General features: G+C 29.4%; 15 protein-coding genes, 3 long non-coding RNA genes, 4 other non-coding genes and 1 pseudogene across 22 annotated transcripts; 11 read left to right on the top strand and 12 right to left on the bottom strand.

Moving 5' to 3' along the window:
- Positions 1-40,779: 40,779 nt before the first annotated feature.
- Positions 40,780-41,159, top strand: LOC135963814 (uncharacterized). Its single transcript, XR_010576859.1, has 2 exons — positions 40,780-40,940; positions 41,012-41,159. It is a non-coding gene; the product is annotated as an uncharacterized LOC135963814 (long non-coding RNA).
- An 11,693-nt stretch (positions 41,160-52,852) lies between these two features.
- Positions 52,853-56,837, top strand: LOC135951811 (putative uncharacterized protein DDB_G0282133). Its single transcript, XM_065501543.1, has 6 exons — positions 52,853-52,963; positions 53,029-53,166; positions 53,591-53,906; positions 53,971-54,582; positions 54,939-55,376; positions 55,438-56,837. Exons 1-6 carry the CDS (start codon positions 52,853-52,855, stop codon positions 56,835-56,837), a joined length of 3,015 nt encoding a protein of 1,004 aa, XP_065357615.1.
- Positions 56,838-62,374: 5,537 nt separating this feature from the next.
- Positions 62,375-64,065, top strand: LOC135957444 (uncharacterized). Its single transcript, XM_065508190.1, has 3 exons — positions 62,375-62,515; positions 62,584-62,914; positions 63,612-64,065. Exons 1-3 carry the CDS (start codon positions 62,399-62,401, stop codon positions 63,752-63,754), a joined length of 591 nt encoding a protein of 196 aa, XP_065364262.1. The 5' UTR covers positions 62,375-62,398; the 3' UTR covers positions 63,755-64,065.
- A 5,861-nt stretch (positions 64,066-69,926) lies between these two features.
- RpS7 (ribosomal protein S7) lies at positions 69,927-74,350 on the bottom strand. Its single transcript, XM_065515228.1, has 4 exons — positions 74,228-74,350; positions 73,695-73,859; positions 73,287-73,619; positions 69,927-70,047 (listed from the first exon to the last, which is right to left on the bottom strand). Exons 2-4 carry the CDS (start codon positions 73,857-73,859, stop codon positions 69,964-69,966), a joined length of 582 nt encoding a protein of 193 aa, XP_065371300.1. The 5' UTR covers positions 74,228-74,350; the 3' UTR covers positions 69,927-69,963.
- LOC135949642 (small nucleolar RNA psi18S-1377) lies at positions 70,370-70,461 on the bottom strand. Its single transcript, XR_010575893.1, has one exon. It is a non-coding gene; the product is annotated as a small nucleolar RNA psi18S-1377 (small nucleolar RNA).
- On the bottom strand, positions 70,690-70,828 carry LOC135949644 (small nucleolar RNA psi18S-1377). The gene has a single exon (XR_010575895.1). It is a non-coding gene; the product is annotated as a small nucleolar RNA psi18S-1377 (small nucleolar RNA).
- On the bottom strand, positions 71,354-71,493 carry LOC135949643 (small nucleolar RNA psi18S-1377). Its single transcript, XR_010575894.1, has one exon. It is a non-coding gene; the product is annotated as a small nucleolar RNA psi18S-1377 (small nucleolar RNA).
- LOC135949645 (small nucleolar RNA psi18S-1377) lies at positions 72,333-72,481 on the bottom strand. Its single transcript, XR_010575896.1, has one exon. It is a non-coding gene; the product is annotated as a small nucleolar RNA psi18S-1377 (small nucleolar RNA).
- A 4,492-nt stretch (positions 74,351-78,842) lies between the features above and the next one.
- On the top strand, positions 78,843-79,319 carry LOC135963393 (sarcotoxin-1D-like). Its single transcript, XM_065515225.1, has 2 exons — positions 78,843-79,014; positions 79,082-79,319. Exons 1-2 carry the CDS (start codon positions 78,916-78,918, stop codon positions 79,172-79,174), a joined length of 192 nt encoding a protein of 63 aa, XP_065371297.1. The 5' UTR covers positions 78,843-78,915; the 3' UTR covers positions 79,175-79,319.
- A 3,242-nt stretch (positions 79,320-82,561) lies between these two features.
- On the bottom strand, positions 82,562-82,839 carry LOC135963392 (sarcotoxin-1D-like). Its single transcript, XM_065515224.1, has 2 exons — positions 82,726-82,839; positions 82,562-82,654 (listed from the first exon to the last, which is right to left on the bottom strand). The coding sequence occupies exons 1-2, from the start codon at positions 82,822-82,824 to the stop codon at positions 82,562-82,564; spliced, it is 192 nt and encodes a 63-aa protein (XP_065371296.1). The 5' UTR covers positions 82,825-82,839.
- Positions 82,840-84,640: 1,801 nt separating this feature from the next.
- LOC135963395 (sarcotoxin-1D) lies at positions 84,641-85,190 on the top strand. Its single transcript, XM_065515227.1, has 2 exons — positions 84,641-84,968; positions 85,038-85,190. Exons 1-2 carry the CDS (start codon positions 84,870-84,872, stop codon positions 85,128-85,130), a joined length of 192 nt encoding a protein of 63 aa, XP_065371299.1. The 5' UTR covers positions 84,641-84,869; the 3' UTR covers positions 85,131-85,190.
- A 2,506-nt stretch (positions 85,191-87,696) lies between these two features.
- LOC135963394 (sarcotoxin-1D-like) lies at positions 87,697-88,043 on the bottom strand. The gene is made up of 2 exons (XM_065515226.1): positions 87,886-88,043; positions 87,697-87,821 (listed from the first exon to the last, which is right to left on the bottom strand). The coding sequence occupies exons 1-2, from the start codon at positions 87,982-87,984 to the stop codon at positions 87,729-87,731; spliced, it is 192 nt and encodes a 63-aa protein (XP_065371298.1). The 5' UTR covers positions 87,985-88,043; the 3' UTR covers positions 87,697-87,728.
- A 1,791-nt stretch (positions 88,044-89,834) lies between these two features.
- LOC135963706 (sarcotoxin-1C-like) lies at positions 89,835-90,212 on the top strand. The gene is made up of 2 exons (XM_065515665.1): positions 89,835-89,961; positions 90,017-90,212. The coding sequence occupies exons 1-2, from the start codon at positions 89,863-89,865 to the stop codon at positions 90,107-90,109; spliced, it is 192 nt and encodes a 63-aa protein (XP_065371737.1). The 5' UTR covers positions 89,835-89,862; the 3' UTR covers positions 90,110-90,212.
- Positions 90,213-93,755: 3,543 nt separating this feature from the next.
- On the top strand, positions 93,756-94,235 carry LOC135962819 (uncharacterized). The gene is made up of 2 exons (XR_010576696.1): positions 93,756-94,035; positions 94,102-94,235. It is a non-coding gene; the product is annotated as an uncharacterized LOC135962819 (long non-coding RNA).
- A 2,498-nt stretch (positions 94,236-96,733) lies between these two features.
- Positions 96,734-97,192, bottom strand: LOC135963637 (uncharacterized). The gene is made up of 2 exons (XR_010576853.1): positions 97,042-97,192; positions 96,734-96,968 (listed from the first exon to the last, which is right to left on the bottom strand). It is a non-coding gene; the product is annotated as an uncharacterized LOC135963637 (long non-coding RNA).
- A 10,063-nt stretch (positions 97,193-107,255) lies between these two features.
- Positions 107,256-107,686, top strand: LOC135963602 (sarcotoxin-1C-like). Its single transcript, XM_065515527.1, has 2 exons — positions 107,256-107,426; positions 107,501-107,686. Exons 1-2 carry the CDS (start codon positions 107,328-107,330, stop codon positions 107,591-107,593), a joined length of 192 nt encoding a protein of 63 aa, XP_065371599.1. The 5' UTR covers positions 107,256-107,327; the 3' UTR covers positions 107,594-107,686.
- A 1,186-nt stretch (positions 107,687-108,872) lies between these two features.
- On the bottom strand, positions 108,873-109,213 carry LOC135963573 (sarcotoxin-1A). Its single transcript, XM_065515493.1, has 2 exons — positions 109,042-109,213; positions 108,873-108,971 (listed from the first exon to the last, which is right to left on the bottom strand). Exons 1-2 carry the CDS (start codon positions 109,138-109,140, stop codon positions 108,879-108,881), a joined length of 192 nt encoding a protein of 63 aa, XP_065371565.1. The 5' UTR covers positions 109,141-109,213; the 3' UTR covers positions 108,873-108,878.
- Positions 109,214-111,216: 2,003 nt separating this feature from the next.
- Positions 111,217-111,558, top strand: LOC135963536 (sarcotoxin-1A). The gene is made up of 2 exons (XM_065515448.1): positions 111,217-111,383; positions 111,456-111,558. Exons 1-2 carry the CDS (start codon positions 111,285-111,287, stop codon positions 111,546-111,548), a joined length of 192 nt encoding a protein of 63 aa, XP_065371520.1. The 5' UTR covers positions 111,217-111,284; the 3' UTR covers positions 111,549-111,558.
- A 2,040-nt stretch (positions 111,559-113,598) lies between these two features.
- Positions 113,599-114,024, bottom strand: LOC135963495 (sarcotoxin-1A). Its single transcript, XM_065515385.1, has 2 exons — positions 113,874-114,024; positions 113,599-113,803 (listed from the first exon to the last, which is right to left on the bottom strand). Exons 1-2 carry the CDS (start codon positions 113,970-113,972, stop codon positions 113,711-113,713), a joined length of 192 nt encoding a protein of 63 aa, XP_065371457.1. The 5' UTR covers positions 113,973-114,024; the 3' UTR covers positions 113,599-113,710.
- Positions 114,025-116,465: 2,441 nt separating this feature from the next.
- Positions 116,466-116,808, bottom strand: LOC135963502 (sarcotoxin-1A). The gene is made up of 2 exons (XM_065515397.1): positions 116,639-116,808; positions 116,466-116,568 (listed from the first exon to the last, which is right to left on the bottom strand). Exons 1-2 carry the CDS (start codon positions 116,735-116,737, stop codon positions 116,476-116,478), a joined length of 192 nt encoding a protein of 63 aa, XP_065371469.1. The 5' UTR covers positions 116,738-116,808; the 3' UTR covers positions 116,466-116,475.
- A 2,729-nt stretch (positions 116,809-119,537) lies between these two features.
- Positions 119,538-119,932, top strand: LOC135963543 (sarcotoxin-1A-like; annotated as a pseudogene).
- Positions 119,933-121,881: 1,949 nt separating this feature from the next.
- Positions 121,882-122,231, bottom strand: LOC135963486 (sarcotoxin-1A). The gene is made up of 2 exons (XM_065515356.1): positions 122,094-122,231; positions 121,882-122,022 (listed from the first exon to the last, which is right to left on the bottom strand). Exons 1-2 carry the CDS (start codon positions 122,190-122,192, stop codon positions 121,930-121,932), a joined length of 192 nt encoding a protein of 63 aa, XP_065371428.1. The 5' UTR covers positions 122,193-122,231; the 3' UTR covers positions 121,882-121,929.
- A 1,947-nt stretch (positions 122,232-124,178) lies between these two features.
- LOC135963472 (sarcotoxin-1A) lies at positions 124,179-124,643 on the top strand. Its single transcript, XM_065515330.1, has 2 exons — positions 124,179-124,349; positions 124,421-124,643. The coding sequence occupies exons 1-2, from the start codon at positions 124,251-124,253 to the stop codon at positions 124,511-124,513; spliced, it is 192 nt and encodes a 63-aa protein (XP_065371402.1). The 5' UTR covers positions 124,179-124,250; the 3' UTR covers positions 124,514-124,643.
- Positions 124,644-138,356: the final 13,713 nt, after the last annotated feature.

The raw sequence follows: 138,356 nt of genomic DNA, 5'->3' as shown, positions 1-138,356 counted from the left end.
TCGTGAATTTAGTAGCAGATTTCCTGGCAACGTGCCACGCAATCGGACATTAGCCGACAGTCCCTACGCAGAATTTTGGTGAAAGATTTAAAGATGTTCAATTACAGTGCATCAGCTGTTAGATGTTGACCACCAAACGCGTCTTACCTACGCTCTAGCCATCCTGAATCTCAACGAAGAGATGGAAGATTTTTCATCGAAAATTATCATGAGCGATTAGGCTCTTTTCCATCTTAGCGGTTAAGTGAATAAACAAAATAATCGTTTCTGGTGCAAAATCCGTGTATCATCCACGAATAGCCATTACTGCCGCTCAAAGAAAGCATTTCCGCTTCGAATTTGCCCCAACTTGGAGAATTTTCTGACTTTTCAGAAATCGAAATTTTTGAATAAAATCGCGAGGTCAGGTCTAGGAATCGAGATATATCGATTTGAAGTTAGTAAGTATTGTGTAGGGCAAATTGCAATTTGTTAACTATTTTCATGAATTTTGACCATCTAAATGTACGAATATTATTCAAGGGAATAGAATTAATAAAATATTTGTAAAATAATCTGTCTTTAAAATCATATAAAGGGTGGTTTTTAGAAGCGAAGAACTTTAAATTGGTAGCACTGTTTTCTGTGACAGCTGATTTGGCAGTACCCGGTTGTTTTGAGGTTAGTTTGGTTTGACAATTTATCGTTAAAATTGTTCAAATTTATTTTGTTTAATTCGACAAACTCATTGGTAATAACGAACATTTTAAGGAGCTCTTAACACTATGCAACAAATTAAGACTTTTGGAAAAACACACAATCATGACAGTATAGGTTCAAATCTACTACCAAAGGGTAGTAAAACCCTATACTCAGTTGGTCCATTTTGGTCACCAATTTTTTGTTATGGGTCCCCAAAGATTCTGAAAAATTGTCTCATCAGTTTTTGGCCAACAGCTAATTCAGATTTGGTGCTACCGCTTAACTTTATATGGCAATAATATAGCTAATAGTCCGCCAAATAAATTTTGTTAAAAATTTTTCCCAAAAAATAGCTTTTTCGTGCACTTTTTTGAACAAATATAAGAAGAAACATTTTTTTTTCACTTTTTTTATAATAACTTCCAGGGACTCTTAATTTTTCACTAACAATATTTAGCATTCTGAACGTGTCTAGGCACTCTAAAAATCACTTTGTACCTAAAAAATGTTCGTTTTTAATATTGTGTAATAAAGTGCACGGAAAAGTTATTTTTTGGGAAAAATTTTTAATAAAATTTGTTTGGCAGACTCTTAGCTATATTAATGCCATATAAAGTTAAGCCGTATCACCAAGTCCGAATTAGCTGTTGGCCAAAAACTGATGACATAATTTTTTGAGGGACAATTGATTATCAGAATCTTTCGGGGCCTATAAAAAAAATTGGTCACCAAAATGGACAAACTGAGTATAGGGTTTTACTACCCTTTGGCAGTAGAGTCGAACCTCCTATACTGTCATGATCGTGTGTTTTTGCACTGTTGCGCTGTGTAATCGTTCATCAGAGCGATTAGTTTTTGCTCACAATGCGCACAGAAATAGCCATTGATGGTGTGCAGCGTAGTGCTGATGATGATCCAAATATGTAAATTTGTCATAGTGCTCAACAATTAAACTTGTGGCCATCCCCTTTATGGTCAATTTTGCGTAAGGATCTTGGTTTGCGTGCTTACAAGATTCAACTCACACAGAAATTGAAATCTCACTATCGTCGTTCTCGCCGTAAATTTGGCGAATGAGCAGAAAGACACATTGCTATATTGATCCACAATTTAATTTGAAAATTTTGGTTCAAATAATTAAAAAAAAGGACCTATTAACTGGCCACCTCGATCTTGTGATTTAATATAGATTATTATCTCTTTGGATATGTAAAGATCCAGGGCTATGCAGATACATCAGAAACGATCGGTTACTCAGAAGCGAATATTCAATCGTTAGTGCCGAATTACAGCTTAATTTACTGTGAAGGGTGTGTGCAAATTGGTCCACCAGTTTACTCATTGTACGCGCCAGCCGTGACGGCCACATACCCGCAATCATATTGAAACACTTATACCATAAAATGATATAATTAACCCTTTGTCGATCGACGGTACTTATAAGTACCATATCAATAATAAGCTTACAAAATTAAAACAAAACATATTTTGACCTTTTTGGCCCAAAAGTACTTTGAAGTACACTATCATCTTTGTAATAATATATTTGTTTTGCCTATTGGCAAACTCGCTTACCCAGAATAACGGTGAATTATTTCATGTTCTCATTGTGGTGTTTATATATGTTGTAATGACAAAAAATACTGTTTGGTAAAATACCATAAAATAGACTTGTAATAGAAAATTTTATAAAAGTTACAAAACTATTCAATATATTAATAAAATTTAAACAAAAATCAACCACTTTTTTATCTTTTGGCTGATTCAGACCCAACGGTACCAGGTTCCTTTGGGAACCTTGCAGGTCCTCCACAAAGTAAAAATTTTGTAACTTTCTGAAGTCCTTATTTTCAATATTTCATAAAAAAAATAAAACTTTTTCAACGATATAAAGCATTAGTCCACAAGGGGTTAATAAAGCCAATTGGATGGATATTAAAAACGTTTTTCTCTATTTTATTTCAATTTAAACCTTTATAAAAAACACACAAAGAGGCAGCAAACTGGCACTTTATGACAATAACAAAAGTGAAAAAGGTATTCCCATATACCAATTCTTTTTTATTGGAGTCCATAGAGTTCGGAAATCTTTATAGTTTTTCTAGATCATTTAGCAAAATAGATTTATTATTTAAATCACAAATTCAAAACCTCCTAAAACCATATTCTTTTGGAACTGATCGATTTTTATTCACTTACATTATTTTCGTTGGCAGTAAACAATTTGATTGCATCGCAAACAACTTAGAGCGTGAAGAAAATTAAATTTTTTTGAAAAAAGTGGAATTTTTGAAACCATAAAATGATGATACAGCCAGCATTATATACTTTGTAGTGAGTATTCCTAAAGTGAAAAAAATTAAGCATACTATACGTCAGATAACAATGGACCACTTAGTGACAATTGACTTTCCAAAAGATTACTTCTGATGGATAAAATAACTAGTTTCTTAAATGCACTAAAGTTACAATTAACTTCAAGCTAAACTACCTGGGATGTATAAAGTAACCAATTGACTTCTCTCTGCACTACAAAGAACACATACATACATATCAAATGATCCAAAATATATAAATTGGAGACAGTCCAGTGATCAGACATTAGTGAAAGTTACTGTCTATAAGGGATACACTGACTACTTGTAAAACTGCTGGGCAATTACGCACACAGCCATATTTATACTACAAATAATTTTCCCGACACATTTATGAGTAAGACGGACGGACGGACGGACCGCTGGCCGATATAGAGCAAATAAATGGGTGTTAGTTTGTTTTTGTTTTTTTTTTCTTCTACATATTTTCTTTGGAGTGTTTGTTGGCTGCGTATTTGAGAGTTGCTATTTATTTATGTGTGTTCTTGGGTATTTGTCATTTTTTTAACGATTTTATTTATTTAATGTATTGTACATACTTACATACATATGTATATTACTTTTTTAGTTTTGTTTGTGTTTTTTTCGTTAGAAATTTTAGTAAATAAAACAACAGCCACCATCATCACCATCAATAAATTTCATATGTTTCAAAGTCATTGCTATACGCGTAAACATACACATACACTCATCTAAACACACACATATACACATAAGAAAATATTATTATGAAATTCTCTCGTACCGCGTAATCAGTGACACACTCAATTCATATGCATATGTACCCAGCAAACAATCGGGGTCTCAATTTGCAATGTTCCTGATCTGTTTTTGTTTTCAGGTGAATCTGCCATCCTTCATATCGCATTCTGTGTTGCTACAGAGTAAATGTTTTCCCTTTCTTGTCATCTTCCCTAGACAATCCGACAAGGAATATAGGTCCATATTCTTAATCGGGACTGTATGTAAACCCAATGAAAACAGATTTAGTACTCTTTACCAGGAAATATAGCGTAGGGAGTTTTAATTTGCCGGAAATGGACGGCATTGAGCTGACTTTATCAGAGGGAGCCAAGTATTTAGGGACCTTCCTTGATAAGAAATTATCATGGCGTATTAGAAAAGGCTTAAGGGGTCTCAATGATTACTGCACTTCCAGGAATTCTAATGGTAAGATTTGGGGACTACAGCCAGGCATGGTAAACTGGATTTCCACATCGGTTGTTTAGTGGAAGTCCATGAGAAAAAGTAGTTATAGGAAGATACTCAGTACAGTTCAGAGATGTGCTTCCATTGGCATAACTGGTGCCATTGGTAGCACACCATTAGATATAATCCTTAACAATCTGCCAATTGAGGACTATGTGGCTGCTAGGAACTTGCTTAGACTCTTTGGGCACTGCTACACGTTCAATATATATTGACCGCGATACAGTATCGCGAAATTTATTGAACGTGTAGCATGCAGTATTGATGGATCGCGATCCAAATCGCAGAATAACCTAATTTTGCGTGATCCATTACAATGGATCGCAATCCAAATATCACAATATATATATATTGAACGTGTAGCAGTGCTCTTTGAGTCTTCTCTGGTAAGATCAAAGCGTATAGGTCACACTGATGAATGTTTACGAAAAATTGGTTAGACTGGGATTGGATACTGGGATTTCGGACCATAGGATAACGACTTTAGACTTCGGTAATTCACCTCCAATTGTGTTTCCAAGTGGGGATGAGTTGTTGGATCTGAACATCTGTTTGAAGGGGTGCAATTTTCATAAAGACTTCGGATCTGGACTATATTAGTAGGGACTGGGAGGTTAAACTACATATATTATAGGTTGGACTATGAACAATTCCGGAACTCTACGAACCAATCCCGGTGTAGTATGACGGATTGCTGCATTGAAAGAACTATTTGGGCTAAATTGGAGGCAAAGGCAACCAGAATACTAATTGAATTGGATATGAAAAGTACCAGATCTTCTGTAGGTGTTAACCGGCCACTGCTCAATTGCAGACTTCATTGGTTAATTGGATATGAGCGCATAGGACTTCTGTAGATTGTGCTCCTCATTACTTTCCACATGAAATTCATTTTGAATATAGTTGTTTATGTCAGCATTCGCTCTTTACATATTATTCTTCCGGGAGCCGTTTTCTCATTACATGTGACAAGAGTGGGATTTGGAAGCATGTTCATCAATGAATCTTAAACTCTTTCACAAATGCATCAATAAGAAGACAATTTCTCGCCAGTAATTTTTAAAAATCTAATTCCATGTCGACGCTTCAACCATCTTTACTGGCATTGAAACCTGAATAGGTTTGATAAATTTTGGAATACTAATGACTGGCTTTTGATCGTAAAATCGTTGCTGATATTGGAAAATTTGTTCCTGTTTGTTAAGCAATTTTTCCAGCTTTCTTTAAGGTGCAACGTTTGCCAGGGCTTCTGTTGTACTTACGAACTTTTTTTAATGAATTTTCTTGCTTTATAATTCGGTAAACCGAAGACTTACACAACTTGTAATTCACGCAAATTGAATTTATGGAATCACCACTTTTACATTAAATTTAAATCTCTAATTTTTGCTTTAATATATGTTGAACTTTTCCCATATTAAGAGATGTATTTACACAACGAATGACACGAATAAACTGTCAAAATTGAAAATCAAAATCATTCAAAATGTTAATATACCAAGATAATGGGATTTCCCTTTTTTCGTTATAGACATTGTAATCAAATTTATAAAAACAGATAAAAGTCCCAATTTCATATCTTCTCTTTTTCTTTTTCTTTCCAATTTCATATCTTCTCAAGTTCACACCGGATTATATTTCTTAAGGGTATCACAATGGAACCTATGGGTCTCTGAGTGAAAATGTATCGATCTGTCTATCTACCATAATTTGTACTAGATTTCTTTTTCACTTATACATATTTGGTTTGCATTGCAACAAAATTTGCCCAGATTTTCCGATCGCATGAAAATCTATTTTAATAAATCATCACCTATCTATATGCATGGCATTTGCAATTAGTTAATCTTCAAGGTTTATTGTAAAATTCTGTCAAAAATTTTCTAATGAGTTTATAGGTCTGTTGCCATCTTCCCCCTAGATATTTCTTTAGAATTTTAGCACTCTATCCATAGTGATATCCTGTAACTGGGTAATATAATGTATCAATTGCATTTCTGTGGAGTTTTTGTCATTGGTTCTCACTTCCCAACAAACTCTTTCTTATACTATTTTATATTATATCTGCTAAACGGTTATACATATTCATTTCAGTAATTCTCCGATATTCTAAAGATTGAAGACTCCTTTATATCTCAATAAATCTATACATTTTTTCTTTGGGACATCCTGCATAATTCCTACTTGTCAGTTTTGCTTTCAGTCTCAGTTTTGCAGCTCTATCGCATTGTACTGCATAGTTTAGCCCCTCGTGTGACAGTGACAGGCCCCTTTAATATCGATTTTCTTTTAAATTAAATTTTAAATTTTTAATAAGTTCCCACTCTGATTAGTTCTTTCTTCTAATGGTATCCAAACTTACCATTTCCAGGGCTATATTAGGTCAAAAATAATATCTCTAAGCATCCCTTACCATCGATCCTCAATTATAATTGGGCTTTTAATTATATTTTAAAATCTACTCAAGGTCTCCACTAGAAGAATCGTTCAATTCCACCGACAGTTCCTCTCACAACTATCCATTAAAATATTTTTTGGAGTTCCTGGAAGGGATCTGAGATACTTGTTGATGGTGCCAAACTATTTTTCATAATAACTCAAAAAATTTTCAATCCTCAAATCTAGATTATATCATCCAAACTCTCAGTTATTACTACAACTTCCATTACTATGAAATATTTACTATATTCAGACGCACAGAGACTTGGTTAAATAATTGGGGATACGAGCAAATGGAATCAAAATAAAACATATTGCATTTGGTCTCAGGAGATGAGACTGTCCACTTATCACATGAATCTGCAAATATGCACATATAAGAGCAAATTCAAATTTGGACTACGGGATTCAATTGTGAGGAACGGCTATTAATACAGATCCAATTCAAAATTATCAGGACCATAATGGTAGATTAGAAATGAAAACATCCATATAAAATGTAAGATACCAAATTCTTATAAGAATTTACATAAAACTAAATGGCTACTACACATAAGGCATCATAAATCCAATTTATCATCCAGCATATTGATTCATTTTGTTAATTTAAAACTTTCAACTGAGAGCAAATTTTGAGTTTAAAGATTTTAATCAATATTCTTAGATAAAACGTTCAAAATAAACGTTATAAAAATATTCTTAGCTCTCATAAAAGCTCATGTTTACTCAAGTAAATAATGAGTTTGTCATCTATGAACTCTAAGGATTGGCTACCGATTCAAAACGGTAGAAGGGTAATGGTAACGATAATTTGCTCTTATTGCAGTAACGGTATTTTAATGATAACGGTTGTTCTATCTTAATTAACGATAACGGTAACCTTGACTTTAGTGATATTCCAGGATCATTCAATTGTGGTTGTTATTGTAGCAGCACTGATTGCAGAGTTGTCAGCCCTTGGCCGAGTGAACTCGGGTCATTCGGGTGCATAGAACCAGCTGTCGTGAGAATGTAAAATTCAATTGTGGTGTTTCCTCTTGGTTCAAAATAGAGAAATGTAAAACCTAGTATTTGCTGTCTTGTGACACCTCTATATACTTTGTATCAAGATCGCCAGAGTGCAAGTTTCTTTATTTCGTCTGAGTGTAACGAGGTATCACTATGTGACTTCCGATCTCATAAACAACGATCATAAACGCTTAACTTAATGTTTGCTGGGTAACTGATTTCATACACATAACATATTTATAATAGAAGCATGTTAAATATCAATGTTTTGATGATACTGATTTCATATCAAATACTGTATGTTTGTAGGTGTAGAGGTCTATTTATCTAAATTTAAAAAAGAACTACTAAAAGGGTGTTATGAGCTGTGTTCAAACAAATACAAAAAAAATTTAAAAAAAAACAAACAAAAACAAATTATTTCTATGAAAATGTTTACTATTAGCGCTAGCAGATACATTGGATCATTAAACCAGCGCACCCCTTCTAACAAATTCAGTGCTTTTTATTACCTGAGTGCCGACCTAATCGTAAATTAAAATGAGACTATGATTTTGCAAAATATTTTGGTGTTTTTTTCTGCAGATTTTATTATATAAATAATAAAATATATTAAACTATGTAGTATATTATAATACAAACGAGAGATTTTTGAAAATGATTTGTGTAAAATTAGTTTTGAACAAAAATCTGTAATTTATCTGACTAACAAGATAGCTGGGATTTTTCATTTGTTAAACGTGAGATATTGATGTTCACATGCAGTTTTGCCAATTCTTGGGGACAAACATTTCTAATTTTTTTTTACAAAAAATAGCAAAATTTTTTAAATTAAACAAGTAAGAGAGCTATATTCGGCTGTGCCGAATCTTATATACCCTTCACCAAATTATACTTCAAAATAAAAATTTTAAATACTTTTAAGTAAACAAAATTTATTTTTTTCCATTTTTAATTTTTTGAAAAAAAAATTTCTTTTTGTTTTTTTTAAAATTTTCAATTATTTATTTTAAATTTACAAAATTTTTTTTTGGTTTTTTTTAATTCTTTTTTATATTTAGCGAAAAAAAATTTTTTTTGAAAAAAAAAAATCGGGTTCAAAAATATTTTTTTCAATTTTGACCCATTGGTCTTAAATACGTCATTGCAAAGGTCTTTAAAATATATATCATTAGATATCCATATTATCTATTTTAATAACTTAGTAATCCAGATATAGGTCAAAAATCGAGGTTGTCCTGGTTTTTTCCTTATATCTCAGCCATTTGTGGATCGATTTTAAATAGCAACCGAGTCGGAAGAATTCCGGAGATATTGATGTATGAATCGTGTATGTCGATTTCAACAGACAGACAGACGGACATGGCATAATCGACTCCGCTATCTATAATGATTCAAAATATATATACTTTATAGGGCCGGAAATTATATTGTTGAAATTACAAACGGAATGACAAACTTATATATACCATTCTCACGGTATAAAACACATAATATAAAACCAAGTATTTATCACCTTGTCAGTAGAAGGGTCCAAGAGAGGCAATAAATCGTTATTTTAAATTTTTAGCTTTTATTTTGAAACATTTGTACAATATAAATTTATTCAATGTATTGACCATTGTAAGCTTTCTGGCAACATATGGATTCCGATCTATTGAGGTCAAGAACGAATCAAGACAATTTCAGATACTCTGTTCTGAAGTAATTCGTATCCCTGAGGGATCGTTCTGCATTGGTCGAAACAGAGCAAGGGCAGGACAAAACCTCCCAACCACTTCTTTCTAAATAGCTTTTAACAGGTATTACGTTTTCAGTTGCATTCGGTACAGGTTCCCTGTGATGGTCTGGCCAGATTTCAGCAGCTCATAATAGATTTTGCTCCCAGCAAATACAGAGAATTATCTTAGAGTCATGAATATTTGACTTTAATGTCGTTTCGGATGGTTGACCGGGCTTCATATACGATCTCTTACACTTCGGCTTATCGTAATGGATCCAATTTTCATCGCAAGTAATGACTCGGTGCACAAATGATTTCCATTTATACATAGCTTTGAATCAGCATTTCAGAGGTATAGTACTCGTTTTCCCTTCTTTTTAATGAATCCTGCTGTTTTAAAATTTCTGCTTGAGTAGCTCACAATGATGTTGCAATATCTTGTTGAGTTTGACAACAATCTTTATGGAGTAATATCTCCAATTCTTGGTTTTCAATTTTTTTTGGCTGGCCTGGGCGATGATAAACATTCACATAGCTGACTTTTAAATTGTTATAAATTTTTGAATTGTCAACATTCGACTTTTGATAATTAATGAAAAAATCAAAAACTTTTTTGATTTTTTTTTCTTACAGGAAAACCTAGGTCTTTTCTTTGAAGATCTTTTTGGTCGCTTAATGGGATGCGAGTTGGAAATCTATCAAAATAAAATGTTTGACATTTTTTTGCAAATTCAATAACTTTGTTGACTTTTTTTTGTCAAAATGTGCCTTTTTTATGTCTTGAATTACATAACATTTGTTTTGATAGATATCTCATTAATCGACCAAAAAGGTCTTCTAGGAAAATACCTAAGCTTTCTTTTGAGCAAAAAAAAAAATAGCAAATAAGTGGTCCGTCCAATTGAAAAAAAATAGTTTTTCTCTGGTAGACATCTGGATCTTCAGATCTTTTGAGATTACTATAACATTAGCTATGTTTCGACATTACTTTTCTTAAACTTAAGGAATTCTTAATTCTTTAATTGTAACAAATATATGTTTGCTGGGTATAAAAACAATGTATCTGTATATGTATATTGTACAAGGATTTGTCATTTTTACCCAGCAGTTAAGCATGTAGTCAATGTATCCCTTATAGACAGTAATTGTTACTAATGTCTGATCACTTGGCTAACTGCAATTGATATATTTTGGGTCATTTGATATTATTAGTGCAGCTGGAATTCAATTGGTTACTTTATACATCCCAGGTAATCTAATGTGAAGTCATTTGTGGCTTAAGTGCCTCTCTCTAGAGTGTAGTCATTTTAAACTTTTTTGTGAGTAATTCGTATGAACTGGAAAATGCAGTTTATTTTCTTTTTGCTTAAGTATACTGACATCCCATGTATTCAAGAGAGAAGTCAATTGTCTCTAAGTAACTTGGAGGGAGATTTGTTCACAAGCAAGTGAATCCAATGCCTTGACCAGCTATCAAAAAGCGCCAATTGAACCCCTGCTTAGGACTTGTACGTGTTAAAATAACTAGTCATGTAGCTAGTTATGTAACTAGTTGTCACCCTAAATTATAGTTAAAATCACTAGTTCGGGACAGTCTCCTAAAACTGCTGGGTATTATCTTAACTCTATTAAATAGCCATTAGAAAGATTTCCACACTGCCCCCGATTTATCATTCAATAAGTTTTCAAATTACTCAGGGCATCTGTATTTGATCTTGGAATGAGAATGTATGAGATAAAAGACAAATCATACAAGCGTTGGTGTCTTTCTCCCAACGCTTGGTAAGTGATTTTTCTATTGGTGATTTAATTATAATAATAAGTGCCAGTACGTACAAGTGAAAACATCATTTCTCTCCTCTAGAGTAGTATTGTCTACCATTAGCTATTAGACCTACAATCTGTCTACATTTTGTAGGGGGCAATAATAAAACAATTAAATATTGTGTTGTTTTTCTGTGTTATAGATTATTTAAAATGTTTATTAGATTGTAGTTGTTGTTTTTTAGTTAAATTTTAATTATATTTATAATTTGTGTGATTTTAACACGAACTGAATTTGCAAAATGTGTAGTATTGTTGTGGTTTCTGTATATACATATGTACGAATACATTAAATTATTAATAAAATAAAAATAAACGTTTCTGTTAATTGTTTATTTATTATTTTAAAAAAAAAAGTACAGAAAAACATGTCATGGCATGAAAGACAGACATGTCATGCCATGTAAATATTTATTTGTTTAGATTTGTAATTTGAGATAAACCTGTAACAGTAATTTGACATTTTAAAAGGCTGTTAACCGTTAGTTTAAATATATTTTACATATACAGGACAGATTTAAAAAAAAAACATTTAGGCAAAAGGTGTGTTAAGAAAATAAAATTCGAACTAATCATTTGCTTTATATCTTATAGAGAAATTCCATTTTAAAATTCGTTCAATTTGCTAAAAACTTGTCTTTCAAAATAATATTTTTTTCTTTTGTATTCTTTCACTAGAAAAACGTCCTATTTAAAATGAAGGTCATACATACATATTTATTACAGAATGAGATATTTTTCCTTATACACACATTTGCTTTAATATTCTAAAAGCAAAAGTATCCTTGTAAATTAATTTGGCGCCTAATATTTAACACACATTGACTTAAAACAAACCAGAAAAGTTCATTTTATTTTAATTTGTAATAAAACAAACCAGAATTTTAGTATTTTTATCCAAATAAAATCTCTATTTATTTAAAACTATGTGACGTTATTAAAGTGCCTGTTTGGCTGTCTGCATGTTACAGTTCTTGAAAACTAGAATTTTTAAAAACGAAGACATACAAAATTTGGTTCAGTTTAATATTTTGATTGATTGAAGTTCAAGGTTATTTTGCTTTAATATTACATACTTACATACTTTTATTAATACTCACCAAAAATACAATAGTTTATCAACAAAATACACCTCCTTTATAAAGTCTCATAAATAATTAAAAACAAGAAGTTTACGTTTAGTATTGTATCGTTTCTAGGTTTTCAATTTTTTTATTTTTATTTTTTCCAATTTTGACCATGTCTATAGTTGATTTTCTAGGGCTAATGAATTTTTAACGCAATAACGCCTTTATTTGTGAGCAAATTACATATAAATAATTTGTATGCAGTAAGTTGCTACAGTGGTTTAGAGGGAGTAAACATATCAACAAATAAATTCATTCCCGAAATTTCTTTATAAGTTTTCTTCTTAAATTTACAATATTCAGATTCGTTGTGATGACCTTATTTGTTGCTAAACACATGATTCCTTTTTTTCAGATAGTCAGTTGAAAATCAAGTTAGAAAGTAAATCTTCAAAATTACGACCTTTGTAAAAGAGCGCCGTACACCCTCTAGTATAAAGTATTTTTGAAAGTCAGTTCGGAAAATATTTTTTATTATACCCTTCACCTTCGTAAGAAGGGTATAATATATAAGTTTGTAATTCCGTTTGTAATTTCTACATTTTTCATTTCCGACCCTATAAGTATATATGTATATTCTGGATCCTTATAGATAGCGGAGTCGATTAAGCCATGTCTGTCTGTTGAAATCAACTTTCCAAAGCCCCCAAATAACTTACATACACGATTCATACATCAATATCTCCAGAATTCTTCCGGCTCGGATGCTATCGAGAAAATTGGCCCACAAATGGCTGAGATATAAGGAAAAAACCAGGACAATCTCGATTTTTGACCTTTTTTTTACCTATATATGGAAAAAAAAATTTTCGTATCTACCCTGCAGAAATACCTTATATTAGGGGGTGGACTGGGAATTTTTTGTTTGAGATACGGTCTAATGGACAGCCAGCCATCCAGAAGGAAGAACATCGTTTAATCGACTCAGAAACTAAACTAAAGTCGGCTTTAACAAAAATTAACTTTAAAATTAAATTTATCTGTGTTTGTTATATTTATTTTATACACATAGAATACAGATTCGTGATAGCAACCGATTTTTTTGCCAATCGAATGATTCGGTTGTACACAAAGAATTTTTCGGTTCTATCAACAGAAAGACAGTTGACAAAGAAGAATTTCGATTAAAGCAACCAAACTTTTGTTACCCCTTTTAAAATTAGAATCATTCGATTGGCAACAAATTCGGTTGCTATCACGAATCTGTTTTCTCTGTATAAGGATTAAAACTAAATTTATATAAATTCAAATAAAACAAATTAAAAGGCCTATTGATCTATTATGTATGGAATATAACATCGTACAAATGTCTACCGCGGCGTTTTCTGGATTACAATTCTTTGAAATGACGAATTGTTCATGACTCTAGCATATAAATCAGGCCGAATTTGACCGATGATACATGTTATGTTGTCTTTGAAGGCCGCTATGGATTGTGACTTATTCGCATAGACCTTACGAAAACACCACAAGAAAAGGTCTAACGGTCCAAATTACTATAGCATTATATAAGTGGGGAAGTACTGAGCAATTCACAGGTACTCCCGCTCGACAGACAACCTCACCTACTGCCTTCACAGACTTGGTGCTTCCTGTTATTCACAAACGAGGCTCTGTCGACCGACAACGGGCGGTTTAACCCCAATAACATGTCGGGATGCTTAGACAGCAGCACTGGCACCAGAATCGGACGCAGTGGTCCAATCAACATCTCGGCCTAAACCCAACGATAAAGGAAACCGAATCAAATACAACCGAAAAACCATTGACGACCTTCAGCCTGAAACATGGATCGCGAATTTGATCATGGAATGTACGCACACTACTGGAAGCAACATATTCTGCAAATACAGTCTCCTACTTCTTGGGATAGCCGAGGACAGATGTCTCGATATTGGTGAATTCTCTGCCCCGAACAGTTTGAAATTGCTATTCTCAGGAAAACGAGAGGACCAAAGAAGAGATTGGTATTGGAATTCTACTATCAAAAGAAGCCAGATTACGAACACGCATGAGGAACACATCAGTTATCCAATGCTATGCCCCAACGGACGATGCGGAGTACGAACAGAAAGAGGAGTTTTATAACAGTCTCACCAAAACGCTTCATGATGTCAGAAGAGGCGACATTGTCATCATTCTTGGTGACTTCAATGCTCAACTTGGCGACAACAACTCTGGCATGGAATCGATAATGAAATTGGATGCATGACCGAGAACGGCTAACTGCTGTCGAGTCTCTGCCTCAATCACAGTCTTGTCATTAGCGGCACACCCGAACGGGCAACCGAAAATCATGTTAACCACATCACCATCAGCAAAAAACTAGCGTGGGTCTCTGCTGGATGTGCGTAACAGACGTGTTTCGGATATATCGAATGATCACCACCATAATATGCCTTAAAGTTGCTGCCCTAAAGAATGATAAAAATGGTTTCGGAAGAAATTTAACACCTACAGACTAGAAGACCTTGTCATTAGTAGCCGTTTTGTCAATGCCGTCAGGAACTCCTATCAAGAAGAACAAAACAATGAGGGAGATAGTTGGGCTCACATGAAAAATATCCTGATCAAGGCAGCAGAAGAACACATAGGCTACACGACCCCGCCCAAGAAACCATGGTTGACGGAAAATACGTGGAATCTTATAAATCAGCGTGCAAAACGAAAGGACGGAGTAAACTGTCCCAAAACCAGACTGGCCAAACAAGAATACCCCAGATTGAACAAGATGGTGAAGAAATGAGCAAGGGCGGATAAAAGAGGCTATGGAGCAAACAAATTTCAACAAAAGATCAAGCTGCAGATACCCATCGCAGCCGAGACCTCTTCCGATCAGTGCCTCAATTAACGAACTCCACATTCGCTACCACCAAACCTTCAATGGATAGCAATGGTGAAATGACTCAAAATAGAGACATATTTAGATATGGGAAGAATACTTCACAAAACTTCTCTCTGCTCCACCTCAAACACCGATAGCAAGCTTATGCTACTGCCTTCAACACCATGAGGACAATCAATTTGACATCTAGTAACTCCGAAATATCGAAATATATATTCATCCCTGAAGTCCAATAAAGCATCTGGTCCTGAGAACACACCTCCAGAGTTATTGAAAGCCAACTGTATACTAAGCGCTGAACTCCTACATCTAACAACACTAAAACTGATCAAAAATATTGTTGTAAAATTGTGCCAATTAATGTCATAGAAAGTTATCCAAAAACATCAAAATATTTTTCATTCAGCTTTTCATAACAACTCACACCACAGTGCTTAGTCACCCCAATATATCAGCAGAATCAATGCATGTGTGTCAGTCTATTATTGTTCGTTTTTTTGTTGTTTTTTCTTCTATTTAGGTTGCTTTCAGACAGAAGGACATTAATTGACCAATGACCATGTCTTGCTTTAATTGTATTGTTGTTATTATTATTGTATTTTCCTATTGTTGACAATTCGAAAACAAATGAAAATTTTCATTTTGCGTGTTATTTTGGTATTTAATTATTTATTGAAACGTGATTCGCTTGTACGTGGTAAAGGCATGTAGGTGAAAGGACATGCAGGTATGAACATGTTCCTATAGCAGGGATGGGCATCAGGGGGCCGTCAATGTAATTAGCGTTCATTTATTTTAAAACAAACAATTTGTAGAGATAAATATTTAAATGATTTCAAAATACATAATACATTAAACATAAAACATTTTAAAAAACACTAACATAAGGAGTGAGATCGGCAAAACCTTAACACAAGTTTTTCCTTAAAACTTTTAACTCAAGCACTATTTAATTTTTTTTGTTAACATACCTTTGAAAAGTATGTCAGTTATTATATTTAGTGTCAATTATGTCCATTTGTTGTAAATCTGATTAAAACAAGTAAGAAAGTATGGTCGGCCAAGTCCGACCATATAATACCCGACACTAAGTAAATGTGCAAAAACGTTTTTCTGTTAAAATATCAATAATTTATATTCGTGACTGATTTTCGGAATTGGCCTTATATGGGAGCTATGATCAATTATGGACCGATCACCATGAAATAAGGTCGAGTGATTTATGTCTATATGGAAGTTATTTATGTTGAATGTGTGTATACCAACATTTTTAAGAGATTTATGCACGTTAAAGTGATTTTCGGTAACGGGTCTATATGGGAGCTATGACTAATTATGGACCGATTATAACAAAATTTGGTGACATGAATTTCTTATATATAAAACATATTTGAAGAGAAATTTATGTAGATACTTATATAAATTAAACATTTATGACCGATAAAGTCCAATTTCGGGAGGACATTTGTATGGGGATAGATGAAATAATGGACCGATTTTAGCCAGTTTCAGTAGACATGGTCCTTGAGCCGAAAAAGTAATATGTACCAAATTTGATCGAAATATCTTCAAAATTGCGACCTGTACTTTGTGCACAAGGTTTACATGGACAGACAACCAACTGAGAAAGTGATTATAAGTCGATCGGTATACTTTAAGGTGGGTGTTAGACTAATATTTTTGGGCGTTACAAACATCTGCACAAACGCATTATACCCTCCCACTATGGTGGTGTAGGGTATAAGTAGTGACGAAAAATTTATATAAATAATAAGTAGTGCTAAATTTAGAGGCTAAAGACAGAGCACATAAATTGTAGTCAAGTTTTATAAAAACGTATACATGCTGCATAATGAATTACAAAACGTATGTTCTGGAAATTTTTAGCAGCTTCCGGGTCAATTTTTTTATGTTACTGATGCTCGGGGGAATGTTGTAGAAAAGTTTAGGACCCAAAAGCATAAAATGTTCCCAAAAAGTTCTTGATATGGCAAGCAATATGCAGTTGCGGCAAAAGAAGCCAAACATTTGTTACAAAGGGCTCTGGAAATACCGAAGTTTACATCAAAGAATGTTTATAAAATAGAATGCTTCAATTCATAAGACTTCTTAATGTGGCAACTTATTTTTGGTCTGAATGAACTATAAAAACCTTAATGGAAGGGTTTCCGTAAAATGTTCATGAATTCATCACTAGATTTTTTTTTTCGAAATAGTTTTTTAATTTTTTTTGAAAAAAGTTTTTTCCAAGTTTTTTTAAAATTTTTTTATTTTGGAAAAAAAAAATTATGACAAAAAATTTTTTGATGAAAAAAAAATTCGGGTCAAAAAATATTTTTCCCGATTTTGACCCATTGTAGGTCCAACTTACTATAACCTTATATACATCGTTGCAATGGACTTTGAAATATCTATCATTAGATATCCATAGTGTCTATATTAATGACTTAGTAATCCATACATATGTAGATCAAAAATAGGTCAAAAATCGAGGTTGTCCCGGTTTTTTGCTCATATCTCCGTTATTTATGGACGGATTTTGCTGATTTTAAATAGAAAACTTCTCGAAAGCATGTCTGACAGAATTATTGAAGATTTGAATCCCGAAAATATCTGGGGTCTTAAGAAAATTGATTTCAACTAACAGACGGACAGACAGACGGACATGGCTTAATCGACTCCGCTAATATACCCTTCCCACGAAGGTGAAGGGTATAATAAACAAGAGATTTTTTCGTACGTTTTGTCACTGACAACGTCAGCTTCCTAAGTCTGTTATAAATTGGGATATTTCCCTTGTTAAACGTTCTAATGTGAAAGAAAATTTAGAAAGGTTATAAATAGTCTGAACTTTTGTCATGCTAAACAACTAACAGCCCTGTTGAAATGATTTATTTTATAAGCATCTTCGATCGCATCATCAGATTGGAATATGTGAAGTTCATATACTTTACATTGTTTTAAGAAACCGGCTATATTTGAATGCTTCGTTTAACAGTTGGCAAACGATTTAAATCCACCTGATATCCCACTGAATTTTCAGATTCTTCTATAGTTATATATTCTTGATTATAGGGTCTCTATTAACCATATCATTTACAGATCAAGGCTATAATTGAATGAATTGCGAAAAAAAAGTGAAAACAAATCTGCAACTTCAAAACGTATAATTCGATTTTATAAAAAATGCACGTGACTATAGAGGAAATATAGTTGAGTTTGAATTTGGACACCAAGGAAGATCGATGTCTCTAGGCCCCAAAGTGGGGTACCTGGGGTTTATAAAAAATTACAATCAAATCAGGAAAGGTTAAAAACTGAAATTTTAATTATAAAATGCGAATATCTTTTTACTCTCTCTATCTCTCTCTCTCAGTTAGAGTGGCCATGTTCTTCTTATATGTTAAAGTTCAATTAGACGTATCATAGTCATGACCATATAAAACAGATGTTCGAACCAAGCTTATGGCTAACAAACCCGTATTTCTTACATTTGTTTGTGAATGCACAAAGAAGAAGAATGACAATAAAATTCACATTATTCACATTAAAATCCGCTGTTCTTGGAGACAGTTCCGAACTAGTGATTTTAGCTATCATTTAGGGTGGGAACTAGTTACTTCAATAGCTACGTGACTAGTTATTGAACCTTTTTGATTACAATGAGACTGTTTACTAGCTAGTCCAAAGTAGTCAACGCATTGGATTCACATATTGATTAGAAAATGTCAGTTACATAACTTGTAACTTGATCAGATACATAACTAGTTATTTTAACATTTACGGGTGCTAATTGACCTCAAATAGTCAGCTAAAAAGACATCATACACATTCCAATAAACTATTGCTTGTACAAAAACCTTCCTTCGACTACTCTGCAACAGATTGCTTCTGGTGGCTGAAATAAATGCTTTCTAAAGTGCAGTACAAAATAAACGTTTAAAGTGACTGCACTGTAGGTTACTAAGAGACACTAAAGTGACTATTGACTTCACGCTCTTTTACATGGGATATCAGTATACTTAAGCAAAATTAAAAAAATACTGTATGAGAATTATATCAACACAATTTGTATATAACCAGTTTGTACGAATTACACACAAAACGTTTAAAGTGACTACACTCTAGATTACTTAGAGACACTTAAGTGACAATTGTCTTCACGCTAGATTACTTGGGATGTATAAAGTAACCAATTGTCTTCTCTCTGCACTACAAAGAGGACATTCGTGTCAAATGATCCAAAATATATCAATTGGAGTCAGCCAATTATAAGACATTTGTGACATTTACTGTCTTTGTTGTGTTTCCACTCTAATGCGATTTCTGAAAAAACTCGATATGAATTGAGATAAGTTATTACCAGGGAAACCTGAAATATGCTCTAAAAAAGCGTTTTAAGCGCTTTAAATATGCAGTAAAAACTTTAAAATATGCTCTTAAAAAAACAAACTTTTACATAATTTTTAACCAAAAAATATACTTTTATTTAATAAAATCAATATAATTCATTTCTAAAAATGTAAAGTAACATAAAATAAACAAAAATAACATAAACTAAAACAAGTATAACAAAAAATAAATACAACATAAAAACAATAGGAACTTAAGCTATGAAAAAGCTTCAAGAGGTATTTTTTTATGATATTTTATATAAATATAAAGTCACTTCTTCTATTAAGGTTATTATTGCAATAAATTACAAAATATTGACTTAAATTTTCAAATAAAAATCGTTGTCTACTGGACATTTTTAATGTGTGTGAAGTTAAATTCGAATTTAACTAGCACAGACAAAAACCACATTTTTTAACATTGATCATTTTACAGTCAACATAGCACTGTTAAGAACTTAACAGTCATCATAAATAAATTGTAGTACATGAAATATATCTGAAATATGTATCTGAAATAATTTCAGAACTATAAAAAATAAAAAAAATAATAAAAAAATAAATTTCTGACGTGAAATAAAAGTAAGATAGTAAGAATTAATATTGGAATTTAAATAAAATTAAGTTTTTTGAAAACAAAAGCTGGAGAGGATTAGTGACCATTTTGGGAACTGGGTGAAAGGTTCGCATACTACACTATATAGAAATGTTGGTGCAATGAGCACTTGTTGGAACTGTTATAGTGGGATACCTGAAATAATCTTGGGATTTGAGAAAACTTAAGTTTTTTGAAAAAAAAGCTCGAGATGATTTGTGACCATTTTGAAAACTGGGTGAATGGTTCGCATACTATACTATATGGAAGTGTTGGTGCAAGGAGCACTTGTTGGAACTGTGGTAGTGGGATATCTGAAATAATCTTGGGATTTGAGAAAATTTGATTTGAAAAATAGTATTTTTTTGAAAAATTTTCTGGAGAGGATTTTTGTCCATTTTGGGAATTGTGTGGAAGGTTCGCATATTACACTATATAGATATGTTGGACCAAGAGGTACTTGTTGGAACTGTGGTAGTGGGATATCTGAAATAATCTTGGGATTTGAGAAATTTTGACTTGAAAAATGTAATATTGCTGGAGAGGATTAGTGTCCATTTTGGGAATTGTGTGGAAGGTTCGTATATTACACTATATAGATATGGTGGACAAAGAGGTACTTGTTGGAACTGTGGTAGTGGGAAATCTGATATAATCTTGGGATTTGAGAAATTTCGACTTGAATAATTTTATTTTTTTAAAAATTTTCTGGAGAGGATTTTTGTCCATTTTGGGAATAGGTTCGCATATTACACTATATAGATATGGTGGTCCAAGAGGTACTTGTTGGAACTATGGTAGTGGGATATCTAAAATAATCTTGGGATTTGAGAAATTTCGACTTGAATAATTTTATTTTTTGTTTGAAAAATTGTCTGGAGAGGATTTTTGTCCATTTTGGGAATTGTGTGGAAGGTTCGCATATTACACTATATAGATATGGTGGTCCAAGAGGTAATTGTTGGAACCGTGGAAGTGGGATATCTGAAATAATCTTGGGATTTGAGAAAATTCGACTTGAATAATTTTATTTTTTTTTTAAATTTTCTGGAGAGGATTTTTGTCCATTTTGGGAATTGTGTGGAAGGTTCGCATATTACACTATATAGATATGGTGGTCCAAGAGGTACTTGTTGCAACTGTGGTAGTGGGATATCTGAAATAATCTTGGGATTTGAGAAAATTTGATTTGAAAAATAGTATTTTTTTTAAAAATTTTCTGGAGAGGATTTTTGTCCATTTTGGGAATTGTGTGGAAGGTTCGCATATTACACTATATAGATATGGTGGTCCAAGAGGTACTTGTTGGAACTGTGGTAGTGGGATATCTGAAATAATCTTGGGATTTGAGAAATTTCGACTTGAAAAATTTAATTTTTTTAAAAATTTTCTGGAGAGGACTTTTGTCCATTTTGGGAATTGTGTGGAAGGTTCGCACATTACACTATATAGATATGGTGGAGCAAGAGGTACTTGTTGGAACTGTGGTAGTGGGATATCTGAAATAATCTTGGGATTTGAGAAAATTTGATTTGAAAAATAGTATATTTTTGAAAAATTTTCTGGAGAGGATTTTTGTCCATTTTGGGAATTGTGTGGAAGGTTCGCATATTACACTATATAGATATTGTGGTCCAAGAGGTACTTGTTGGAACTGTGGTAGTGGGATATCTGAAATAATCTTGGGATTTGAGAAATTTCGACTTGAATAATTTAATTTTTTTTTTTGAAAAATTTTCTGGAGAAGATTAGTGTCCATTTTGGGAATTGTGTGGAAGGTTCGCATATTACACTATATAGATATGGTGGAGCAAGAGGTACTTGTTGGAACTGTGGTAGTGGGATATCTGAAATAATCTTGGGATTTGAGAAAATTTGATTTGAAAAATAGTATATTTTTGAAAAATTTTCTGGAGAGGATTTTTGTCCATTTTGGGAATTGTGTGGAAGGTTCGCATATTACACTATATACATATGGTGGTCCAAGAGGTACTTGTTGGAACTGTGGTAGTGGGATATCTGAAATAATCTTGGGATTTGAGAAATTTCGACTTGAAAAATGTAATATTGCTGGAGAGGATTAGTGTCCATTTTGGGAATTGTGTGGAAGGTTCGCATATTACACTATATAGATATGGTGGTCCAAGAGGTACTTGTTGGAACTGTATTAATGGGATATCTGAAATAATCTTGGGATTTGAGAAATTTCGACTTGAATAATTAAATTTTTTTTTTGAAAAATTTTCTGGAGAGGATTTTTGTCCATTTTGGGAATTGTGTGGAAGGTTCGCATATTACACTATATAGATATGGTGGTCCAAGAGGTACTTGTTGGAACTGTGGTAGTGGGATATCTGAAATAATCTTGGGATTTGAGAAATTTCGACATGAATAATTTTATTTTTTTTTTTGAAAAATTTTCTGGAGAGCAGTTTTGTCCATTTTGGGAATTGTGTGGAAGGTTCGCATATTACACTATATAGATATGGTGGTCCAAGAGGTACTTGTTGGAACTGTGGTAGTGGGATATCTGAAATAATCTTGGGATTTGAGAAATTTTGACTTGAAAAATGTAATATTGCTGGAGAGGATTAGTGTCCATTTTGGGAATTGTGTGGAAGGTTCGCATATTACACTATATAGATATGGTGGTCCAAGAGGTACTTGTTGGATCTTTAATAGTGGGATATCTGAAATATTCTTGGGATTTGAGAAATTTCGACTTGAAAATGTTATTTTTTGAAAAATTTTCTGGAGAGGATTTTTGTCCATTTTGGGAATTGTGTGGAAGGTTCGCATATTACACTATATAGATATGGTGGTCCAAGAGGTACCTGTTGGAACTGTATTAGTGGGACATCTGAAATAATCTTGGGATTTGAGAAATTTCGACTTGAATAATTTTATTTTTTTAAAAATTTTCTGGAGAGGACTTTTGTCCATTTTGGGAATTGTGTGGAAGGTTCGCATACTACACTATATAGATATGGTGGTCCAAGAGGTACTTGTTGGAACTGTATTAATGGGATATCTGAAATAATCTTGGGATTTGAGAAATTTCGACTTGAAAAATTTAATTTTTTTAAAAATTTTCTGGAGAGGACTTTTGTCCATTTTGGGAATTGTGTGGAAGGTTCGCATATTACACTATATAGATATGGTGGAGCAAGAGGTACTTGTTGGAACTGTGGTAGTGGGATATCTGAAATAATCTTGGGATTTGAGAAAATTTGATTTGAAAAATAGTATATTTTTGAAAAATTTTCTGGAGAGGACTTTTGTCCATTTTGGGAATTGTGTGGAAGGTTCGCATATTACACTATATAGATATGGTGGTCCAAGAGGTACCTGTTGGAACTGTATTAGTGGGACATCTGAAATAATCTTGGGATTTGAGAAATTTCGACTTGAATAATTTTATTTTTTTAAAAATTTTCTGGAGAGGATTTTTGTCCATTTTGGGAATTGTGTGGAAGGTTCGCATATTACACTATATAGATATGGTGGTCCAAGAGGTACTTGTTGGAACTGTGGTAGTGGGATATCTGAAATAATCTTGGGATTTGAGAAATTTCGACTTGAAAAATTTAATTTTTTTAAAAATTTTCTGGAGAGGAGTTTTGTCCATTTTGGGAATTGTGTGGAAGGTTCGCATATTACACTATATAGATATGGTGGTCCAAGAGGCACTTGTTGGAACTGTGGTAGTGGGATATCTGAAATAATCTTGGGATTTGAGAAATTTCGACTTGAAAAATTTTATTTTTTTAAAAATTTTCTGGAGAGGACTTTTGTCCATTTTGGGAATTGTGTGGAAGGTTCGCATATTACACTATATAGATATGGTGGTCCAAGAGGTACTTGTTGGAACTGTGGTAGTGGGATATCTGAAATAATCTTGGGATTTGAGAAATTTCGACTTGAATAATTTTATTTTTTTAAAAATTTTCTGGAGAGGACTTTTGTCCATTTTGGGAATTGTGTGGAAGGTTCGCATATTACACTATATAGATATGGTGGTCCAAGAGGTACTTGTTGGAACTTTAATAGTTTAATTAATTTAATTTTCAAAAAAAAAAATTAAATTTTTCAAGTCGAAATTTCTCAAATCCCAAGATTATTTCAGATATCCCATTAATACAGTTCCAACAAGTACCTCTTGGACCACCATATCTATATAGTGTAATATGCGAACCTTCCACACAATTCCCAAAATGGACACTAATCCTCTCCAGCAATATTACATTTTTTAAGTCGAAATTTCTCAAATCCCAAGATTATTTCAGATATCCCACTTCCACAGTTCCAACAAGTACCTCTTGGACCACCATATCTATATAGTGTAATATGCGAACCTTCCACACAATTCCCAAAATGGACAAAACTCCTCTCCAGAAAATTTTTCAAAAAAAAAAATAAAATTATTCATGTCGAAATTTCTCAAATCCCAAGATTATTTCAGATATCCCACTACCACAGTTCCAACCAGTACCTCTTGGACCACCATATCTATATAGTGTAATATGCGAACCTTCCACACAATTCCCAAAATGGACAAAAATCCTCTCAAGAAAATTTTTCAAAAAAAAATTTAATTATTCAAGTCGAATTTTCTCAAATCCCAAGATTATTTCAGATGTCCCACTAATACAGTTCCAACAGGTACCTCTTGGACCACCATATCTATATAGTGTAGTATGCGAACCTTCAACACAATTCCCAAAATGGACAAAACTCCTCTCCAGAAAATTTTTCAAACAAAAAAATAAAATTATTCATGTCGAAATTTCTCAAATCCCAAGATTATTTCAGATGTCCCACTAATACAGTTCCAACAGGTACCTCTTGGACCACCATATCTATATAGTGTAGTATGCGAACCTTCCACACAATTCCCAAAATGGACAAAAATCCTCTCCAGAAAAGTTTTCAAAAAAAAAATTAATTATTCAAGTCGAAATTTCTCAAATCCCAAGATTATTTCAGATATCCCACTACCACAGTTCCAACAAGTACCTCTTGGTCCACCATATCTATATAGTGTAATATGCGAACCTTCCACACAATTCCCAAAATGGACAAAAGTCTTCTCCAGAAAATTTTTAAAAAAATTAAATTTTTCAAGTCGAAATTTCTCAAATCCCAAGATTATTTCAGATATCCCACTACCACAGTTCCAACAAGTACCTCTTGGACCACCATATCTATATAGTGTAATATGCGAACCTTCCACACAATTCCCAAAATGGACAAAAGTCCTCTCCAGAAAATTTTTAAAAAAATAAAATTATTCAAGTCGAAATTTCTCAAATCCCAAGATTATTTCAGATGTCCCACTAATACAGTTCCAACAGGTACCTCTTGGACCACCATATCTATATAGTGTAATATGCGAACCTTCCACACAATTCCCAAAATGGACAAAACTCCTCTCCAGAAAATTTTTCAAAAAAAAAATAAAATTATTCATGTCGAAATTTCTCAAATCCCAAGATTATTTCAGATATCCCACTACCACAGTTCCAACAAGTACCTCTTGGACCACCATATCTATATAGTGTAATATGCGAACCTTCCACACAATTCCCAAAATGGACAAAAATCCTCTCCAGAAAATTTTTCAAAAAAAAAAATTAATTATTCAAGTCGAAATTTCTCAAATCCCAATATTATTTTAGATATCCCACTACCACAGTTCCAACAAGTACCTTTTGGTCCACCATATCTATATAGTGTAATATGCGAACCTTCCACACAATTCCCAAAATGGACAAAAGTCCTCTCCAGAAAATTTTAAAAAAAATTAAATTTTTCAAGTCGAAATTTCTCAAATCCCAAGATTATTTCAGATATCCCACTACCACAGTTCCAACAAGTACCTCTTGGACCACCATATCTATATAGTGTAATATGCGAACCTTCCACACAATTCCCAAAATGGACAAAAATCCTCTCCAGAAAATTTTTAAAAAAATAAAATTATTCAAGTCGAAATTTCTCAAATCCCAAGATTATTTCAGATGTCCCACTAATACAGTTCCAACAAGTACCTCTTGGTCCACCATATCTATATAGTGTAATATGCGAACCTTCCACACAATTCCCAAAATGGACACTAATCCTCTCCAGCAATATTACATTTTTCAAGTCGAAATTTCTCAAATCCCAAGATTATTTCAGATATCCCACTACCACAGTTCCAACAAGTACCTCTTGGACCACCATATCTATATAGTGTAATATGCGAACCTTCCACACAATTCCCAAAATGGACAAAAATCCTCTCCAGAAAATTTTTAAAAAAATAAAATTATTCAAGTCGAAATTTCTCAAATCCCAAGATTATTTCAGATGTCCCACTAATACAGTTCCAACAGGTACCTCTTGGACCACCATATCTATATAGTGTAATATGCGAACCTTCCACACAATTCCCAAAATGGACAAAAATCCTCTCCAGAAAATTTTTCGAAAAATAACATTTTCAAGTCGAAATTTCTCAAATCCCAAGATTATTTCAGATATCCCACTATTAAAGTTCCAACAAGTACCTCTTGGACCACCATATCTATATAGTGTAATATGCGAACCTTCCACACAATTCCCAAAATGGACACTAATCCTCTCCAGCAATATTACATTTTTCAATTCAAAATTTCTCAAATCCCAAGATTATTTCAGATATCCCACTACCACAGTTCCAACAAGTACCTCTTGGACCACCATATCTATATAGTGTAATATGCGAACCTTCCACACAATTCCCAAAATGGACAAAACTCCTCTCCAGAAAATTTTTCAAAAAAAAAAATAAAATTATTCATGTCGAAATTTCTCAAATCCCAAGATTATTTCAGATATCCCACTACCACAGTTCCAACAAGTACCTCTTGGACCACCATATCTATATAGTGTAATATGCGAACCTTCCACACAATTCCCAAAATGGACAAAAATCCTCTCCAGAAAATTTTTCAAAAAAAAATAAAATTATTCAAGTCGAAATTTCTCAAATCCCAAGATTATTTCAGATATCCCACTACCGCAGTTCCAACAAGTACCTCTTGGTCCACCATATCTATATAGTGTAATATGCGAACCTTCCACACAATTCCCAAAATGGACACTAATCCTCTCCAGCAATATTACATTTTTCAAGTCGAAATTTCTCAAATCCCAAGATTATTTCAGATATCCCACTACCACAGTTCCAACAAGTACCTCTTGGACCACCATATCTATATAGTGTAATATGCGAACCTTCCACACAATTCCCAAAATGGACAAAAATCCTCTCCAGAAAATTTTTCAAAAAAATACTATTTTTCAAATCAAATTTTCTCAAATCCCAAGATTATTTCATATATCCCACTACCACAGTTCCAACAAGTGCTCCTTGCACCAACACTTACATATAGTATAGTATGCGAACCATTCACCCAGTTTCCAAAATGGTCACAAATCATCTCGAGCTTTTTTTTCAAAAAACTTAAGTTTTCTCAAATCCCAAGATTATTTCAGGTATCCCACTATAACAGTTCCAACAAGTACCTCTTGGACCACCATATCTATATAGTGTAATATGCGAACCTTCCACACAATTCCCAAAATGGTCACTAATCCTCTCCAGCTTTTGTTTTCAAAAAATCAATTTTATTTAAATTCCAATATTAATTCTTACTATCTTACTTTTATTTCACGTCAGAAATTTATTTTTTTATTTTTTTATTATTTTTTTTATTTTTTATAGTTCTGAAATTATTTCAGATACAAATTTCAGATATATTTCATGTACTACAATTTATTTATGATGACTGTTAAGTGCTTAACAGTGCTATGTAGACTGTAAAATGATCAATGTTAAAAAATGTGGTTTTTGTCTGTGCTAGTTAAATTCGAATTTAACTTCACACACATACATTTTTATACATAGAAAATGTTCTTTCGACATCAACTGATTTAAATTTAAATGACAATATTTCTTTAACACATAGAATGGTTATGTTTGAATTAGAACTAAATTTTGATATTTAGATGGCGCTATTATTAAAATAGTGCTTACTTTATATTATTAAACAAGTAAAAAAGTATGGTCGGTCAAGCACGACCATATAATACCCTACACTAAGTAAAAGAGCAAAAATATTTTTCTTTTAAAATTTCAATAATTTATATTTTTGAGTGATTTTCGGAAGTGGGCCTTATATGGGAGCTATGACCAATTATGGACCGATCACCATGAAATTAGATCGTGTGATTTATGTCTTAATGAAAGTTATTTCTGTTGAATTTTGTATATATACCAACATTTTTAGGAGATTTATGCACGTTTAAGTGATTTTCGGAAGCGAATCTATATGGGAGCTTTGACTAATTATGGACCGATCGTAACAAAATTTGGTGACATGAATTTTGTGTATATGAAACTTATTTGGAGCGAAATTTGTGTAGATATATATATAAATTAAACATTTATGACCGATAAAGTCCAATTTCGAGAGGACATTTGTATGGGGGCTAGGTGAAATAATGGACCGATTTCATCCAGTTTCAAATATGCTTCGTCCATGGACCGAAAAAATTATATGTACCAAATTTGATAGAAATATCTTCAAAATTGCGACCTGTACTCTGCGCACAAGGTTTGCATGGACAGCCAGCCAACCAGCCAAACGGACGGACATCGTTTAATAGACTCAGAAAGTGATTCTAAGTCGATCGGTATACTTTAAGGTAATCTGTAACACAGCGAAAAATAAGTAAGACAAAACTTGTTTTTGATAAAGTCAAAATATGCTATTAAACAGTAAAATATGCTCTAAAAACCCAAAAATATGACATAAGTATGCTCTTAAAACAAATATATGCAAAAATATGCATTTAAGGGTAAAATATGCACTAACAAATCGATGCCAAAATTCTTAAATAGTTCTGAAACGTGTAAATATCTTCTCCATGTGCTCATTAGGCTCATCAGAAAAAACATGCATTTGCATATTTTGGTTTCCCTGGTTATTACTGACCCCAAAAGCAGCACATTACATTCTCCAATATCTGTGAAACAGCCATAGGCTTTTTTGAATTTTTCAAAATCCCAAATTTGTCCCATCAAGATATTTGTGTGCTCCCACCTCTGATTTATAATGGTATCTGGCTTAGTAATTTTGTTTAAATTACTGCAACAAAAACAATTTAAAATCGGCGGAAAATGCAATCTAACTTTTATTGCACTGGAATTTTCCATGATGATTTATGACGTTTATTTTAAATAATAAAAAATTAAAAACAATTTAGACCATCTATCATTGTTAACATTTTTCAGTTAGTCTTTAACAAAAAAATGAATGATTATTTAAACGTTTTAAACATTTTATGTTACCAACTGTAGATATAAATAATTTGAAATTTAAAAGGAAAATTATAATTAATATTTAATGTTTGTTTAATAAAAACACGTTCACTGTGGCGTATGTGGGATATAAGATGTATGTAAATACATATGAATAATTTACAAAAGAAAATAGGTAAAACCAATGTAGATATTAATATTTCTACTGTGCACTGTGGCAATGATTCGGCTACAAACTATGTATCTGTTTTATGTGATCTTTCATTCATAATATTAATACGAAAACTATATAAATTCTCTATGTTTAACTTTCTTAGAGCGTCTCTATGTGCGTGCAATTTAAATGTAAATTACACCGAAATACTCATAAACAACTTGTTGCCCACAAGTCTGACTGCCAACAATAAAATTTTCTTTCACACCCATTCTCACACAAACTCACTTACAGTATTGAACTTCAAGATGTATTCGCGTATCCCAGCAGTTGTGGGTGAGTGTCCGGTACCAGTGATTTTACATATCATCTAGGGAGGCCACTAGTTTCATAAAAAGTAGCATGTCCTGAACCTACATAAATTACAAAAAGACTATTCGATAGCTGGTCCAAAGTAGTAATCCCATTGAATTCACATACCGTTTACATAGAGGCAGTTACCTTACTAGCTATCTAACTGGTTACTTTTTTAGCCACGTAACTTGAGGACAATTAGCTATTATAGAAGGGAATTGTCCTCAAATAGCTAGGTTGTAAACAAACCTTCATCCGACTACTCTATAATAGATTTCTTCCCCTGGGTAAAATATCTAGTTTCTAAAGTGCAGTACAACATAAACATTTAATGTGGTTACACTCTAGATTACTTAGGAACACTAAAGAGGCAATTGACTTCACGCTTGATTACATGGGATATATAAAGTAACCAATTGACTTATATCTGCACTGCTGATCTTAGAAGTTTTACAAATAGTCAATATATTCCTTAGCGGCAGTAATTATCACTAATGTCTGAACACTGGTTGACTCCAATTTATATATTTTCGGTCACTTGACACGTATGTGATCTTTGTAGTGCAGCGTGAAGTCAATTGTCATTTCAGAATCTATGGTAATATTAAAAAAATTATCTCAACTCAGTTATTTTTCAACCTAAAAATAAAAGTTCGCTTGAAACACTTAAAAACAGAGTTTTAAATAGCCGCCATAAAAAAAACTCATTGGAGGAGTTTTATTTTTCCCATCATAAAAAAAACTCATTTGAGGAGTTTTATTTTTTCTGTCAAAAAAAAACTAATTTTTTCCATCAGAAAATAAAACTCTTTTCGTTTATTTTCTACTTTTTTCAGTATCTTTCCTTATTGAGTCTATCTGATATAATGTTTGTAGTTTGTTTAAGAAAAAAACCAACAACAATTTGATGATAGGAATCAAACAACAACAAATTAAAATCCCACTTAATTTTATTTTAATGAGAATTTAATCAATTGCAATGTAAGGGGCTTTACAAATTGTAATGATCTGTTTTAGGTGTCAATTTATATAAAATGAATTTTATTTTCTGACGGGAAAAATAAAACTCTTCAAATAACTTTTATTTTATGACGGTAAAAATAAAACTCCTCAAATGAGATTTTTTTTAAGATTGCTATTTAAAACGTTTTTTTAAGAGTTTCAAGCGAACTTTTATTTTTACATTGAATAATAACTGTTTTAGATGGATTTTTATTTTTAAAGTCACAAGAAAACTGTTATAAAATAAATGACATATTAAATCTCTAGTTCAGGACAGTCACCCAGAACTGCTGGGATGTGTTCAAGAGTTTTTGTGTATGTGTATGTCTGAATTGTCCTTTTTGCTCTTCGAAAACTAAAACTAATTTATTCAAGGTTGTCATCATTCTTCTAAATATTCTAAGAAATTGAAATTGAAGTCATCATTGTCGTCATTTCATTTTACAATTTGTTATATAAAATAGAAAACAACAACAGCAAATTATTTAAAAAACATTAAGAAAAACCATAGAAAATTCTTGGGAATAACTACAGGAGTACTGCGACAGACATTTTGAGGATGGTGGGAGAATGATGAAGAATGAATGAAACATTCCCACAACAAAAATTAGGTTAAATATTTTTTATGACCTTCCATTAGTGTAAATGAGTTAGAGAGTCAGTCACACACACAGTCTTGCTTTTTTTACTTTGACATTTTTTTTCTTTTATGGTAGTAAATAAAACCAGGACATTTACAAAATAAAGGACATTACAGTGTTATAAAATAGCCATTTGTATGTGTGTTTCTATTTACTTATATCGTTAGCTAAGAGTGTAAAAACACTAAGTAGCTTTTTAAAAATTTTACAACGTATCTGTTTCAAAAAATGTCTAATGAAAAAATGTAATAATTTCAAAACAAGGACCGTAACGGTTATAAGTGATATAAAAAAGTTATTTTATAACAGTAATTAAAAAAGAGTTTTAAAAAGTCTTCAAAAAAATATTCCTTTGAGGAGTTTTATTTTTCCCGTCAGTAAAAAAATTGATTTGAGGAATTTAATTTTTTCCGTCATAAAATAAAACTCTTTTGAGGAGTTTTATTTTTACAGTCAGAAATTAAAACTCTTTTTATGTCAATTGACGCCTAAAGCTTGCCGCTGGTCAAGTCATTACAATTTGTAATGCCCCTTGCATTGCAATTGAATAAATTGTCATTAAAATAAAATCAAGTGGGACTTTAATTTGTTATTGTTTGATTCCTATTATCAAATTGTTGTAGTTTATTTTTTAACAAATAAATTGCTACAAACAATATATCAGATAAACTCAATAAAGAAAGATACTGAAAAAAAAGAAAATAAACGAAAAGAGTTTTATTTTATGACGGAAAAAATAAAACTCCTCAAATGAGTTTTTTTTATGACGGCTATATACATTTTTTAAATGTTTCATGCTTACTTTTATTTTTAGGTTGAAAAATAACTGTTAACTGTGGAGTTGAGATCATTTGAAAGCGTGCGTCAATACGAATCTGTTGTTATATATATTAGTATAGGTCTCCGTTGACTCTAACATAGAGAGTTTTTTTATTTAAAATTTTCTGGATAACCGTTATTTACGGTGCCAGTTTCAAAATAGCAATATTTCTTTATACATGCCTCAATATGAAGTTAACAGCGACCAAATAAAAGTATTCAAATTGTGTAGTTTTACTCATTCTATCATTATGCATTAAAATTACATTTTTACAAAAAATTGATTTAGCGTATTTGGCCTCTAAGCTAACGATATATATATATAGATATTACTTTATGTTTCATAAATTTTTCTGAATTTTATCGATACATATTTTTCAGCATTTTTACATTGTTTATATGTATGTATATGCTACATACAGCGATATATCGCTTCAACTTATAAAAACTTACACGTGCTCTCTAATTACTCAGTAGACTGAACTGGGAACTAATTTGTATTTATGACTGCTCAAATTGTATTTCGAGGGGACATTTGTATAGGGGCTATATGAAATCATGGGCCTATATTGCCCATTTTCAATACCAAACAAACTATATTAACCGAGCCTATATGTGGAAAATTTCCTTTAGTTTGGGCCCTATCGTGTTTTCAACAGACAGACAGAGGGACGGACATAGCTGTATGGTCTTAGAATCTTACGACGACCCAAAATATATATGCTAATGTGGGTCTGTGACAAAATTCTAAGGGAAAACAAGTAAGAGTGCTATATTTGACTGTTTCGAATATTATATACACTTCACCAAAGTGAAGAAAAATATTTTGATGCAAGAAATTTTTTTAAGGAAAAAAATCGATGTAGTCGCGGTTTTTACTTATGTATGTCTCAGCCATTAGTCGGCCAATTTTTTCGAAACGGTAACCGTATTTGGGGCAGTACTTACTTTTAACGCTATTATTACCTAAACTTAGGAAAATAGTGACAATAAAGAAACAGTAACAGTATTTTAGAAGATACATATTTATTACTTATGTTACAATAGGTACCACTGTGTGCAGTGTATATAAAATAGTTATGATATACAAACTTCTTATCATTTACAAATAAGTTTTATGTACATTTGTCTATAACACCGTGCAACAGTCCTTTAGGTAAAATAAGTGAAAGTAGATACCATTAATAATAATACTGCGTACTCAGGTTTTCTTGATCGGTCGGTTCTAATAATTTTTTAAATGGAGAGAAAAATATTTAAAACTAGTTTTGGTGAACAAATTTGTATGGTAAAAAAAAGTTTTGGTGAAAAAATAATTTCGCTAAAGCAAAACTTATTAGTAAGATTTAATTTTAATATGCTACATTCCCAATTTTATTATTGATAAATTCATTGAAATTTATTGTTGGGGGATAAGCTATTTCATATCCGCATTTCACTGGTTGCATAGGCGAGATCACCAGTAACTTTATAGGCAAAACATGAATTATAACATCCAGCATTAATATAATTTATGGGGTCGCAAATGAAACATGTGGATATTAAAAACGGGATGACAAACTTATGGATGTATAGTAGGGCGGGTCGATTTTTAGGGATGCAAAAAAAATCGCCCAAGTGGTAAGGAAAATCGTATTCTAGGGATAAAAATAAGAAAATTTATTGGACAAACAACAAATACATGTGTCAAATAAAAACAGAATTGTTTAAAAATAAGGACTAAGTTCAAAGTTATATACATTTGAATTTTAAAAATTTTAAGAATGCGATTTTTCGCTAATTTTTTTAGGAAAAAAGTACTTTTTTTCTTTTTAAGTTATCTCAAAAAATTTCTAAGAAGATGTATAGGGAATTTATACTTTTTCAAAAGCTAACTTTACATCAAATATTTTAAATGGGAAAAAAATAAAATAATACCGAGCCAATTTTTTATGTAAAATTCAACTTTAGGACAAAAATTCTGAAATCGCATAGTCGATATCAAAATATAGTAACCGATTTCTTATATATTTTGTAAAGGATTCTGATAACCCCGACCCTGGTATGAATATTATAGCCAAAAAACTAAAAAATGGAATTTTTCAAAACTTTTTTGGGAATTGATAATACCTGATAATAAATTTAAAAAAATTTGTTTTTATTTTTCATTTTAAATAGAAAAATCTACATAAATGTGAAATTTCATTAAAAAATATTCATAAATAAAAATTTAATTTCAATTTGAAAAATTTGTATCTATGCAAAAACTCAATAAAAGCATTTTTTGTCATATTTTTGAAAAAAGTATTCCATGAATTTTTTTTATTGACAAAAGTTATATATTTTTGAAAAATATGCAAAATCCCCTATCCATTGATGTATAAAGTATTCCAAACTTAGCAGGCAGTGTACAAGTATATATTGATTTTCCCATGCTTATAGAAAAAATATAAAAATTGTTACAGGGTGTAATACTTATGCCTACAAACATTTAATACTTGTGTCAGACAGAGCCCTCTTATCTATCTAAACAATTTTCAGGTGTGTCAATATTTTCCATTCACATTGGCCGAGTTTATCATCGCCTGTGTAAAATCGGATCGAACACCTGCATGTTTAGTTTTCAACTTCAGTATTTAATTATTTTGCTTATTCCCTGTATGTACTTTGAGCATTTTTAAAATTTTTATTGATTTTTGTAAATCGTCGATTTTGATAAGACTCAATAATAATAGTGGTAGTCATTTTATTATATTTATTTTCTGGGGATTTTATTTTCAAGTACTCACAGTAGTTCCATGCGATTCGTCACCATTTTTACTTAGAACACAAACATAAAGTTAATGGTGGTAGGTCGATTATCATTTGAAATTTCAAAAATCATGATAAAAAACAATTTTTAAATAACAATTGTTTAATATTTAGTTGATAGTAAAGAAATATACTCATATCTTAATAAATGAAAAATAAATACTTTTATATTCATTATATAAATAGTAGATTTTATGTACAATATAATTTACAATCCAATAAGTAGTTCTTATCTGTAATAAAATGCGTGCTGAATTGCTCATACAAACATTTTTGGTTTAGACTGAAAATGAAACCAGTAAAATAGAAAATTTTCACTAATGAGTACTTCAATTTGTAGTGTTTGCAAAAATGTTTCATTTAAAATATAAACAGTTTGTAATGAGTCATGCAAGAAAATGAAATTGAGTGAAATCCATCCTACTGCATATGAAAATCCGTTATATTTGTGGTTGATAGAGAATCGCTCAATTGACTTTAAGGAAATTTTATTTATAAATGGCACAAATATGCATCAATATTCTTACGTCTTGATATAACGTTCATATTTAGCACAGTCTGTAGAATTTGTAAAACTTTATGTTGAATTTCCAATACCCTCATATCAAGAGGTATATCAAGAGGTTAACTGCCTGTTTCTCTAAATGCGAACGAACATTTTCTTTCGTATTTTATATTGAAAACAACAAAACAAATTAAAATTTATTTGTTGTTTTCAATTTAAAATACGAAAGAAAAACTTCGTTCGCATTTAGAGAAACAGGCAGTAAATCTATATCGTAAGCTAATTTTAAATTCAAAACAGTTTGTGCTTTAAAGCTTACGCTGCGATATACGAACCGAAGGACCATGCATTCATGTCACGATTAGAATTAAGAAAGTTACTCTACATATGAGGCGATGGCCATATTTTATACAGTTGTATTAATTATTTTGATTTTCCTACTCACATGTATTCATTTTTGTTTTTATTTTTTTTTTCATTTTAGATTTATTCAACATATAAAATAGGTAAGTGATATATTAAATCTTTATCTCTAATATTTATTACTTTAGCACAATTCCATCGAATTTTTTATTATAGTTTGATAACTATATAGTAATATGTATTTCTAAATAGAACTAGATAATAAATTCTTAATCAGTATTTATTAAAAATCAGTAAACGCTTATTTAAAGAAAACTGAGTAATATCGAAATTATAAATAGTTTTCTACGTCACTCAAATATTTTTAAGAAAATTGTCTGGAATAGAATATGTATATAACCGGAAGGTAAAAGGTCCGGGAGAAGGGTATATATAAGTTTGTCATTCCGTTTGTAATTTCCACAATATAATTTTCCGACTCTATAAAGTATATATATTCTGGGTCCTTATAGATAGCGGTGTCGCTTAAGCCATGTCCGTCTGTCTGTCTGTTGACATCAATTTTCTGAAGACCCCAGATATCTTTGGGATCCAAATCATAAATTCTGTCAGAAATGCTTTCGAAAAGTTTCCTATTTAAAATCAGCTAAATCGATCCACAAATGGCTGAGATATGAGGAAAAAACCAGGACAACCTAGATTTTTGACCTATATCTGGATTACTTAAGTCAATAATATAGACAATATGGATATCTAATGATAGATATTTCAAAGGCCTTTGCAATGACTTATATAAGACCATAGTAAGTTGGACCTACAATTGTTCAAAATCGGAAAAAATATTTTTTAACCCGATTTTTTTTTTCACCAAAAAAAATATAGAAATTTTTTTTTTTAAATTTTTAAAAAAAAAAAAAATTAAATACACTCAGGTCTCGTTTTATGCGATAGATGCGTTCCAAAACAAATCGCATAAATTGAATTCGCATAAAACGATACTCTAGCTTCATATAAAAACTAATGATTCGTTTCAAAATTCTGAAAAACCGCATAAATTCAGATTTTAATTAAAAAATCAGAACAAAACCGCATAAAAAAAATCAACCAAAATATATTTATTTAATTTATTTAAACAATAAAAACAAAATACGTTAAAAAAAATAAACAAAAATATTTATAATTACAGAAAAAGTGAAAATGAACAAAAAAAAAAATGAGCTAACACATATTTTAAGGAAATTCTTTAAATATGTATGATTAATCTGAATCACTACAACGTCACTTTCATCACTAGATGATATGATCATATTGTCATAATATGGTAAAATATAATTTTCGTCACTAGAATTAATCTAGTGAATAGGGGACGAAATCGAAGAATTTTTAGGAGCTTCAATTGCTTCTTTTCTTGCAAAATAATTTGTCATTAAACTTTGCGATTTTGAATTTTTAAGTTACTTATGCAACTCTTGATATCGGAAAACCCGATCAGTCAGTCCGCTATGAATCTTTAATTCTCTTTTCGTATCTTAATCTATATTAAGAATTTGATTTTGCAAAATTGGTTTAATTTAAAAATGGTAAAAAGGTAAGGCTCGGTTATGTAAATGAAGAATTAAAAAAAAGCTTTAAAAACCATCATTCTAAAAAAAAAATTATTTAAAAATCGCATAAATTTGAATCCGCATAAAACGAGACCTGAGTGTATAAAAAATTTAAGATAACAATTGGAAACAAAAAAATTAAAAAAAATAAAAATATTTAAAATTTTTATTTTGAAGTATAATTTGGTGAAGGGTATATAAGATTCGGTACAGCCGAATATGGCTCTCTTACTTGTTTAATACTAAATTAATCATTTATATATTTTAAAGAGTAACGTTACTGACTGACTGACTGAATCATCATTGCACAACCCAAACTACTGAAGCTAGAATTCGAACGTTTAGGAGTTAAAAAAGGGTAAAAACGGCTAAATTCGTTAACCTTTTATCTTCAAATATAATAAAGATACAAAAAACTTAAAAATGCATGTTACTCCATTTAAAAATTAAGCTGACAGGAAATTCGAAATTCGAACCTTTTAAGGGAGAAAACGGGTAAAAATTATATTTTGGTACTTTTTTGGCACCCCATGTATCTTTTAAACCAATTAACATAGAAACAAATTTTAAATCGTATTCTTTACTTATCGAAAAATAACAGATATAAATTCGGTACTTTTTGGAAATTCGAACCCTTTCAAGTTAAAATTGGTTCCTGGATTCAGACAAAAATTAACTAACACAGTATGATTTGGAACTAGAGTGCCAATGTGTATATTGGGCCATATCAGAGTAAACAGTTTAGTACTTTTTTAAAACATATTTTTTCTTGAGCTCATTAACACAGATTTTAATCGTTTGAGACATGTCTGTAGCACAAACATTGGAGTATTTTTTAAATTTCAAACTTGAGATGTGTTCAAGAAGGAAAAGGGAATTTGGCACATTTCTCCTAATGGTACTTTTTTAATATTTTAAATTATTTAACTTATCGACATTAAAGTTAGCTGATATGTGAAATTAGAGTTAGGAATAGGGAATAATATTTAGGTACCAAAATGTGAGAACAGAACTACATATAGGTACTTTTTCGTTCTTCTAATGGTACGTTTTAATTTTTTTATAACAATGGACCCAAAAACATGAAATTAAGCATATATGGTCCTAAGTGAGTGAGAATTATAGGGGGAGACTTTTTGGTACTTTTCCTTTACTCGAATGTTACTTTAGGTATTTTGTTCACTTATGATACTAGACACATGAAATAAAGCTTATATGGATCCGATTGTATGGGAGTCCACAAGTGGAGACCTTATGATACTTTTTCTTTATTCTAATGGTACTTTTTGAATTTTCTATAATAATGGACCTAGAAACATGAAATTAAGCAAATATGGAACTTTTTCTTTACTGTAATGGAACTTTTTATTTTTATTTTATTTATTTTCATTTAAGGCCCCAACACTACAAGGTTATATAGGCCATTACATACTTATTAGGTTATGTACAATTCTTATATTCTAATTTTAGTATGATACAATCAAAATATTGTATAATAATTATAATAAAAATAAAATATACATATATATATAATAATACAAGATATATTATGAATAGATTTAAATTGAAACATGAATAATGCCTAAATGGATCCAAAAGTGGCTGCTTATTGGTACTTTTTATCTATTCTAATGGTATAATTAATAAGCATCCCTATTTTGGTATGTTTGGAAATTTTGACAATATATTTTTCGGGGCTGGTAAAAAAATATAATAATGGTTAATTTTTGTAATCCCAGCATTCGGATTTAAGAAGAAACCCTAAAATATAATCATTTCAAAAGGAACAAGTAAAAAAGTATGGTCGGTCAAGCCCGACCATATAATACCCTACACTAAGTAAAAGAGCAAAAACATTTTTCTTTTAAAATTTCCATAATTTATATTTTTGAGTGATTTTCGGAAGTGGGCCTTATATGGGGGCTATGACCAATTATGGACGGATCACCATGAAATTAGGTCGTGTGATTTATGTCTACATTAAAGTTAACTATGTTGAATTTTGTGAGTATACCAACATTTTTAAGCGATTTATGCACGTTAAAGTGATTTTCGGAAGCGGGTCTATATGGGAGCTATGACTAATTATGGACCGATCGTAACAAAATTTGGTGACATGAATTTTGTATATATAAAACTTATTTGGAGCGCAATTTGTGGAGATACATTTATAAATTAAACATTTATGACCGATAAAGTCCAATTTCGGAAGGACATTTGTATGGGGGCTAGGTGAAATAATGGACCGATTTCAGCCACTTTCAATAGGATTGGTCCTTGGGCCGAAAAAGTAATACGTACCAAATTTGATCGAAATATCTTGAAAATTGCGACCTGTACTCTGCGCACAAGGTTTATATGGACAGCCAGCCAGCCAACCAGACGGACGGACAGACGGACGGATCGGTATACTTTATGGTGGGTGTTAGACAAATATTTTTGGGCGTTACAAACATCTGCACAAACGCATAATACCCTCCCCAATATGGTGGTGTAGGGTATAATGAACAGACTTTTATCACAGATTTACATATTTTATAATTTTTGGAAAATTTTAGAAATATTTTGTGTGAAAACAACAACAACACGAGACACCCTATGAAATGAGCAACACACACAGATTGTTTCAAATATTTAAGAAAACTTTTAAACAAAACTGGTTGTGAATTTTGCTGCAATAAATCATTTGTCATACAGGATGACACACATTAATTTATTCAATTTCTAAACCAAACATAGCATGATCCAAAATCATTATTTTTGCAATTAATTTGTTAAAAATCTAATTTTTTTTATCAGTTTCTAACATCAGAAAAAAATAGATGAATGAAATCAGCGTTCTAACATTTTTTTTTGTTTTCTTATCATTTTTTGTTTATATACATACAACGTTTTAAAATTAATTTAAAATGTTTGGGTTTTACCGTGAAATTTTGACTCTAATTCAAGAGATTATTTAGTTTTTAATAAATCTTTGAAACGACAACTTGTGTTTAAAACATGAAATTATTAAAAATTTCTCAAGTTGTATTAATTTTTGCCATTGTTTTGGGTTTATTAAGTGATGTCAGTATGGCGGCTCCCAAGAGAAAAACCAAAAAGAGAACACTGCCCAAGATTGAAATAAATGCAAATTTGAGTGAGTGATTTAAAAAAAAAAAAGAATATATACAAAATAAGCAATTAAAATCGTAAACATTTCATTTACAGAAGTAAAAATCGGTGGATAACTGCTGTAACAAATGAGGAATTACAATACATATGTGTAACATTTTTGTGTTTTTTATTTAATTGTAATAATTAAATTCTTTATTATTTTTAAACTTCAGTACTTCAATAAATAATTGCTCTTAAACAATTATTTGAAGAATTTTATTTATAAACATAAATTGAATTACATAATTAACGAATATATAGTAGATATTGTTTTTTTTTAGAAAACTTAAATCGTGAGCTTTTCGAAACTGAAAAGAATAAGACAAGATAATTTATTAGCAAGAGAGTTTAAGAAATTTCCCAAAAATGACTCTGGTTTACATAATCTAAAACTTAAAGTTAGTCCTCGGACTGTTAGCCGCATGGCGAATGAGGCTGGTCTCGGGTTGCAAAAGCATATATTCCTTAGTAATACAAACAAGGGCCAGACATTTTTTTATAAAACTGAAACCTTAGTTTCCATTGCTTTGTTAATACCATAATAATAAACATTTTAGTGTATGTTCTAAAGGCCTTATTCATAAACAATTTTTAAATTTAAATTAAACAAGTGGTTTAGAAACTTTCTTTTTTGGAAATAATTCGGTATCTCGGGAACTGTTGCAGATATTGTTACGAAATTTCACATTCTTGGAGCTAAAATGTTTTTGAATTGATTTGCGGTTGTTCAGCTTACTAGAAGTAATGGGGGCCATTAAGTGGTCCCTCAAAGTTGGTCCCCTCGGGTCTTAAATTTAAAAAAAAAAATCCTCAAAAATCCATTTATGACCCAAATGAGCTGAAATTTAAAATATAAATAGTCCTTGAGTTGATCTACAAAGAATATGTTTACTTGTGTAGGTTATTTCTTTTAGTTGAAGAGATATTTAGGTTTCATTATTTATTTTTTTTAATTTAGCTAGATCTTTTTTTGACCGACGGAAGGTCGAATTCTTTTTTTTAGAAAATCAGCTATATTGGCAATAGAATTCTAAATAAAATAAAAACAACTTGCTATAAAAAGTTACACGCATCCTAAGTTGGAACATGTAAAATGGGCTGTATTTTTTTTACGTTTTTTCCCAAAAAAAATCCCTATATTTTTTCTTTTGTAGAAAAAAATTTTCTTCGGGACTATATAAATTTTTTATATGATCCGAAAAGAACACTTAATGCTAAAACGTGTAAAGTAAAATTTGGCTCACTTAACCGGACCTAGTCCCCAGCAGTCCTATCCAAACTTGGACAAATTAAAAAAAAAGTATTTAGGTTTGAGTAAAAAATTCTAAAAAGGCATAGTACCGATTCTCGAAAAAGCTCCATATTTGTATAACCCTATATCTTGTTTAAATATGTACAAAGTTTTTTTACTATCACACAGTAAATAACGCCACACTAAACACTTTTCTAAAAAAAAACTCAGTTTTTGGCACACATTTTCCCCGTTTTAGAAATTTAGGTATTTAATAAAAAATGTCCAAAATTATAATGCCATTGATTTGGGGACACTTGGATCTACATTAGTTACAAATTTTGTTATGATATATTTAACTTTTAAAATTTTACATTAATTCAAATTTTATATTTTTCTTCATGGAAAATCACCATATTAGAATTTTTTTAGTTTTTAAGATAAATGTCGCACAGTGGGGGATCTGAAAAAAAGTGGAAATAAATCTGTAACTTCTAAACGAATAGCCCGATTTTAATAAAATTTCCCATGGCCATAGAGGAGGTGTTGATAAGATTAAGTTTTGAATCTGGGCTTATAACACCAAGGGTGGGCCGAGCCACAATGCCCCAAAGTGGGGCACCTCGGGTATATCAAAAATTAAAAATGATGCCAAATTTTTGTTTGCGACCCGATTTGAAAGATATATATATGGAATCCACTAGACGAGATCTACAAAAAACATTGCTTTAGCCATATATTATCTCTTATAGTTTACGAGTTATTCGCATTTGAAAAGTAAAATTTTATTTTATTTACCTACCTTGGTCTGGTTTTTTTGCTAATAACGGATCCAATTCTTTCCCGATTTTCTTGAAATATAATTTTTTGAATTAACAAGACATGTAGTAATAATATTAGGAAATAATTGTTTAAAAACCTCTACTGAGCCAAAAGTGGTGTGCATTCAAATTTAAAAAAAATAAAAAAGTCGTTTTTTCGCCATTTTTTTCCAAAAAAGTACTTACATTAATTTTAAATTATACAGAAAATAAGAAAAATATAAATAGTGTATTTATATTTTTCTGAAAGACAACATTTCGGGAAATATTATAAAAGCAAAATAATATAAAAATTCGTATTATTGCGTGGTCCCGAGCCTTCCGAAGTAGACCTATTTTTTATATAAATTTCAACTTAAAACAACATTTTCTCAAATCGCATAGCTGCTTTCAAAAAATTAAGACTTGTTTTGTGTGTCCCAATATGTTCTTCAATATTGTGCAAAGGGATTTCATAGCCCCGTGCTTGGTGCCTTCAAAAAATCAAAAAATCTAAAAAATCCCAATTTTGGGATTTTTGGAAAGTTTTTTGGGAATTGTGGGATTGTCATTAACAATTCACAAATATCTTTTTCACTTTTGGATTTGGATCGAACGTTTCTATATAAGTGTATAATTTCATTAAATACGATTCATAAACAAAACTTTTATTGCATTTTAAAAATTAAAATTTTCCAAAAAAATCAGCTATAATTTTTTATTCCCATATTTTTGAAAAAAGTCTTTTATAATTTTTTTAATTCTTAAAAATTTTGTACATTTTTGAAAAGAGGACATAACTTCCTACACGTTGATATATAATATGTATATCTTATATTTTTGTTCAGACAAATTAAGAAAAGAAAAAACACACAAAATAATCTAATAATAACACCCAAGGCGTATTAACAAGGTGAGTGCATAAAATCAGCTGTTTCTTAATTCGCTGTGGTTTTATGTACACTATATGTCAAACTTTGTTTATGTTTACATTTGTTATTGTAAATAACATAGTAATATTTTAATTCGCCTTGATTTTGACATTTACCGTACATTTTAACAAAAACAAATTGCCTGTTGTTTTTGCATTGTTGTATTTGTTGCCGAGACGCACTCACCTTGTTAATACGCCTTGGTTACACCAAATTCAAATAATTTTTTTTTAAATTTTTTTCAAATTCTAACTAATTATTCTTTGCTTTGAATAATCAAATACCCATAGATGTAAATTGTATTAGGTTTTTGAATGTAAATTTAAAAACAGTTTTAATATTTTAGTTACATATATTATAAAATATTATTTATTGATAAAAATTATATATTTAGGACAGGGAAAGGCAAAACATGGGCGCCGCGTTTTTCATTTACTCTTCTCTTACGTACGTGTGCACACTAGAGTGCTCCAAGAAAATAAAATTGCGAATTTTGACCGTCCCCCCCTCTAGAATTGTTCTATGTATTGTAGAAACACGTTGTGTAAAATATTAGGATGATAGGATAACGTTAACTGGTGGCGCAACGACGCTGAAGTTTTGAGGTGCATTTACAAGGGGAAAATATGCAATTTTTTCAGTTTTTGTAAAAATTTTGCCATTAAATAATGACTTTTACAATTTAATTTAAAAGAATCGAAATGTGTACGTAATTGTCGTTATAATAAGATATAAAAGACAAAAATTGGTGAAAAAATGTTAAAGTTATTAAAAAATCGCCAGGCCATTAACGTGTCTCAGGCCACTAGAACAAGAAATTTATGAACAAAATTAACATATTTTGAGAAATATTAAAATAAAAGCTTATTTTTACTTAAAATTTATCCATATTTACTTGTATATGAGTTTTTGTCCTCGTAGGATACCGTTAACCTATTCGCAGGAATGACCAAAAAAATTAAATTTTTTTAACGGCAGTTTCAAAACTCCAATTTCAAATTTTTAAAAATTTTGTTAAACAAATTTCAGAATTTTTTGATCATCACATGGGGATTTATTGACAACATAATAGGGAATAAAAATGTGAAAAAAGTATGTCAATACCTCCTATAGTTTTTCCGTACCTGCGATATAAATTTTGCGATTTTCGAGAAAAACTAATTTTTTGGCCATATTTTGGGGAATGACCAGAATTTCCTTACTGTAATGATTTTTAAGTAAAAGCTATTCAGAATAATATAGTCCAGGTAATTTTAAATATAGTCTGAAAGTTTTACTAAAATCGGAAAACTTTAACCCTTAAATCGTGAAGGTCAAAGGTCAATTTTTTCAATATTTGGAATTTCTCATGGAAAGATAGCGAAATATTATATATTTTTGGGCCGATTTTGATGAAACTTAAGAAAAATATAAAATGTAGTCTAGTATTCACAATAACAGTACAAAAATGGAAATTAACCCTTACTAGCACTTGGGGTCCAAATGACCCTCAACTTTTAAAATCACGAAAAACACATTCATTTTGACCCCAAGTACTCTTAAGGGTTAATTTCCATTTTTGTACTGTTATTGTGAATACTAGACTTCATTTTATATTTTTCTTAAGTTTCATCAAAATCGGCGCAAAAATATATAATATTTCGAAATCTTTCCATGAGAAATTCCAAATATTGAAAAAATTTACCTTTGACCTTCACGATTTAAGGGTTAAAGTTTTCCGATTTTAGTAAAACTTTCAGACTATATTTAAAATTACCTGGACTATATTATTCTGAATAGCTTTTACTTAAAAATCATTACAGTAAGGAAATTCTGGTCATTCCCAAAAATATGGCCAAAAAATTAGTTTTTCTCGAAAATCGCAAAATTTATATCGCAGGTACGGAAAAACTATAGGAGGTATTGACATACTTTTTTCACATTTTTATTCCCTATTATGTTGTCAATAAATCCCCATGTGATGATCAGAAAATTCTGAAATTTGTTTAACAAAATTTTTAAAAATTTGATATTGGAGTTTTGAAACTGCCGTTAAAAAAATTTAATTTTTTTGGTCATACCTGCGAATAGGTTAACGGTATCCTACGAGGACAAAAACTCATATACAAGTAAATATAGATATATTTTAAGTAAAAATAAGCTTTTATTTTAATATTTCTCAAAATATGTTAATTTTGTTCATAAATTTCTTGTTCTAGTGGCCTGAGACACGTTAATGGCCTGGCGATTTTTTAATAACTTTAAAATTTTTTCACCAATTTTTGTCTTTTATATCTTATTATAACGACAATTACATACACATTTCGATTCTTTTAAATTAAATTGTAAAAGTCATTACTTAATGGCAAAATTTTTACAAAAACTCAAAAAATTTCATATTTTCCCCTTGTAAATGCACCTCAAAACTTCAGCGTCGTTGCGCCACCAGTTAACGTTATCCTATTATCCTAATATTTTACACAACGTGTTTCTACAATACATAGAACAATTCTAGAGGGGGGGACGGCCAGTACCTAGAAAGTTTTTTTCGTCCATACAATCTTGGAGCACTCTAGTGCACACGCATTGTAGAGAAATAAACAACTTTTAATCAGTCTAGCCACAAAGTATACAGAGGCGACACGGCAAAAAAAATATATTTGTCTCTTTCGTTCGAAACAATTTCAACTGGTTTGGTTTTGTGCTTATTTATATGGTTGTTTGTTTTAACGCACTGTCTGTATTAAACCGCAAATTTGTTTTCTCTTTCTATCGAAACAATTTCAAAAAAAGCTGATTTTAGTGTTTTTGAACTGTCAAATTTGACGCCTCTGTATACTTTGTGGTCTAGCTTGAGAACTCAAACAAGCAGGTTGTGTATCGTTTTTTTATCGCACAATTTAAGAATCAGCGTTGCCAGTGAAAAAAAATGTCCCAACTTTTAAAGATGTATGATGAACAATATGAGATTTTTAATTGGGGAAAAGAGTCGAAAGTTTACTGGCAACACTGATTCTTGGTGAGAGCGGAGAGAGTGTATAACTAATACAATAGTAAAATGCAATAGTATAGGTTGCCTTTCCCTGATTTAGGAAGACATTGAAATTGAGAAACTAATTTGGAATCAGTTTAGTTATATACTTTTAAGAAACATTGATTACATTTAACAATTTTAGATTTTAATTAAACATTTGAAATAGATTGGACAAGAACTTTAACAACTTTTACAATTAACAATTAAGAAACAACTTTAAAAACAACTTGACTTCACAACATCTACTGACTGATTTAATGACTGCACTTTAGTAACAACCACTGCTTTCATTGTTCTCATTCTTATCCACCTTATTAAAGAACAAAAATATAAAAGAAGTGAAACATAAATATTATTCTCAAAAATACGGAAAGTAAACGATTGAAATCCAACTCGTTTTTATACCCTACACCACCATAGTGGGGAGGGTATAATGCGTTTGTGCAGATGTTTGTAACGCCCAAAAATATTAGTCTAACACCCACCTTAAAGTATACCGATCGACTTAGAATCACTTTCTGTCGTTTAAACGATGTCCGTCCATCCGTCAGAGTACTGGTCGCAATTTTGAAAATATTTCGATGAAATTTGGTACATATCATTTTTTCGGCTCAAGGACGAAGCCTATTGAAACTGGCTGAAATCGTTGCATTATTTCACCTAGCCCCCATACAAATGTCCTCCCGAAATTGGACTTTATCGGTCATAAATGTTGAATTTATATATGTATCTCCACAAATTCCGCTCCAAATAAGTTTTATATACACAAAATTCATGTCACCAAATTTTGTTACGATCGGTCCATAATTAGTCATAGCTCCCATATAGACCCGCTTCCTAAAATCACTTTAACGTGCATAAATCGCTTAAAAATGTTTGTATACTCACAAAATTCAACATAGTTAACTTTAATATAGACATAAATCACATGACCTAATTTCATGGTGATCGGACCATAATTGGTCATAGCCCCCATATAAGGCCCACTTCCGAAAATCACTCAAAAATATAAATTATGGAAATTTTAAAAGAAAAATGTTTTTGCTCTTTTACTTAGTGTATGGTCGGGCTTGACCGACCATACTTCCTTACTTGTTTTATATTCTTGCGATATCAATAAAATAAAGCAAAGAAGAAAATATGCAGTGTAAGAAAAGATATTTAACATCCGGGGTTGTCATAGAATCCAATCATGGTCGGAATCGGTTTTGAAAACGACAAAAAAGATACATTTGAATTATGAAATCCAATGTAATTTTTTGTTTAATCGATATAGAATTTAATTCTAGATCGAATATAAAACCAAAAACTTTCGATTTCACAAGACCAATGTACTTTTTCAGTCGTTTTCAAAACCGATTCCGACAATGATTGGATTCTATGACAACCCCGGATGTTAAATATAACACAGCATTTCTGCTGATGTTTGTATCGCTCAAAAATATGGATCAATCAACTCAGAAAGTTATTAAGTTATACTTTGGTTAGCAATGTATTTCAAGCTGTTCATAGGCTGGCTGGTTTTCCATTATATGGCGCATGTTATTATTTTGGAACAAGAACGAAATCTATGGTAATGAACAGTTCATTATTTCATCTAACGGATACGGTTTTTTAGAATATCACTTCCCAGGTATTTCTACTTCATTCTTAGCTGTATCACTGTGTAAACAATTTGGGATAAATATAATATCTAGTTTAAAATAATGGAATAAGTTTTCTTGTTTTTTGTCCCGCGTAAGTTTTCAAAATCCCGCCATTTTTCACCGATTTTGAAAATTGTCCCGCTGTTTTGTAAAAATAAAACTGGTAACTCTAAGTATATCGTTACGAAAAACGATAACTAGAGATTGATAAAATAGGGGTAAGACTGTGAAAGGGTATAACTACGTTTAATAATGTTTTCCTTTTAAAAATCATCAGGGCAGAAGGATGAACAAGTTGTGTGTACCCGTTGAATTATAGCAGGTTTCTTTTTAACAGATTTTGCGTATTTACATCATCGGATAATCCAAGAATATGATTCAAAATTGTATCCCCATTTTAATATAAATGAAACATTGTGGCCGTTGACCACAAATAAATAATTTATAATTACATAGAAATAAAAAAATATACATATACATAAGTAAATATAAAATCATATCTTTCTATATATACGAAATAAATCAAAACTGGAATCAGTTGCTGAAGATAACTTATAGAAAGTAGGTGCCGTTAATTTCGAATATAAACAAAATGATAATATTTAAAGACATTAAAGTGTTACCAGTCCTTTTCATCATTTTATTCAAGTTTTGTGCTAAAAGCATGTGTGAAACAAGATATGAAATATTTACACAATCGCCGCAAGTATGTACAAATTTTTCATAAAAATATTTTTGTTTAAACTTTAATAATTTTTATTTTTATCAGTTGTCATCTGCGTTAAATGTGATTACACCCAAACAGAGTATTAGTATCGATCAACCAGCCAAATTTAATACTATTAAAATAATTTGTGATAAAAAAGGAAGAGTAAGTTATTTAGAAGTAAAATTATGGAGTTTGATCAAATATTTAATTAAATTTTATATTTTAGTGTGCAAAATGTTCTCGTAATTTTTGTATTACATATAGATATCGGCAATCAAATAAACCAAGCATAAGGACTTCAACTCCAAAAACATCTCCAAAAACCACTCGAATATATACAAAAACATCGCCAAGACCAAGCATAAGGACTTCAACTCCAAAAACCACTCGAATATATACAAAAACATCGCCAAGACCTCCAACAACAACTACTTCAACCACTCTAAGAACTCGGTTTATATTTAAACATAATCCACCAAAAAGTGTAAAAATTATAGGGGATTCGACGAAACATCGTAAACCCAGCAATGTTGTAATTAATGTTCACAATGGTCAGTTTTAAATTTTTATATTTTGTTATACATTTGTATATTTAGTGAAAAATAATTATATTTTAGTTGGAAATCATACTCATATTTACCATAAGTAAAATAATCAGCACGAGTACAGTTCCACCGGAGGCCAATACTAATAACGACACTGGGAGAAATAAGGAAAGAACTTGTTTTTAGCTATGCAGAACTTTCAATAATCCTTCAGAATTATGATTGCATTTTATAAAACGAAACTTAAATATTTTTCATACATATGTAGCTTAATAATTATGCTCTCATACTAACAAAAATATACACGTAGATATATACATAACTAAAATAAACTGAAATAATATTTTAGTCTGAAATAAGTTTACTTTTTAGAAATAAATGATTACTATGATTGACTTTGATAAACGGCCTCATTTTATAAAACGAAACGGTTTTGAACATAGAGTAGTAGAACGAGAGGCGCAACTGAGAGTTAAAATAATTACTCTCTCGCAAATTTACATGTATTTTGTTGTTGCAAGACTTAGGCCCTAATTTTGTAAATCACGTCACCAAAGTGATATTTATGTGCAAAGCAAAAACAACAATTCACACATTTCAAATTTTTTTTTTGTTTTATGTACAAATTGTGAACCAAACAAACGCACAAAAATTCAAACGTTGATTTGCCTTTCATAATTTGAAAATTGTGTACACAAAACAAAAACAAATTTTTAAAATGTGTGAAATGTTGTTTTTGATTTGCACATAAACATCACTTTGGTGACGTGATTTACAAAATTAGGGCCTTAGGTTTTTGACAACTGTAACGCTTATATGTATATATATTGTTACGAAATTGTACTTGAATTCAAATATAACGATTTTAAGTGCTGAATTAAAAGTAGCATAATGCTTTCAAATAACAGTGCTGTAATAGCAAACTGTAACATACCTGTGGGCATTATTAACATTGAATAAAAGCTTTCAGTTGATTTGATCGTAAGTTGCCAACGCTGCATTCGAATTCGAATATTCAGTTAAAGAACATTGTAGAAAGTACACCACAGATGGCGTATGTATTAGTAAGATCTAGAATATTCAAATTTTGACAGTTAAAGAACAATCTAGAGTGCAGATGGCAGTGTTATAAATAGGTTGCAGTCGTGAGTGAGTCTATCAGAGACGCTTTCCGAATAGACATCAACTGAGTGCCTTAAAGTGTGTTGTGTTTCTTTCAATTGAATTCGTGTACATATAAAGTGTGTCTTTATTTCTGCTACTTTATAAACGTGTATAAAAAAAACACTGAGTGACTATTTAATGCTGTTGTTGTTGTACATTTTAAATGAATGAGTTGTTACAATTTTCAAACTACTAAACGGCTTTTATTTGCAATCAAAAGTATCCGGTTTATTTAAAGGAAATAAACCAAATAATATTTTAATCTATGGTTTTAAACTTGAATATGAGGCATTTCATGTCAAGTGAACCAACTTTTGAAATTGATGTCTTCCGATCGGGATGAAATTTGCACCAAGATCAGTTCTATTGTAACTTAGATAGTAACTCAGACACAATTTTTCAACAAGATCGGTCGAGAAATCTCTGAGTTAGAGGGGTTCAAAATTTGACATTTTGGCCAAGAAGGGTTTTTTTTCTTATCCATGTAACTTATTACCTATTGTTCTTAGCAAAATGTGTCCCAAATAGTTTAGATAGCTACTTCTTCAATCTTTCGAAAAAAAAATATTTAAAATAAAAAATTGTTAATATTTTTTTTCCGAAATCAAAAACTTTTTTCTGGATCATACGCCATCTGTGGTGTACTTTCTACAATGTTCCTTAACTGAATATTCGAATTCAAACAGCGTTGCCAACTTACGATCAATGATCAACTGAAAGCTTTTATTTAATAATGCCCACAGATATGTTACAGTTTTCTATTACAGCACTGTTATTTGAAAGCATTATGCTACTTTTAAATCAGCCCTTAAAATCGTTATATTTGAATTCAAGTACAATTTCGTAACAATAATTTGGAAAATTACAGGCCACCTTGGGCTGATTTTTTTTTTCAAAAATTACCAAAAATCTATTTATGATCCTAATGAACTGATATTTAAAATATAATTAGTCCTAGAGAAGATCTTCATCTGACCCCTCGTGGATCTACGTAATATTAAACACATCCAAGATAGATTTTGAAGAACTCTCACATACGTTAGGGTTTTTTATAGTTGGTTGTATATGAATCGACATAATCTTTAACAGATTCAGAATAGAATTTGAAGAATTATCACATTCGTCATGTTAATCGGTAAAGTGTGGGTGTTATTAATAAATTGCAAGATCTTCCTTTCGTTATTAATGAAACATTGCGGCCGTTTAATTAACCACAAAATAACATTTAAATTCTTATAAATAATAATTAAAAAAAATTAATCCGAGAAGAAGTATTGCCCGGCCTCATGATACTCTATACCTGGTTACAGGTAATAATAATGTTAATGATTTTTAAGAGTTAAATAACCTATTCCAGAAGTCATAACTTAGTAAGAAACATAGGCAGTTTTATGCAACTTTAAGAGTTTTCTCAGCGATAATGAGATTTTGTGGTAAAGAGATTAGATGGGATCTTTAAGTTTTTGTTGGTTGCTTTTTTATTTGCTTTGAACTCTATGATATTGATGTGTTTTCAGGGAGGATAATATGACTCTCTTTTCTATTATAAAAATGCTTAGTCAAAAAAATCACTGTCCAGAAAAATTCACTAGACAGTGAGCTGCAGGTGTCTGCCTGTGTAAAATACATTCACACTTCTGCGAACTGTTACTTGCATCGGTTAAGATGGCTGTGGGGCCATCTGGTGGAAGCACCAGCACAAACCCATAATACCCAAGGAACCTATAGTACTGCATAAATAAGAAATCATCTGGGGAATTATGCTATATATAAATTAAAAAATAAATAATATTGGAGTTAGTTGCTAAAGTAAACTCAAACTAAATAGCTGTCGTTAATATAAAATATTATCATAATGATTATATTTAAAAACATTAAAGTGTTATCGATTATATTAATTATATTAATAAAGTATGGAGCTGAAAGTGCATGTGCAACAGGATGTCGAAAATGCAAATTGCCACAGGTATAAATTGTTCATAGTAAAATAGTTTTGAAGATAACACAACATGTCTGGGAATATTGTTTTAGGTAACACCTTGTTCTAATCCGATAACGGCCAAATTTCACAAAGGAATTGTTAGCTATCCAGACATCTTTAATAACTTTGAATCTTCACGAAATGTGCAAATTACACCACAAACTACAGCTAATAAAATTTGCGGAAGAGTAAGTTAATTTAAATATAAATTTGTATAAAAATTAATGTGTTTTTCTTGCAATTTCAAGAAGTATGGGTTTTGTGTGCCAAACATTTCAGTCAAATCGAATAATGTTAATAATAAGTGTCACACTAATCCAGTCTGTACTCCTCGAAATTCGAAAAAAAGTAAAAAAACACCCTAATTGTGTGTGTTATAATTGGTCAATTCACAAGGTCTCTTATCAGTCATATTGTCATAATGTCCTAATATAACACGACTCGGCGGCTTGGCTTAAACGACCCGGCGAAGGTCTCTGCATGTAGTATTATTTTAGAACATTTTTTGCTTCAAAAGCAATAAAAACCATTGTGAAATATTAGGACATTATGACATGATAAGAGACCTTGTGAATTGACCAAATATATATTTAAATTAAACTTGTATTTTAGTGTAAACGTTGCAAATCAGAAATTCGTATACCTGGTGCTATACCAATACCTGCATATAGTTCAATCAGTTTACTAAATAAAAGAATTACTCCAGTATCAATATCACATACTACGCAAAAATCTATTATTAAAACGTTGAACAGTAAAATATCGAATCCTGCTACCAGATTATGCCGTAAAGTACAGCCGATAATAAATCGCAAAACAGTAAAAATACAACAAAATATCTCAACGTTAAATAGTAATAAATTAAATTCTACAAATGTGTCGGTATTCCCATTTATTGATCACAATTTTAAAATTAATATACACAGTGGTAAGATCTCTATTTTCAGATTTAGTATGTAACCTAAATATTATTTAATTTTTTCTTTTTTTAGCTGAAAGTCATAATAATCATCACCAATCCTCAAATCATCATTCCGTAGATTTATACCACCAATCACAGTCATCTAACCATAATAATGCAAAATCTATTTACTCTAAAAAGAACACTGAACATTCAAGTTTTATTATTGCTAATAAAACTTCGTCCGAAATCTTTAAACAATCGAATACAAATACATTAATAACAAATGTCGGAATTTCAAATAATATTGTTAAAAATTCAGTGGCAGCGAATGTTAAAAATAGCAATGAGAAGAATAATGATAAATCTGCTAGCAAGATTATTAGTCAATCAAATACAGATGCCACAAATATTAAAAATGCAATTAGTGACTCAAAAATAAATCTAAAAAGTACTGACGCAAGAATTACTGCAACATTAATTTCAAATACTACTCATAAAACTCATCTTAAAACAGTACACAGTTTAAAAACGAATTCTACTGTCATATCATGCCACATTGTGAAAAAACTACCAATATTAAATCGCAAATCTATTCAAATCCATCTAAATAGTCCAGCATTTAACAGTAATAATCTTAATTCTGCAAATGTGACGGTACAGCCATTTAGTAATCATTATTTTATGTATAATACTCACAAAAGTAAGTTTTCTATGGATCCATCCATCACAAAGCGGACTGCAGTCAGATTTGTCATCTCCGATTTTAAGGAAATTTACCTCAGTTATTAGGTATTGCATATTATTATCAAATCATAAACTTTTTGACTAGAGAACCTTTCCGGTCCAAAAATGTAACATCTTGACAATTTAAAAATATCACAAAAGTGTAAATTTAAATTTAAAACTTGACTTGATAAACAATTGCAATACATAAGTAATAACTGTGGTAAATTTCATTGAAATTGGAAATAATAAATCCGAAAAGTACAGTTTTCTTTCTGTCCGCTTTGTAATGGATTCTCCCATATAAAAAAAAAAATATTTTTCTATTTTTAGCTGAAAGTCATACTCATCATCAGCATTCCTCAAGTCATAATACCCTACATATAAACACTCAATTACCGTCATCTAAAAACTCTTCCAATAATGATGCAAAATCTATTTACTCGAAAAAGGACACGGAAAATTCAAGAAACTTCAGTGCTAAGACTGACAGTAATGCTGTTAAAAGTACAGTGGCAACAAATGTTAAAAGTTCAACAAAAAATCAGTCAAAAACTACAACAATTTCAAATACTACTCATAAAACTAATGTTACAACGTTACACAGTAGATCATATAGTACTAGAATTGAGAAAGCACAACCCACAATAAATCAAAATACTATAATAATCCAAGAAAACAATACATCATTAAACAGTAACAAACTTAATTCTTCAAATGTGACGGTACATCCATTTAGTGATCATCATTTTATTTATAATACTCACAATGGTAAGTTTTCTATGTATTTTCAAATATTGTATGTAACGTTAATATATTTTTCTATTTTTAGCTGAAAGTCATACTCATCTTCAGCATACCTCAAATCATCATTACGTACATTTTTACACTCAGTCAAATTCATCTAAGAACTCAACTAATAATGTTGCAAAATCTATCTACTCTAAAAAGGACACGAAAAATTCAAGTCATAAAACATCTTCTAACGTCTTTACAAAATCGTATACAAATACAAATGTTGGAATTTCGAAAACAGAAAATAAAAGTACCGAGAATGACCTAGAGAAAACTAAAGAAAAATCTGCTACCAGAATTATTAGTAAATCAGATACAAATGTTAATTCCACAGAGAACACAAATATTAAAAACTACAACAACTTAGATAAAACTACAGAGGCCCAGCTGTCTACAACAATAAATGACAATAAAAATAATAAAGTTAATTCTACTAGCAACACCTCAAGTCACACAAATATAAATCGAATAAATTCTACCTTAGAAAAGGGAGCTATAAATAAAACTGATACCAATAAAGTTGTTAAAAGTACTGTGACAATTAATGATAAAAATTCAATCCAAAACATGGTCATATCTTCTTCATCCAAGATCACTAATCAATCAACTACAAATGTTAATTCCACAGAGACCACAAATATTAAAAATTACAATAATGCTGTTAAAACTACAAAAGCAAACCAGCCGCCTCAAACAACAAATGATGAAAATAAAGTAAATTCTACACCCAAGACCTCAAGTCATCCGAATATAAATACAACCTCAGAAAAGCGAGCTACAAATAAAATTGACAATAATGTTAAAAGTACAGCGACAATAAACGGTACAAATTCAACCCAAAACAAGGTCAATACTAATCTTGACCCCAAGTTGAATAGAGAAAAATCGTCTACCAAGATCACTAATCAATCAACTACAAATCTAAATTCCACAGACACCACAAATATTAAAAACTACAATAATGTTGTTAAAACAACAACAAATGATAAAAATAAAGTAAATTCTACTACCAAGACCTCAGACCAACCAAAAATAAATCGAATGAATACCGTCACTGAAAAGGAGCCTAAACATAAAACGGACGATAACGTTGTTAAAACTTCAGTAGCAACACATATTGAAAATGCTACCCAAAAGGCCAATACAAAGACTGAAGCCAAAACGAATGAAGGGAAATCTTCCACCACTAATATTAGTCAAACAAATCTAAACCATATTGTCACCGAAAAGCCTACTAAAAATATAAATCACAATAATGTCGTACAAACTACAACGGCTACGAATATTAAAAATTCGATTCATTACACAACTACTGAATTGCCAATTCAAACTGAAAACCCAATTCAAAATAATGCAAATCCTATAAATAATCCTGGAAATTCTAAACCGAAAAAGAACAATTTCGTATGGGACAATGATGTTCCTCTAGCAAGATAATTGACACGTTAATCAATTATGCATTAAATCAATTTTAAATATATAATACCAAAAGGTTTCCATTTCCAATGTCATTATAATTAATACTTTTTAATTTGTTTTCTATTTTCAGAATTTAATTAATTATGTTTTTATTTCTTTAATATATGTAAATAAAATAAACGTATATGGGGCATTTCATGTCAAGTGAACCAACTTTTGAAATCGATGGTGCAAATTTCATCCCGATCGGAAGACATCGATTTCAAAAGTTGGTTCACTTGACATGAAATGCCCCATATATTAATATTATTTTAAAAATTTGCTTAAATTTAGACCTATTAACTAAAAATTTGAAAAAGTTTACCTGGGAAGTACTTCTAGTATTTAAGAAACCTCATAAATCTTAGGGTTTTTGGAATTTAATAATAAGTTGAATATTTTGAAACTATTTTTTCTAGAGTTTCCAAAAAAACCGAAGAATTTCAAAACCGCGGTTTCGGTTTTAAAAAATTGAAAACCGATCGGTTTCGGTCGGTTTTGTGATAATTTATTAAATATCAAGTGTAGAAACAAAATCAATTGATAATATAGGAAAAGCTAACAAATTAAAAATTAAAACTTGACGGGAATTCAAGAGGATAAAGGAAAATTGGTACTTTTTCTTTTAATGGTACTTTTTTAATATATTAAATTAGTTACCTTATATACATTAAAGTTGGCTAATATGCTTCTCAGTAAAGACATAAGCAAGAATAGTGGACTCAATGGTATTATGATACCAAAAAAGGAAAACTAAACCAAACTAAGGAGTACTTTTTCGTTTTTCAATATGCTACTTTTTGGATTATCTATAAGTGTACCTATAATCAATATAATTTGTTTTGCATTTTCAATAAAAATGGGCCCAGAAATATGAAATTAGGCATTCATGATGCTAATTGGGAATATAAAATGTGGTACTTTTTTAATTCTAATAATACGTTTCGAATGAGCTACAATCCACATTACAATGACACAATAAACTTGAAACTAGTGCATGTTATCCTGAATTATTATACCCTTCACCTTCGTGAGAAGGGTATATATAAGTTTGTCATTCCGTTTGTAATTTCTACATTTTTCATTTCCGACCCTATAAAGTATATGGGGCATTTCATGTCAAGTGAACCAACTTTTGAAATCGATGTCTTCCGATCGGGATGAAATTTGCACCAAGGTTAGCTCTATTGGATAGTAACTCAGACACAATTTTTCAACAACATCGGTCGAGAACTCTCTGAGTTATAGGGGGTAAAATTTTGACAATTTGGTCAAACAGGGGTTTTTTCTTATCCATGTAACTTATTACCTATTGTTCTTAGCAAAATGTGTCCCAAATAGTATAGATAGCTATTTCTTCGATCTTTCGAAAAAAATATTTCAAAAAAAAATAAAAAATTTTTAATATTTTTTTTCCGAAATCAAAAACTTTTTTGACTTTTTTTTAAAATGCGTCCTTTTTTTTTTTTTTTTTTTTCTTAAAATAAAGTTTAGATATTTTCCTTGAACACCTACTTGGTCGCTTAGTGGGATGCGAGTGGGATATCTATCAAAATAAATATTTTGTAACTCAAAACATAAAATTTTTGACTTTTTTTGCAAAATCAAAAACTTTGTTGACTTTTTTTTTTCAAAATGGACCCTTTTTTAATCTTTTTTTTTAGGTCAAACAAAAGCTTAGATATTATCCTTGAAGACCCTTTTGGTCGCTTAGTGGGATGCGAGTGGGATATCTATCAAAATAAATATTTTTTAACTCAAGACTTACAATTTTTGACTTTTTTTTTTGCAAATACGATTTTTTTTCCAAATGGGCCCTTTTTTTAAAATTTTTTTTGTAGTCAAAAGAAAGCTTAGGTCCATTCCTTTAAGATATTTTTAGTCCCTTAGTGGGATGCGAGTGGGATATCTATCAAAATAAATATTTTGTAACGCAAGACATACAATTTTTTAATTTTTTTTTGCAAAATCAAAATTTTTTTCCAATATGGGCCCTTTTTTAATTTTTTTTTTTGCTCAAAAGAAAGCCTAGGTCCATTCCTTTAAGATATTTTTAGTCCCTTAGTGGGATGCGAGTGGGATATCTATCAAAATAAATATTTTGTAACAATTTTTTAATTTTTTTTTGCAAAATCGAAATTTTTTTCCAATATGGGACTTTTTTTTAAAAATTTTTTTTTGCTCAAAAGAAAGCTTAGGTCTTTTCCTTTAAGACCTATTTTGTCACTTAGGAAGATGTGAGTAGGATATCTATTAAAATAAAAATGTTGTAACTCAAGACATTCAATTATTGACTTTTTTTTTGCAAATTCGATTTTTTTTTCAAAATGGGCCCTTTTTTAAAAATTTTTTTTTAGTCAAAAGAAAGCTTAGGTCCATTCCTTTAAGATATTTTAGGTCCCTTAGTGGGATACGAGTGGGATATCTATCAAAATAAATATTTTGTAACTCAAGATATACAATTTTTGATTTTTTGGCAAAATCAAAAACTTTTTTGACTTTTTTTTAAAATGGGCCCTTTTTGTAATTTTTTTTTTTGCTATAAAGAAAGCTTAGGCCTATTCCTTTAAGATGGTTTTGATCGCTTAGTGGGATGCGAGTGGGATATATATCAAAATAAATGTTTTGTAACTCAAGACATACAATTTTTGTGTTAAAACATTTATTTTGATAGATATCCCACTCGCATCCCACTAAGGGACTAAAAATATCTTAAAGGAATGGACCTAGGCTTTCTTTTGAGCAAAAAAAAAATTGAAAAAGGGCCCATATTGGAAAAAAATTTTGATTTTGCAAAAAAAAATTAAAAAATTGTATGTCTTGCGTTACAAAATATTTATTTTGATAGATATCCCACTCGCATCCCACTAAGGGACTAAAAATATCTTAAAGGAATGGACCTAAGCTTTCTTTTGACTACAAAAAAAATTTTAAAAAAAGGGCCCATTTGGAAAAAAAATCGTATTTGCAAAAAAAAAAGTCAAAAATTGTAAGTCTTGAGTTAAAAAATATTTATTTTGATAGATATCCCACTCGCATCCCACTAAGCGACCAAAAGGGTCTTCAAGGATAATATCTAAGCTTTTGTTTGACCTAAAAAAAAAGATTAAAAAAGGGTCCATTTTGAAAAAAAAAGTCAACAAAGTTTTTGATTTTGCAAAAAAAGTCAAAAATTTTATGTTTTGAGTTACAAAATATTTATTTTGATAGATATCCCACTCGCATCCCACTAAGCGACCAAGTAGGTGTTCAAGGAAAATATCTAAACTTTATTTTAAGAAAAAAAAAAAAAAAAAAAAAAGGACCCATTTTAAAAAAAAGTCAAAAAAGTTTTTGATTTCGGAAAAAAAATATTAAAAATTTTTTATTTTTTTTTTTAAATATTTTTTTTCGAAAGATCGAAGAAATAGCTATCTATACTATTTGGGACACATTTTGCTAAGAACAATAGGTAATAAGTTACATGGATAAGAAAAAACCCCTGTTTGACCAAATTGTCAAAATTTTACCCCCTATAACTCAGAGAGTTCTCGACCGATGTTGTTGAAAAATTGTGTCTGAGTTACTATCCAATAGAGCTAACCTTGGTGCAAATTTCATCCCGATCGGAAGACATCGATTTCAAAAGTTGGTTCACTTGACATGAAATGCCCCATATATATTCTGAATCCTTATAGATAGCGGAGTCGATTAAGCCATGTCCGTCTGTCTGTTGAAATCAATTTTCTGAAGACCCCAGATATCTTCGGGATCCAAATCTTCAATAATTCTGTCAGACATGCTTTCGAGAATTTTGCTATTTAAAATCAGCAAAATCGGTACTCAAATGGCTGAGCTATGAGGAAAAAACCAAGACAACCTCGATTTTTGACCTATATCTGGATTACTAAGGTAGATGATAGATATTTCAAAGACATTTGCAACGACGTATATAAGACCATAGTAAGATGGACCTACAATGGGTCAAAACCGGAAAAAATTTTTAACCCGAATTCTTTTTTTTCACAAAAAAAAATTGAAAAAATTTTAAAATTTAAAAAAAAAATTTTAAAAACAATCAAAAAAAAATTTTTTCCAAAAAATTAAAAAAAACAACTGGAAAAAAATTAAATTTTGTTTACCTAAAAATATTTAAAATTTTGAAGTATAATTTGGTGAAGGGTATATAAGATTCGGCACAGCCGAATATAGCACTCTTACTTGTTATTAATTCACAAATGGAGACTTAATACTTAGTACTATTTCTTTCTTCTAATTGGTTTAGCGAAGCGCACCGGGTCAGCCAGTACTCCATACTTTTATTGGATATTTGAAAATAGCTAAGTCTTTGTTAAAAACACTTTGGATTCTTTCTTTCTTTTAAATAAACAGTCATTTGAATTTTAATTGTCAGGAAATACTTGGATGAATCTTTGGATGAAAAAGTTTGTTTTTCATTTCTAAATTTTTAATTTTTCTAATGAAAATAGATTAAAAGTAAAAACCGAATAATAATTGTCGGTTTCAGTTTCAGTTTTGGCCTTAAAAAACCGCGGTTTCGATTTCGATTAAAACCGAATACGAAACTCTAATTTATTCTATATATGTATGTATGTATTAAAATATATTCAGGCGCGGCTCCAATTTCCTTTCCCCGAAATATTTTAATATATACAAGTAAGAGAGCTATATTCGGCTGTGCCGAATCTTATATACCCTTCACCAAATTATACTTCAAAATGCAAATTTTAAATATTTTTGGTGAAAAAAATTCGGGTTAAAAAATATTTTTTCCGATTTTGACCCATTGTAGGTCCAACTTACTATGGTCTTATAGACGTCGTTGCAAATGTCTTTGAAATATCTATCATTACATATCCTTTTTGTCTTATTAATGACTTAGTAATTCAGATATTGGTCAAAAATAGGTCAAAAATCGAGGTTGTCCTGGTTTTTTCCTCATATCTCAGAGATTTGTGGACCGATTTTGCTGATTTTAAATAGCAAACTTCTCGTAAGCATGTCTGACAGAATTATTGAAGATTTGGATCCCGAAGAAAATCGATTTCAACATACGGACAGACAGACGGACATGGCTTAATCGACTCCGCTATCTATAAGGATCCAGAATATATATATTTTATAGGGTCAGAAAATTATATTGTGGAAATTACAAACGGAATGACAAACTTATATATACCCTTCTCACGAAGGTCAAGGGTATAAAAAGGGAAAAATGGAAAATAAATTTTACTCTTTTTACCTCCCTTCCAAATGGTGGATCGAATCCTTGCCTGTGTTAAATATTACATTACACTTTGTAAATAAATGCGTTAAAATATCGATGAATAGCGAGAGCATTTATCGATTCATTTAAAAATCGATAATTACTATAAACCACAAATTGTTTCCAAGAAATCTAAATATATTTATAAAATTATTGAATTATAGAAAAACCCATAAAAGTATGTTAATATAACGTTTTATTTAAAATGAAAGCAAGATTTACAAATAGTTTAGAAAGGTTTGTTAAAGCGTACAGTCGTTATATTACAGCTAAAATGCAGAATTGTAAATATTTCCATAAATTCTTGATAGTTATAATTCTAATAATGATATTTTGTAATAAAAGTGAGGGCACATGTGGACATCATAAACATCATCATCATCATGCAACGGTAAATGTTTTTCAACTGCAAATACTTATGAAAATCAAGTGAAATTAAAAATTTTGAACAATTTTCAGTCAACAACTCCCAAATATTATATTAAGACAGATACCATAATGACATCGAATCCAGAAATCAAAATAGACTGTTTTAAATGTTCATCCAAAGATAGATCAAAAATATTTTATGTTTCAAAAAAGGCTCCCATTGAAGAACAGATTAATAGTGTTAAATACAAAACAAACGAATTAATCCAAACGATATTTAATGCCTTGCAAGGACATGCACATAAAACAACAGCTACAACAGCCCGCCCAATATCCACAACAACTCCGCATCAATCGACGAATATGCAAGTAACAAATCATGTAGTTAACGGTCACAGTTACGTTTATAATATACAAAATCGTAAGTTTTCCTATAGATTAACATTTTTATACCCTTCACCTTCGTGAGAAGGGTATATATGTATAAGTTTGTGATTCCGTTTGTAATTTCTACATTTTTCATTTCCGACCCTATAATGTATATATATTCTGGATCCTTATAGATAGCGGATTCGATTAAGCCATTTCCGTCTGTCTGTCTGTTGAAATCAATTTTCTGAAGACCCCAGATATCTTTGGGATCCAAATCTTCAATAATTCTGTCAGACATGCTTTCGAGAAGTTTCCTATTTAAAATCAGAAAAATCGGTCCACAAATGGCTGAGATATGAGGAAAAAACCAGGACAACCTCGATTTTTTACCTATTTTTGACCTACAATATCTGGATTACTAAGTCATTAATATAGACAATAAGGATATGTAATGATAGATATTTCAATGACCTTTGTAACGACGTATATAAGACCAGTAAGTTGGACCTACTGGGTCAAAATTGGAAAAAAAAAATGTTTAACCCGAATTTTTTTTTTTCACCAAAAAAATATTTAAAAAACAAAAAAAATTTAAAATTTAAATAATTTAAAAAAAAAAATTTTTTACCTAAAAATATTTAAAATTTGTATTTTAAAGTATAATTTGGTGAAGGATATATAAGATTCGGCACAGCCGAATATAGCTCTCTTACTTGTTTTATTTAATACGCTACATTTATTTTTAGATGGCACTCACTACCATTATTATGGTTCTCCGAGCACAGGCAAATCAAATCCTCATGAAATCGATATTGTTCCTCTCGTGGAGAAAAAGCCAAATGAAGATCGTAAGAAAACTGGTTGGAATAATGATGTAAAGCTAAGTTGATAAATTGGAAATGGAAATTTTAAAAAATATTGAAATAAAAAATTAGTTTGTTAATTTTATAAAATATTCGTAGAGTATGTAAATTGACGGAATATATAGTGTTTGTCTGATTTTACATAGGGCAAGTTTTCTTGCCGCAAGTCTGAATTTATAGGAGAGTGATGTAAGAAGAAAGAAGAGGAGTACAAACTTGCTGTTCTACTCAATCCTCTTTTGTTTTCTCATTTTCACTATGGCGTCACCAAAATTTTAAACATAGTTAAGGCTTAATCAATGTTAAAATATATTTTTTTCGAAAATGTCAAATGGAAATATAGACAAATATATATCACACTCGTTGCGTATTTAATATTCTATTTTTTATATAGATCTGGAAATCACAACCATTGAAAAGTGGTTGTAGAACGTCAAAGTAGCCATACGGTTCGATATTACTTTTTTGACAACTGTCATTTGTCAAATATAATTTAATCTGTATATTTTAAAATACTTATAAAATATTATTAGTTTTTTATCAATAAATATTTTAAATTTTTATACCTACAAATTTTAAAATATATTATTAAATAAATGCATAAAGTTATCGCTGAATAATGAGTGCATTTATCTATTCATTTAAAAATCAATAATTACTATAAACCGCAAATTTTTTCTAAGAAATCTAAATACATATATTTCAAAAATAATTGAATTATAAATAGTACCCATTGAAATTATGTTAATATGACGATTTAGTAAGAATGAAATCAAGTTTTTCAAATAGTTTAGAAAAGTTAGCTATAGCAAACATCTTTATAAATCCATGGTAGTTATATTCTTAGTAATGACATTTTGTAATAAAAGTGGGGGTACATGTGGACATCAACATCATCATGCTACGGTAAGTATTTTTGAAATGCAAAATATTTTTTTCTAAAAAAATCAATTGAATTTGTACATTTAAATAAATTTAGACAAAAACTACAACTGTAAAACCTATAACCAAAATAACAACTACAACGACAGGTCCACTATCTACAACAACTCCTCATCAATCAACGAACATACATGTAACTAATGATGTAGTTAATGGTCACAGTTATGTTTATAATATACAAAATCGTAAGTTTTCCTTGTAAAATATATTTGTCCAATTCACAATCGGTGTTGTAGCGTTGTATGTCATAAATATTTTTCAAACTAATTGTTACAAAGATAAACCATTAATAAAACAAGTAAGAGAGCTATATTCGGCTGTGCCGAATCTTATATGCCCTTCACCAAATTATACTTTAAAATAAATTTGTTTAAATATTTTTAGGTAAACAAAATTAATTTTTTTTAAAAAAAGTTTTTTCAAAATTTTTTAAAATTTTTTTTTTTGTTTTAAAATTTTTTTTTTTTTGAAAAAAAATTTATGACAAAAAAAAAATTTTTGATGAAAAAAAATTCGGGTTAAAAAATATTTTTCCCGATTTTGGCCCATAGTAGGTCCATTTTACTATAGCCTTATCTACATCGTTGCAATGGACTTTGAAATATCTATCATTAGATATCCATATTGTCTATATTAATGACTTAGTAATCCAGATATAGATAAAAATAGGTCAAAAATCGAGGTTGTCCCGGTTTTTTGCTCACATCTCCGTTATTTATGGACCGATTTTGCTGATTTTAAATAGCAAACTTCTCGAAAGCATGTCTGACAGAATTATTGAAGATTTGGATCCCGAAGATATCTGGGGTCTTCAGAAAATTGATTTCAACAGACAGACAGACGGACATTGCTTAATCGACTCCGCTATAATATATATACTTTATAGGGTCGGAAATGAAAAATGTAGAAATTACAAACGGAATGACAAACTTATATATACCCTTCTCACGAAGGTGAAGGGTATAAAAATTACGACATACATCGTTATAACACCGATTGTGAATTGGGCAATTATTTATAATTTTTTTTATTAAATATAATAAATTTATTTTTAGATGGCATCCATTATCATTAGCACGGATAAATCAAATCCCCATAAAATCGATATTATTCCTCTCGTGGAGAAAAACCCAAATGTTTTGAATAATGATGTAAAGCTGAACTAAAAAATTGGATATGGATATTTAAACTTTTTCTTCGACTTGCATTGAAATAAAAAATTATAGATTGTTAATTTTATCAAATAGTTAATGAATGATACACGGGTTTAATATCAATAGATAGAAAGATTCTTTTTGATTTGAAATAATAATAAATAAATTATAATTAAATAAAATCATTATACATGTCGCTCATTTGCTGCAACAATGTTAACGGTTCATGTTAAAGCTGCTAACATTAACATATCAGCTAAAAGATCTACAAATATAACATTCTAGTTTTATCCGTTAGATAGTTAATTCATGAAACTTCTAGAAGATGGCACTGTGTATATAAATTGTAACAGAAAATTGCACTCAGTCAGCTTATCATAGGCGCTGTTGGAATTATTGCCACATTATAAATTGTGTGTTTTAAAGAGTGTGTATTAAAAACTAGTGACTATTTAAATTGTTGTTTAAATTTAAATAAATAAAGAGTTGTTACAAATTGTAAACTTATGTTAGGTTTATTTAAAGTTAATAAACCACCGTTTTTAAAACATAAAAACGTAACCATATGTATCGTTAGTCTCATGTAGAAAGGCCTTAACTCTGAGTAGCCTATAAAAACATGTTGATAATACAGTTCTGCCATCCCTAAATGTATTTATTTTTAGTTTCTTAATGTTAACTATGCAAAATAGCTATTTAAAGTGAGAAATAATATTAGGATAACATGTTTATTTTACTGTATTATTAATGAAAATATTTTTAACAGTCTAATCTCAAACTATCTAATCATTTTAGTTTGAAAACAAGCGGTATTTTCAAGCTAACTATACATTTTAATCAAATTCATATTGCTCCCATATATTTAATTACATGGGAAATAATTAAAGGAATTAAAAAAAAAACATATATTCGACCATTAAATAAATAATAAGTACTTTATTTTCTTCAATATTTTTTCTAAATTTATTTATTATGTATTTAAAATTTAACTAAAAAAAAACATTTATTAATTTGTATATTTTCTTATTTTTTATTTCAGGTAAGTCTCTTTAGAGCTTAATTAATACACAGCCTTATTTTAATAATCGTTTGGTAAGTTAGTATATTTCGTATTTTAATTCCAGTTTGTTTTACAATAATTTTATACTTATAATTAATTAGTTCATGTATTCTGTGACATCCGTTTCTGTAGAATGTCTCCAAACAAAAGAATTTTCGAAATGTTTTGAATTTCGTAGTCACTATTCCGATCGTTTTGTTAAGTGTCAAGTTTTTGGTTATACTCATAAGGAAATTCAGATATTTTCCAGCTTGAAATCATTTTATAAGGTTAAACGAAAATTTAAATTTAATATAAATATCTTGACAGATGTAAAATAATTAAATCCACCCTACTTTTTATTGCCATATGTGATAGATATGTGGTATTAAATACAAATTTCATTGTTTCTATAAAAATCCTAGAACAAGAACTTGATGACTAAATTATAAACTACATATTAAAAAATGTTAAATAAAAGTTTTATAACCAGTTTACAATTACTTCAATTTAGCTTACAATAATATCTTGTAAACTATGCCACATAATCCTTTTTAATCAGATGTACATATATTTTTCAATCAACCCCTACATAAGTAATTATTTACTACATTCAACATAAATTCTCAATATGCTAAAATTAAAATATAAAAATACATACGGTGTAATTTGGAGTATTTAGAGCGTTAAGATAAATCCAATTAAGAAATTACACACATGCAAACGCATGAGCACTTTGTTGTAAAGGGATTAATTTGCTATTTTAAATTACCCTAAATATAGAATTTACATTCGTAAATTTTACATATCCAAAAAAAATTGGCGAAATATTTGGAATAATTGAGGAAAAAAAATATACATACATATTTATTATTGAAATGAATATTTTTTTTTCAATTTAGAATAAAATTTTTTCGATTAATCGAATATATTTATTTTAAAACAAAAGTTTTAAGAAAAGTATATCAAAGACCTATAGTTAATTAAATTATTCCAAATTAGTTACATTCGCAATTTTATTAGAAACTAGTAGACCGTGCCGGCTTCGTCCGGTGGCACTTACTAATGTTAGTTCTTCAAGTTTCTCCAACCCACATACACCTGCCTGTTCTTATTTATTTGCAAATAAAATATATAAATTTGTACTGCATACTTTAGGGCGCTTTTTTTATTATAGTTGACTGGACTCAAAAAAAGCCGGTTTTAACCGGAATTTTTGAATTTTTTTTCTTTACAAACCATCTCCTGAAAATTTCGAATCGAATAAAAAAAACTCAGCCAAATCGCTCCAGCCGTTCTCACGTGATGACATTACATACATGGACCATTTCATTTTTATATATATAGACGACTTTCTAATTATTTTTTATTGTTGAGATTCCTTTATTCGATATCGAATGAAATATTTAAAAATTGATATTGATGGCATTCGATAACGACCGAATTTTTACTTGACATCTAGGAAGCATTTGAAATTTATTTCGATTGCGAATTCAGAATTACCACATTCGATATCGAGTAAAATTTATCGTAATTTTCTAATTTGAGATTATGGCATTCGATATAGATCAAGAAATTTTCGATCACGAATGTATACGAATAATACGGCCCCAGAACGTTTTGGGACTTAACTTAAAAATGAAAATCATGTGACTACTAAAACATAGGTTCGCAATAATTATTTCCATTTTGAAATCAAAATAAATTTCTTAACCATTCCGTTAATGAAAATTCATTATAAATTAATTCATAGGCTCAATTCCTTTGTACCTCAAATGTATTGAATTCATTCGTTTGAGAATTCATTCTTTATAGAATTAATTCCATATTGAATCATTAAAATGTTCTTGAATTCAAATCCATTACAAAATATCTTTAAAAGCATGATAAAATCATGGTTAAAAATGTATTGAATGATTAAAATTGTCCTCAATTCAAATCTATTACAGAAATTCATTTTGTAAATGATTAAAAGCAAAACTGAATGACGATAAAAATATTTTTATTCAATTTATAATAGATTTAAATTAACAAAAATTTAATCATTCAAAGGCTGAATGAATTCTGTTAATTCAACGACGAATGAATTCTGTTTAAATTAATCATTGAATAAAGCAAAAAAAATTAGATATGAATGGATTTATGTTAAGAATGACTCACATTTTTTAATTCCGAATTAAACTAAAATTGAATTATGTGATTAATTCGAAGCTTGTTAATAAACAATACAGATAACAATCATGAATTATTTCGAAACTCTTGCAGACATCCGTAACCTAAACCCTAAGGCATAATTGGAGAAACCGAAAATCGAAAATTATTTTTTTTGAAAAATCAATATACGGAATATGCTATTAATTCTACTTTCGACTCGAATTCTGTGACAAATGAACTAAGTATCCAATTTATTTGTCGATTATGGATGGCAAGCGAACTTCAGTTGATGTGCCAAAATGTTATTACAGATGGCAACTGGCAGCTATCATTTGTGGTTGCCCGCTGGCAACGCAACTGAAGTTCGATTGCCATCCATAATCGACACATTAAAATGGTTTATGGGCCGACGGGTTTCTTGCTTTTTATTTGAGAAATTGTGACATGTGGTTAGCAATTTACGACCAGTAAGCTGGTCGTTTGTGCAGATATATGTAGTCACTTATCTGATAATTGGGTAAACATGTAACTTATACTATGTACTCTAAATACATTCCAATTTTCTTTCATAGAATTAATCAGCCTTATCTTGTAAGGCTAATGTCCAGTAGTTCGTCTTTATTTGTTTGAAAACAAAGAACTTGTTTATGTTTTGAATCTACTCACTTGCATGATTGACTAATCCCTCTTACTCTTATGATAAACAAATTAAAACTCATTGAAATTCTTTTACAATCTTTTTTGTAAAAATTTATTTTGTTGTTTTTTGTTTTGTAAAAATCTATTCCTGAATTTCAGAAATTTGTAAAAGAAATTTACAAAATACTTCCTTTCTTTCTTTTTATCATATGCCCCATTATTTTCAAATTGTTTTTTTTTTAAATATGCGACAAATAGTGTTGAACAACATTTTCACTATATAAAAAATAACATTTATTTTCACAATTTACATGGTCAAATAGTTATCGGGGAATTCAAAAGTGACATCACGGCCGGTAAGTTTCTTGTAGACCGAGGTGAAGGTGTCAACCTAAAAAAAAACAAAGAAACAATAAAATTAGTAAATTATAAACTATAAATAAAATATTATGTTTAAAATAAAATTTTAAATTAAATAGAAATTATTTATCAACTTTAAAACTATAAATTATTTTGAGGGATATCAAAATAAAATATAATTAACTTTTAAAGTTGTTTAATCTACCGCTTTGTAGGAAGTCCCAAAACGCTAAAACGTTGAAAAACATCACGTATGGGAGGCAAAAAGGCGGTGTTTTATATATTATCTAATTTTATGGAGCAATTGTAAGCAACAAATGGAATAAATTTATTCTTATTTAATTGAGAGAATAAATTATAACGAGTCGTTGTTTTAAATTTAATGTACGTTCTGTTTGACAATCATTGATCTTGGTTAAACAATCAACAAATAACACAAGAACGGTAGCAAATTTAAAAGGAACTGTCGCAGATATTACTTATTTTTTTAGATTTATCAACATAAGAAATCAAAATATCTTAGGTATTTGCAAAGATATTTATAGGAAATTTCAAAAGTTTGTTAATCTGCCGCTTTAGTAGGAAGTCCCATAACGCTAACAAGTTGAAAAACATCACGTATGAGAGGCAAATAGGCGGTCTAATATGAGACTGTTATTAATTTGTTTAGTAAGTTTATAAGCAACAAATGGAATATATTTAATCTTAAGATTTCAGATTCAATAATAACGAGTTGTTGTTTTAGTTTACTTTGCGTTCTTTTTGACAATCATTGATTTGAATAAAACAATCAACAAAAAACACAAGAACGTTGTACAAAAACTTGTTTTCTAGACTCATTCTCTTTATCAAACCATTTTTATAAGGAAAGAAATTTTTTGTTTTATCAACTTTAGAAATAAAAACGTCTTAGGTATTTGCTAAGATATTTATAGGAAATTTCAAAAGTTTATTAATCTGCCGCTTTAGTAGGAAGTCTCATAACGCTAAAAAGTTGAAAAACATCACGTATGAGAGGCAAATAGGCGGACTAAGAGAGATACGATTATTCATTTTTAAATAATTAAATCAGGAATTGTAAATTTTAAGCCAGTGCTGACTTTTTCATCTGGTTCATTAAAATTAATGTAGATCGCTTGTCTTTCTCAAACATTTTACTCAAATATCAACAAGCTGTCAATAGTACAAAAGAATCAACATCTTATTCTGCAGACTTTTGAACAAGAGTGTGAGAAAGCCAAAGAATTTCATCAGAGAATGAATTTATTTCGAAAATTTTTATTGTCGTGGCTTTCGATTTTTAGTGTCATATCTTGACTCCTTGATTGAATTATTTCAATTATAAGCAACAAATGGAATATATTTAATCTTAAGATGACAGATTCAATAATAACGAGTTGTTGTTTTAGTTTACTTTGCGTTCTTTTTGACAATTATTGACTTTGAATAATACAATCAACAAAAAACACAAGAACGTTGAACAAAAACTTGTTTTCTAGAATTTAAGGACCAACACACTCATTTGTAATCATAGCTTTGAATTAATTAATTCAATTTGAACCTAAAGGAATTATTCATAATCAATTTTTAAATTTATAAAACAAATTTTGTATGGAAATTTTGTTTTAAAAACCTTTTATAAATTTAAAAATTTGTTATGAATAAGGGATAAATAAAATAAAGGTTCGAAAATATTAAATTCAATTTACAAAATCAAATAAAATTTGATCTCTTAACCATTCTTTTAATGAATTCGTTATGAATTGATTCATAGGCTTAATTCCTTTGCACTTCATTCCTTATTGAATCATTAAAATTTTATTTGATTCAAATCCATTACAAAATAGCTTAATAAAATATATAGAATGTTTCAATTCATTTTGTAATTGATTAAAAGGAAATTTAAAATACATGAAGTAAAAATATCTTAATACAATTTGTATTAGATTTGAATTAACAAAAATTTAATCATTCAAAGATTGAATGAAGTCCAACTGTGAATTCCCCGGGGAATTTTTATTTATAATTGGGCTGATTAATTTAACGAATAATGAATTCTATTTAAATATTAGGCTTTAATTTCTTTAATTTGTAGAAATATTTCTGTATTAAAAAACTGGTGGCGTTTTAAAATTTTGTTTTAAAATAAAAATATTTCTTGTATAGTTTACTGTGTGTCCTTTTTGACGATCACTGTGACTGGTGGCCAAATTCAGCAATTAACACAAGGACGAAATTTTGTATAAATTTACGCGTTTAAGTTGCAGCAGTTCCTTTTAATTTTTGTTTATACCTATTTTTGCTTAATAAAATTGTAAATGTAACCAACGTATGGAAATATTTAAAAGCCGTTTAAAAAGCATTTTAAAACAATAATGATACATTGGCTGTAATATTTAATGTTAGTCCTGTTTGACAATCACTGATCTAGGTTGTAATACAATCAGCAAATAACACAAGGACATTAGATTAAAATAATAAATTATAAGAATTTGCGAGTAATGAAGAAGTTGTTTTAGGAAAAACTTTTAAAATTAATTTAGAAAATTATTTTTTTGGTTGAACTTGATTTGGATTATCCATGAATAAAGATTAAAATGTTGTTTCTTTTTAAGGTTTTATTTAACTAGCAAGTTGGTTTGTTGTTTTGTTTGTACGTAGTTCGAATAAGCAAATAATAAAAACATCCATAATTGTTCGAGCAATCTAATGTTATTGTACTAAATACATTAAAATGTAATCCTTAATTTGTTTACACTCGTTGTAAAGTATCTTAACCCACATCGTAAGTAGTTGTTGTTGTGCTTAATTGTCCATTACAGATGGCCCCAAAGTAAACCTTCCAAAAGATAATCTAGTATTGAATGACTTATTTGCTCATTCTTAAGGTTCAACCTCTGTGAAAAGTAAAATCTAATTCACTCGTAACAGATGTAAGTTCGCTCAACAATTACAGCTTCGCTAACGAAAACCCCGAGTTCTACTAAGGCAAAGATTGAAACTCCTGTATCTACCAAAAGTTTATTTTCCAGGAAAGAACTTTCTCAATTCTCTATAATTCACAAGAATGCTGCAATTAATTTCTGTATGTATCCGACTACTCGATATAGGAAAACCTTCGTTACAAAATATATTCCACAAAAAATGTCACTCTCTATGAAGAATCCAATTCCGCAGCATTCAACCCAAAATTAAATTTACATAATACAAATTCTTATAAACACTCATTCTCCATTAGACACATACAAAAAAATCATCATGATCACTTACTTTGTGTTCAATGGTGGTTTGTTGATTCTTATCCAAATGGACCTTGATCAATTGAGAGCCATCCAACTTGACGCGGATGCGCTTGCCGACGATTTCAGCGGGGAAGACCAAATCGTCTAAGATGGCATCGTAGACAGCGGTCAAGGTGCGGGAACGTGGACGCTTTTGCTTCAATGGGTTTCTGGCCTTGCGGGTGGGTTTGGGCAAAATTTTACGTTCACCAACGACAACAACATGTTTGCCAGAGAATTTCTTCTCCAATTCACGAACCAAAATGATTTGAATCTTTTGGAAAGTTTTTTGTTGGGGAATGGGCACATAGATGATGACAGCCTAAAAAAAATATAAACAAAACACACATACATAAGTATAAAATTTTAATTGAATCGAATTTTAACAATAACCCACCTTCTTGTTGCCGAATTCGATTTCACGGGCACGTGTAATGTGCAAATCTCTCAAATAGGGCTTGAGGTCGCTGTTGGCCTCCAACTCCAAAAGAGCTTGGGCAATGGATTTCTCGAAATCATCGGGCTCAGCACCACCGGGCTTAATAATCTTAGAGCCAATCATCTAAAAATCAATAAAAATAGAACACATATTTTAATAAAATCTCTTTTAACATTATTGCTTTTACATAAAAAGAACCACTTTTATTTTCCATCTTTTTTTTAATGTACAAAATATCATATAAACACACTTTTCTGTTATTTCAACGTAAACACTTTTCACAACTTGTCTTTGGTATTCCTCACAGCTCAACCGGCCATTTTTAATCTTGCCACATCTGGCTGTTTTTCTTTCCTTTAGCACACAATTTTATTTTAAATATTTGTTTAGTTCTCTCAATTTTCTTTTTTCATACACATTTTTACATTTTGATGGAAAATAATCGTATTTCTTTGGCTTTTTCAAAAACTTATAACAAAAAATACACCAACCTTGGTCAATTATTTTGACAGAAAAGGAAGTAAAACAGACCCACTGAACAGTAATTTCCTTTACTCGCTCGTTTTTCGTTCGCCCTGAAGTTGGCTGCAGTTGCTGACAGTGTTGTATTTAGGCGTGTGTAGCGAATGCTAGAGATGGGTGTACACGCTGGAAAAATATGTGTGAAATTTAATATTATGAAATGTAAGCATTTCTTTTTATTGTTTAATACTGTTGTAAATGAAATAAAACAATAATTAAACTCTTATATTTTATAACAAATGATAAAATATTGATTTAAGTTTTTTTTTCTAATTAAATTTGTTTAATACTTTTAATTTGTCAAAATAAATGTTTAATGTCGAAAAGTTATGTATACGCAAGCTTTTTTCGTTGTCTATAATTATCCACAAAATATAAACGTTTAAACATTTTTGTATTACATAATTTTGCATTAAAATAAAATTATATTTTAAAATATACTTTACAATTAATTAATTTAATTTACACTGTATAACACAACATTTGTTTATAATTTTTGATTTGGATCTGTTTTCAATTTAATTCTATCATGAAATTTTACAATCATCTGCATTTTGTTTTCTAGACAATAAATACTTATTATTGATAGAATTTATTCCGGGTAAAATCCGTTTAAATATTTTCTTAACAAATTTTAAATATTGTATTTTAATATTTTATAGCTTTTTTTGGCTATTTTCCTGAAAATTTAATTTTTATATTTTACTTGTTAAATCATCTAAAAACTTGGTGGGTTAGTGTGGAAACAAGAACTTGCGAATTTAAATATTGATTCCAATTCTCAGACAATGCCCAGATGGAGTGGCCATGCTTTTCTTACATTTTACGAACAAAACACGAATTTTGAATATTTATTTCAGAACTAACACAAAGGAATGATTCAAATTGATTCGTTCTTCAATTAAATTCTATATAAAATTTTGTATATAACTGTATTTGCTGTAGACAATTTTGTGTATAACTATATTTTCTATAGTTAGACGATGCATCGCAATGTTTGAAGCATAGAGAAGTATTCACAGAGTGGAAACTACCTATACATTCACAGCACATAGGTTTTTGACAACTGAGTTAGATCTTTGAACTCCGATTTATGTGTATCTATGATTCGAAGTAATATAAAAATGTTTAAAAACAATCATTTTAATTTTGTAAGCAACATGTAGAAATTTTAAAATATAAAGATAACAAAAAATCCAAAACGAAACAAGGAAACTATTTTTATACCCTTCTCCATGAGTTGCAAGGGTTTATATAAGTTTGTAATTTCAACATTTTTCATTTGCGACCCCACAAAGTATATATATTCTAGATCGTTATAGATAGCGAAGTCGATATAGCCATGTCCATGATTGATACATCAATATATGGGGAATTCTCCCGGCTCGGTTGCTATTTAAAATCGAGAAAAGCGGCCCACAAATGGCTGAGATATAAGGAAAAAGCCGGGACAACCTCGATTTTTGGCCTATTTATGATCTATATCTGGATTACTAAGTCATTAATATAGACAATATGGATATCTAATGATAGATATTTCAAAGTCCATTGCAACAATGTATATAAGACTATAGTAAGTTGGACCTACAATGGGTCAAAATCGGGAAATATATTTTTAAACCCGAATTTTTTTTTACCAAATACATTTAATACATTTAAAAAAAATTAAGAAACTATTTTTGTTTACCTAAAAATATTTAAAATTTGTATTTTAAAGTATAATTTGGTGAAGGGTATATAAGATTCGGCACAGCCGAATTTAGCTCTCTTACTTGTTATTTTTGAAAATGTCTGTTTTATTTATTTCTCAAATTCACGCACTTTTTTAAATTATTTGCACAGCAAAACTTGTATAGACACCTATATAATTAAACATATATGACCGATAAAGTCAAATTTCGGGAGGACATTTGTATGGGGTCTAGGTGAAATAATGGACCGATTTCAGCCAGTTTCAATAAGCTTGGTTCTTGGGCCGAAGAAATTATTATTACCAAATTTTATCGAAATATCTTCAAAATTACGACCTGTACTTTGCGCACAAGGTTTACATGGACAGCCAGCCAGACGGACGGACATCGCTAAATCGACTTAGAAAGTTATTCTGAGTCGATCGGTATACTTTAATGGTGTTAGACTAATATTTTTGGGCATTACAAAAATCTTCACAAATCCAATATACACTCCCCACTATGGTGGTGTAGGGCATACAAATTTAAAATAAAAAAATTACTTATTAAAGCTACAAATTGCTTTAACTAAATAATTTAGAGATTTCATTACTGTTTCGCACACATTTTTAGTATTTTGAGGACGAATTAAACAATCAATATTTATAAATTATTTGAAATCTAACAGTCAACTGAGCAATTTATGTTCATTGTTACCAACAAAAAATAATATTTACTCAGTGCTTATTTTGATATGGCAACAATTACAAATTGTAATCGCACACACTGAATCATATCGATAATAAACATATGTTTTTTATTATTCACAACAACAAAATTCATTCCAATGAAAATAAAACAATTTTTTTTAAAATTCCTACTACTTTAATATAATAAAAATCAATGGATTTGATTGTTCTAATTTGACTGCTAATAGGGTTGGTAAATTAATAATGCCACAGTTTAATTTACTAGCCCCAGTCTCAGTGAACACAGTAGTTACTCCAGCTTGCCAAACAAAAAATTTCATTTCCGAGCTTATAATAGAAACAGATTTTGTAATTTGGGTGTGTATTCCTTATATGGGAGCTATGGTTCTAAATTTGGTAGAGCAAATGTAGCTTATATAAAACTTATTTTTGCAGAATTTTGTTTTCATATCTACATAAGTATATAATAAAGATATTTATGAGAGCTTAACTATTTTCAGATAGGGCATTTGAATGGGTTCTAGGAGAAATGAATCAAAAGTTTGTGACAGATTTTGTTGAGTTATTTTTGGAATTGCGAGGAATTGATTACAAGGTTCAGAAAGTGATTCTATGTTGACAATATTTTTGCACGTAACAAACATCAGTACTAACCCAATACACCCTCCCCACTATGATGGCGTAGGGTATAAATACAATTATACTCGAACTTTTTAATATTAATTATAATTTCAAAACCCACTTAAAATTTTATTTTAATGAGCAAATTAAAAGATTAAATATAGTATTAGGCATGATACAATTATTGTATCATGGTTTTAGATCAAAAAATATCTAATTTAATTTTTATATATAACAAATAATAATTAGTTACTTAATTTAAAAATAAAATGCAGTTAAAATGTACATAAAGAATTTCCAAAGTAATACCTACTGAATCACTATTATATAATACACTAAATTTCAGTCAATCCTTGAAGGTAATCAGCCCTTGAAAGTTGCTGCAACATTTGCCGCCTATTGGGCAACACCAATGGCTTGTATAGTGGCATCACGAGTGTGTTGACCAACACGTTCCTATTAAAATCAAATTATTATTTCATTTGTTAATAATAATTAATTTAAACTTACAATTTTCTTGCCAAACTTTTTGCAACCAACTACCTTGACTTTGACCAACAAAAGCCACCAAAATCAAGGCAAGGAAGATAAAATCTTTGTTTAAATTCATTGCTGTTTATAGAAATTAAAATTTATTTGTTTAAACAAATGTTTTTGTTAGACTTTATTGATGTGTGTTTGTTTATGAACTGTTGATGATTGAAGTTTTAAAAGAACACTCATTTTTATAAAACAATTTTATCATTTACATATGTTGTTCCCTATATCCGTCCATGGTGATTTGGCAAAACTAACTGAATAAATCACAGCTAATTCGACAGATGTATCTTCAACAAACGTTATCAACAGTCAAAGTTCGGAAGTCCCTATTGGAATGCCCTATAATTGCTAATGAATAAAGTTCACAAATATATCTCATAACTAATTTGGGATACTTTAAATGGATTATTGAAACGAAGTTGGGCATTCATTAGGATGGCCCTAATTGTATGTAGGCAAAAAAATGTTTCTTACACAAAATTAATGTTTATTTAATTCAAAGATTAAATTTCTCAAAATGTTTGTTTCAATGTTAGCCATTGGTGAGCTCCAACAAAATACATAAAGTTTATATTAAAATGTGTCTCATATATTCCAACCAAATGTAATTTTGGCATTATATAAAGCGCCTTTGAAAAAACCATGATATGAATGGCAAGAAATTTCTAAAAAAAATACAACCATGCCAAAATTTATATTATTTTTCCCGAAATTGATATTTTGTTTAAATTTGAGTGCATAATTATTAAGAGTTAATAATGTACGCATATAAATCTTCTAAATTTAGATATTGATAAATATGGTACTCTAATCTATTTGTTATTATTAAACTCTTCAAAATTATGAGTAAAACATGGACTAACGTTTTCGAAGGCGTGTCTTATTATTATTATTATTATTTTTAGATAAATAATACCCACTCAAAATACTTTTTTAAACTTTTTTTCTATTGTAATTTTTCACCGTTTCCTTAACAAAGAAACGTTATGTATTGAATTCTTATAAAAGCGAAGCTTAATGCTTCATTCATCAACAGTTTGCAATTAAAAACGACAACTGAAACATTTAACTAAAATTAAATACATTTATTTTTATTTGAATATTTAAAAACAAAACATGAATTTCAATAAAATTTTCGTATTCTTCGCCTTAATTTTGGTTGCTGTTGTGGGTCAAAGTGAAGCTAAATGGTTGAAAAAGTTTGGCAAGAGAATTGTAAGTTTTAAATTTAATGATTTTCTATAAGAGTTTTTATTAATAAAATATATTTGTATTTCAATAGGAACGTGTGGGACAAAATACCCGTGATGCCACTATAAAAACCATTGCTGTTGCCCAACAGGCGGCAGATGTGGCCGCCTCTTTGAAGGGATAAATGTAATGTCCTTATAAAAAGGCCTTATTCATAATCAGTTTTTTATTTTATAAAAGGTTTATAAATTAAAATTTTCATACAAAAATTGTTTATCAACTTTTGATAAATTTAAAACAGATTATGAATAAGGCCTTGTTATTTAATAGTTTTATTCCAATATTCATAAACAATTTGTAAAATGTTTATAAAACAAAACTTTCATACAAAATATGTGTTATAAACCTTTGATATATTTAAGAATTTGGATATGGTGGTTAGAATTTATTTATACAAATTTAATAATTTATTTAAATAAAACATAATAAACAAATAAAAATAAATATTACTAATAATTGAAATTTTGTTTCCAATTCTGTTTATTGTTAAAATATTTATCTAAATTCATAGGTAAATATAGTACTCTATAGTACTAACAGTACTTGATGTAATTCCTTTTGATTTTTATTTTCTCAGATATTCTTAATAAAACCTCAAAGTTAAACCGGCGCACGTTGGGTTGAATCATGGTCAAAGTGGCGCTTAATTGATTTTTTAGAATTAATATTTATTTATTAAATTTGGTACCGGGTAAAAGTAAACAAAATTCTACATCACTAATAGCTAAAATCGTTATTCTAGGTTGCATACTTTTTCTGCAGTATTCTGTCAAAGTGGAAAAATTTTTCGTATTTTTAGATAAAGTAATAAAAATGGAAATTAAACACAAGTAAAATAATTTTTTTTTTATTTAAAACATTTAGATGCAAACATTTTATGATGGAACCATCAACTTCAGATATTTGGGTATATGAATAAGAATCTTTTATTTAGATTGTTTTTGGAAAAGTATTTTTAATTTTTTTTTTCTAAATGTTCCAAATTTAGAGTATTTTTAATTTTTGATGGATAATAACTAAATATGTTTGTATTTGTTTGTTTTTAAACTATATAATAAAAAAAACTACAACATTTAGGCTTTTATTTTAACAAAAAAACTTTGCGCATTTTTGCGCGCCTTTCTTTAAATTAAGATTTTATTAAAAGACTCGAGCTGCACTGTGGCGGAAATGAAAAATTGGAAATAAATGAAAAAAATGGAAATAAATCTGTAAATTCTAAACGTATTGTCCAATTTTAATAAAATTACCCATGGCTATAGAGGAGGTGTAGCTAAGTTTAAGTTTTAAATTTGGAGTTATATCACTAATACGAGCCGAAGCCTCAATGCCTCAAAGTGAGGTAATTCGGGATGAGAAAAAACACCTGTTTGGTCAAAGTGTCAAATTTGGAATCCCTCTAACTCAGAGAGTTCATGACCGATCTTGTTGAAAAATTGTGTCTAAATTACTATCCGATAGGACTATCTTTGATGCAAATTTCGTCCCGATCGGAAGACATCAGTTTTAAATTTATTTTCAATGGACTTGAAAATTTGTTCTTTTGTGAAAATTTTTTTTATAAAATTTTTTATTTAAAAGTTTTTCTATTTTTTTTACTTAATAAGGCATAATCTTTAAAAAAAAATATATAGAAAAAATCTAACATTATTGCCTGAGTTAAGCGTCACTTTGGATGCGATTCAACCCAATGTGCGGCGGGTTTTAAAAAATATTTGTTTTTCTTCATTTTCATTTGGAGCGTTTATGGATATGGATAGAAATTTTAAGTTTGGCTACTGATTCAAACCGGTAAAAAAGTAACGGTATCGATAATTTGGGTTATTATGGTAACTGTGACTTAGCAGTGACGGTATTTTGATTTATTTCAGTAGTGGTATTTAGCGGTAACGATGTTTCCTGTTATTGTGGTAACGGAATTTTAATGCTATCAGTAATTTCATCTTGAATTACTTGAATTATTATTTATTAAAATTACAAAAATTAAAAAAAGCTTAATTATTGAAATCAAAATTTTGTATTTTTTTAATATAAATTATTTATCGTGTTAGCAATTATATCCGTAACGTTAATTGGAGTTATTAGCGGTAACGGCTAACCTTGGGAAATTTACCAAAGATCTTCTTGAATTTCTTAGTTATAAAAAGTTTATTGGATGAATTGAATATTTAGCAATCGAAAAGATAATTGAAGAGCCGCAGAACAAAAGGTACTTTTTTGATTTTTTGGTATTTTTTATAATATTTGGGTTGAAATCTCCTAGAAAATATCAATTTCAAAAAATTTGTAAATTTTAAAAAAAGTAACTTTTGTTCTGCGGCTCCACAGTTTATTATTGATTACAATAATATAACATAATTATTAGCAAAGTAAATATTTTCCATTTTTAAATTGTAATGCTAATTTTTAGCACAAAAAGTTTTTATTGTAAAACAATAATTCATATGGGAACTAAGGCCCATAATTTGAAGATTTTACTATATAATCTAGGACACTTTCAACCAATTTGTTTTTACAATAATAAAATGAAAACAAACAATTGGGTTATTCAAATGGTCTGCTATTAGGTCATATTGTCATAATGTCCTAATAATTTTTTAGTTTAAACAAATTTTTTTATTGTGTTTCAATTTGTTTAAACTAAAATAATATATTAGGACATTATGACAATATGACCTAATAGCAGACCATTTGAATACCCCAATTGTTTGTTTTCATTTTATTATTGTCAAAAAAAATTATGACAATATGACTTAATAGGAGACCGTTTGAATCCTCCAAATAAATTATTATATTTAAAGGATTTAGGTTAAATATCAAACTGAACTATATATATTCTTGTATAATACAGAACTATGGCTAATTTTAATCAAAATTCAAAACATTTTCGGAATAAATATTCAAATTTTAAACGTTTTAAATTTTCTACTAAAAAGTTAACAAACTTGAAAAAGCTAAAAAATTGGAGCATTTTAAAAAATGTACCAACTTTAATGGAGCTACTCTCTTTTATGGTATATTTTTTGTATACAATTTTTACTGAAATTTCATAATTTTCTAAAAAAAACAGCAAAGCAACAGAAATAAATTTAGATTCTAATGCCCATATGCATAAACAGTTTTTAAATTTATCAAAATTTCCATACAAAATTTGTTTTATAAACCTTTTATAAATAATTCATATTTTTATTAAAATATCAAGGAACTTTACTATGTTTAATTTAATATAACAATTCATTTTTAAATTGTAGTTATTCAATCAATGTATTTTACTTTTGATGTACGAATAGTTCTGAAAAATTATCATTCCTGATATTGTGCAATGTTTAAATAATTGTGCAAAAGTTTAAATAAATTTTTAGATAAAAAATCTTTATTTTTGTATGCTTAAAAGTAATATTAAATTAATTACTTTAATTTTGTATAAAATGTACATAAATAATTTCGTAAATAATATTAATTATCATTATTAAATAATAAATTAAATTTTAAACAACTTAATCGTATTTAATCAACCATTTAAAGTTGCTGCAACATTTGCCGCCTGTTGGGCAACACCAATGGCTTGTATGGTGGCATCACGAGTATGTTGACCCACACGTTCCTATTAAAATAATTTAATTTGTTAATAATATATATTTTTCTGTTAGAATTAACATTTTAACTTTAACTTACAATTCTCTTGCCAAAATCTTTCAGCCAACCACCTTGACTTTGATCCAAAATAGTGGCCAAAATTAAAGCCAGAAAGACAAATATTTTGTTAAAATTCATTGTTGCTTTTGTATAGTTTTAAAATGATTCTAATGTTATATGTTTAAACAAGTGTTTTTTTGTTTTTAATTCTCTATAGCTGTGTGTTTGTTAAATAACTGTTATTGATTCCAGATTTAAGCTCAGTTTTTATATACATTTCTACACTCACTCTCATTGTCTTTTTGGTTCTTTGTTAATTACTGTGGAAACATGTTTGGTTAAAGAGGGGATTTACTCTTTTTCTGTTTTTAAATATTTGACTTTTTTCCCCTTTATAAAAAATTACAATTTTTAAGTTTAATTAAATTAAAAAAATTCAATAACCAGAATTTCCTGGTTAACAAATTTTATTTACACTTTTATATCAGGATATTCTACCACTATGAATCCCAACCCAGGAAAATCACAAATAAAAGTTAAAAACAAAATAATACTTGGAATTATATTAGTAATTTGTTTAACCTTAATTATGGTAAATAAAAAAAAATGATGAATAAGTAAATAAAAGGAATCGGTATAACCCCGCTATAAAATTTCAAGTTTCATAATAAAACATAATAAAAACACATTAAACCATACAACTTAAGCTAGCTAATAAACTAATGTCAATTTAGAAATTAGAGAAAAATAGAACTTCTTAATTTGCAAATAAATATTATAATTTTGTTAACAGGAAAACAAAGAAACTATTTTTATTTACATATGAGGCTTTTAATGTCAAGTGAACCAACTTTAGAAATCGATGTCTTCCGATCGGGTTGAAATTTGCAACAAGGTTAGTTCTATTTTTCAACAAGATCGGTCGAGAGCTCTCTGAGTTAGAGGGGGTCAAAATTTGACATTTTGGCCAAGCAAGGGTTTTTTCTTATCCATATATCTTATTACCTATTGTTCTTAGCAAAATGTATCCCAAATAGCTTAGATAGCTCTTTCTTCAATCTTTCGGAAAAAAAATATTTAAAAAAAAAAAATTTAAAATGGGACCTTTTTTTTCTTAAAATAAAGCTTAGATATTTTCCTTGAAGACCTATTTGGTCGCTTAGTGGGATGCGAGTGTAATATGTATCAAAATAAATATTTTGTAACTCAAAACATACAATTTTTGATTTTGTTTTGCAAAATCAAAAACTTAGTTGACTTTTTCTTCCAATATGGGCCCTTTTTTTCAAAAAATCAAAAACTAAGTTGATTTTTTTCCAATATGGGCCCTTTTTTCCAATTTTTTTTGCTCAAAAGAAAGCTTAGATCCATTCCTTTAAGATACTTTTGGTCCCTTTGTGGGATGCGAGTGGGATATCTATCAAAATAAATATTTTATAACGCAAAACATAAAATTTTTTAATTTGTTTTTTGCAAAATCGATTTATTTTTCCAATTTTTTAAATTTTTTTTTTTGCTCCAAGGAAAGCTTAGGTCTTTTCCTTTAAGACCTATTTTGTCACTTAGTGGGATTTGAGGGATATCTATCAAAATAAATATTTAGTATCTCAAGACATACAATTATTGACATTTTTTTTTTGCAAATTCGAAATTTTTTTCAAAATGGGCCCTTTTTTAATTTTTTTTTTTGCTAAAAAGAAAAGCTTCCGATTGGAAGACATCGATTTTAAAAGATGGTTCACTTGACATGAAATGCCCCATATGTAAATAACTTTATGCTGCATTTAAAAAATAAAACGTTTAAATTTCAAATTCTGCAATTTTGATGTTTTTATGTATTTTTTTTTAATTATCAAAAATTCAATTAAACTACATACTTCATTAATTTGTCAAGAACAAAACAAACAAAAAAATAATTAAAATTGTAGTTTTTTTAAAAGGGGGAAAAGTCAAATATTTACAAACAGAAAAAGAGTAAATCCCCTCTTTAACCAAACATGTTTCTACAGTAATTAACAAAGAACCAAAAAGACAATGAGAATGAGTGTAGAAATGTACATATGAATATAAAAGCTGAGCTTAAATCTTGAATCAATAACAGTTGTTTAACAAACTCACAGCTATAGAGAATTTATAACAAAAACAACACATTAGAATCATTTTAAAATTATACAAAAGCGACAATGAATTTTAATAAAGTATTTGTCTTTCTGGCTTTAATTTTGGCCACTATTTTGGATCAAAGTCAAGGTGGTTGGCTGAAAGATTTTGGCAAGAGAATTGTAAGTAAAAGTTAAAATGTTAATTCTAACAGAAAAATATATTACTAACAAATAAAATTATTTTATTAGGAACGTGTGGGTCAACATACTCGTGATGCCTCCATACAAGCTATTGGTGTTGCCCAACAGGCGGCAAATGTTGCAGCAACTTTAAAGGGTTGATTAACTTCGTTTAAGTTGTTTAAATTTTAGTTAATTATTTAATAATGATAATTAATATTAGTTGCGAAATTATTTATGTACATTTTATAAAAAATTAAAGTAATTAATTTAAATATAAATATAAAAAATAAAGATTTTTTATCTAAAAATTTCTTTAAATTTTCTTCTTTCTCGCATCAAAAAAATATGATCATTGCACTATATCAGGAATGATAATTTTTCAGAACTATTCGTACTTCAACAGTAAAATACATTGATTTAGTAACTACAATTTAAAAAATTTTTTGCTATATTAAATTAAACAATGTAAAGTTCCTTGATATTTTAATAAAAATATGAATTATTGACTACCCCCACATGCATAAACAATTTTTAAATTTATAAAAGGTTTATGAAACAAAGTTTGTATGGAAATTTTGATAAATTTAAAAACAGTTTATGCAATGGGCATTCGAATTTAAATTTATTTCTATTGCTTTGTTGATTTTTTTTCACAAAATTATGGAATTTCAGTAAAAATTTTATACAAAAAATATACCCTAAAAGGTTGTAGCTCCGTTGAAGTAGGTAAATTAAATTTTAAAATTTTAGATTTTTATAGGTTTTTCAAGTTTTTTAAATTTTTAGTAGAAAATTTATTCCGAAAATGTTTTATATTTTGATTAAAATTAGTCATAGTTCTGTATGATACAAGAATATATATACAGTTCAGTTTAACCTTTAACCTAAATCTATTTCAAAATTCCTTTAAATATAATAATTTATTGTATGTTTTCATATTATTATTGTAAAAAAAATTGGTTGAAGTGTCCTAGATTGCATAGTTAAAACATTAAATTATGGGCCCGTAGTTCCCATATGAATTATTTTTTTACAATAGAAACTTGTTGTGCAAAAAAATTAGCATTACAATTTAAAAATGGAAAATATTTACTTTGCTAACAATTATGCTATGTAATCATAAAGGATAATAATCAATAATAAATTATCTTATCGATTACAAAATATTCAATCTATCCAATAAAACTTTTATAACTAAGAAATTCAAGAAGATCTTTGGTAAATTTCCCACGGTTGGCTGCTGTTATCGCTAAGCTACCTTTACTGAAATAACTGCAAATGCCGTTACCGATATAATTGCTAATACTATAAATAATTTATATTAAAAAATAATATTTTTGGATTATTGAAAAAACCTTTGTCAACTTATTTTTAATTTTTATAATATTAATAATTAATATAATTCAGGATGAAATTACCATCATCATTAAAAATCAATTAACGAAATAATGGAAACATCGTTACTGCTAAAATAACGTTACAGAAACTGTGTCTTAGCTTATAAATATCAAAATAAATGTTTTCTAACTCAAGACATAAAATTTTTGAGTTAAAACATTTATTTTGAAATATATTCTATTCGTATCCCACTATGAGACTAAAAAGCTCTTAAAGGAATAGACATAAGCTTTCTTTTGAGGAAAAAAATAAAAAAGGCCCATTTTTTTAAAAAGACAAACATTTTTTGATTTCGGAAAAAAAATATTAAAAAATTTGTATTTTTTTTAATATTTTTTTCAATAGATTTAAGAAATAGCAATCTAAACTATTTGGGACACATTTTGCTAAGAACAATAGGTAATAAGTTACATGGATGAGAAATAACACATGTTTGGCTAAAATGTCAAATTTTAACTCAGAGAGTTATTGACCGATCTTGTTGAGAAATTGTGTCTGAATTACATCCCGATCTGAAGACTTCGATTTTAGAAGTTGGTTCACTTGACATGAAATCCCCATATTCATAAATGCTCCAAATAAAAATGAAGGAAAATAAACCCAGTAAACACCAAAGCCCCAAAAATTCAAGCACTTGAACATTTTGCTGGAATTTGACTTGAATGCAAATGTAATTATACTTTAGACATGAAAAATATTTGAAAATTTATTTATTTTTCAAACAAAAAACATATGGCTTGAATTTATGTTTCCTTTTTACTGGAGAATGCTATTGAAATAAAGTGTAATACAACTGTATTTCAATTGCTTGACTATAATTCAAGGCTTGAATTACACTTGCTTTCAACTTGAAAGCTTAAATCTTTACCCATTTTGTTAAATATAAATGCAAAATTAATATTACCTTGAAAGGAATTACATCAAGTGCTGTTAGTACTAGTTCTATATTTATATATAAATTCAGATAAATATTTTCATAATAAACGGAATTGGAAACAAAATTTCAATTATTAGTAATACAATATTTTTATTTGTTTATTATGTTTTATTTAAATAAATTATTAAATTTGTATAAATAAATATTAACACCATATTAAAAAACAGTTCTTAAATTTATAAAATATTTATAAAAACAATTTTGTATGAAAGATTTGTTTTATAAACCTTTTATAAATTTAAAAATTGTTTATGAATATGATGTGAAACTATTAAATAATAAGGCCTTATTCATAATCTGTTTTTAAATTTATCAAAACTTGATAAACAATTTTTGTATGAATATTTTAATTTATAAACATTTTATAAAATAAAAAACTAATTATGAATAAGGCCTTTAAAATCTAAATTAACATTATTCATTTATCCCTTCAAAGTGGCGGCCACATCTGCCGCCTGTTGGGCAACACCAATGGTTTTTATGGTAGCATCACGGGTATTTTGTCCCACACGTTCCTATTGAAATACAAATATATTTTATTAATAAAAACTCTTATAGAAAATTAAATTGAAAACTTACAATTCTCTTGCCAAACTTTTTCAACCATTTAGCTTCATTTTGACCCACAACAGCCACCAAAATTAGGGCGAAGAATACGAAAATTTTATTGAAATTCATGTTTTGTTTTTAAATATTTAATTTTAATAAAAATAAATGTATTTAATTTTAGTTAAATGTTTCAGTTGTCGTTTTTAATTGCAAACTGTTGATGAATTAAGCATTAAGCTTCGCTTTTATAAGAATTCTATACATAAAGTTGACTTAACTTTTCTTTGTTAAAGAAAAGGTGAAAAATTACAATAGAAAAAAATGTTAAAAAAAGTATTTTGAGTGGTTGATATTATTTATCTAAAAACAATAATAATAAGACACGCCTTCGAATACGTTGGTCCATGTTTCACTCATAATTTTGAAGAGATTAATAACAAATAAATTAGAGTACCATATTCATCAATATCGAAATTATATGTGTAAATTATTAACTCTTAATAATTCTGTACTCAAATTTAAAAAAAAAATCGGAATACAAACTAGAAATAGGATCGGTTTTAAAATTGAACATACCCGAGGTAAACTCGACAACACTTCTTCTTTGGTTATGTCATTTTAAAGTCAATAATCAACTTAGATAATGCATATAAGTTAAGAAATTTTTCATTAGCAATTACAAGTTTTTCTCGATGGTTACATTTAGCTAACAATAATTTTAAACAGGATATAACTAATATGCTGAAAAAAATGTATTTGTTACCAGGTGTTAATATGGGAACATCTTTACATTTTCTAACTTTCTTAGTTTTAAAATTATCATGGGTGGTTTTTACCAGGGAAACCAAAATATGCAAATGCATGTTTTTTCTGGTGAGTATAATGAGCACATGGATAAGATATTTACACGTTTCAGAACTATTTAACTATTTTTTTAGCATATATTTGTTTTAAGAGCATATTTATGTCATATTTTTGCGTTTTTAGAGCATATTTTACTGTTTAATATCATATCTTGACTTTATCAAAAGCAAATTTTGTCTTACTTATTTTTCGCTGTTGTGTTACAGATTTTTACTTCCTTTAAAATTCAAAACTGAAAAATATATGGCTTTTTTAAATATAAAATAAGCACTATTTTAATAATAGAGCCATCTAAATATGAAATTTTAGTTCTAATTCAAACATAACCGTTCTAAGTGTTAAAGAAATATTGTCTTTTAAATTTGCTCCTATAACATCAGTTGATGTCGAAAGCACATTTTCTATGTATAAAAATGTTTTCAGATCCAATAGACAACGATTTTTATTTGAAAATTTAAGTCAATATTTTGTAATTTATTGCAATAATAACCTTAATTGAAGAAGTGACTTTATATTTATATAAAATATCTCTCGAGGCCTTTTCATAGCTTAAGTTCCTATTGTTTTTATGTTGTATTTATTTTTTGTTACACTTGTTTTAGTTTATGTTATTTTTGTTTAATTTATGTTACTTTACCTTTTTAGAAATTAATTGTATTGATTTTTTTTAAATAAAAGCCAAAGTGTGTTTTTTTAGAGCATATTTTTTAAATTTTAAGAGCATATTTTAAAGTTTTTACAGCATATTTAAAGCGCTTAAAACGCTTTTTTAGAGCATATTTCCGGTTTTCCTGGTTATTACGATATTATACTTTAAAAATAAAATATACATAAACCCCAAAATTAAGCTACAGTTCCATGAATTAAAAACAGACGAATTAATCTCTATAAAATAATAAACAGAAATAGACAATATTGTTGTAGCTTAGCCAAATATTTACACATAGAAAAAGAGTAAATCCCCCGTTTCTCCAAATATAAAATTTCTACTCATTCAAAAAGTTGGTGGTATTTGAGAGAAAGCATATAATTGTATATATAAGCGGAGCTTAAAGCTTCAAACATTAACAGTTCTTAAACAAACACACATCAATAAAGTATCCGTAACATAAACAAATACAATTTTAATTATTATAAACAATAATGAATTTAAACAAAGTTTTTATCTTCCTTGCCATGATTTTGGTGGCATTTGTTGGTCAAAGTCAAGGTGGTTGGTTGAAAAAGTTTGGCAAGAAAATTGTAAGTTTTAATTTTATTTGTATTAAGAAATGAAATAATAATTTGATTTTAATAGGAACGTGTTGGTCAACATACTCGTGATGCCACCATACAAGCCATTGGTGTTGCTCAACAGGCAGCAAATGTTGCAGCAACTTTAAAGGGCTGATTACCTTCAAGGATTGACTGAATTTTCGTGTACATATTAGTGATTTAGTATTAGTTTAGAAATTCCTTATGTACATTTTAACTGCATTTTATTTTAAAATTAAGTAACTGATTTATTATTATTTTTATATATAAAAATAAAGATTTTTTGATCTGAAACTATTTTTCATTTGAAATTATTATTAATATTAAAATGTTCATTGCATTGCATATACCCTACAGCACCACAGTGCGAAGGGTACATTGGGTTAGTGCTGTTGTTTGTGACGTGCAAAAATATTGTCCCAACACCTACCTTAACGTATACCAATCTATTCAGAATCATTTTTTGAGCAGATTAAGCGATGCCCGACCATCCATCCATATAACCCTTGTAATCAATTCGAAAGATAACACAACAAAATCTGGCACAACCTTTTCAATTGCATCATTTCGCCTGTCTCAACCGACTCAAATGTATTTTTCAGTTTTTACACCTAAAGGGTTCGAATTTCCAAAAAGTACAATCTTGATCCTAAGTAATAGGATCAAGATTGTAGTGGTAAAAACTAAAATTAGGATTTCCAATTGTTGTTAGCCATAAAATGTGTTAACAAGATCAAGAAACTATTTGATTTATTCAGTTTCTCCAAACTCTGCTAATAAATATGATATTTTACATCTCAACTAATGTGCCAGAGTTGGGAAACTTTAACCCCCCTCAAATGAAATTAAGATGTAAACTTTCAAAACACCGATACACGTGTCATTTTTTTGTCTCTATACAAATTTATTGTTGGACCTCGTAATTTTGGAAAAAAAAATTGATTTTGTTGTATAGCATTATTAGTAATATAATATTTTTATTTGTTTATTATGTTTTATTTAAATAAATTATTAAATTTGTATAAATAAATTCTAACCACCATATCCAAATTCTTAAATATATCAAAGGTTTATAACACAAAATTTGTATGAAAGTTTTGTTTTATAAACATTTTAAAAATTGTTTATGAATATGGGGGTAAAACTATTAAATAACAACGCCTTATGCATTAAACACATTCAAGACAGCAGGCTACCAACTTCAATCTGTCAAAAATAAAATGCACACGTTTATATGGAGACGATTATTTTAACGACAGCACAGCTACACGGCCACACGATTGCTTTTGCCGCTGTAGCCGAATTAAACTAATTTCTATTTCTGTCAACTACAAAGCAGAAATAGTGTTGCTAATATAATAAAAAATGTAAATCAAATGAGTGCTTAAAAAAAATATATTTTTTTTACTTAATTAAGAGAAGTTTTTGATAACCATATTGATGAAAATTAATAACAGGTACATAATTATTTATAACCATATATATATTTTTACTCAAAATAATTGTTTCAATCTTAATTACTTTGGAATTTTGTACGGTTATTTTTTTATTAAAGTGGCACCACTGAATTATAAATCAGCTGTTTTCATTGTAGCTGTCGTCTTTAAAATAATTCAGTAGCTGCCACACGACTACAACTGTAACCAGCAGAATTTGTGTTCGTGTAGTCGTGTAGCCTGCTGTCTTGAATGTGTTTAATGCATTATTCATAATCTGTTTTTTTTTAAATTTATCAAAAATTGATAAACAATTTTTGATAAATTGATAAATATGTATGAAAATTCTAATTTATAAACCTTTTATAAAAACTGATTATGATAAGGATATAGTTCATTTATCCCTTCAAAGTGGCGGCCACATCTGCCGCCTGTTTGGCAACAGCAATGGATTTTATGGTGGCATCACGGGTATTTTGGCCCACACGTTCCTATTGAAATATATTAGATTCAGCTACTGATTTCGCTGCTGGTTTCTTTTTTGGCTTTGGAAAGAAATCGCATTGAGTAGATGCAGAAAACTTTTTTAATTTGAGTCTTCAGTAGCTGAATCTAATAACGCCAAGAAAGGATTGACAAAAAAAAGCAGCTAATAAAGGTGACAAATAAGGAGGATAAAAGTATGGATATTTGAAAATTTAAAAACTTCATAAATTAAGTGTAAAAATAGTTATTATATAAATTGATCTATTGTGATTAAGATTAAATTTTACTAAATTATTCATCTTTTTATTATTATTATTATTATATATTAAATTAATTATTATTACAAATAAATAACAAAATTAAATTATTCAACATTTCCATAGAAAAAAAGTGATTTTTATTCCTGAGGTTAACATATTATGGGTATTACAGTATCGAGGCTATGAAATTTTAGTTGGGTATGTTACATACCATCGGAAAGGCTAATGTGTCTAGTTTCTCTGCGTAAGTTTAATTTTTAAGGTTTACACACAAATATGAAAAAAATTAAAATAGTGCAAATTTAAAAACCTTTGTCTTGAGTTACAAAACATTTATTTTGATAGATATCCCACTCGCATCCCACTAAGCGACCAAAAAGGTTTTAAAGGAAAAGACCTAAGCTTTCTTTTGAGAAAAAAAAATTAATAAAACAAGAGTCCATTTTGGAAAAAAAAAGTCAAAAAGGTTTTTGATTTTTCAAAAAAAAGTAAAAAATTGTATGTCTTGAGTTACAAAACATTTTTTTTTATAGATATCCCACTCGCATCCCACTAAGCGATAAAAAGGGTGTTAAAGGAAAACACATAAGCTTTCTTCTGAGCAAAAAAAAAAAATTAAAAAATGGGTCAATTTTTTTAAAAAAAGTCAACAAAGTTTTTGATTTTGAAAAAAAATTCAAAAATGTTAAATCTTGAGTTACAAAATATTTTTTTTGATAGATATCCCACTCGCATCCCACTAAGCGACCATATAGGTCGCTTAGGAAAAGACCTAAGCTTTCTTAAAAAAAATATAAAAAGGACCCATTTTGAAAAAAAAAGTCAAAAATATTTTTGATTTAAAAAAAAAAATCAAAAATATTTTATTAAATTTTTTTAATTTTTTTTTTCGAAAGATTGCATAAATAGCTATATAAACTATTTGGGACACATTTTGCTAAGAACAATAGGTAATAAGTTATATGGATAAAAAAAACACCTGTTTGGCCAAAATGTCAAATTTATAACTCAGAGAGTTCTTGACCGATCTTGTTGAAAAATGGTGTCCGAATTACTATCCAATAGAACTAACATTGGTGCAAATTTCATCGCGATCGGAAGACATCGATTTCAAAAGTTGGTTCACTTGACGTGAAATGCCCCATATAGATAACCTTTTTTCATTGATATTTTTTAAAAAAAAATAGATATATAATAAAGAAACATTTCCCAATTTCCCAAATATTTCCCAATTTAAGATGCCGTTTTGTTGGTATTGAACATTCTGACATAATTAAGGAAATATAGGAAGTACATTCAAGATATTGAGGATTGCTTAGACCCCTTTCACATTAGACAATTAGTTGAGCAAGTTATTTTCCTTTCAAAATATTTTTATTTTCCTTTTTATATTAAAAAAATTTCATTTGGTAAAATGGGGGTCAAATTTCCTTAGGTTCCGCGCCTGTGCTAATAGCTTACATAAATATTAATTAAAATAAATATGTAGTATATAATAAAATAAAGTGTAGCCAATTTGAATTTTTACGGCAACTTTATTTGTAATACAACTGCAAACGAGATGGACTATAAATACAAAAAGTTCTGCAACGGTTGAAATAAAAATCTGTATTATTTGTTGAAATTTCTCTTGAAAATTATGTTGTGAATATTTTTTCCGAATAAATCTAACTAAGAAACATTCATATAGTAAAGTTCAGCTTAAAGCTACAATCAACGTTAATACGAGTAATATTCAGTAAACTTATATTGTTTTAATCCTTACAAAATTAAAAAAAAAATATTCCAACATGAAGTTTTATGTAGTTTTCATGTTCGTGTTCTTAATTTTAGCAGTCTTTGCCACTAAAGCTAAAGCTGATTTGATGAATTCTGTATTTGTATGTTTTAAAAGTGCAATTTTGCAGATTATAAAGAATAATTTATATTAATTTTGTTTTCAATAGGAGGGCCTTAGCAAACCTCTTAAAGAAGTACCCGAAAAAGTTCTTGGCATGGTAAAACAAGTAGGAGATGCGGTACCAAAAATGTAAATGTTTTCAAAATTAATAAAAAAAAATAATTTCATTATATGTTTAAATATACATAAGTATGTATGTGTAATTTCCATTTATATTAACACTGGTGCATAGTGATATAGAAACAAGTAAGAGGCTGTGCCGAATCTTATATACCCTTCACCAAATTATACTTCAAAATACAAATTTTAAATATTTTTAGGTAAACAATTTTTTTTTCCAAAGTTGTTATTTTAATTTTTTGAAAAAAAAAAATTGTTCGAATTGTTATTTTAAAATTTTTTCGTGAGAAGGGTATATATAAGTTTGTCATTCCGTTTGTAATTTCTACATTTTTCATTTCCGACCCTATAAAGTATATATATTCTGGATCCTTATAGATAGCGGAGTCGATTAAGCCATGTCCGTCTGTCTGTCTGTCAGTCCGTCTGTCTGTTGAAATCAATTTTCTGAAGACCCCAGATATCTTCAGGATCCAAATCTTCAATAATTCTGTCAGACATGCTTTCGAGAAGTTTGCTATTTAAAATCAGCAAAATCGGTCCATAAATAACGGAGATATGAGCAAAAAACCGGGACAACCTCGATTTTTGACCTATTTTTGATCTATATCTGGATTACTAAGTCATTATAATAGACAATATGGATATCTAATGATAGATATTTCAAAGTCCATTGCAACGATGTAGATAAGGCTATAGTATGTTGGACCTACAATGGGTCAAAATCGAGAAAAATATTTTTTAACCCGAATTTTTTTTTCATAAAAAAAATTTTTTTGTCATACATTTTTTTTTCCAAAAAAAAAATAATTTAAAAAAATTTTTAAAAAAATTTGGAAAAAAACTTTCTTTAAAAAAAATTAAAAACAATTTAAAAAAAAAATTCGAAAAACAATTAAAAAAATTAGATTTTGTTTACCTAAAAATATTTAAAAAAAATAATTTTAAAGTATAATTTGGTGAAGGGTATATAAGATTCGGCACAGCCGAATATAGCTCTCTTACTTGTTTAAATTTTAATTTTTTTTTTTTAAATTTAAAAAAATTTTTTTGGTGAAAAAAAAAATTCGGGTTAAAAATTTTTTTTCCGATTTTGACCCATTGTAGGTCCAACTTACATACTTCGTTGCAAAGGTCTTTGAAATATCTATCATTACATATCCATATTGTCTATATTAATGAATTAGTAATCCATATATAGGTCTAAAATAGGTCAAAAATCGAGGTCGTTCTGGTTTTTTTCTCATATCTCAGCCATTTGTGGACCGATTTTGCTGATTTTAAATAGGAAAATTGATTTCAACAGACAGACAGGCGGACATGGCTTAATCGATTCCGCTATCTGTAAGGATTCAGAATATATATACTTTATAGGGTCGGAAAATTATATTGTGAAAATTACAAACGGAATGACAAACTTATATACCCTTCTCACGAAGGTGAAGGGTATAAAAAAAGAAATAAATCTGTAACTTCTAAACCCTTGAATGAAATTTAACATACGATAAGGAGAAGTATTGTCGAGTTTGAGTTTTAAATTTGGACCTCATGGGCACATCAGGGGTGGCGCCATGGGTCTCCAAAGTAGGACTCTTCAGATATATTCAATTTTTAAATCGAACCTATTTCTTCGCCTGTGTTCCGATTTCGCATTTGAAAATTAAATTTTGATAACAGGGTCCAAATATTTTCCGATTTTCTTCATTTTTCTTTTACTGGATTACTAACAAATGTATATGTCAAACCAAAAAAAATTATTTAAAAATCCTGACTGACTCCAAAATAATATACATACATTTGAAATTAGAATTTTAAAAAAGCAATTTTTCGCTAGTTTTTTGGAAAAAAGTACTTTTTTCTTTTTAAGTTATCAAAAAAATTTCTAAGAAGATGTATTAAGAATTTATAACTTTTGAAAAGCTAAATTTACACTAAATATTTTAAATGAAAACAAATTTTAAAATTATTGATACAGAGGGGACCAGGTCCATCCAAAAAAGGTCTATTTTTAATGTAACATTCAATTTTAGGGTACAAATTCTCAAATCGCATAGTCGATATCAAAATTTAGTAACCATATTTGGGTGGCCAAATATGTTCTTAATTATTTTGTAAAGGGTTCCGATAACACCGCCCCTGGTGTGAATATTATAGCCAAAAAACTAAAAAATCACATTTTTGGGATTATTTAAAACATTTTTGGGAATTGCGGGATTTTTGATTACAATTTTCAAAATTTGTTTTTAGTTTTCCATTTTCAATAGAAAAATCTGTATAACTGTAAAATTTCATTAAAAAATATTCATAAATAAAAATTTAATTTCAATTTAAAAAAATTTGTATCATTGCAAAAACTCAATAAAAAGCAGTTTTTGTCCTATTTTTTAAAAAAGTATTCCATGATTTAATTTTCAAAAGTTATATATATTTTTGAAAAATATACAAAATCCCCTATCCATTGATATATAAACTGTCTACCTGTGGGATCAGCCAGTTAGAAATGGCAGATTTTTTTTCCAAAAATGTTTTTTTCAATACTTAAATAAAACATTTACAACTTTTTTGAAAACTTCAGCAGTTTATTTACAAAATTTTATTAGCATTAGCTATTATACTTAATATTTATATTATTCTTTAAAGTAAAATTAAAATTATTCATATTTAAAACACATTCTAATCATCTTCATCTGAATCTGGATCAATATTTCTTATAATGTGACCAATTGTATGAACACTCTGGGCAATATTATTCACTTTGGCAGCATTTTCATTTACAGTGCTTAATAAGCGGCTCTAAAAATAAAAACAAAAGATTTATTAAATCAAAAAATAAACTACTGCTTAGCAATAAAACTATAAAACATACCGTTCCCTCATTTAAATCATCCAACCAATCGGCCGTGGTAAATCCCCAAGTGCCAACGATTAAAAGAACACAAAAGAAAGCAAATTTTTGAGCAGACATCGCAACTGAAATTACTAAATAAATGTTTAAACACACAAAGCGAAATTGTAGTGAGTGACTACTAGTGTCATTGCAGTGCTTTATATACTACCTGAGTTATAAAAGAAGGAGATAAGCAAAGATCACTTGGGTGAATTACTTAATCTTAATTAAAGAAAAAAGGGGATTTTTCTGGCAACAGCTTCTTTCTAGTTTTTTATTCTTGTTAATTTGCATAAAAAGGGAATCCCTGTGAAAGAACTAAAAGTATTAGCATGATTGTTTTTTGTACACTGACGCGTCATGATGACTGATGGATGTTTGCGGTTTTGCAAAATAAAACTAGATTCTTTGTTCACGTGCCACTATTTGAGGAAATAAATATTGATTGGGCTTGTTATACTCAACTTTCATTTAATTGTTGTTGGTTCATTGACTCGTGTGCGAGCTTTAATTTTTAATAGTTGTTTTGTTGTTATTGTTTTGGTAGATAAGCGGCAACAAAGTAAGTAGTATAATATTAAGGGAATTCACTGTCAATGCAATATAAACAAATTTTTTCTTGTTCATAAATAACTTTCCAATAAACAGTGTATGTATATTAGAGTGTATTAAGGTATGCTCTGACAAAAAATTTGAGCAAAATCTGATAACGTTAGATGTTCCACACATTTTTTTTAAATTTCTAGTTTTTGAAAAAATTTTGAACAAAAATCCAAATAAATTTTTTTTTATACATATTTCATTTATCCACAGATGCTTAAATATAAAAATAGTTTGACCTCGTTAACTATTGTGACATGATACCAAAAAAAAAAACAAGTAAGAAAGTATGGTCGGTCAAGCCCGACCATATAATACCCTACATTAAGTAAAAGAGCAAAAACATTTTTCTTTTAAAATTTCAATAATTTATATTTTTGAGTGATTTTCGGAAGTGGGCCTATGACCGATCACCATGAAATTAGGTCGTGTGATTTATGTCTATATGAAAGTTTACTATGTTGAATTTTGTGAGTATACCAAAATTTTTAAGCGATTTATACATGTTAAAGTGATTTTCGGAAGCGGGTCTATATGGGAGCTATGACTAATTATGGACCGATCGTAACAAAATTTGGTGACATGAATTTTGTATATATAAAAATTATTTGGAGCGTAATTTGTGGAGATACATGTATAAATTAATGATTTATGACCGATAAAGTCCAATTTCGGAAGGACATTTGTATGGGGGCTAGGTGATTCAATAGGCTTGGTCCTTGGGCCGAAAAAATAATATGTAGCAAATTTGATCGAAATATCTTCAAAATTGCGACCTTTACTCTGCTTTACTCGACTCAGAAAATGATTCTAAGTCGATCGGTATACTTTAAGGTGGGTGTTAGACTAACATTTTTGGGCGTTACAAACATCTGCACAAACGCATAATACCCTCCCCACTATGGTGGTGTAGGGTATAAAAAAACTCAGACCAGCTTGACTATAAGTTTATTATACAAAAATTATCTACAATCAAAAAGTCTTAATTTCTGTTAAAACAAAAATGCGGGAATTTTTAAAATTTTTAGCTTTTATTTTGAAACATTTGTACAATATGGATTCCGAGTCAAAAGAACTGCTCATATTTTGAGGCCAAGAATCAGAGAATATCGACCATATCGGATAATATGTTGCAAAGTGAAGCGTATCCCAGAGAGAGCGTTCTGCTACGATCGAAACAAATAGTAGTGGGACGGGTCAAGGTCTGGACTATAAAACCGGTGTGGCAAAACTTCCCAACCACTACATCTAAATACTTTGCCACATGTGGTCTAGCATTGCCATGATGGAATATTACAATCTCATGTCAGGCCGCATATCGCTTCAAAAGAATCAGTAGCGTTCGGTACAGGTTCCCTGTGATGGTCTGGCCATATTGCATCAGCTTAGAGAGACTTTTGGTCCCTCCAAATACAGAGCATTACCTTAGCGACACATATATTTTGCTTTGTTGTCGATTCGGTTGGTTGGTCGGGCTTCATGTACGATCTCTTACGCTTCGGGTTATCGTAGTGGATACATTTTTCATCACAAGTAATGATTCGGTGTAAAAATGATTTTCTTTTACAGCGTTCAAGAAGAATTTCAGACATATTTCCCTGCTTTTGGATGAATCCTGCTGGTTGAGTAGCTTCCAATGATTTTGCAGGCTCTAGTTGAGTTTGACAACAATCTTCATGGAGTAATGCCTCCAATTCTTGGTCTTCAAACATTTTTTCATAAAAATCACCACTTTTGAACCGCACAAACCATTCATTCACCATAAGCTTTGGTGAGCAATCGGTATGCTTCAGCTGCACTTTTTTTCAAATTAAAGAAGTAAAGCAAAACTTCCCGCATATGACGCGGGAACACTATAATCTACAATAACTTAGTGCGAGCAAATTACAGACATGTACCCTTCAAAATCACATATAAGTTATTTATAACATAAGTCGCGTTCTAAAGATACGCAATCTATCGTAAATCCCGCATTTTTAAGACACATACTGATTTGACCCCAGATTATAATGGGTTAAGGATGATCTAACAAATTTAAAATTATTAACCCAAAGAAACAATATTAAATTGAGTATTAGAAAATAAAAATCAAAAACAAAATTGCCTTGATATATGGGCAATTTCACGGGAATCGCTACCACAACTGAAAACACAAAAAAACCCTTGAAACGTTTTTCAAGATGATTTGAATAGAAGAAAATAATAAAATGTTACTATGTGAAAGTATTTAGATCATATTACTACATTTTAAAGACAAAAATAATAGTTTAAACTCATTATATTTAATTTTTTAGGTATGTTTTAGGCTCAAATTGCTGCGAAAACTAGGCACCCAATTAGCTTGTAGTATGATATGAATTTGACTCTGATTGTTTTTTTTTTTGCTATTGTCAAATTGTTTATTGAAACCGAATGTATATTTTCTATTCGCTTTTTTAGTTTTTGTATACATATATTTACATAATATATATTGTTTTATTATAAGAGAAAAACCTGTCACGTACGGTATGTCACGTACGATATTAAATTTTATTTATTATAAAATCATCCAAAGATTGTTTTTATTTAAATATGATGGATTGTAAAGGAAAAATATTTCGTTTAGTGTAAGAAATTAAAAGAAAACAAAACGCCTTTCACGATTCGAATATTTTCGCATATTTCTACATGTACCTCAAAATGAGTTCCGTTTTATGTCACGTACGATATACCCTTATTTCGCTCAATATTGTGGACAACCATATTTCGAAAGAACTTTTTCTATATTTTAAAATATAGTACCCTCCGAATGGAACATAAAGACCAAATTATTTTTCAGATACACTTATTTTTGCAAAACCTATTCCTCTCTATAGGCGTACAAATGTCACGTACGATGATATGGAATTGCCCATATGCCAATTTTAAATCATTGCCCACGTAATGCCAATATATTTAAAACCGTTACAAGTTGCAATTTTAATCCTCAAAATTGTTAAAATTTTATGAAATTTTGTCGAAAAAAATTTTGAAAATCTGAAATTTTGGATTTGGATATAGTATGTACATGAAAGTTTATGATGTTTTTTGTCATAATGTGTAAAAGAGGTTAGCAAATGTTTATATTTTATATTTAAACATTCTATGAACCTCAAAAGTGAGTAAACACCAGTGAATAATTTAATTATTTTTAAGATAATGAAAATCATAAAATCCATCCATCGATTAAAATTTAAAAGTTTCGGTTTGTTACAGATTAGGCCGAATATAAGGTTCCCTTAGTATCGTATATGGGTAAAAGAAATATAAAATACTATTTTTAATTGGATTTTTTTGTTAGATATTTTTATTTGAAAATATTGCTTTATTAATTCAGAATAAAATCTGTAGCATGGCGATTTTACTATCGGTTTTATTGAACATTATGATAGCGAAAACGATATTATAAGGAATCGTACAATTTAGTCCTAATTTTGTAAATCACGTCACAAAGTGATATTTATATGGAAAGCAAAAACAAAATTTGAAAAATTTGTTTTTGTTTTATATACAAATTCTTAACAGAACAAACGCACCAAAATTCAAGCGTTGGTTTGCCTTTCATAATTTGAAAATTTTGTATATAAAACAAAAACTAATTTTTAAAATTTTGTTTTTGCTTTCCATATAAATATCACTTTGGTGGCTTGATTTACAAAATTAGGGCCTAAAGCTTAATAAATAATCTACAATTGAATATTGAATTATTGTTCAGTCCCAAAATATTATAACAAATAGTTGAAAGATGTTAAAAAATTGTATTGTAAGTCCCGGTCCACACTGTGAAACATTTGCTGCAAAACATTGGAGTTTGTTGATGAAAGGGGAAAGAGGAATAAAAAAGGGAACTTTGTTTCATGTACATGAAGTTTTTGTTGAGTATGTCATCCACATTTATTCGTTCGTATTCGTACTGTACAGAAATGTCAAAAACTGAAAAGCAAAAACTTCACTGTGTGGACACGAATGCAGTTTCAAAAGAGAATTTAAAAATGTTTTGCAGCAAATGTTTCACAGTGTGGACCGGGACTAAAACGTTGTCACTCATACTCAATAAACTTGATAATTTTGTCATAGTTTTTAAAGTCTATAGTTAGAAGTAATAGGATTTCCTTGCTATAATTTCTTAAAACAAAATATCACTTATACATGGTACTTTCCATACAGTGAATACCCCTAATTAATCATTTCCGATTCATGGATAGAGAGATCTGAAAAAAAATCCAAAGCTTAAATGTCTGGTTGTTATGCGTCACCTAAAAACAATTAAACAATATTGGTTTGTTTGAATTAATTAATGTATGTATTTGTTTAGTACATCAGTGCCAAAAACACAAATAATTAAAAATGAAACAATATTTTTATAAAAATAGATAATTTTGTTTATTTGATCAATACGTTATTGTCACAAGTGTCAATTTGATGTTATTTAAAAATTATTAAAAAAATGCTTTTTAATTTTATAAAACCAGAAGTAATGTTCACTTTTCACACGTCACGGAACTATTACGTTCACATAAGTAAATTACCTAAAGTATGTTTGAATATTAAAGTCCCCATTTAGGCTTAGAATTACTTCTGGTTTTATAAAATAAAAGTTTTTTTTTTTTTAATAATTTTTAAATGACATCAAATTGTCTGATAATTTAGAAATAAATTGACACGTGAGTCAATATGGTATTGAACAAATAAACAAATTTATCTATTTTTATAAAAATATATTTTTTCATGTTTAAATATTTATTGTTTTTGGCACTGATCTACTAAAAAATACATACATTAATTAATTAATACAAACAAACCTATATTGTTTTATTGTTTTTAGGTGACGCATAACAATCAAATTTTTAAGCTTTGGATTTTTTCAGATCCCCCTTTCCATGAATAATTAATAAGTAATTAATTAGCGGTATTCACAGTATGAAAAGTACCATGAATAAGGGGTATTTTGTTTGAAGAAATTTTAACAAGGAAATTATATTAAGTGTGTTCGCGTACTTGATAAATTCTGTAATAATTTGTACAAATTATTACTGGAAGCTACGGTAATCCGAGGCCAAATTATAGCATTTGATATCGAATAAAACTGATATTAATTTTCTTTTTTGTGATTATGACATTCTATATAGAGCAAGAATTAGAGTTTGTCTTTTCCCGCACTTTTTAATTTCCCGGGAAATCGGGATTAATATTGAAATTTCCTGGCATTCCGGGAATTCCCGCCTAGATCAAATTTTTTAATTTTAAAAATTTAGACTTCGTTAAAAATGTCTTTGGTTTTTAAATGTAATTGGATGGAAATTAAAAATTTAATATAAAGAGACAAACTGAATCGATTTCTAATTTTGTCTATATACAAACCTGTCACCATTTGCCATATTATTATACCCTACACCACCATAGTGGGGAGGGTATAATGCGTTTGTGCAGATGTTTGTAACGCCCAAAAATATTAGTCTAACAACCACCTTAAAGTATACCGATCGACTTAGAATCACTTTCTGAGTCGATTAAACGATGTCCGTCCGTCTGGTCGGCTGGCTGGCTGGCTGTCCATGTAAACCTTGTGCGCAGAGTACAGGTCGCAATTTTGAAGATATTTCGATGAAATTTGATACATATTATTTCTTCGGCTCAAGGACCAAGCCTATTGAAACTGGCTGAAATCGGTCCATTATTTCACCTAGCCCCCATACAAATGTCCTCCCGAAATTGGACTTTATCGGTCATAAATGTTTAATTTATATATGTATCTCTACAAATTCCGCTCCAAATAAGTTTTATATACACAAAATTCATGTCACCAAATTTTGTTACGATCGGTCCATAATTAGTCATAGCTCCCATATAGACCCGCTTCCGAAAATTACTTTAACGTGCATAAATCGCTTAAAAATGTTGGTAAACACACAAAATTCAACACTTAACTTTAATATAGACGTAAATCACACGACCTAATTTCATGGTGATCGGTCCATAATTTGTCATAGCCCCCATATAACCCCACTTCCGAAAATCACTCAAAAAAATATAAATTATTGAAATTTTAAAAGAAAATTTTTTTTGCTCTTTTACTTAGTGTAGGGTATTATATGGTCGGGCTTGACCGACCCTACTTTCTTACTTGTTTTTAATTAATGGATGAATTTTATGATTTTTATTATCTTATTTACTCACTTTTGAGGCACATAGTAGGTTTAAATATAAAATTTAACAGTTTCTAACCTCTTTTACCCTTTTTATACTTTACCACGAATTCCAAACTTTAAATTTCATAAATTTTAACGGTTTTAACTATTTTGGTTTAACGTCAATATGTTACAAGGTAATGTGTTTAGAAAACAGCGAAATCAAAATTGTTCTGGGACAATAGATATTAATTTTTATTGCTCTAAAAACTCTTTTTCTCATAAAATATTTATTTTTTAAATAAATAAAAAATTTACATGAAAATTAATTTGTTTATGAAGAAACGAGTTGAAAAAAATTAATAAAAGCATTGTGTGTATATAATAGAAGCATAAATGTATTTTTCCTTTTATTATAGCTAAAAATTATTACAAGCAATAATTGCCCGTGAATATGTTCCCCATTTCAAATAACTTTCACGAAGAATTGCATATAAAAACCGCAAATAAAACTGCAAACGACACAGTTGATTTTAAGTTTAACCAACTAAAATAATAATTGAGGAATATCTAAAACTGCAAATAAATAAAATTAAAAACATGCAATTCCATAAAGTTTTTATTTTTATTGTTTTGATCCTGGCTGCTTTTGTAGGACAAAGTAAAGCAGGATTTATCAAGGATATTAACAAGAGATTTGTAAGTTTAAGAAAATAAATTTAATAAAACAAATTAAATTGTAATTATTATATACCTTTAAGGAACGCCTTAGTAAAAATAGTCGTGATGCCATCATACAAGTTCTAGGCGTGGCCCAACAGGCCGGGGTTAACTGACAAATATTTGCTGCTTAAAATTATTTAAAAAAGTTACGTTTATGTAAATAAATATATTTTAAATAAAGAATATTTTTATTAAAAAAAACATTATCGAAATAAATTTAGAGGCTTTTTAAACCACTACACAATTTAGTACAAAATTGGTCCAAATTTTAAATTCTATGGAGAAGTTTTTTTTTAAAATTTTTTTTTTAACAATTTTCTGAAAATAAGCGAATTCACTTAATTGTGAATAAATTCAAAACTAATCCATCGATTTTTATGATCGATATCTCATTTTATTCCTATTATATGTGGCTTTTCGATAATGCAATAAATCTGAACAATTTCTGCCAATTTCGATTTTTCATGATTTTTATAAAACAAAAAAAATCCATTTTTCACGTAAAAAAAATATTTTTTGCTTCAATTTTTTATTATAACTCCGAAAATACTGAACCTATTGAAACGCAATATATATGTGAAAATTTGTACATAGCATGGGGAAAATGTTTTCAAAATTCACTCAATCGAAAGAAGAACATTAACAATTCAATTTTATGTATATCATACAAAAAGTAAAATTTTGTGAAAATGAGCGAATTCACTTAATTGTGAATAAATTCGAAAATAATTAATCGATCTTTACGATCGATATCTCATTTAGTTGCTATTATATTTGAGTTTGCGATAAAGCAATAAACCTGAACCATTTTTGATGTTTTCGATTTTTCATGAGTTTTTTAAAACAAAAAAAAAAATATTTTCATGTAAAACAAGTAAGAAAGTATTGTCGGTCAAGCCCGACCATATAATACCCTACACTAAGTAAAAGAGCAAAAAAAATTTTTCTTTTAAAATTTCAATAATTTATATTTTTGAGTGATTTTCGGAAGTGGGGTTATATGGGGGCTATGACCAATTATGGACCGATCACCATGAAATTAGGTCGTGTGATTTATGTCTATATTAAAGATAACTATGTTGAATTTTGTGTGTTTACCAACATTTTTAAGCGATTTATGCACGTTAAAGTGATTTTCGGAAGCGGGTCTATATGGGAGCTATGACTAATTATGGACCGATCATAACAAAATTTGGTGACATGAATTTTGTGTATATAAAACTTATTTGGAGCCAAATTTGTGGAGATACATATATAAATTAAACATTTATGACCGATAAAGTCCAATTTCGGGAGGACATTTGTATGGGGGCTAGGTGAAATAGTGGACCGATTTCAGCCAGTTTCAATAGGCTTGGTCCATGAGCCGAAAAAATAATATGTACCAAATTTGATCGAAATATCTTCAAAATTGCGACCTGTACTCTGCGCACAAGGTTTACATGGACAGCCAGCCAGCCAGCCAGCCAGCCAGCCAGCCAGCCAACCAGACGGACGGACGGACGGACGGACGGACATCGCTTAATCGACTCAGAAAGTGATTCTAAGTCGATCGGTATACTTTAAGGTGGGTGTTAGACTAATATTTTTGGGCGTTACAAACATCTGCACAAACGCATAATACCCTCCCCACTATGGTGGTGTAGGGTATAAAAATATACATATTAATACCCTGAACCACCATAGTGGGGAGGGTATTATGCGTTTGTGCAGATGTTTGTAACGCCCAAAAATATTAGTCTAACCCACCTTAAAGTATACCGATCGACTTAGAATTACTTTCTGAGTCCATTAAACGATGTCCGTCCGTCTGGTCGGCTGGCTGGCTGTCCATGTAAACCTTGTGCGCAGAGTACAGGTCGTAATTTTGACCTGTACTCCTATTGAAACTGGCTGAAATCGGTCCATTATTTCACCTAGCCCCCATACAAATGTCCTTCCGAAATTGGACTTTATCGGTCATAAATGTTTAATTTATAAATGTATCTCCACAAATTGCGCTCCAAATAAGTTTTATATATACAAAATTAATGTCACCAAATTTTGTTACGATCGGTCCATAATTAATCATAGCTCCCATATAGACCCGCTTCCGAAAATCACTTTAACATAGTAAACTTTCATATAGACACAATCTCACGACCTAATTTCATGTTGATCGGTCCATAATTGGTCATAGCCCCATATAAGACCCACTTCCGAAAATCACTCAAAAATACAAATTATTGAAATTTTAAAAGAAAAATGTTTTTACTCTTTTACTTAGTGTAGGGTATTATATGGTCGGGCTTGACCATGTTTTTGCTTCAATTTGGTATTATAACTCCGAAACTACTCCGCCGATTAAAACGCAATATATAAACAGATTGAAGGTTATGTAAATTGAAACTTTTTTAAGGTTACTTCAATAATATCAGAATAACTCTTTTTGAGTTATCATAAATTATGTGGAGAAACATCTACAAAAATTCGCCATTTTAGAAAAAAAATTTAAAAAACAATCTATCTATAGAATTAAAAAATTGTTTGTACTAAGGTAACCATGATGCATCAAATCTATATAGTGGTTAAGGAAGCCCTTTTTTGCTGTTGACCTGTGTTATCGCTAAAAATTATTACAATCAAGAATTGCCTTTGAGTAAATCCCCCATATCAAAACACATTCTCGAAGAATTGCATATAAAAACCAATCTTAAAACTGCAAAACACAATAGTTGATTTTAAGTTTAAGTATAAACAACTAAAATAATATTTTAGTAATCTCTAAAACTACTAGTACTCAATAATAGTGAAAACATGCAATTCTATAAAGCTTTTATTTTTGTTGCTTTGATCCTGGCTGCTTTTGCAGGACAAAGTAATGCAGGTTGGCTGAAGGATGTTGGCAAGAAAATTGTAAGTTTAAGAAAATGAATTTTATAAAAAATTATTATAATTTGTTATTATTTATATCGTAATAATCCTTTAAGGAACGCGTTGGTCAAAATACTCGTGATGCCAGCATACAAGTTCTAGGCGTGGCACAACAGGCAGCTGATGTGGCCGCCACAGCCCGTGGTTAACTGAGAAATATTTGCTGCTTAAAATTATTTAAAAAATTGGATTTATTTAAATAAATATAATTTAAATAAAGAATATTTTAATTAAAAAAACAACATTACTATATTTTATTAAATATATAGCTCAACGATTCTCAAATGGGGTCCGCGGCCTTTTAGGGTCTTTATAAATATTCCCGTGGCCGCGAAGAACACAGACAAGCATTGATTTGATTTATATCTGGCAAAATAATTTACTTCGAAATCCTTTATTAAAGGAAAATTCCTTAAAAATTGCACCGGCTGAGAATGAAATCAAAAATTCTTCTGATTTCTTTTATAGATTACCTTCCATTCTTATCATTCATTATACTCCTCCTTCTACTTTTAATTGCTTTCTGAGCGAAACTGAATGTAGCATTCAGCGACAGTGACTAAATTTTGATTTAGTAGTCGTTAAAAATGATTTTCTTTTTATACCCTTCACCTTCGTGAGAAGGGTATATATTGTCATTCCGTTTGTAATTTCCACAATATAATTTTCCGACCCTATAAAGTACATATTCTGGATCCTTATAGATAGCGGAGTCGATTAAGCCATGTCTGTCTGTCTGTCTGTTAAAATCAATTTTCTGAAGACTCCAGATATCTTCGGGATCCAAATCTTCAATAATTCTGTCAGACATGCTTTTGAGAAGTTTCCTATTTAAAATCAAAATCGGTCCACAAATGGCTGAGATTTGAGGAAAAAACTAGGACAAGCTCGATTTTTGACCTATATCTGGATTACTAAGTCATTAATATAGACAATATGGACATCTAATGATAGATATTTCAAAGACCTTTGCAACGACGTATATAAGACCATAGTAAGTTGGAACTACAATGGGTCAAAATTGGGAAAAATATTTTTTAAGCCGAATTTTTTTTTCAACAAAATAAAAAATTTAAAAAACAAAAAAAAATTTTTTTAAATTTAAAAAAAAAACAAATTTAAAAAAAATTTAAATAACAATTTGAAATTTCTTTTTTCCAAAAAAAATAAATTTAGTTTACCATTTAAAATTTGTATTTTGAAGTATAATTTGGTGAAGGGTATATAAGATTCGGCACAGACTATAGCTCTCTTACTTGTTTATTATAATAATAACTTTTTAAAACAATTAAAAACAATTTTTTGCTTAATACAAACAAGTTTATTTTTATTTTCAAAATAAATATTAAGTTTAATTAATCTCAATTTCCTAAACTAAATATGACACAAAGTAATACTACTTATATCTAAATGATGATGTGACATTTATCTCCATTAACCTCTGGCTGTGGCTGCTACATTGGCAGCCTGTTGGGCTACAGCAAGACCCTGTATGGTGGCATCACGGGTATGTTGACCAACACGTTCCTATACAAAATGATCCAATTTTAAATTAGTATTTAAGAAATATTTAAATTCAGCTCTTAGTAAAACTTACAATTTTCTTGCCAATTTTTTTCAACCAACCCGCCTGACTTTGTCCAGCAAACACAGCCAAGATCAAGGCAACAAAGATGAAGACTTTATGGAAATTCATTTTGATTTTTTTTTATTAGGTTTTTGTAGAAATGTTTTGTAGTTAAAGGTTCTTTAGCTGATTGCAAACTGTTGCTTACTGCAGCTTTCTTAGTGTCTTTTATAGCAAAAACATTCATTCTTAAAGATTTTTGTACTTTTTTATGTTTGATGGAGGGGATTTACTTTTAAGAAAAAGCTGATAGTATTTTTATTTTAGTGATAATGAAATGTGTTTCTTTGGGGATTTATTTTGTTATTGTGATCAATTTTTTGGCGGGAATTATATTTTACTGCAGTTAACAGGAAATAATTTTAGAATTACTATTTTTACTACCTTTATCAATGTAAACATTGATGGGTATTTTAAATAATCATAATTTTGTATTTATGTTGCTTTAATACTAATTTTGTCCAATATAATAGGAGATTTAAGCTGCATTTCTCAAGACAAATAGTAAGGATTATCGCTATAAACATCTTCTTAAATATTGTATTTATTTCCTAAATAATGTAAAGGGTCTTCCAATAGGGAGTTCCGAACTTTGACATTCGATAGCGGCCATATTATTGAATCTGTCGAATTGGCTGCCCTTCACAATACATGTAAATGATAAAATTGTTTTATCCGAGCGATTCAATACGCGATAAGGCCAATTTCTAGATGAATGGGTACATCATCAAAGAAAATTGTATAATTTGAGACAATAACAATCCACATGATATCCAAGAGCATCTAATTCATGTCTAAAGAGTCAATATTAGTCACTGTGTATTTGTTAGTCTGGTAGCGTCGTTTATCCACATTTCTTGCGAACAACATTGGCCTGGCCATCGCCGTCAACGGTGAGCTCTTTAAGTCGATGACTACCAATTTTTTTTGCTTGAATTGCATGATATGGACACCAACGACATTTAGTTTTAACAAGACGACGCTACGTGGCACACCGAGCATGCCACATTGGACATTCTGCTCGAGCGATTTGGGGTCATAGTCATCTCGTGTGAAGGTGATGTGTACTGACTTAACCCGGTTAGATTTATTCTTATGGGGTTTTCTATAGTCGCAGCGTCCCCCAAAACCAATATTACCGATGTCATCGCTCAAATTCAGCCACATTTATGCGGAATCATGGAAAATTGAACATTTCGTATGCGAGCCATCCAGCGAATGCCACGGTGTTATATTACATACATAATGGCATCGATAGGCCTTTCAAATGAATCAAAAATGTTGGTGATATCTCAAACACAATTTGTTTTATTTGAATTTAAAAATATGAAGCGCTGAATGAAAGACCCTTTATATGTTTAGTAGGCAAATATCCCTTAATTTAGAGGGGTAGTAGGATATGCCTCCTAAATCTTGCAAATTTATTGTCTTGATCTATTTCTTTATGGCTATTGTTAAGGGTTATTCCAATATCTAGGGATTCCCTTAGGTATTAATAGAATAAAAGTATGGTGTTTATTATACTTTTATTATATTAAATCAAAAAATAAAATTTATTTTAAAACCCATCTTATCGCTTATTCATTTATAAATTTTGTTATTAAAACAATAAGGCTCTTTATAGTTCGCAGTAAAAACATTTGTTTTGTTCACTGAGATGTTAAGCAGTTTACATATTTTAGTACCTTTACTTTTTAAATGGTTTTTACAGTACAGACCGTACTGATTTTGTAAAATTTAGTAAATAAATTTAATTAAAAATTAAAAACTGTCTGTTAAAAAACATTTCGCTACCTTAATATAGAAAGGCCCTAAGTCGAAATTTTTTGGCTAATTATTATATATGTATGAGCAGACCCTATATCGAAATAAACGAAAATTTGGGCTTTCAAAACACGAGTTAAGGCCTTCTTTATTAAGGTAACGATAAGTAAACTTAAAAAAGTATTAAAATTAATATTAAAGCTATACAATTAAATACATCAAGTGAATACCCTGTGTTGCTACAAAGAATTCACAAAGCTGAATATCAATGGAAGACTGAGTGAATCCCCTCTTAAAAGTGTACGACGCACTGATAAGAGTAGAAAGCAGAATACAATTCCTATAAAAGCCTACCAGACATCTGCAATCATCACTAGTTGAATACAAGCTACTGAACAATACCTTCCAATATTAAATTTGACTCAAATCACTTAAACAAATAAATCAAAATGAATTTCCATAAAGTCTTCATCTTTGTTGCCTTGATCTTGGCTGTTTTTGCTGGACAAAGTCAGGCTGGTTGGTTGAAAAAAATTGGCAAGAAAATTGTAAGTTTTAATAAGAATTTAAATTTAAATATTTCTTAAATACTAATTTAAAATTTGATCATTTTTGTATAGGAACGTGTTGGTCAACATACCCGTGATGCCACGATACAAGGTCTTGCTGTAGCCCAACAGGCTGCCAATGTAGCAGCCACTGCTAGAGGATAATTTTACTATTTTGACATTCAATTATTATTAAGACTTATATTTTGAGAAAACTATTTTAAGAAACTATTTATTTGGAAATTTAATTTTTAAGACTTTTAAATAAAAAATATTTATAAAAAAATTAACTAAATATTGAATATAAACCACTCTTAATTTTATTTGTCGCAGTACTATGCTTCAAACAAAAGAGGATTTAATATTTCCGGGAATATTTTGTTTACACATTTGGAGATCATTTGTTACTAATAAAATTAAATAATATTTCATAGACTTATGTATTTAAAATGTTATTCAACATCCGATTTCTCATTTGTGTGGCAAAGTTTCCAGTCACAGAGAAAACTTTTTCGTTTACCACAGATATTGGATTTAGAGCCAGATGTTGTATTATAACGACAATCTAAATTTTAAAAACGCTTGAAAAGATTTTTAGCTTTTGATATTAGATTTTTGGGGTTTTTCTGTTTAATTAATTGCATTTTGTAACTTGTGACTCGGAAACATTATCATCATCACTATGAGCTGATCCTTTATAAGGTTTAAAACATAATATTTCCAAATGTGTTCAAAAGAAAAACATGGAAAATCTCCTACACTCTTAAGCCATGCGAAATTGTGCAACTTTTCCTATCCCTTTTGCTTCTCTACTCTTCTACCCAAAAAGTTCCTGCGATAGGCTATTAGAGCTGGAAAAGTGGAATGATATCGCATGGCTTAAGATTGTGGGAGATATTTCATGTTTTGCTTTTGAATGAGATAATTTTTTATAAAAAAGGAGCTTAATTGTTTTTAATTTGTCTATAAAATGTGTTTCAAAAAGTTTATAATATTTTGAAATATTTAGTAAGAACTGGCTTCAAAAATGACTAATAAGAAATGTTTAAATTGATATAGACATGCACCCGACCACCTTTATGAAAAATTTAGTTTTTCATAAAGGTGGTCGCTCTGCCGTTATTAACCATATAATATCCTATTAACTTTTAATGTATTTAAATTATATATAGGGTCAACCAAAAATTGTATTTCTTTTATAAACTGGGCTTTTACTGTTTTGAAAGTTGTTCATAAATCTGAAAATGTTCATTAAAATTGCACATGTAAGGACTGAGGAGGGTTGTATTCCCAAAATTTTTATTCATTTACGTTAAGTTTTCCTTCAGAAACATGTAGCGCAAAGAAATTGTTTTCTATAAGATAAATAATATGAATACATTTCTCGGTAAAGCTTTAAAAATATGCTCTATTTTTTACATTTTATCCGAAATATAATTGATGACTATGTGTTTTTTAAAGATATCTAAAATCTTTAACGAGTTACTAAATTATTTCCAAAATAAAACGTTTATAAACCACAGTACGTTACCTCTCAAATACCGCTACCAAAATAATCGAAAATATCATTACCTCTAAACCACCCTTACCACTATTCTATAAATAATTTGAAATTAAGACAAGTGTGAGCCATATATGCGGCAGTGCTGAATCTTATTATTCTTTAAGAAATATTATTTTCCTTCAAGAACTTAATTCCAACGTATTTAAAATCCATTGAGGGCTCTCAATTTATTTCTAGGTTATTTGACTTCATACAGAGAAAATAGGTTATTAATTCTATATTTATTGTTTATCATTCATTAATTGTATTAGTCAATATCATCCTTGTTTTTCTCAATTTTATATATCTTAGCTTTTTTTTAGACATATTACAATAACATTTATATAAGTTCTAGCGTTTGAGTTGAGTTTATCATTTAAAACTCCATAATCTCTGAGCTTTCTTTATGAAGTCGGTCGAACTCAATTGAAAATGTAGCCTAATTTCGAGAAAAATCCTCAATTAAAGGATAAATATACTAATCATATAACAGTAGTTACCGTTCTCTATTGATACGGATATTACAAAGAGTCTTGAACAGATATTGAGTTCTATATTTTCAGAAATAATTTTAAAACAAATTAAATATTACTTTATTTAAACCATTTAAAATATTTAATGATTCTTATTTTATACAATAATTAAAAATATTTTTTTGCTTTTTTATTTTACTTTTATTTCCAAATAAATATTAAGTTTAATTAATCTCAATTTCTTAAACTAAATAAGTATGACACAAAATAATACTATTTAAATCTAAATGATGATGTGATATATTTCTGCATTAGCCTCTGGCTGTGGCTGCTACATTGGCTGCCTGTTGGGCAACAGCAAGACCTTGTATGGTGGCATCACGGGTATGTTGACCAACACGTTCCTATACAAAATGAACAAATTTTAAATTAGTATTTAAGAAATATTTAAATTCAGCTCTTAGTAAAACTTACAATTTTCTTGCCAATTTTTTTCAACCAACCTGCCTGACTTTGTCCAGCAAAAACAGCCAAGATCAAGGCAACAAAGATGAAGACTTTATGGAAATTCATTTTGATTTGTTTAAGATTTATAAAAATATGTTCTAGTTAAAGGTTCTTTAGCTGATTGCAAACTGTTGTTGATTGCAGCATTCACAGCGACTTTTATAGCAAAAGATTAATTTTTGATGATTTTGGTACTTTTTGTGTGTGATAGAGGGGATTTACTTACTTTCAAGAAAAAGCTGATAGTATTTTATTTCAGTGATAATGAAATGTGTTTGGGTTTTTTTGCGCTTGTGTTATTTTTTGGAGGGAATTATTTTTACTACTTTTACTACAATTATCAATGTTAACATTTATGGGCATTTTAAATGTCTAGTTCCTTATTATACATTTACAAAAAAGTAACAGAAATTGAACATGTTGCATGAGACCACAAAACCGTAGTCACTAAAACATCTAAAATGAAAATATACTTCATATTAAGACACAATTTCTCAAAATTTCAGCTCTAGTAGATAAGAAACCTCGGGTTATTTTTCCCGATTTTGACCCATTGTAGTTCTGAATTACTATGGCGTTACATACGTCGTTAATTACTTAATAATCCAAATATAGATACAAAAAAAAAATAAATCGATAAGCTTATATCTCAGCCATTTGTATGCCGATTTTCCCGAATTTAAATAGTAATCGAACCGGGAATATAACAGATGTATGAATCAAGTAAGGATGTTATTTAAGGACTTCGTAAAGTTGATTTTAACATGCAGACGGATACGGGTATATCAACTCCACTGTCTATAACGATCCAGAATATATATACTTTATGGGATCGCCAAATGTAGGAATGACAAACTTATATATACCTCCACCACACCTGCTAAAAAATTATTATCGATTTAAAATATTTGAAGTTTTTATACTCAAAATGAAATATGAATGATCACAGACTGAGTTTATTTTCTCTTAAATCCCAGTATTTACGATGTTATTATCGATTTTTGGTATAAAATATGAGTGTTCACAGATTGAGCTTATTTTCCATTAAATCCCAGATTTTGTTTAAATTGTTCGCATAGAAATGCTAAAAATAAATCATATATTTGTTTTTAAAACAAGTTACAAAATGCAATTAATATTGCAGAAACCCCAAAAATCTAATATCAACTTAAAATCGGTTGAAATGTTTTAAAAATTTAAATTATCTTTACAATGCAATGCTGGCGAAAAAGGAATGAACATTCTCTGTGACTGAAGACTGCCAGAAAAATGAAGGTATTCATATAATATATCCTATAGAAAACAATTTCTTCGGGTTGTACATATTTTGTAATTGTTTCTAAAAGAAAACTTGACGTAAATGCGTATAAAATAAATATTTAAGGAAATAGAACCGCCCCTTACCAAACTTGGTCAATATTGAAGAACAATTTCAGATTTATCAATAAATTTCAAACAATTTAAAGCCCATATTATAAAAGAAATACAATTTTTGGTTGACAATATATATAATTTAAATACATTAAAAGTTAATAAGATATTATACGGTAAATAAATTTTTGAAACATTTTCTACCATTGTCTAAAGTAGTGTGCATGTATATATCAATTTAAACCCATGGTAGGCGTTCATATTGTTCAGGTTACGATGATTTTCGTCAAACAACCCGAATGTGAACAAAAGAGCGTAAAAATACACACTTTTCATTCAGTTTCTTGATGTTGTTGTAGATATTTTATTTTTTACCCAAAAGAGCACACAAATTAAATGCCTCTTTTTGCCTACCAATGATTTAAACATTTCCAATTAGTCATTTCTGAAGCCTGTTCTTACCAAATATTTCAAAATATTATAAACTTTTTGAAACAATTAAGCTCAATTTTTTATCAAAACTTATCTCATTCAAAAGCAAAACATGAAAAATCTCCTACAATCTTAAATCATGCGACATCATTCCACTTTTCCAGCTCTAAGAGCCTATCGCAGGAACATTTTGGTTCGTTGGGTAGAAGTGTAGAGAAGCAAAAGGGGTAGGAAAAGTTGCAAAATTTCGCATATCTTAAGACTGTAGGAGATTTTTCATATTTTTCATTTGAACGTTTGAATACAATTGGAAATATTATGTTTTATACCATATTAATGATCAGCTCATAGCGATGATCATGATTCCGAGTCACAAGTTACAAAATTCAGTTAATAAAACAGAAAACCCCAAAAATCTAATATCAAAAGCTAAAAATCGTTTTAAAAATTTAGATTGTTGTTATAATACAACATCTGGCTCTTAATCCGACATCTGTGGTAAACGAAAGAGTTTTCTCTGTGACTGGAAACTTTGTAATGTGTAAACAAAATATTCCCGGAAATCCCAAACCCTTTTTTGTTCGAAGCATAGTACTGCGATAAATAAAATTAAGAGTGGCTTATATTCAATATTTATGTAGTTAATTTTTTTTATAAAAAATTTTTATTCAAAAGTCTTAAAAATAAAATTCCAAATAAATAGTTTCTTAAAATAGTTTCCTCAAAATATAAGTCTTAATAATAATTGAATGTCAAAATAGTAACATTATCCTCTGGCAGTGGCAGCCACATTAGCAGCCTGTTGGGCTACAGCAAGTCCCTGTATGGTGGCATCACGTGTATGTTGACCAACACGTTCCTATACAAAATGAATAAATTTTAAATTAGTATTTAAGAAATATTTAAATTCAGCTCTTAGTAAAACTTACAATTTTCTTGCCAATTTTTTTCAACCAACCAGCCTGACTTTGTCCAGCAAAAACCGCCAAGATCAAGGCAACAAAGATGAAGACTTTATGGAAATTCATTTTGATTTATTTGTTTAAGTGATTTGAGTCAAATTTAATATTAAAATGTATTGTTCAGTAGCTTGTATTCAACTAGTGATGATTGCAGATGTCAGGTAGGCTTTTATAGGAATTGTATTCTGCTTTCTCCTCTTATCAGTGCGTCGCACATTTTTAAGAGGGGATTCACTCACTCACTAGTCCATTGATACTCAGCTTTGTAAATTCTTTGTATCAATACAGGGTATTCATATAAAGATTTGATTGTTTAGTTTTAATATCATTACTATTGGCAATTTTTTAAAGTTGAAATTAAAAATGTTTTACAAGATTGTAGCATTCCAAATTTGACAAATTAGAAAATATATTATATGTAATTTGCTAAACATCACAGGTCGGTCAAAGGACTACTCTAAAAATTATTAAGTGTGTTTTTTCAGCCCAATCAAATTTGAAATTGTAAAAATAATACAAAAATTTTAATTTTTATTAAAAAAAAATATTTTTATTAAAAATTATTATCAAAATCGAGAATATGTCACGAACAATGTTGGCCTCAACGGCTTCAATTGTTTCTGGTTTATCAGCATAAACCAGTGGCTTCAAGTGGCTCCACAGGAAATAATCGAGAGGTGTCAAATCGCACGACCTTGGAGGCCAATTGACAGACCCATTTCTCGAAATCAAATTATCGCCAAACGGTCGACGTATGTATGTGGAAATCACATCTCGCCCGGATCAAGTAATCCATTTTTTAAAATAAAAAAAATTCTTGATCATGTTTCGGTAACTATCTCCGTTGACCGTAAGACGAGCTCCGGCTTAATTTTTAAAGAAATGAGGTCCGAGGTCCACCAGCGTGTAAACCGCACAAAACGGTGCATTTTTCTAGATGTAGTAGAGTCTGTAGGGTCGGTTTTGGATTAAGCCAAAAATGAGCCTCATCGCTGAATACAATTTTGCTATAAAATATTCGTTTATAAGTTGCGCGAATCGATGACTGATTTTCAAAGTAAATTTAGATAATTTGATAGTTTTGTTCAAATATATTCATGATGATTTGCCAGAGCATACTGATCATAAATGCCCCAAAGTGAGCGCAGTATGACAGTTAACCACATAGAATACACACATAGAACGGAAGGAGAGAGTAATATATATTGAATAATTACTATCTTTTCACACATACGGGTGATACAATAACAAAATACATGCAATACATTCTCATGAATTAGGTTTTTGACAACAGACTTAGGTTTTTGGCTCTCAGTTACCTATCTAGTTATTGTCTATGGTTAACCCTTTCTTAAGTTCTATGAGTTCTAAAATATGTAAACTGTTGCCAAACAACATCTCAATGAGCTAAACAAATGTATTTACTTCGAACTATGAATAGCATAATTGTTTTTTTTAACAAAATTTATAAATGAATAAGCGATAAGATGTGTTTTAAAATAAATTTTATTTTTGGATTTAAAGTGGTGGTTTTTATATGTACTTATATTCAGTTTTTTTTTACTTTTATTGTATTATAATGCCTAAGATCCATAGATGTTGGAATAAAACCAAGATATGACCATAAAGAAATATATCAAGATAATAAATTTACAAGATATAGTAGATTTCTTCTACCACCCCGCTAATTTAATATTAGTAGAAAGGAAATCGTGTCTTATTTTCCTAAATATGTAAATAACTGAGTTATTTAAATATATTAAGGAACAAATATATAATGTTTGCAAGAGATCTTGGACAACCGAATATAGCTTAGGAAATTTGTTGCGCGAAACAATTAAAAAAATCACAATATGGTGTTGTGGAAGCCATAGACATCTCACATGGTTCAGTGGTTTCAATTTGGAATGATCACTTGTGTATGAGAAAGCTTTACGTAAAATGGCTGCGCGTTTGCTCACAATCGGGTACACACATGTGCAATTTCCATGGCAAAAATCCATGAATTAGACTACACCACTTCCCCGGATTTACAGACTATTTCTGGTTTTCGAACCTGAAGAAAATTTTTCGGCGGAAAGAGATTTATGAAATCATTACACAAAAAATACTTATTTTAATGACATCGACAAATCTTATTTATTGGAAGGGATAAAAAAAATTGGAGAATCGTTGGAGAAAATGCATAGAGCACAATGTTGAAAAATAAATAACTTGTGTTTCATTTAAAAAGGCAAGGATTTTTTGACCCATCCTAGTAGATATCGGAATTGATAGCCTGTTTTTTCAAAGCTAAAAATATTTTCAATCTTATCCTAAAGTACACTTTGGTGATGGGTATATAATATAGCTCTCTTTCTTGTCATTCCTATATTCATCTCATTATCTACTAGAGCAGGCATTTTGAGAAATTGTGTCTTAATATGAAGAATATTTCCATACAATACATATTGATATCCATTACTATTGCGATCGACCAAGCTAAGTACATTCAAAAATGCGACTTCAATTTCCCATACTTTTTTCCAAGTGTATTAAAATAAACTAATTATAACATTTTAAATGCCCATAAATGTTTACATTGATAGTTGTAGTAAAAGTAGTAAAAATAATTCCCTCCAAAAAAAAACTCAAGCGCAAAAAAACCCAAACACATTTCATTATCACTGAAATAAAATACTATCAGCTTTTTCTTGAAAGTAAGTAAATCCCCTCTATCACACACAAAAAGTACCAAAATCATCAAAAATCAAAAATTAATCTTTTGCTATAAAAGGCGCTGTGAAAGCTGCAGTCAAGAACAGTTTGCAATCAGCTAAATAACCTTTAACTAGAACATATTCTTATAAATCTTAAACAAATCAAAATGAATTTCCATAAAGTCTTCATCTTTATTGCCTTGATCTTGGCTGTTTTTGCTGGACAAAGTCCAGGTTGAAAAAAATTGGCAAGAAAATTGTAAGTTTTAATAAGAATTTAAATTTAAATATTTCTTAAATACTAATTTAAAATTTTGTTCATTTTGTACAGGAACGTGTTGGTCAACATACCCGTGATGCCACCATACAAGGTCTTGCTGTAGCCCAACAGGCTGCCAATGTAGCAGCCACAGCCAGAGGTTAATGCAGAAATATATCACATCATCATCATTTAGATTTAAATAGTATTATTTTGTGTCATACTTATTTAGTTTAGGAAATTGAGATTAATTAAAGTTAATATTTATTTGGAAATAAAAGTAAAATAAATAAACAAATTAAATTTTTTAATTATTGTATAAAATAAGAAGCATTAAATATTTTAAATGGTTTAAATAAAGTAATATTTAATTTGATTGATTTGTAGTATCCGTATCAATAGAGAACGGTAACTACTGTTATATGATTAGTATATTTATCCTTACTTGAGGATTTTTCTCGAAATTAGGCTACATTTTCAATTTAGTTCGACCGACTTTATAAAAAAGAAACATAGATTATGGAGTTTTAAATGATAAACTCAACTCAAGCCTTGAACTTATATATATGTTATTGTAATATGTCTAAAAAAAAGCTAAGATACATATATAAAATTGAGAAAAACAAGGATGATATTGACTAATACAATTAATGAATGATAAACAATAAATATAGAATTAATAACCTATTTTCTCTGTATGAAGTCAAATCACTTATAAATAAATTGAGAGCCCTCAATGTATTTTAAATACGTTGGAATTAAATTCTTGAAGGAAAATAATATTTCTTAAAGAATAATTAGATTCAGCACTGCTGCATATATGGCTCACACTTGTCTTAATTTCAAATTATTTATAGAATAGCGGTAACGGTGGTTTACAGGATATTTTCGATTATTTTGGTAGCGGTTTTTGATAGGTAACGTACTGTGGTTTATAAACGTTTTATTTTGCAAATAATTTAGTAACTCGTTAAAGATTTTAGATATCTTTAAAAAGCACATAGTCATCAAATATATTTCGGATAAAATGTCTAATAAAATGTAAAAAATAGAGCATATTTTTAAAGCTTTACCGAGAAATGTATTCATATTATTTATCTTATAGAAAACAATTTCTTTGCGCTACATGTTTCTGAAGGAAAACTTAACGTAAATGAATAAAAATTTTGGGAATACAACCCTCCTCAGACTTTACATGGGCAATTTTAATGAACATTTTCAGATTTATGAACATTCAAAAAAGTAAAAGCCCAGTTTATAAAAGAAATACAATTTTTGTTTGGCCCTATATATAATTTAAATACATTAAAAGTTAATAGGATATTATATAGTTAATAACGGCAGAGCGACCACCTTTATGAAAAACTAAATTTTTGAAACATTTTCTACCATTGCCTGAAGTACGGTGCATGTCTATATCAATTTAAACATTTCTTATTAGTCATTTCTGAAGCCAGTTCTTACTAAATATTTCAAAATATTATAAACTTTTTGAAACACATTTTATAGAAAAATTAAAAACAATTAAGCTCGTTTTTTTAAAAAAATTATCTCATTCAAAAGCAAAACATGCGATATCATTCCACTTTTCCAGCTCTAATAGCCTATCGCAGGAACTTTTTGGGTAGAAGTGTAGAGAAGCAAAAGGGATAGGAAAAGTTGCACAATGTCGCATGTCTTAAGAGTGTAGGAGATTTTTCATGTTTTTCTTTTGAACGTTTGAACACATTTGGAAATATTATGTTTTAAACCCTATTAAGGATCAGCTCATAGCGATGATGATGATGATGATGATTCCGAGTCACAAGTTTCAAAATGCAATGAATAAAACAGAAAAACCCCAAAAATCTAATACCAAAAGCTAAAATTCTTTTCAAGCGTTTTTAAAATTTAGATTGTCGTTATAATACAACATCTGGCTCTAAATCCAATATCTGTGATAAACGAAAAAGTTTTCTCTGTGATTGGAAACTTTGCCACACAAATAGGAAATCGGATGTTGAATAACATTTTAAATGCATAAGTCTTGAAATATTATTTAATTTTATTAATAACACATGATCTCCAAAATCAATCAACATGATCAACAAAATATTCCCGAAAATATGAAATCCTTTTTTGTTTGAAGGATAGTACTGCTACAAATAAAATTAAGAGTGGCTTATATTCAATATTTAGTTAATTTTTTATAAATATTTTTTATTTAAAAGTCTTAAAAAATAAATTTCCAAATAAATAGTTTCTTAAAATAATTCCTCAAAATATTAGTCTTAATAATAACTGAATGTCTAATAGTAAAATTATCCTCTGGCTGTGGCAGCCACATTAGCTGCCTGTTGGGCTACAGCAAGTCCCTGTATCGTGGCATCACGGGTATGCTGACCAACACGTTCCTATACAAAATGAACAAATTTTAAATTAGTATTTAAGAAATATTTAAATTTAAATTCTTATTAAAACTTACAATTTTCTTGCCAATTTTTTTCAACCAACCAGCCTGACTTTGTCCAGCAAACACAGCCAAGATCAAGGCAACAAAGATGAAGACTTTATGGAAATTCATTTTGATTTATTTGTTTGTTTAAGTGATTTGAGTCAAATTTAATATTGAAAGGTATTGTTCAGTAGCTTGTATTCAACTAGTGATGATTGCAGATGTCTGGTAGGCTTTTATAGGAATTTTATTCTGCTTTCTTCTCTTATCAGTGCGTCGTTTTTTTAAGAGGGGATTCACTCACTATTCCATAGATACTCGGTTTTGTGAATTCTTTGTAGCAACACAGGGTATTCACTTGATGTATTTAATTGTATGGCTTTAAAATTAATACTAATAGTTTTTTTAAGTTTACTAATCGTTACCTTAATATAGAAAGCACATAACTCGTGTTTTTTTTTTTGTAAGCCCAAATTTTCGTTTATTTCGATATATGGTCTGCTCAAACATATATCATAATTAGCCAAAAAATTTCGACTTAGGGCCTTTCTATATTAAGGTAACGAAATGTTTTTTAACAGACAGTTTTTAATTAAATTTATTTACTAAATTTTACAAAATCAGTACGGCCTGTACTGTAAAAATCATTTAATAAGTAAATGTACTAAAATATATCAACTGCTGCCTAGAGCATTAACATCTCAATGAACAAAACAAATGTTTTTACTTCGAACTATGAAGAGCCTTATTGTTTTAATAACAAAATTTTTAAATGAATAAGCGATAAGATGTGTTTTAAAATAAATTTTATTTTTGGATTTAAGGTGATGTTTTTTATACTTTTATTATATTAATGCCTAAGGGAATCCCAGATATTGGAATAACCCTAAACAATAGCCATAAAGAAATAGATCAAGACAATAAATTTGCAAGATTTAGGAGGCATATCCTACTACCCCTCTAAATTAAGGGATATTTGCCTACTAAACATATAAAGGGTCTTTCATTCAGCGCTTCATATTTTTAAATTTAAATAAAACAAATTGTGTTTGAGATATCACCAATATTTTCGATTCATTTGAAAGGCCTATCGATGCCATTATGTATGTAATATAATATCGTGGCATTCGCTGGATTGCGCGCATTCGAAATGTTAAATTTTCCATGATTCCGCATAAATCTGGCTGAATTTCAAGCGATGATATGAGTAATGTTGGCTTTAAGGGACGCTATGGTGTCGACATGCGACTTAAGAAAACCCCATAAGAATTAATCTAACCGGTTCAAATCGTTCGATTTCGGTGACCAGTTCACATCACCTCCACGCGAGATGACCATGGCCCCAAATCGCACGAGCAGAATGTCCTATGTGGCATGCTCGGTGTGCCACGTAGCACCGTCTTGTTAAAACCATGTCCATATCATTCAATTCAGGCCAAAAAAAAGTCAGGCCAATGTTGTTCTCAAGAAATGTGGATAAATGACCAGTCTAAAATACACACCAAACGGTGACTCTTTCGGGATGCATTAGATGTTCTTGGATAACATTAGATTGTTATCGTCCAAAATTCTACAATTTTGTTTGATGACGTACCCATTCATCAAGAAATTGGCCTTATCGCGTATTGAATCGCTCGGAACGTTGCCCGAATAGAACATTCTTATAAAACAATTTTATCATTTGCATGTGTTGTTGAAGGGCAGCCAATTTGATAGATGTAGCTTCTACAATATGGCCGCTATCAAAAGTCAAAGTTCGGAACTCCCTATTGGAAGACCGTTTACATAAATCCCCATTTATATTGCACAAAATTAGTATCAAAACAACATAACTACATAATTATGTTTGTTTATTTCAAATTCCCATTGATAAAGATAGTAAAAATAGTAATTCTAAAATTATTTCCTGTTAACTGTAGTAAAAGATAATTCCCGCCAAAAAATTTATCACAATAACAAAATAAATCCCCAAAGAAACTCATTTCATTATCACTAAAATAAAATACTATCAGCTTTGTCTTAAAAGTAAATCCCCTCCATCACACATTAAAAAGTACAAAAATCTTTCAGAATGAATGTTTTGCTATAAAAAACATTAAGAAAGCTGCAGTCAGCAACAGTTTGCAATCAGCTAAATAACCTTTAACTACAAAACATTTCTACAAAAACCTAATAAAAAAAATCAAAATGAATTTCCATAAAGTCTTCATCTTTGTTGCTTTGATCTTGGCTGTATTTGCTGGACAAAGTCAGGCGGGATGGTTGAAAAAAATTGGCAAGAAAATTGTAAGTTTTACTAAGAGCTGAATTTAAATATTTCTTAAATACTAATTTAAAATTTGATAATTTTTGTATAGGAACGTGTTGGTCAACATACCCGTGATGCCACCATACAAGGTCTTGCTGTAGCCCAACAGGCTGCCAATGTAGCAGCCACAGCCAGAGGTTAATGCTGAAAAATGTCACATCATCATTTAGATATAAATAGTATTACTTTGTGTCATATTTAGTTTAGGAAATTGAGATTAATTAAACTTAATATTTATTTTGAAAATAAAAATAAACTAGAAATATTTTTAATTATTTTATTAAGTTATTTGGAATAATTACGGAGATAATTAATAAATTTAAATGGTTGAAATAATGAAAGTCTTAATGTGACCGCACTACTAAACAGAGTTGTTTATTGGATTTTTTTCATCTGTAACTCCTTGTATTAAGTAATAAATTATATTAATGGGAAGTATTGATATCGTTACGAAAAACTATAACCTGAGATTGATAAAATGGTGCTAAGATATACAGAGAAAACAGATTCGTAGTAGCAATCGAATTTGTTGCCAATCGAACGAACCTTAGTGACAGTTGTGGCTTCAAAATTTTGGAAGTGATAACAAATGTATGGTTGCTTCAATCAAAATTCTGCTTTATCAACTGATTCTCTATTGATAAATGTAAATTTTCAAATGCGAATATCTCGTAAATCGGATAGAGAGCAAAAATTTTGCATTATTATTAACTTTTCATATAACCCACTTTGGGATCATGATGCTCTGTCCCTCTGGTGTTTAAAGACCAAATTAAAAACATAAACTCTACACCTCCTCTAAAGTCATATAATTTTATTAAAATCGAACTATCCGTTTAGAAGTTACAGATTTATTTCCACTCAAAATTAGATTCTTAGTCGATTGTATTATTTAAGGATGCCATTGGGTCATTATTATACCCTTCACCACCGTTTGTAATTTCCACAATGTAATTTTCCGACCCTATAAAGTATATATATTCTGGATCCTTAAAATTGTGGAGTCGATTAAGCCATGTCCGTCTGCCTGTTGAAATCAACTTTCCAAAGCCCCCAAATAACTTACACACTATTCATACATCAATAGCTCCGGAATTCTTCCGGCTCGGTTGCTATTTAAAATCGAGAAAATCGGTCCACAAATGGCTGAGATATAAGGAAAAAACCAGGACAATCTCGATTTTTGACCTATATCTGGATTATTAACTCATTAATATAGACAGTATGAATATCTAATGATAGATATTTCAAAGACCTTTGCAACGACGTATATAAGACCATAGTGGACCTACAATGGGTCAAAATCGGAAAAAATATTTTTTTTAATTTTTATTTAATTTTCGATAAATGTTAAAAAAAATTGAAAAAACAAAAAAAAAAAAATATAAAAAACAATTCGAAAAAAAAAATTTTAAAAAAATTAAAAAACAACTTTGGAAAAAAAATTAATTTTGTTTACCTAAAAATATTTAAAATTTTTATTTTGAAATATAATTTGGAGAAGGGTATATAAGATTCGGCACAGGCGAATATAGCTACTTACATGTTTTAATATTAGTTTTTGTTCTTATGACTTTAAATTGTGTTTTTTTGCGAATAAATTTTGTATTAGTAAATACAAATTTTAGTAAAAACAAGTAAGAGAGCTATATTCGGCTGTGCCGAATCTTATATACCCTTCACCAAATTATACTTAAAAATATATTTTGTTTTAAATATTTTTATTTAAACAAAATCAAAATTTTTTTTAATGTTTAAAATTTTTTTTCCAAATTGTTTTTTAATTTTTAAAAAAAAAAAATTTTGAAAAAATTTCTTTAATTAATTTTATGACAAAAAAAAAATTTTTGATGAACAAAATATTTTTCCGATTTTGACCCATTGTATGTCCAACTTACTATGGTCTTATATACGTCGTTGCAAAGGTCTTTGAAATATCTATCATTAGATATCCATATTGTCTATATTAATGACTTAGTAATCCAGATATAGGTCAAAAATAGGTAAAAAATCGAGGTTGTCCTGGTTTTTTCCTTATATCTCAGCCATTTGTGGACCGATTTTCTCGATTTTAAATAGCGACCTAGCCGGAAGAATTTCGGAGATATTGATGTATGAATCGTGTATGTAGGTTATTTGGGGACTTCGGAAAGTTGATTTCAACACACAGACTTACATGGCTATATCGATTCCGCTATCTATAACGATCCAGAATATATATACTTTATGGGGTCGCAAATGAAAAATGTGGAAATTACAAACGGAATGACAAACATATATGTATATACCCTTGCCACTCATGGTGAAGGGTATAATAAATAATGCAAGGTTTCTTAAAAACTTGGGGGATCTTTTTATACCTCAATCAAATCTACTTCACAAATTGAAACGTCATTCTCCAAAAAAGATGGGAAATTCCAAGCATTCATAAGTCTGTTTTATATAATTAAACAATTTTCAAAATACAGTTAATGCCAGCTATAGTGAAAAAAAAATTTTATTCGTAAAATTTTCTCATTAATTTAAAGCAATAAAGATTAAGAAAAACACTGCAATTACTCAAGTCGTTTTAAATGTATTTTAACGTATACAAAAATAACATCCCCTGTTTGAAAATTCATTAACCAAATGATCTTTCTTATCGCAAATTATGAAAAAAACATGTAAGAAAATATGGTCGGCTAAGCCCGCCATACAATACCCTACACTGAGTAAATGAACAAAATCAATGTTTTTAATTTCAACAATTAAATTTCGTAAATCATTTTCGGAAGTTTTCCTTATATGAGTGCTATGACTAATTATAAACCGATCGCCATGAAATGAGGTCGTGTAATTTATATCTATATGAAACATATTTCTGCTGAATTTTATGTTAATACCAATATTTTTATGAGATTTATGAACGGTAAAGTGATTTACGGAAGCGGGCCTTATATGAGAGCTTGACTAATTTTGTACCGATCATCATAAAATTATGTGATATGACTTCCGTATATATACATTAGAGTGACAGCCGATTTTTTTTTTTAGATTTCAAAGAGTGCCGGGTGGAATATTGTGACACTAGGCCTAAATATTAAGTGCTGAAAATTTGAGCCAAATCGGGCAACGATTTCTGGACGCGCATCGAGGTCAAAGTTCAGATATATGCTAAATTATACTATTTATATGAAATAAATAGGTGAAACTCGTTAAATTTCTGCATTGTTTTCTAGAAATGTATAGATTTATTTATATTAATGAATATTCAATTAAAATTTTTTTTTTTGGATGTTAACCCTGCATCTCCTTTGGGTCAAAATGACCCAAAAACTGTATTATCGCCAAAATTCGGGAAAAATGCAAATTTTTCAGTTTTTTTAAAAATTTTGCTACTAAAAAAATACTTTTGCAATTGAATGCAAAAGAATTGAAATGTGTACGTAATTATCGTTGTAATGAGATATAAATGACAAAATTTGGTTAAAAAATGTTAAAGTTATTACAAATTCGCCAGACCATTAATGTGTTTCAGGCCACTTGAACAAAAAATTTAGGAAAAAAAATTAACATATTTCGAGAAAAATTAAAATAAAAGCTAATTTTTATTTAAAATATATCCGTATTTACTTGTGTATGAGTTTTTGTCTTCGTAGGATACCGTTAACCTATTCGCAGGTATGGCCAAAAAAAAATATTTTTTTTAACGGCTGTTTCAAATCTCCATTTTCAAATTTTTAAAAATTTTGTTAAACAAATTTCAGAATTTTTTGATCATCACATTATGATTTATTGAGATCAAAATAGGGAATAAAAATATGAAAAATTTATGTCAATACCTCTTACAGTTTTTCCGTACCTGAGATTTAAATTTTGCGATTTTCAAGAAAAACTAATTTTTGGTCCATATTTCCTTAATGTTATAAACTTTAAGTAAAACCTATTCATAATATTATAGTCCTTGTAATTTTAAATATGGTCTGATAGTTTTACCAAAATCGGAAAACGATAACCTTAAATCGTGAAGGTCAAAGGTCAAATTTTTCAATATTTGGAATTGTTATTAGCGAAATGTTATATATTTTTGGGCCGATTTTAATGAAACTTGAGCAAAATATACATTGGGGTCTAACATTTACAACAGCAGTGCAAAAATGGATTTAATCCTTTAAGAGCACTTGGGGTCAAAATGGCTGTGTTTTTCGTGATTTTAAATGTTGAGGGTAATTTGGACCCCAAGTGCTGCTAAGAGCTAATTTCCATTTTTGGGCTGATATTTTAAATTCTGAACTTTATGTTATACTTTCCTCAAGTCTCATTAAAATCGGCCCAAAAATATATAACATTTCGCTATCTTTCCATGAGAAATTCCAAATATTGAAAAGTTTTACCTTTGACCTTCACGATTTAAGGTTATCGTTTTCCGATTTTAATAAAACTTTCAGACCATATTTAGAATTACAAGGACTATAATATTATGAATAGGTTTTACTTAAAGTTTATAACATTAAGGAAATTGGGATCATTCGCCTAAATATGGACAAACAATTAGTTTTTCTTGAAAATCGCAAAATTTAAATCTCAGGTACGGAAAAACTGTAAGAGGTATTGACATAAATTTTTCATATTTTTATTCCCTATTTTGATGTCAATAAACCCCAATGTGATGATCAAAAAATTCTGAAATTTGTTTAACAAAATTTTTAAAAATTTGAAAATGGAGTTTTGGAACAGCCGTTAAAAAAATAATTTTTTTTGGCCATACCTGCGAATATGTTAACGGTATCCTACGAAGACAAAAACTCATACACAAGTAAATACGGATATATTTTAAATAAAAATTAGCTTTTATTTTAATTTTTCTCGAAATATGTTAATTTTTTTTCCTAAATTTTTTGTTCAAGTGGCCTGAAACACGTTAATGGTCTGGCGAATTTGTAATAACTTTAACATTTTTTAACCAAATTTTGTCATTTATATCTCATTACAACGATAATTACGTACACATTTCGATTCTTTTGCATTCAATTGCAAAAGTATTTATTTAGTATCAAAATTTTTAAAATATCTGAAAAATTGTTTTCCGAATTTTGGCGATAATACAGTTTTTGGGTCATTTTGATGCAGGGTTAACTTCCAAAAAAATTTTTAATTTAATATTCATTAATATAAATAAATCTATACATTTCTAGAAAACAATGCAGAAATTTAACGAGTTTCACCTATTTATTCCATATAAATAGTAAAATTTTGCATATATCTGAACTTTGACCTCGATGCGCGTCCAGAAATCGTTGACCGATTTGGCTCAAATTTTCAGCACTTAACTTTTAGGCCTAGTGTCACAATATTCCACCCGGCACTCTTCAAAATTTTAACAAAAAATTTTTTCCATACAACTGATTGTCACTCTAATATACATATATAAAACTTATTTGGACGAAATTTGTGTAGATACCTATATTCCAATTTCAGGAAGACATTTGTATGGGGGCTAGGTAAATTAATGGAACGATTTCAGCCAGTTACAATAGGCTTTGTCGTTGGACTTAAAATTAGATGGAAATATCTTCAAAATTTAATCGATTCAGTAAGTGATTCTGAGTTGGTATACTTTAAGGTGCGTGTAGGGTATACAATTACTTTCTATTGTGGTTTTAATATTATGGGTATTTTATATATTTTATAGTTCAAATAATTATTTGTGACAATTGTATAATTGATATATGAAATTGTATAAAATTACGACTAAATTTATTTAGTGGTTTATTATATTATTATACAAATATGTACATACAAATAGTATGTACATATTTAAAATAGAATAGAAACAATGTGTCATGTACTTTTGCCATGGTGCAACATTTATAATTACATCTACAATAGATAGTTGGAAATATGTTGCTTCTATGTACATCGCACAGTGGGGCAGAATCGAAATTTTTTGGAAATAAATCTGGCATTTCTATACGGCAGGTCCGATCGGGATAAAATTTGAAGTCGGCGTTGCCAAGGAGAATTCGAGTTTAAAATATTAAAATGGGCCATACAAATACTCCAGGGGCGGCGCTATGGGGGCTCATAGAAGGGTACCTTCGACATGTAAAATTAAACACGTGTAATTCTTTTGTTTCCTATCCGATTTCAAAGATTTTTATATTATTGGACAGCGCTCGGCTTGGTATTGAAATTTTAAAATTTTGCCATACCTTGGTCCGCTTTTTAAAAAATATGGGTCGTACTTTTGGACCGAATGGACTTGAATTTTCTTTATTAGTTAGACAACTAAATTACGTTTAGAAATGCCAGATTTATTTCCAAAAAATTTTGATTCTGCCCCACGTGTGCACGAGAATGACAACCACAACGGAAAAAACAAAAACCCTTGATACTTTTTTTCAATATGATTTGAATAGAAGATAACACTAAAATGTTACTATGTAAAAGTATTTAGAACTTATTGCAACATTTTAAGGGCAACAAAAAATATTTTAGAATCTTCTTTTATAAAAAAAAATCACTTTAATCACAATCTTTAATTACCATTCTAACAATATCAATCGAAAAAATACTTTTGAATATTATAAAAAAAATCTTCGAAATTACTAAAAACAAAGTTGAATTATTTGTTTTAAATTTCATGATCAGTGGTACCAAACATCAAAGAAAATAAAGCTTTGTTTATAAATAGTCGGTTTGTATTGCAATTCATTACAAAAAGTTGTTTAATTTGAAGAAATCCAGAGATAAACATTTGGGACACCGGTGTTCCGTATGCGTAAAAGGTTTAAAGGGTTCAAGCAACATTTCGGTCATGCAAACAAAAGGAACATGCTCAGAAAATGATTAACACAACCATGAGAACTTATGTTGAAACATATTATTAACCATTTATTGAATATTTTCTGACAATATTGTAAGAATATGACAACCGTGTATACGTAGCTTACTATCCATATATATAAAAATGGATGCTTGTATGTATGTATGTATGTTCCGAATGAACTCAAAAACGGCTGGACCAATTTTGATGAAATTTTCAGGGAATCTTCAAAATAGCTTAGCGGGTAACACTGTAAAGTCAGATTTTTAATTTTCAGTCTGTGGGCGGAGGGGTGTGACAAAATCAAATTTTTACATTATACCGCTAATGCCATTTATATATATAAACAAGTAAGAGAGCTATATTCGGCTGTGCCGAATTTTATATACCCTTCACCAAAATATACTTTAAAATAAAAATTTTAAATATATTTAGGTAAACAAAATTAATTTTTTTTTCCAGTTGTTTTTTCGAAATTGGTTTTTAATTTTTTAAATTTAATAATTTTTTTTTTTAATTTTAAAATTTTTTTTTTTTTAGTTTTTAAATTTGTTTTTTTAATATTTAGTGAAAAAAAATTTTGGTGAAAAAAAAAATTCGGGTTAAAATATATTTTTTCTGATTTTGACCCATTGTAGGTCCAACTTACTATGGTCTTATATACGTCGTTGCACAGGTATTTGAAATATCTATCATTAGATATCCATATTGTCTATATTAATGATTTAGTAATCCATATATGGGTCAAAAATAGGTCAAAAATCTAGGTTGTCCTGGTTTTTTCCTTATATCTCAGCCATTTGTGGACCGATTTTCTCGATTTTAAATGGCTAAAAAATTTTGGTGAAAAAAAAAATTCGGGTTAAAATATATTTTTTCTGATTTTGACCCATTGTAGGTCCAACTTACTATGGTCTTATATACGTCGTTGCACAGGTATTTGAAATATCTATCATTAGATATCCATATTGTCTATATTAATGATTTAGTAATCCATATATGGGTCAAAAATAGGTCAAAAATCTAGGTTGTCCTGGTTTTTTCCTTATATCTCAGCCATTTGTGGACCGATTTTCTCGATTTTAAATGGCTATATCGACTCCGCTATCTATAAAGATTCAGAATATATACACTTTGTGGGTTGGAAATGAAAAATGTAGAAATTACAAACGGAATGACAAACTTATATATACCCTTGCCACTCATGGTGAAGGGTATAAAAACGGCTGATCGATTTTGATGAAATTTTCACGGAATCTTCAGAAAAGCCTTTTGGTAACAGTGTAAAGTAAGATTTTTGATTTTCGGTCTGTGATAAATAATTTAGTTTACTCTTGCATATTAGTTGGAACCAGCCGAAATGCCACTACATGTATTAACATTGAAGGTTGGATCACAGTCTTTGTCCGACACTGTATATTAAAATCGAGATCGAGATGCAATATAAAACAGATGTTTTCATAACATTCGGATAAGAACTGAAATTGTGTAGCAACTTTGGGAGCCCTCTCTATAAACTCAAAATTATATATGTATATCTGCAAATTTCATTAAAAAATCTCCAATCGTTCACGATCTACTAAATTATTTCCAAAATAAAAAGTTTCAAATCCACAGTGAAATCCACACTAATGAGCATATTTAACCCTTCTTTTATACGCCTATTTTAGTAACCATCCAACAAACTGTACCAATTTAAAGAAGTTAATTTTTTTAAAGTTTTCAATTACCGAAAACACCACAATCATCAACACACATGTTGCTTATAAAATTGTGTATTTAATTAAAATCTCCCAAAACTCATCATCACACATAACAAAATGTTAAAATAATTATTCAGTGTAGTGTAAATATGTACGTAAATTTAATTAGAAGTCAACTAACTGTACAGTTTACAGCCCAAAGTTAAATCAAAATATTTATTTAATTCTTTATAGGAAGAAAGTAAGTATCAACAAATGTTTGGGTCTCTACTAAATATTTGCATTCACCTTTTGTTGCCACAACTGTCTTGTGTCTTGCTTGTTGTTCCTACCAATACAAACTGTCAGTCAGTCAGGCCATCCATTTTCAACCATTCATTCCTTCTCTATCAGTTGTCATTCATATAATATTTATGCTGAGATTGAGTTGTTATGTGTATTTGTTTGTTTGTTTTACAATTGAATTTTTTGTCTATTTGATTTAAAACAAAAGCCAAACAAACAACCCCCTTCCTTCTATTTCCTCTTCCGTTACTTTCGCTTTCCTATATGATGGATATTTATTTTTACTTATTAAATTTATTCGTATTAATTTTATCTGATGAATAACTGAGTGAATGAGTGCTTGGTGAATGTAGCAAAGTTATAAAAACTAAACAAATAAATTGTTACAATAAATATGTATGTATATTGTAACAACAAACGCTTTAGAAATTAAAACATCATACTTACAAAGGATACTTCCTTGTCTCAGGATACATTAAAGTAATTTGGTAAATAAGATGTTAAAACAATACGAATCTAAGGACAAACAAACATTTGTTGGATACGAGTTGATATTACTGTTGTATGAATAAGTACAAAAATATAAAATGCGTCTGAATACGACTGTGTTTATAAATAGCAGCCATTTTAATTTTCATAACTTCATATGTTGGTATCTATTTAGTAGGGTGATCGCCACGGTTTTTAATAACCGGTTATAACCGGTTTTTTTAGGTAAGTCGGTTTCGGTTTTTTTGAAAAGCTCACATTTCGAATATCGAAGAAACCGGGGTTTTCACCTTGAATAGCCGGTTTTTTTTAAAGTGTGTTTTTATGAGTTTTAGTGTATTAAAAACTTTGAAAAATATTTAAAATCCAAAAAAACTTTTTTAAATATTTTCGAAGATATATTTCGAAGATTTATATAAATGTCAAAAGCGATTTGGAAAGCTTAAAATAGTACTCAATGCTTTGTTGAGAAAGATAATGTTCAATGTATAGCTTTATAAAAACAAAAGAAAAAATCGAGATACTTTTTTTACCCTCCACCACCATAAGTGGTGAAAGAGGGTATATATAAGTTTGTCATTCCGTGTGTAACATTGAGAAATATTCATCTGAGACCCAACAAAGTATATATATTATTGATCCTTATGAAATTCTAAGTCGATTAAGCCATGTCCGTCTGTCTGTCCGTCTGTGTAAAACACGCTCACGTCCAAAATAGGCAAACAAACTTAGCAGAGTTGCAAGAAAAATGTTTATTATTGTCCTAAGCAGTTTGGTATTGATAATCAGCGAAACCGGTACAGTGGAACCAAAGTTATGAATGAAAATGTGGGACAACCTCAAAAAAAAAATGGATAATTTTCACATATTTTTGGAAATTTTTTGTAAATATATTGCAGCTAATATCATACAATTTTGCAGTCGTTACTTTTATGATAAAAGGAGTAACTCTGGTGAAAATTATAAGAATCGGTTCATGATTTCTCCTAGACCCATACAAATTTCTTCCCGAAATATGGTTCTATTGTCTATAAATGCCTACAGAATAGGAATATCCATATAAAATTCAGCAAAAATAAGTTTCGTGGTAAAAAAATTTATATTACAAAATTTTACGTGGATCGGCCCATATTTGACCATAGCCCCCATATAAAGTACACTTCCGAAAATCTCTTAAATAAGCATAAATGTCTTATAAATGTCGCTATCAAGTTGAAATTCGACATAAATAATCCCCATATATACCAAAATCGCTGTACCTAATTCTATGAAGATCGGCCGATAATTGGTTATAGCTCCCATATAAGGACCACTTCCGAAAAACACAATAACCTACATAAATATCTCAAAAATATCAATATCAAAACAAAACTTTACACACATCCGTAGTTTATATTTAGAAATCATAGTACTGGATTTTGTGAATATCGGTCCATATTTGACCATAGCTCCCATATAAGGTCCACTTCCAAAAATCAGTTAATTACTCATAAATCTCTTATAAATACATTTATCATGCTAAACTTCGACAAAAATTGTATTCATATAGATAGATATCATTGTTTATATGAAATTCTACAAAAATAGCCCTTAAATACCATAATAGGCCATAGCATCCATATATTAAACCAAAATAGTACACAGATCAGTAATTTGTATTCAAAAATCATAATACTGAATTTTGTGAATATTGGTCCATAATTGGCCACAGCTCTCATATAAATACATAAAAATCACGTAAAAATATTTTATGACAATCGAATCATAATAGGTCATAGCTCCGACATAAGTCCCACAACCAAATATTTTGAAATTTGCAGGGTTTAAAATTAGTTAAACGTTTTTTACATTTGACTACCGACTGCGCAATAAATATGAATCGTTTTCATATTAATGTGCACAAATACTGAAAATATACAAACTATAAACCAATGCCATATATGCACAAGCTTCATGGTAGAAATATTTGTCGCAGTTTTTCCAAAAATATTTTGCCTTACAAAATATTTTACGTTGCAGCTAGAAGACAAAATGAAAATTTTTCATTTTTAAATCTTTTGCTGCCTAAATATATGTATATTTTTGGTTAGCAAAAACAAATGAAATTGCTTGTGTATAATATACAAAAAAATTACTACAAAAACATCATACATGCAAACAAATTGCAGCGTGAAAACCATAAACTGCAAACGATATGCGCAGTGAAAAATTCAAACAATGAAAATATGGAAGATGCTAAAAGTAGACTGCCAAACCATACGAAGTTGAAAAATGTAAAATACGAAATTGTGCAAAGTTAAAAATGTTTAAAGCGAAAATGTTTATTTTTAAAATATTTCCGCCGCATATATGGTTTTGTTTTGCCGCATATAGTCATTGAGTAGAAAAATGTGAAAAAAAACTATGAAGTTGATTTGGGTGTACAAAATAAAAAATTGTATTGAAATGTGTGTTAATAAAGAATTTTAGTGCAATAAAATAGAAGTTTTATTTTTTGAGGTATGTAATTGTATGTATTGTGAAAGACAAATTAAATTAAATAAGATTCTGGACAAAGGATAGCTAGCGGAGGATATTATTATTGAATTTTTTGATTGATTGGCTTTTTTAATACGAATTCAAATGTATTCATGCTGGTGGTAATAGGAGTCCAGAAAAATTAGTAAGAAAAAAAATAATTTTGTATGTAAAGCGGTTAAAAAAGGATATATAATGCAACAACAAAATGTGACAACAGCCAAATACCATAAATAACAGGATCATTCATTTTATGAATAAAATCTATCATAATAAAGTGTTGTACATTCAAATGTTTCCTTTCGTAAAATTTGTAACAGGAGAAGAAACAAAAAAAAAATAAGCAGCATAGAAAATAATTGTGGAAAAACAATTTTATGTGTAAGATATAATGCAAAAAAGGCACAGGTATAATTACAACAGGAGCAAAAGGAAATTAACTGCAACAACATCAACTTATACACACAACTAGGTAATTATGATATAAAATTGCTGTATGTAGGTTCAATCGTGAGTGATTTTGTAGCAGGAGAAAAAAGGATAAAGAGGAATGATAGAAAATGTAAGCATCAACAAAAGAAAGGAAAAGAGTTAAAAAGGGATAGAAAATGCAACAACCAGATTATGGAAGGACACATGCATGAAAGCAAGAATAATTTATCACTACAAATGAATACAAAGAGGTTATAAATAACAGGAGATACGAAATTTAAGAAAGTTCCTGAAAATATAATTCTGCAGTGAAGAAAATTTTACTGTATACAAATATCAAGTGAGAGCGAAAATGATCGACTTTGTTTGTGTTTTTAAATGCTCATTCATATGTATCCATTCGTAGTATTTCTAACAGGAGAACAAAAAAACAAATAAGCAACAGAGAACAAATTATGCAACGAAGGCACAACAAATTTTTTACATAGGCACGAGTGCAGCAGGAGACAAAGGAAATACAACAACAACTACTTAACTACTACCTCAAGTAATTTTGAAATGCAACTGTTGTATGTGTGTCCTCTAGCTGCATAAAGCAACAACAACACATTCAAAAAAATAGGAACAAATACAAAGGAATTTCTAGACATGTGGTGGAGTACCGTTGCAATTAATTGTATTTTGTTGTTTCTTTACTGTTAATGTAGAAAATTAAAAAGTCAACAACAACTTGTGCAATCTGAAATGCAAATGAGTATGATTGGCTGAGCGTTTGTAACAGGAGTAAAATAAAAAAAGTATAGAATGCTAAAAAAAATATATGTATTGTGAAGGATAGGAATGCAGTGAAAGTACATTCAAGAAGGTTATGAGCAAAGGATAGCGGATGATATTATTATTGCATTGTTTGTGTAGAACTGATTTTTGTTGAATACCGTTACAGATCATTTTTTATTACGCATTTTGGTTTATTTTTAGATCGAGAAATTTTTGTCATGTGCACTGAGTTGTTGTTTTTTGTAAAGGATTTTTGTGCGTATTTGTTTTTTATTATTTGTACACTTGTCGTTGTGTCCGTTATTTTTTTCGCGAATAGTTGTAATATTGATTGCAGAATTATATTTTCAGGAACTTTCTTAAATTTCGTATCTCCTGTTATTTATAACCTCTTTGTATTCATTTGTAGTGATAAATTATTCTTGCTTTCATGCATGTGTCCTTCCATAATCTGGTTGTTGCATTTTCTATCCCTTTTTAACTCTTTTCCTTTCTTTTGTTGATGCTTACATTTTCTATCATTCCTCTTTATCCTTTTTTCTCCTGCTACAAAATCACTCACGATTGAACCTACATACAGCAATTTTATATCATAATTACCTACTTGTGTGTATAAGTTGATGTTGTTGCAGTTAATTTCCTTTTGCTCCTGTTGTAATTATACCTGTGCCTTTTTTGCATTTACATATATGTATCTTACACATAAAATTGTTCTTCCACAATTATTTTCTATGCTGCTTATTTTTTTTTTTGTTTCTTCTCCTGTTACAAATTTTACGAAAGGAAACATTTTATTATGATAGATTTTATTCATAAAATGAATGATCCTGTTATTTATGGTATTTGGCTGTTGTCACATTTTGTTGTTGCATTATACAGTGGTGGCCACCAATTTAAGACAAATACATTAATTTTTTTCATCAACTGAATTTTAAGTGCGATAGAGCCAAAATAAAAGGACCTCTTAGGGTATGAAA

This window comes from Calliphora vicina, chromosome 1, assembly GCF_958450345.1.
Source record: "Calliphora vicina chromosome 1, idCalVici1.1, whole genome shotgun sequence".
In the NCBI taxonomy this organism is placed as follows: Eukaryota; Metazoa; Arthropoda; class Insecta; order Diptera; family Calliphoridae; genus Calliphora; species Calliphora vicina.
This window is presented reverse-complemented; position numbering and strand designations above follow the sequence as displayed.

Excerpts from the sequence above, each read along its gene's own strand:
- LOC135951811 (XM_065501543.1), top strand. The coding sequence starts at position 52,853 with ATGATTATATTTAAAAACATTAAAGTGTTATCGATTATATTAATTATA. Across the intron at positions 54,583-54,938 it reads TATGTATAATACTCACAAAA|CTGAAAGTCATACTCATCAT; the intron begins GTAAGTTTTCTA and ends TTCTATTTTTAG. Across the intron at positions 55,377-55,437 it reads TATTTATAATACTCACAATG|CTGAAAGTCATACTCATCTT; the intron begins GTAAGTTTTCTA and ends TTCTATTTTTAG.
- LOC135957444 (XM_065508190.1), top strand. The coding sequence starts at position 62,399 with ATGCAGAATTGTAAATATTTCCATAAATTCTTGATAGTTATAATTCTA. Across the intron at positions 62,516-62,583 it reads ATCATCATCATCATGCAACG|TCAACAACTCCCAAATATTA; the intron begins GTAAATGTTTTT and ends AACAATTTTCAG. Across the intron at positions 62,915-63,611 it reads CGTTTATAATATACAAAATC|ATGGCACTCACTACCATTAT; the intron begins GTAAGTTTTCCT and ends ATTTATTTTTAG.
- RpS7 (XM_065515228.1), bottom strand. The coding sequence starts at position 73,859 with ATGATTGGCTCTAAGATTATTAAGCCCGGTGGTGCTGAGCCCGATGAT. Across the intron at positions 73,620-73,694 it reads TCGAATTCGGCAACAAGAAG|GCTGTCATCATCTATGTGCC; the intron begins GTGGGTTATTGT and ends TATTTTTTTTAG. Across the intron at positions 70,048-73,286 it reads AAACCACCATTGAACACAAA|GTTGACACCTTCACCTCGGT; the intron begins GTAAGTGATCAT and ends GTTTTTTTTTAG.
- LOC135963393 (XM_065515225.1), top strand. The coding sequence starts at position 78,916 with ATGAATTTCAATAAAATTTTCGTATTCTTCGCCTTAATTTTGGTTGCT. Across the intron at positions 79,015-79,081 it reads AAAAGTTTGGCAAGAGAATT|GAACGTGTGGGACAAAATAC; the intron begins GTAAGTTTTAAA and ends GTATTTCAATAG.
- LOC135963392 (XM_065515224.1), bottom strand. The coding sequence starts at position 82,824 with ATGAATTTTAACAAAATATTTGTCTTTCTGGCTTTAATTTTGGCCACT. Across the intron at positions 82,655-82,725 it reads AAGATTTTGGCAAGAGAATT|GAACGTGTGGGTCAACATAC; the intron begins GTAAGTTAAAGT and ends TTATTTTAATAG.
- LOC135963395 (XM_065515227.1), top strand. The coding sequence starts at position 84,870 with ATGAATTTTAATAAAGTATTTGTCTTTCTGGCTTTAATTTTGGCCACT. Across the intron at positions 84,969-85,037 it reads AAGATTTTGGCAAGAGAATT|GAACGTGTGGGTCAACATAC; the intron begins GTAAGTAAAAGT and ends TTATTTTATTAG.
- LOC135963394 (XM_065515226.1), bottom strand. The coding sequence starts at position 87,984 with ATGAATTTCAATAAAATTTTCGTATTCTTCGCCCTAATTTTGGTGGCT. Across the intron at positions 87,822-87,885 it reads AAAAGTTTGGCAAGAGAATT|GAACGTGTGGGACAAAATAC; the intron begins GTAAGTTTTCAA and ends GTATTTCAATAG.
- LOC135963706 (XM_065515665.1), top strand. The coding sequence starts at position 89,863 with ATGAATTTAAACAAAGTTTTTATCTTCCTTGCCATGATTTTGGTGGCA. Across the intron at positions 89,962-90,016 it reads AAAAGTTTGGCAAGAAAATT|GAACGTGTTGGTCAACATAC; the intron begins GTAAGTTTTAAT and ends TGATTTTAATAG.
- LOC135963602 (XM_065515527.1), top strand. The coding sequence starts at position 107,328 with ATGCAATTCTATAAAGCTTTTATTTTTGTTGCTTTGATCCTGGCTGCT. Across the intron at positions 107,427-107,500 it reads AGGATGTTGGCAAGAAAATT|GAACGCGTTGGTCAAAATAC; the intron begins GTAAGTTTAAGA and ends TAATCCTTTAAG.
- LOC135963573 (XM_065515493.1), bottom strand. The coding sequence starts at position 109,140 with ATGAATTTCCATAAAGTCTTCATCTTTGTTGCCTTGATCTTGGCTGTG. Across the intron at positions 108,972-109,041 it reads AAAAAATTGGCAAGAAAATT|GAACGTGTTGGTCAACATAC; the intron begins GTAAGTTTTACT and ends CATTTTGTATAG.
- LOC135963536 (XM_065515448.1), top strand. The coding sequence starts at position 111,285 with ATGAATTTCCATAAAGTCTTCATCTTTGTTGCCTTGATCTTGGCTGTT. Across the intron at positions 111,384-111,455 it reads AAAAAATTGGCAAGAAAATT|GAACGTGTTGGTCAACATAC; the intron begins GTAAGTTTTAAT and ends ATTTTTGTATAG.
- LOC135963495 (XM_065515385.1), bottom strand. The coding sequence starts at position 113,972 with ATGAATTTCCATAAAGTCTTCATCTTTGTTGCCTTGATCTTGGCTGTT. Across the intron at positions 113,804-113,873 it reads AAAAAATTGGCAAGAAAATT|GAACGTGTTGGTCAACATAC; the intron begins GTAAGTTTTACT and ends CATTTTGTATAG.
- LOC135963502 (XM_065515397.1), bottom strand. The coding sequence starts at position 116,737 with ATGAATTTCCATAAAGTCTTCATCTTTGTTGCCTTGATCTTGGCGGTT. Across the intron at positions 116,569-116,638 it reads AAAAAATTGGCAAGAAAATT|GAACGTGTTGGTCAACATAC; the intron begins GTAAGTTTTACT and ends CATTTTGTATAG.
- LOC135963486 (XM_065515356.1), bottom strand. The coding sequence starts at position 122,192 with ATGAATTTCCATAAAGTCTTCATCTTTGTTGCCTTGATCTTGGCTGTG. Across the intron at positions 122,023-122,093 it reads AAAAAATTGGCAAGAAAATT|GAACGTGTTGGTCAGCATAC; the intron begins GTAAGTTTTAAT and ends CATTTTGTATAG.
- LOC135963472 (XM_065515330.1), top strand. The coding sequence starts at position 124,251 with ATGAATTTCCATAAAGTCTTCATCTTTGTTGCTTTGATCTTGGCTGTA. Across the intron at positions 124,350-124,420 it reads AAAAAATTGGCAAGAAAATT|GAACGTGTTGGTCAACATAC; the intron begins GTAAGTTTTACT and ends ATTTTTGTATAG.